Genomic DNA, 120,019 nt, shown 5'->3' with positions numbered 1-120,019 from the left:
CCCAGGGATGGAACCCACATCCTTATGTTTTCTGAATTGATAGGCAGGTTCTTTACCATTAGCCCCACCTGGGAAGCCTGTACAGGAAGCCTGTACATCACATTTTAGCAGGTCATGTTCCTCTGTACAGAAATGTTAAATTATTACATTATAGAAAGTAGGAGTACATATTTATAACTGTAGTATCAAAGGCTAAAGAAGATGTTTTTACTTTATTCTGATTCTCTGCTCCCTTTCTTTTCTGAAAGACCGATTGTGCTTCTAACCAGGAAAGCATGTTCTAAGAAAACACATGGAAAGAGTCCCAAGTTTGCCCCTTTATTATCTCTAGATCTTAACTCCACCCATTGTTAATTTTCCTCACCAGTTTCAATTTCATGGTTCTCAGCAGAGTGCCAATATATTCTCCATGCATGATCCTTGGAAAAAGTTACTACTTTTATTGATAAATGACAGATCACAAAAGAAGTTTGAAGGAAGCCATCATGTGTACTTCTGTCATTAGTTCAAATTTTTTGTTCCTTTTAGGTACCAAGATAAAGGAGATGTGCAGTTAGGCAGTAGGAAAATAAGCAAATGGTCAAAAGGATTTTGGATTTTTACAAATGATGTCTGTCTCCTCATGTGTGTTCTTAGTCAAATAGGGCAGGAAAATAAGCCCCAGGTAAAGTAATTGAATCTTTAGAACAACATAAAGAGGGCTGAGTACTCATAAAAATAAGCCTAGAGTTCAGTCAGAATTGATGCCTTTACTTGACTGCCTTGTGTTTATTTTGACATTCCCTTTATATATACACATTTAAACCTCAGTGGAAATTATAGAATGATGATATAAATAGTGGCAAACTGTATAAATAAAATATAGTGTCTAGGTTTGAAGTCATATAAAATTAAACATGTATGGAGACATGTCTGTGTTATGCCACAAATTACCATAGTACAGTAGGGTTCTGATACTGGATTCACATACAGCAATGCATGTCTACACTGAAAACTTGAAAAAGAATTACCAAGCTGTTTGTAGCTTTGCAAATATTAAGGTTTTTTTAATCATATAAACAACCTGTCTGAAAAACTTCTATATACTTTTTCTTAAAAAATTATTTATTTGACTGCTCTGGGTCCTAGGTGCAGGAGGTGGGATTTTTCTTTGGGACATGAGAACTCTTAGTTGCAGCATGCAAAATCTATTTCTCTGACCAGAGATTGATTCTGAGCCCCCTGCATTGGGAGCACTAAATCTTAGCCACTGGACCACCAGAGAAGCCCCAGCTTCTATATATTCTTAATGGAATAAAGGCAAACTCTAGAAACCATAGCTGCTACACTACTACAGAATTCTTTTAACTCCCAACTGCGCCACCAAGCCAAAGCCACAAAAAATAATATCTCTGCTCACTGTTAGTTCAGTTCAGTTGCTCAGTCATGTCCAACTCTTTGCATCCCTGTGAACTGCAGCACATCAGGCTTTCCTGTCTATCACCAACTCCCGGAACTTGTTCAAACTCATGTCCATTGAGTTGGTGATGTCATCTAATCCTCTGTCGTCCCCTTCTCATGCCTTCATTCTTTCCCAGCATCAGGATCTTTTCCAATGATAACTAGGCACTCAATATATTATACAAGAGAAGGTATTTTTTTACATCTTTCTATAGCATGTCTTTGCAAAGCATGGGCTAATCTTCACTGAGATGTAGCAAATGATGACAAGATCATGTACTCAGTCCCCTATTTTAAGTCACCACATAGCCATAGATTAAACATTTCAACCATTAAAAAAATCAACCCAAATTTTTATCATTTAAGAAAATAAATCCTGTTTGACTAAATCTACAAGGGCAAACATTTTTACAAGGAAATACTTCAAACACAGAATGATTCCAAAGGCATCATAAAAATAGCCACCAAATATGAGAGCTCTCCAACAAACTCAAAGAACAGAAAACCAAAACCAAAATCCAAAACAATAACCAAAGATTCTTACTGCCTTTCTCAACAAATCTACAAATTTACATTCAGTGCAAACTCCTGTTTACAGAAACAAAACAAAAAACATTGTTTTCATCTTGTACATTTATTCTTCACTTCTTAAAAAATAAAGCCATATTTATAATAAAGACATTAAAATAGAAAAAATTAATTCTTTCTCTCCGATCATGATTTTTCTCTTGTTTAAGATGACTGAGATTTTCTGTTTTAGAAGAAAACAAGTACCCGAAAAGAATCTATGAGACTGAGAAATAAAATATTAGATTTGGGAATAGAGTGTATAGTCCCATTCTCTACAAAAACCTCACAGCTATGATCTCTTTGTTGACAATTGAGATTCCAGGAATTTAGGGTTTGGAATATTTGTATTCACTAGTTAGTTTGTAAGGGAAAGCAAAAGAGGAAGGAGAAGAAACTTTGGCACATGTCCAGTCACAGCCTTTATGCCTACAGAATCCTGGTGTATGTTTCAGTCCAGGGAAAATGCCACCTCTCACCTAGATCCAGACCACTGGGCATTGGAAGCTGAGCTGCCAAAAGAGTGAAGAAACAAAGGTCAGTGGTCACCAACTAGCTGCCACATCCTTCCAAAGTCTTCACATTCTCAAATATCATCCATGCAGATGTCCTCAGAGCCCTTAAAGAAAATATAATTAGGAGATAAGGCATCAATTGGATTTGCCTCTTGACTCTTCTAAGATGACACTACAGTAACAGAGCATGAGAGACAGCTCTCTTATAAAACTTCAGATGCAGGAAATTCACAAGCACACAAATCACTCCACTCAGGTATATCGGAGTGGTAGACATTGAACACCCATGATGTATTGTCTCCCACATTTTTACCAGTAAATTCCCATAATGGAGAAGTGGCCTTGGGTTCTGGGTTCCAAAGATATTTCCTGGTGAATTTCTTAGAACTTTGACTTATGAAGGGTAAAATTGTAAGCATTAGGAAAAGTTCCTACTTGTTGCGATAGTACAAACTGAGCCAGAACAATTCTGAGTGTAAATTCACTTTCTACGTGGACATCAGCACAGTTTCAGAAACACCATCAAGTTGAGTAAGCATGAAGTGAAACTTCTTTCTTGTTATGATTTTTAATTACCAACTTTGAAGGTCTACTTCTGGGGAGCAATATAACATTTCAAAATGCTCTTGTGTCATACCTTAGAAGGAAACAATGTCAAGAAGCTATGAATAATCCTTAAACCTCAACATATGTAAAACATCCTTCATTTCAATAAGTCCTTTAAAAATTGACCTCATTTGATTTCAAAATCCCCTAGGAAGAAGCCAGGGCAGATACTATTTTCTCATTTTTACAAATGAAGAATCTGAGAAGCTCAGAGTGGTTATTAGGTAAATCGCTAACCCCCAGCCCACATTATAAACTGGAAAACAAGGACTTGCACTTCACCCTCACAACAGCATGGAATAGTAATAGTCCACTGTATCTCAATTTCCTTAACAAAATAATAGCAAATAAGAAGAAAAAGAAAACTTCCATTCTTGACCTCTGGTGAGGTCAAGTTCTCACAAACCACATCCAGTTTCAGAGTGTGTGCATTCTCAGTCACTTCAGTTGGATCCAACTCTTTGTGACCCTATGGATTGTAGCCTGCCAGGCTCCTCTGTCCATGGGATTCTCCAGGCAAGAATACTGGACTGGGTTACTATGCCTTCCTCCAGGGGATCTTCCCAACTCAGGGATCAAACCCTCATCATCTGTTTCTCCTGCATTGCAAGTAGATTCTTTACCCCTGAGCCACCGAGGAAGACTAGATTCAGAGTAAATCTACATATAGGCAAATTTTAACGTTTTTCTTTAATTCATATTCAAATATTGCACAGAAAAATATTATTATCAAATGTTTATTGAGGGCTTGTGATGCAGTCAGTGTTTATGACAATAAGCTGAAAATTTACATTTTACTTACAATTTATGTTTTGCTGAATATTCATATCTATCAAACCATATAGAATGTTTGATAAATTTATATGCATAAAAATATGAAGGTAAAATATGTTGGTGACTGCATTTTTTTTCATTTTTCATCTAAATATTTTGGCATCTTATCATAGAAAAATCAAAGACCAAAGGGGTAAAAAAAAATCTGCTACTCTGAATCCTAGGCTCTTCCACTGGGAACATGGTCTTAATAAAAAGAGTTCTAGACTTTCAGGCAGGAGATACAGATAGTAATATTAGATTTACCCCAATAAATGTTTTTAGAAGATTCATTTAGTTCCTCCCCTTCTGAATCTGGTAAATATAAATATGGGGCTCTTATTAAGAGGACAAAGAAACTCAATAATCTTAAAAAAAAAAAAAGTGAAGAAAGTTTTAATGATGGAAAGTCAATTGAGAGTTGGAGGAACTTTGCAAGTAAAAAATTTTTAAATACTGTTGCTGCTGCTGCTGCTAAGTCGCTTCAGTTGTGTCTGACTCTGTGCGACCCCATAGATGGTAGCCCACCGGGCTCCCCGTCCCTGGGATTCTCCAGGCAAGAACACTGGAGTGGGTAGCCATTCTCTTCTCTAGGGGATCTTCTTTATCCAAGGATCCAACCTGGGTCTCCTGCATTACAGACGGATTCTTTACTGTCTGAGTCTCCAAGGTTTAATAAATGATGGTACAAATTAGCCATAAAAAGAAAGAAAAAGGGGAGAACCCTTCTGCACAAGCTCATTTCTGCAAAAACAACAACAACAACAACAACAAATAAAGTTGTGTGTGTGTGGATGAATAAACACAAGCACACTTTTAGAAACACATGTATGAGGCAATGTATGGCCTTATCTAGAAATACACACGTAAAAGGAAACTATTAGCTTCTGGAGAGAGACTAGAGTATTGGAAGTCTGAGATTACAGAAAGACTGTTCTGGTGTCTATAAGAAGCTCACAGGCAAGGATGTTAATTTTGAATTCCCAGAGTTTCAGTTGTAAAGAGAAATTACTAAATAAAATATTGCTTACACAAAAAAGAAATCCTGCTTTCTCCCATTTTGCACTAGATAATCTTTTGTTGTTGTTCAGTCGCCCAGTCGTGTCCAACTCTTTGCAACCCCACAGACTGCAGCACACCAGGCCTCCCTTTCCCTCACCATCTCCCAGAGTTTGCCAAAGTTCATGTTCATTGCATCTGTGATGCTGTCCAGACATCTCATCCTCTGACTGCTCTCTTCTCCTTCTGCCCTCAATCTTTCCCAGCATCAGAGACTTTTCCAATGAGTCATCTGTTTGCATCAGATCCCCCTCCAAGGATCACTGCCTTGTCATTTCCAAGGGGCTTGAGTAACTCAATGAAGCTATAAGCCATGCTGTGTAGGGTCACCCAAGACGGATGGGTCATAGCAGAGAGTTCTGACAAAACGTGATCCGCTGGAGGAGGGAATGGCAAACCACCCCAGTACACTTATTGTGAGAAACTCATCAACTCTATACAATGCCAAAAAGATAATCTTTTACTCAATGTTAATTCATCCATCAACGATTGATGAAGAACGTCCTAATTTCCCAGCACAGTTTGCTGCTATGGGAAGTACCACAGAGGTGAAAAGAGCAAAAAAGTTCCTTCACCTTGTGTATAATTTAACAAAAGAAACAAGAAACCCCAAATACCAATACAAGAGCCTGAAGATAAGCCAATTCTGTGTCAAGTCCTTTAAAACAGTTTTTTGATACTTTACAGTATCACCAGAACGTCAGCAGGGGGCACTTCAAATATGTCTTTGGTGAGTCAGGCTCAGCTCCTGTTCATTCTAGGCCTTTGATGCTTTGTCTGAAAAGTATCGCAGAATGTGAAGCCCTCCGCATAAAACTTTCATGCTCTCCTTTGATTTCCTACATGGACTGAGGTTTTTAACTTTGCTTTTGTTTTTCTTTGAAAATGGAAAATAAAAACTGCTTTTAAACAAATAGGGATTATAAATCCATGGATTATGTTTGTGACATTCTTTTTCGTTTTTATGAGCTGTCCTCTAGGAAAGGCCTAAATCCTTCTCTCCCTCCACCTGTTGCGGTTCCTCTGTGGCAGAATCTGTATCTCTGGTAGGTTCTGATGCAACCCCGCACTGTAAAGCCTTATTCTCTGTGTGCGTATGTATGTGTGTGCTCAGTCACTCAGTCATGTCTGACTCTTTGCGGCCCATGGACTGTAGTCTGACAAGCTTCTCTCTGTCCATGGAATTTTCCAGGCATGAATGCTGGAGTAGGTTGCCATTTCTTCCCGACCCAGGGATTGAACCCGAGTTTCTTGTGTCTCCTGCATTGGTAGGCAGTTTCTTTACCACTAGTGCCACGTGGGAAACCCCAAAGCCTTATTGGGGTTTATGCCATTACAGATGCCATTGCCGTAGAAGGCAATGGCAACCCATTCCAGTACTCTTGCCTGGAAAATCCCATGGACAGAGGAGCTTGGTAGGCTGCAGTCCATGGGGTCGCTAAAAGTCAAACATGACTGAGCGACTTCACTTTCACTTTTCACTTTCATGCATTGGAGAAGGAAATGGCAACCCACTCTAGTATTCTTGCTTGGAGAATCCCAGGAACAGAGGAGCCTGGTGGGCTGCCATCTATGGGGTCGCACAGAGTTGGACACGACTGAAGTGACTTAGCAGCAGATGCCATTGCAATGCATTCTCTCTCTTTTTTTTTTTTTCAATTATTCTCTTTTTTAAAAAATCTTAAAATAAAAAAAAAATCTAACTGTATTTAAACAAATACTTTAATGTTGATATTAGAACATGACTTTTTTTTTCTTTCTCTTCATTTTTTGTTTTCTTAAGTGTTTGGAAGAAGGGAAGAGATGAATATTTCCAACCCAAAGAAATGAAAATCTTTAAAATGTGTCTGATTTATTTAACACTGTACTTTTATCATTTAAAGCAATTTTCCCTACACCCCACAATTCCTTTGCCCCCAAAGCAAAGAAAGTAACCCTGCTCCCTTTACTTGATGCTGATGGAGGAAGGAGATAGTAGCAAATTAGCAAAATATAACATTTATTTGTACTTTAACTTTTTGAGAGGATAACTCCCAGCTTTACCAATCAAGAACTAATTCTGTCTGTAAGAGATTAATCCTCCCTTGGATACGTAGCTACTTGGGTAGCTTTGTTAGGCAATAAATAAAAGAAGAGATGTACAAGACCAGTATCTTCACTTATCAGCTGCTCCAACCTCAGGCCCTAGATTCCAGAGCTATAACTTCAGCTTCATTCTCATCCTCATCCTTATTGTCATATTATCATCTCTGTTTAGATACAGCTTGGGTTTCCCCCTCTCTACAATTCAATCCTAGGATACAGTTGGGTAGCAATGGGAAAGTCTTTTATAGCAATATTTAGTAACATCTTGTTTTTGTTTTTATTAAAGTCAGTAGATTTAAATATTTTTTTCTGGGTTGCCTTTCAGTGTCTCAAAATGTTCCTTTCTTCTTGCCTTTGCTGACTTCTTTTGGTTCCTTATTTTAAGTTGTGGCTAGCGTCATACTCTATCCTTCAGGCGTGCGTGCCTGCTTAGTTGTTCAGTTGGGCGGTGACTCTTTGTGACCCTATGGATCGTAGCCCGTCAGGCTTCTCTGTCCATGGGAAATTTTCCCAGCAAGAATACTGGAATGGGTTGCCATTTCCTCCTTCAGTAAATTTTTTTAATATTTAAAATTATGAATTTATAAATTTTATTTGTATTACCCATGTTTTTTTCTAGGTTAAATATAATTTTGGTGATAGAGACCAGGTTCACTTCAATATAGATGCACTTTTAGAGTCCACTTAGCCATTTCATCATATTAATTTAGCAAAAGAGCCACAAAATAAAAGCTGCAATGAACCATGAATGTAGAAAAAATATCTGCTTCCCAGCTTTTTTTGGTTTGGGCAAGGTTTAGGCAAGGCACTTTGTTAAGGCACAGACAGTCTGGACTTGGAGATCATGTGAGCCTGTGCAAAAGAACACAGAGCAATTGGCAATTAGAGCACCATTAAAATATAATACATCAAATACATTTTCATTCTTTCTTTGGATCACAAAAAACACAAACAAACCCCAAAACACTTTGTGGTTACCGTTATTTAATCTTTCTTGAGTTTCATATTCCCTCCTCTATACAACAGGAATGTCATTAAGTTCAGGCATTTTGAAATGATTAAGTGCAAAAAGGATGAAAAGTACCCAGCGTGTGCAAATAACAGGACTTTAATTTAAATGATGGATGTATAGATAGGTAAGTAGATAGAAAAAACTTTCCTACATGTGGAGTTCTGGAGCTTTCTGGTCATTTTTTTATGCATGCCTATTTAACGTTTTACATTGTTTTAAGCTTACACGGCAAATGTCCTCGCCTATACTTGTTTGTTAAATGTTTATAAAAAGCTTAGTATCTTTTAACCTGAAGCTTTTTATGTCTGTTACAAAGGAAACGTCACTCAGGGAAAAAGTCAAGGCTCACACTATCAGTGATCAGATAACCTTGTGAAGTTTGGGCGAGGCACTTTGTTAACGCACAGACAGTCTGGACTTGGAGATCATTCGAGCCTGTGCAAGAGAACACAGGCACCTGATGCTCCGAGGGCAGCCAATCAAGAGAGCGTCTTGGCGCCACACCCACCTGCCCACTGCTTGTTCCAGGGACTGGAGCCAACCTATCTCCTTTCCTACCACGCTGAGCTGCTGTGAGTGAATTCTTCCTGGAAATCTCTGCAACTCTGATGCACACGCAATATAACCATACAGGCCACTACAAAACCTGTTTCATATTTTTAAAAATTTCTCTTAACTCTTGATTGCTTTAAGTTTATGTCTGTCTGTTAACCTGAAAAATCATTTCAAACATACATTATAAGCATCACACTTCCCTTTAGCAATTATTATTAATACTTAAAAGTTTGCAGTTCTCTGAAAGGCACAGCAGTGCAGATTGATTTGGCTGTCTTGGCAAATATTTCTGGTGAAAATAGGCTTCTTTTGTATTCTATATAAGATAGTAAACATTTCTCCACTTTTGTTTATGTGTTATTTACACCTTGAGCAATGCAATGCAAATGTACTCATTTTATATCTTTTTTAAAGTTAGAATTTACTATAGAATTTTTAGAAGACTGCCATGTCATAGTTGTTCATCCACTGCTTGATCTGTTTGGCTACTTCTAAAGCTCTTATAGGAATTTAATTCCTTTACATGTTCTGTAGGATAGAATGAATGTGCACAATACTTTTTTAATAATTGTAATAAAAGACAAATTGTGCTGTGGCATTTAACACCTTGAGGCTTCGCAGGCAGCTCAGTGATAAAGAATCCCCCTGCCAATGCTGGAGACCCAGGAGACTTGGGTTCAACCCCTGGATGGGGAAGATTCCCTGGAGAAGGGAATGGCAACCCACTCCAGTAATCATGCCTGAAAAATCCCATGGATAGAGGAGCCTGGTGGACTATAGTCCATGGGGTCTCAAAGAGTCGGACACGATTAAGCACAGCACACATTTAACACTTAAAGATAGAACTCTATTCCATAGAATAACAGACTTTGAATTATTTGAGCACTATCAAGTATTTTGTTTTTGAGAAAAGCTTAAACTGTGAGCCTAATTTAAATTGTATGGGCTTCATCTGTCTAACATATAAATGTAGATTGTGTTTGTGTGTCTGTGAGAGAGGGGGATGGAAGAAGGAGGGATGAGTAGAAGGAAGCATTAGAAGTATTCAGAGAAATAATCCAGTATAGACAGTGAATTGAAGAGTTTGGGTTATGAACCCATTTCTCAGATGTAAACTGGAGTGTATAGAGTTAATTGTCACTCCTGGCTAATTCAAATTTTTTACATTTAAAAAGACATTTGAAAGTATTCTGAGCATTTTGTCAAAGAAAATACAACATCCAAAGTGATTTCATTATTCGTGTTATTTTACTTGCATACCTGAACACATCATTTTAATAGCTTTATTTAAAATATAATTTATGTACCATAAAGCTCTCCCATTTAAAGTGCATAAGTCCGTGTTTTTAGCGTATTTATTCAGTTGTACAACCATCACCATAATGTAATTTTTGAACATTTTTATCACCATCCCCTCCAAAATCATCTCCATTTTCCTGCCTCCCCTAGTCCCCAGCACCAGGCAATCATTAATCTACTCTCTGTCCCTAAGGTTTGCCTATTAGTGGATATTTTATGCAAAGGAAATAATAGGATGTGCGTCTTCTGTGACTGGCTTCTTTCACTTAGCATAACAATACACTTTCAGGCTGTCTGACCTCAACATTCTGCCTCTGAGGATAAAATGTTACTTTGCATTTCTTGATGAGTTTGAGGATTGAGTATAATTTGCATAAGGCAAAAATTAGAAACTAGAGCAAGAGGGCTTTTCTCAACTACATAAGCCAATCCATATTACCAAAGTTATAACACCAGACTGTGCAAGTTCAAGCTGCAGAAAAATGTGTGTCCGTGGGTCCTTAGATTGACATTGTCCAGGAGAATTGGCGGGGGAGTGGGGGAACAAAAAACAAAACAGACACTGCAAGTTACAAACAGGAGCCACCAAAAGAAGTTGGGTATTGCCCAAATGTAGTTTAACAACTTAACTTCCCTTTCTTAGAAAACAGATAATTACAGAGTATTTCACATAAAGCCATAAAAACCTTTGTTTGGTGTTTGTGTAGGGGACCCAGAAGAGCCAGACCCCTTAGGAAAAGCAAATTGCCCTCCTAGAGAAAGTAAAAATTTTCCTTCTGCCCTTTCCCCTTCTTCTCCCTGGCAGAGTTGAATCTCATTACAGTTTGCTCAAATATTTGAAAGTGAATTTAGTACCCTCCCCCCAACTTAAGATTTTATAGCCAATAGGTGATGAGGTTCATTTGCATATTTCCAATCACATAAGCAGCCGTGGAGTGGAAACAGTGTCGGACTCATTTTCTCCTCCCCCACCTCCTCCTCCTCCGAGGAAACCTGCCGCTTCTAGCTCCCCACCCTCCCCTTTAAAGGGTGACTTGCTCTGTGCCAGACCGCTGCTCCAGCCTGCGCCGCCTTGGGTTCAGCGGGTCTACTGTTCTGTCCGCGCTCGCGCCTGGTGCCCTGCATCTCCTACAGAGGGACATCCCCCGAGATGGAGAGCAAGGCCCTACTTCTGCTGGCTCTGAGCGTGTGCCTGCAGAGTCTGACCGTCTCCCGCGGAGGGCTGGTCGCCGCAGACAGTAAGTGCGCGCAGACTCCCCACTTGCAGAATAGGCTCAGTGGCCATTTGCACACGTTGTGAGGATGAGAAGGAAAGAAAGTAGGAAGGGGTTGCGATGCGCACCGAGGACTCTCCTAGCCCGAGCGCTTGCCTCAGAAAGGGTCGCGGGGGTGGGATCTAGAAGGAGCACGGAAGAAATTTTTCCTCCGATCTCTCTGGGGCGGCTTCCAGTACCCCTTTCTCTCTTTCCCGCGCAGTCCTCTCTACTCCGGCTGGGGCTGAGTTCCCTGGAGCCTGGGCTCTACAAGGAAAGGAGCCGGGTAGGTCCGGTAGAGTGTGAGGGGCGGGGCCAGGGAGGAGGGAGGAAGGGCTCTGCCAGCGGTGACCTGCTTTAACCTCTCCTCTTGCAGGGGCCCTGGAATGAAATGAAGGGGGCCAAGGTGACCCTGGGTTGGCCTTGGTCGCAGCTCAGCCCCAGCCAGTGAGAGCGCGAGTAGAAAGTGGCCCCTTCTCCTGGAGAAGCCGGCCTGTGGGGGAGCGGAGGGAGGCACTGACCCCAACTCTGGACACCCCTCCTCTCCACGTGGAGGGACGTGGAGGAGAGGACGCGGAGCGCGAAGTCCTGGGCACGCGGGGTCCTGCACGCACTGGGGCGCCGGGGAAGCTGTCCAGCTTCCACTCTTGTACCCTCGGATTTACTTAGCCGCCAGCAAACCTGGTGAAGGGTTGACCACCGTTCCCCTCACCCCCACCCCCGCCGTAAAAAACGTGGCAGAGCGACCAGCAATCTGACCGCTGACTTGGAGATTGCCAGGTTTGCGCTTGGCTACCCTTACTGTCCTCGGACTGTTCTCGGAGCTGAGCCCGACTCGGGCGCCCTGCCCCGTGGTGCGGTCCGAGCTCTTGGGGCTTCTTGGGCGCCTCGGGGAGGCCACTGGCGGAATCCCAGTCACCGCTCACCAGGGTTAAGGCGTCCAGGCCAGATGTGAGTTTATTGCAGGGAAGAAGAGCGGCCAGCCTGAGACCTGCCCACGATAGAGGCAGCCTGTGTAACTTGAGCCTTGGTTCAGCTAACACACAGCAGAACTAAAAAGGCAGCTGAAGCAAGTCATAAAAAGAGGCAACGTTTTCTTTTCTCTTTGGTGGAATTGCAGTCAGGGCGTGTCTCCTGGATGTGCTTTCAGGCAGCACGTCCTGCAGCGGCTCATTTTATAGTGAAGTTTGACTTTGCTGCTAAGTTTGTCTCTGACTTTGCTATTTCAGCACAGAGTTGTGAAATAACATTTTTTAATTTATTTAAGTTGGAGTAAAATTGCTTTACCATGTTGTGTTAGTTTCTGCTGTATATGAAATAGCATTTTTGATAGGTTAAAAAAAAGGAAAGCTGATAAAAAAATTATCTTTTCTGTCTGATCAGTTTGAGAACACTGGAGGTTCAATTTGTTGTTGTTCAGTCGCTAAGTCATGTCTGACTCTTTGCAACCCCATGGGCTGCAGCACACCAGGCTTCCCTGTCCTTCACCATCTCCTGGAGTTTGCTTATACTCATGTCCGTGGAGTTGGTGATGCCATCCAACCACTTCATCCTCTGTTGTTCCCTTCTCCTACTGCCTTCAGTCTATCCCAGCATTAGGAGAAAGGAGACTCAGGAGACATGGGTTTGATCCCTGGGTCGGGAAAATTCCCTGGAGGAGGGCATGGCAACCCAGCCTGGTATTCTTGCCGGGAAAATCCCATGGATGGTGGAATCCAGCAGCTAGGGTCCGTGGGGTCCCACAGAGTCCTACAGGACTAGAGCGGCTGACCAGACACACAGGCAAACATCTTACGAGGTAGCATGTGCCCCTAGATAGTGTTTTACACTATCTGAGAAAATGGGTGCAACAAACTCCAAATTCTTGTTTCAGAAAGTACATCACGGGATAATGTTACTTAGACCAAAAACACACACAAATAAGTGTCATTCACAGTTTTAAAGTATTTGTCAGACTCCCTGAGAGATTCAGGACCCTAAATTACTGGGCTAGTCAGTGTCACCTCTCTGGATTTTGCTTCCTCAGCCCTAAAATGAGGAATTTAGACCAGACTCAAAATCCTCTTAGACCTTTTAATTCCTTGAATTCCTTAATTAAGGAATTCCTTGAATTCCTTAATTACTCTTCGATGCAAATAGACACAAGTGATTAAGGAATTAAATTGGATTTAATCAATTTAATCAATCTATGTCTTTCCTAGCTATAAATGCTTTGTAAGGGAGGAATCATTTGGAAATGGACTTGAAATTAATCCCCCTCACATCCTTCCTTCCCACTCTAAATCTAACCCCCATCCCCTCTTTATATTATGCTTATCACAGCAACTCTCTGCCCTCTTTCTCCTCCAAACTAATTTAGGTAGGAATGTAAGACATTCCGGAGAAGGCAATGGCACCCCACTCCAGTACTCTTGGCTGGAAAATCCATGGACAGAGGAGCCTGGTAGGCTACAGTCCATGGGGTCTCGAAGAGTCGGACACGACTGAGCGACTTCACTTTCACTTTTCACTTTCATGCATTGGAGAAGGAAATGGCAACCCACTCCAGTGTTCTTGCCTGGAGAATCCCAGGGACAGGGAAGCCTGGTGGGCTGCCATCCATTGGGTCGCACAGAGTTGGACATGACTGAAGCGACTTAGCAGCAGCAGCAGCAGTAAGACATTCAGAGTAGAAAGGAACAAGTGTGAGGAGGGAATGGTAAGTACTACCACCTCTGGGCTCTGACTATACTTCTCAATTTCTACTTCAATTTATACTTCAATTTCTAAGAAAAATATGAGGATATGGGCACTGCCCTCAGGCTCTTTTTTTTCTTGCTGCTGCTGCTGCTGCTAAGTTGCTTCAGTCATGTCCGACTCTGTGTGACTCCCTAGACAGCAGCCCACCAGGTTCCCCCATCCCTGGGATTCTCCAGGCAAGAACACTGGAGTGGGTTGCCATTTCCTTCTCCAATGCATGAAAGTGAAAAGTGAAAGTGAAGTTGCTCAGTCGTGTCTGACTCTTTAGTGACCCCATGGACTGCAGCCTACCAGCCTCCTCTGTTCATGGGATTTTCCAGGCAAAAGTACTGGAGTGGGGTGCCATTGCCTTCTCCGTTTTTCTTAGAGCCACCACAATCTCTGCAAGGCCTTCTTTAGGAAATTTGAAGAGCTCAGTAGCTACAAGTCTGTTTGACTGGCCATAGTGAATTTCTAGGCTAATATCTGAGTTAAACATGAGTGATGACAGCAAAATAGCACATAGCACCTTCAAATGAAGCAGAGCTCAGCAAGAGCATGATTGATTAATGTATGGAAAGGTGGGAGTCAGGCACCAGGGAAGATTTGGCAGTAGGAAATGTTCACTTTCTTTCTGACGATGTATTTTTAGCTCAACCCTCCTCTCTTGCTTTATTTCAGGAGAAATTAGGCTGTAGAGTTTACAGCTGCTATTTTTGCAAACGTTTTTTCCTATAAAATTGGAAAGTAAATCTGCTTGTTAGATAAGCAAGTGCCTTGTCTACATTGGAATGTCTGAAAACTCCAATCAATTCAGTCAGATAACAACACTGATTTTTTCCCCAAACCTTTTTTTGGGGGGGTCAGCATTCTATAGAAGCTGAGTCAATAACTATGACCATCAGCCTCAGAGAAGGGATGAATTACTGATGAAGTTCTTTAGGAGTGTATGTTTGTGTGTGTCAGAGAGGAAAAACAAACAGAGAAAGGAAAGAAGTAAAAACTTTAAGAGAATGGCATTATAACTGAGCTCATATACCTCATGTCTTCACATACATGTTAATCTTATTTATCTGATAACTGTGAACTACCTTTAGAGTCACTTTGCTGGGATGCTCAATGCTCCTTCTACAATGTACCTTCTATAAGTATACCTTTAAAGGGTTTTGACTTGACCTAATTTCATCTCTGTGAGTTATTATCTATGTTAAGGTAACTCCTAGCCTTTGTTGACACACTTTGATTTTTTGTTACTTATTTAGGACTTTAGAGATAAAGATTATATAGTCAAGAAATGCATTGACTTGTAACTTACCTGATGCCCCCAAATCTCTCCTTAGTGCTTGATGAGGACACATCTGATGGTGTGATGTTACTAATATGATGAGTCGAATTCAGCCCTTATAAAGGATTAAACGTTAGACAACTGCCTCTGTAACACACACTATTCTAAGGTGGCTTTACTTCTAAGGGGATCTAGTGAAAGGTCCTTCTACTATCATTTCCATGTATAAGAAACAGTAATTTCCTTAGTAGCAGCTGAGTCAAATCAGTTCATCAGCCAGCCAGGAGCAATCCCCAGTGTATATATTACGATGACTAAACACACTGTTGACCCACAGTCAGGGTCCATCCTTCTCCCTAACTCTTCCTGGCCTAAGTCAGTTGTATGAGGGCTGGTAGAAATTGGGAAACCACACTCATCTTTAGAATGCCAAGACATCCTTAAGGGATTACAAACAACCAGGTATGTGGAAATACCTTTGGTATGTGTCAGAACACCAAGGAGAGGGAAAGACTGATTAAACACCAGCAGCATCTATAATTTCATATGCAGAATAGACAAAGAATTGAAAACATCACATAGCATATAGAGGGGTACTGTTTTCTTGTCAAAGCCTTCATTATGTTTTCTGTAACTTAAAAAAAAAAATCCATGAAAAGAGAAACAGAAGTTTTCAAATACAAATTTTCTTACAAATGTATGAATTTTCTTCTAAATTTCTTTACAAGCTATATAGCCCATAGAAATGATGGTTGTGGGAAATTGGAGCTCTGAGTGATCCATATGACAATCTGGTACAAGAGTTAGAGATTTAATAGACTTTTATTTTTCATAGAAATATACAAATCCTGCCTTAATAATTTCAAAGAATATTCTTAGTCATTTCAAAACCACCAGCAACTCTAGGCCTCCATGTTGCATAATTCTAGAAAAAAAGAGACTAAAAGTGACTGTTATCCTCTGGAGTTATGCAGAGCAATAAGCTTAAATATCAGTTTGGCAACCAGGTGGTGGGTGAGATCTGTCTGCCAGACTGTTCAGGTTATTTCTGCTTTAAAAAGCTTGCTGATCGAACATGTTAAAATAAGACTGTTAAGAAGGGAAACATTAATTATTTGATACAGAGTGATGTGGGTGAAACTAACCTAGTTTGAAATTTTCTAAGGCAGTTTCTAACAATAGAAGAACTTCTTGGGCAAAATCAAAAGTAAATTGCAATACAATTTACTTAAAATGTACTTAAAATGTTTACTGTGATATAGTGTGTACTTCCTACAAATACCCTGTGAAGATTCATCAACATTTAGAAGTATTGTCCAGAGACTCAAAAATAGGCCAAAGTTTTCTTTCTCTCCTGACTCAGTCGGGGCTTAATAATGAAGAGTGTATTCTTTCCATAACCACCTCTGCTGTAGTATTTTAAGCGTCAGCTTTGTGTGGAAGTCTGTGAAGACATAAGTGAGGAAAGAAACATTGGGGGAAAGAATTAATCATAATTCATACATAGCACAGATATTTCTGAACAAATCACTAAAGCAATTTTGAACTGATGTATCTTGCCATGTGGGGAGGAATAATTCCATACAAAATGTTCCCATGCTTCCAACTTTTCTTCTTGTTAAAATTTTAAAAATAATGCTAGTGAAAAGGAAACAGTCTTCCCTCAAACAAGCTTTGTTGTTGTTCGTTTTTGTTGTTCAGTCACTCTGTCTGACTCTCTGTGACCCCAAGAGCTACAGCATGCCAGGCTTCTCTGTGCTTCACTATCTCTTGGAGTTTGGTCAGACTCATGTCCATTGAGTTGGTGATGCCATTCAACTATCTTATCCTCTGCAAAGTGTCAGATACAACTGAGCACTGGAGCACTGTCCACTTTGAGTACCACTGGAGGATCAGCCATTCTCTTGCAATCCACTTATTTTTTTTTTTTTTTACTTTAGAAACAAAAATAGCATTACTGGTATTTGCTTGTGAATCTAAAACACACTAGTCCAGCAAATAAAACAAACCACCCTCTAATTAACCTCCTATCCAATTTTTCCTTTTCAGGGATTACAGGAGGAAAAGATTTTAGAGACATTGAAAGTAAATTTGCTCTCAGGACTCCTGAAGACACAGCTGAGGACACTTGCCACCTCATTCCTGGAGTGACCGAATCTGTGGCTAACTGTCACTTCAACCACAGCAGCAAAACCTTTGTGGTGATCCATGGCTGGACGGTAAGGAAAGCTCTTTAGGAAGGAGTAGACTGGCATGAACTAAGCCTTCTAACAGGCTTGTTGAGAGCCCCGTGATGGGAACCCAGTGATGCCTTTGCTTTAAACTGGAATAAAAACAGTTCTGGCTCAGGTGGGGATTGAGGAATCTAAAGCCACAAGTTGCCTACTATACAGAGTGAAGTAAGTCAGAAAGATAAAAATGCATATATATGGAATCTAGAACGCTGGTACTGATAAAATTATTTGCAGGGCAACAATGGAGATACAGACATAGAGAACACACTTATGCACCTGGGTGAGAGAGGAAGAAGAGGGTGGGATGTATGGAGAGAGTACATGGAAACATACATCACCGTATGTAAAATAGATAGACAATGGGAATTTGCTGTATGACTCAGGGAACTCACGCTAGGCTCTATAACAACCTAGAGGGGTAGGATAGGGAGGGAGGTGGGATGGAGGTTCCAGAGGGAGGGAGCATAGATATACCTATGGCTGATGCATGTTAATGTTTGGCAGAAATCAACACAATACTGTAAAGCAATTATCTTTCAATTAAAAATAAATTTTTTTAAAGTATATAAGAAAAGCCACGAGTTCATGGGAACTTCCTCTGGACAGTGCTAGCCTTCAGTTTACCATGGTGCCTAGCTGTGACCTCAAACTGGCCATTCCCCTAGCCTTTGCTCAAGTACAGAGCAGAGTGTGGGTTAGAGGAACCAGTGGAGACTTGGCGTGATCCTGATTCATCCGGCGCATCACCCAAGTCCTTTCCTAAGGAAGATGACCTGTGAGAGTGAGGAGAGGGCTGGGGTGGAGGGAAGAGACTGTTAGTGTTCTGCTTTGCCATCCTCTAGCTCTGTGACTGGATCCAGCCACTTCTCACCACTGGGCCTCAGTTTACTATCTGTTAAAAAAAATGAATTTAGACTGGACGTCCCTCCTCTCCCAATATTCTCCAACTGTAAACTTTAGGAGCTTTTCTAGAGATGAAAGAGGACTAGCCAGGAACTGTCATGCAAGATGATTAGCAAAGGTGAAAACTGCTTATACTTACTTTTCAAGAATATGAAAATATAGTTCTCTTTAAATATACCAGCTAGTCCCTTTATATGGTATAGTTCTTACTTAACTAGTTTGTTTCCAATATTTTCAATCCTTAATGAACAGATTTTTATAGCTCATTAAAAAGAACTTAGATAAAATTGATGCTTAAAGAAATATTATCTTTCCATTATGTCCAGAGTTTGTGAATGTGGTAATAGATACTTAACTTCAATGAGATGAATCAGCTAATGGTTGCTATTTGTACTCTGATTTTTTTCCTACATAACTTAAGTGCCTTTGTTATTGACAGTGTAGGACAATTGCTATTACTTTTATAAAGATGAAGGAAACAACTAATGGATTTCACAGGGATATTTATCTTAACAAAACACTTCTATTTGCTAGAGTTCAGGTAGTATATTATATATCTTATGATAAAGTTGCATTTTCAAATTTCTGACAGATTTTTTTACATTTTAAGAGGTTTATATTGGAAGATATAATCTTTGGTTATTTTAGACACATTTTGGCTATATTTAGAACTTAGCTTTGGAAAGTAAATCTGCTTGTTAGATAAGCAAGTGCCTTGTCTACATTGGAATGTCTGAAAACTCCAATCAATTCAGTCAGATAACAACACTGATTTTTTTCCCAAACCTTTTTTTGGGGTCAGCATTCTATAGAAGCTGAGTCAATAACTATGACCATCAGCCTCAGAGAAGGGATGAATTACTGATGAAGTTCTTTAGGAGTGTATGTTTGTGTGTGTCAGAGAGGAAAACAAACAGAGAAAGGAAAGAAGTAAAAACTTTAAGAGAATGGCATTATAACTGAGCTCATATACCTCATGTCTTCACATACATGTTAATCTTATTTATCTGATAACTGTGAACTACCTTTAGAGTCACTTTGCTGGGATGCTCAATGCTCCTTCTACAATGTACCTTCTATAAGTATACCTTTAAAGGGTTTTGACTTGACCTAATTTCATCTCTGTGAGTTATTATCTATGTTAAGGTAACTCCTAGCCTTTGTTGACACACTTTGATTTTTTGTTACTTATTTAGGACTTTAGAGATAAAGATTATATAGTCAAGAAATGCATTGACTTGTAACTTACCTGATGCCCCCAAATCTCTCCTTAGTGCTTGATGAGGACACATCTGATGGTGTGATGTTACTAATATGATGAGTCGAATTCAGCCCTTATAAAGGATTAAACGTTAGACAACTGCCTCTGTAACACACACTATTCTAAGGTGGCTTTACTTAAGGGATCTAGTGAAAGGTCCTTCTACTATCATTTCCATGTATAAGAAACAGTAATTTCCTTAGTAGCAGCTGAGTCAAATCAGTTCATCAGCCAGCCAGGAGCAATCCCCAGTGTATATATTACGATGACTAAACACACTGTTGACCCACAGTCAGGGTCCATCCTTCTCCCTAACTCTTCCTGGCCTAAGTCAGTTGTATGAGGGCTGGTAGAAATTGGGAAACCACACTCATCTTTAGAATGCCAAGACATCCTTAAGGGATTACAAACAACCAGGTATGTGGAAATACCTTTGGTATGTGTCAGAACACCAAGGAGAGGGAAAGACTGATTAAACACCAGCAGCATCTATAATTTCATATGCAGAATAGACAAAGAATTGAAAACATCACATAGCATATAGAGGGGTACTGTTTTCTTGTCAAAGCCTTCATTATGTTTTCTGTAACTTAAAAAAAAAAAAATGAAAAAAAGAAAACAGAAGTTTTCAAATACAAATTTTCTTACAAATGTATGAATTTTCTTCTAAATTTCTTTACAAGCTATATAGCCCATAGAAATGATGGTTGTGGGAAATTGGAGCTCTGAGTGATCCATATGACAATCTGGTACAAGAGTTAGAGATTTAATAGACTTTTATTTTTCATAGAAATATACAAATCCTGCCTTAATAATTTCAAAGAATATTCTTAGTCATTTCAAAACCACCAGCAACTCTAGGCCTCCATGTTGCATAATTCTAGAAAAAAAGAGACTAAAAGTGACTGTTATCCTCTGGAGTTATGCAGAGCAATAAGCAAATATCAGTTTGGCAACCAGGTGGTGGGTGAGATCTGTCTGCCAGACTGTTCAGGTTATTTCTGCTTTAAAAAGCTTGCTGATCGAACATGTTAAAATAAGACTGTTAAGAAGGGAAACATTAATTATTTGATACAGAGTGATGTGGGTGAAACTAACCTAGTTTGAAATTTTCTAAGGCAGTTTCTAACAATAGAAGAACTTCTTGGGCAAAATCAAAAGTAAATTGCAATACAATTTACTTAAAATGTACTTAAAATGTTTACTGTGATATAGTGTGTACTTCCTACAAATACCCTGTGAAGATTCATCAACATTTAGAAGTATTGTCCAGAGACTCAAAAAATAGGCCAAAGTTTTCTTTCTCTCTGACTCAGTCGGGCTTAATAATGAAGAGTGTATTCTTTCCATAACCACCTCTGCTGTAGTATTTTAAGCGTCAGCTTTGTGTGGAAGTCTGTGAAGACATAAGTGAGGAAAGAAACATTGGGGAAAAAGAATTAATCATAATTCATACATAGCACAGATATTTCTGAACAAATCACTAAAGCAATTTTGAACTGATGTATCTTGCCATGTGGGGAGGAATAATTCCATACAAAATGTTCCCATGCTTCCAACTTTTCTTCTTGTTAAAATTTTAAAAATAATGCTAGTGAAAAGGAAACAGTCTTCCCTCAAACAAGCTTTGTTGTTGTTCGTTTTTGTTGTTCAGTCACTCTGTCTGACTCTCTGTGACCCCAAGAGCTACAGCATGCCAGGCTTCTCTGTGCTTCACTATCTCTTGGAGTTTGGTCAGACTCATGTCCATTGAGTTGGTGATGCCATTCAACTATCTTATCCTCTGCAAAGTGTCAGATACAACTGAGCACTGGAGCACTGTCCACTTTGAGTACCACTGGAGGATCAGCCATTCTCTTGCAATCCACTTATTTTTTTTTTTTTTTACTTTAGAAACAAAAATAGCATTACTGGTATTTGCTTGTGAATCTAAAACACACTAGTCCAGCAAATAAAACAAACCACCCTCTAATTAACCTCCTATCCAATTTTTCCTTTTCAGGGATTACAGGAGGAAAAGATTTTAGAGACATTGAAAGTAAATTTGCTCTCAGGACTCCTGAAGACACAGCTGAGGACACTTGCCACCTCATTCCTGGAGTGACCGAATCTGTGGCTAACTGTCACTTCAACCACAGCAGCAAAACCTTTGTGGTGATCCATGGCTGGACGGTAAGGAAAGCTCTTTAGGAAGGAGTAGACTGGCATGAACTAAGCCTTCTAACAGGCTTGTTGAGAGCCCGTGATGGGAACAGTGATGCCTTTGCTTTAAACTGGAATAAAAACAGTTCTGGCTCAGGTGGGGATTGAGGAATCTAAAGCCACAAGTTGCCTACTATACAGAGTGAAGTAAGTCAGAAAGATAAAAATGCATATATATGGAATCTAGAACGCTGGTACTGATAAAATTATTTGCAGGGCAACAATGGAGATACAGACATAGAGAACACACTTATGCACCTGGGTGAGAGAGGAAGAAGAGGGTGGGATGTATGGAGAGAGTACATGGAAACATACATCACCGTATGTAAAATAGATAGACAATGGGAATTTGCTGTATGACTCAGGGAACTCACGCTAGGCTCTATAACAACCTAGAGGGGTAGGATAGGGAGGGAGGTGGGATGGAGGTTCCAGAGGGAGGGAGCATAGATATACCTATGGCTGATGCATGTTAATGTTTGGCAGAAATCAACACAATACTGTAAAGCAATTATCTTTCAATTAAAAATAAATTTTTTTAAAGTATATAAGAAAAGCCACGAGTTCATGGGAACTTCCTCTGACAGTGCTAGCCTTCAGTTTACCATGGTGCCTAGCTGTGACCTCAAACTGGCCATTCCCCTAGCCTTTGCTCAAGTATAGAGCAGAGTGTGGGTTAGAGGAACCAGTGGAGACTTGGCGTGATCCTGATTCATCCGGCGCATCACCCAAGTCCTTTCCTAAGGAAGATGACCTGTGAGAGTGAGGAGAGGGCTGGGGTGGAGGGAAGAGACTGTTAGTGTTCTGCTTTGCCATCCTCTAGCTCTGTGACTGGATCCAGCCACTTCTCACCACTGGGCCTCAGTTTACTATCTGTTAAAAAAAATGAATTTAGACTGGACGTCCCTCCTCTCCCAATATTCTCCAACTGTAAACTTTAGGGAGCTTTTCTAGAGATGAAAGAGGACTAGCCAGGGAACTGTCATGCAAGATGATTAGCAAAGGTGAAAACTGCTTATACTTACTTTTCAAGAATATGAAAAATATAGTTCTCTTTAAATATACCAGCTAGTCCCTTTATATGGTATAGTTCTTACTTAACTAGTTTGTTTCCAATATTTTCAATCCTTAATGAACAGATTTTTATAGCTCATTAAAAAGAACTTAGATAAAATTGATGCTTAAAGAAATATTATCTTTCCATTATGTCCAGAGTTTGTGAATGTGGTAATAGATACTTAACTTCAATGAGATGAATCAGCTAATGGTTGCTATTTGTACTCCTGATTTTTTTTCCTACATAACTTAAGTGCCTTTGTTATTGACAGTGTAGGACAATTGCTATTACTTTTATAAAGATGAAGGAAACAACTAATGGATTTCACAGGGATATTTATCTTAACAAAACACTTCTATTTGCTAGAGTTCAGGTAGTATATTATATATCTTATGATAAAGTTGCATTTTCAAATTTCTGACAGATTTTTTTACATTTTAAGAGGTTTATATTGGAAGATATAATCTTTGGTTATTTTAGACACATTTTGGCTATATTTAGAACTTAGCTTTTAATACTTTTCAAAAAAGTTTAAGCTTAACATTCATATGACAGAAATAAATTAAATATCTCAGGTATCTCAACTTGTCCCTGAGAGAATTTTGTAATTTAGGAATTTTTGAAAAATATTTCCTCCTCACACTAAGATGACGTGACTCACCCAGTATCAGTAGATAGTGGTAATTTCTATCATTAACCCCACTGCTTAATAAGACCACTTACATTCTTCACGTGTGTCCTGACATTTCTGAGTGCCTGGGCTCAGAGGCTGGGCCACTGGCTGTGGGACTGAGTTTCGTTGTGCAGAACTAGGTGTTCTGTGCAACAACTCATCTAGGCATTTCAGTGAACAACCTGGTTTCTTCAGTGGGACCACTGGGTGCAGGTAGCAAGGGAGACTTCAAGTGCAGCTGTGTGCCTGTGCTGCTGCTGCTGCTAAGTCGCTTCAGTCGTGTCCAACTCTGTGCTACCCCATAGACTGCAGCCCACCAGGCTCCCCCGTCCCTGGGATTCTCCAGGCAAGAACACTGGAGTGGGTTGCCATTTCCCTCTCCAATGCATGAAAGTGAAAAGTGAAAGTGAAGTCTCTCAGTCATGTCTGACTCTTTAGCGACCCCATGGACTGCAGCCCACCAGGCTCCTCTTTCCATGGGATTTTCCAGGCAAGAGTACTGGAGTGGGGTGCCATTGCCTTCTCCGTTTGTGCCTGTGAATCAAAGCTATTAAAAATTAGTACTGGTTTAAGGAAACTGAGAAGGAAAAAAGCTAGGAAATATTACCTTTTTGGAACTGAAGAAGGTGAGTCCTTGTCTTCCAGTCCTTTGTTGGGTTGTTGTTACTGTTCAGTCACTCAGTCATGTCTGACTCTTTGTGACCGCATGGATTGTAGCATGACAGGCTTACCTGTCCTTCAATATCTCCCAGAGATTGCTCAAACTCATGTCCATCAAGTCGGTGGTACCATCCAATCATCTCATTCTCTGTCGTCCCCTTCTTTTCCTGCCTTCAATCTTTCACAACATCAGGGTCTTTTCTAATGAGTGGTCTTTGTCTTCACATCAGGTGGCCAAAGTATTGGAGCTTCAGCTTCAGCATCAGTCCTTCCAATGAATATTCAGGACTGATTTCCTTTAGGATTGATTGGTTGGATCTCCTTTCAGTCCAAGGGACTCTCAAGTGTCTTCCCCAACACCACAGTTCAAAAACATCAGTTCTTCAGCACTCAACCTTCTTTATAGCCCAACTCTCACATTCATACATGACTTCTGGAAAAACTGTAGCTTTGACTAGACAGACCTTTGTTGGCCAAGTAATGGCTCTGCTTTTTAATATGCTTCTAGGTTGATCATAGCTTTTCTTCCAAGGAACAAGTGTCTTTTAATTTCATGGCTACAGTCGCCATCTGCGGTGATTTTTGAGCCCAAGAAAATAGTTTGCCATTGTTTCCCCATCTATTTGCCACAAAGTGATCGGACTGGATGCCATAATCTTTGTTTTTTGAATGTTGAGTTTAAGCCAGCTTTTTCACTCTTCTCTTTCACCTTCATCAAGAGGCTCTTTAGTTCCTCTTTGCTTTCTGCCATAAGGGTGGTGTCATCTGCATATCTGAGGTTATTGATATTTTTGTTGGGGGTTGGGGGTTCCTTGGTGGCTCAGAGGTTAAAGCGTCTGCCTGCAATGCGGGAGACCTGGATTCGATCCCTGGGTTGGGAAGATCCCCTGGAGAAGGAAATGGCAACCCACTATAGTATTCTTGCCTGGAGAATCCCATGGACGGAGGAGCCTGGTGGGCTACAGTCCACGGGGTTGCAAAGAGTCGGACACGACTGAGCAATTTCACTTCACATCACTTCACTTCACTTCACTTATAGAAGAGTCTTATGTTAAATTTTAAAAAGAAAGGATAAGATTGTTAGGCAGTTACTAAAATTATCAGTCGCTGAAGTATTAGTCGCTGTAGGGGTAGGTTGAGTTCCTTGCCCTTTGACAGATTGCCCAACTCAGAAGCACTGATAGTACAGAAAAAATTTATAATAGGGGGTGAGAGAAAATAAGATTTTCCTGCCTTATCTGAGGTAAGCTTCTCAGCCATTTAAGGGTATGGTACTAAGTGAGGAGGTTCTGCAGCTTTGTCATGAGAAACCCAAGGGAATGCTTAGCATGCAGGGTGCCCAGGACACTTCCCAGGAGGCAGTGCAGCCACAGATGTCCTGGAGCTTGGCCACCTGCTTGTGTTTAAGTACAGGGTTCTCATTGTGATGTTGGCGCTCCTCACCACCGGCTAAAAGGAGGAGTGATTAGCATTGTGTTCTGGAGAAATGACATCATCCTCTCTGGAAAGGCAGCTGCAAATGGTGGTTACCCTTCAACTTCCAAGAGAGGAGAAAGATGGAGCAGGACCAATTCTTTAGGGTTTTATGCTGGGCGGGCATTGCATCTGCTTCTTCCAAAGACTCAGGCTTTGCACCCTGACTGAAAGCAGCCACACAGAGATGTGTTCATAGAAGATTCCAACATGTTCCTAGTGATCTCACATCACCTTTGTGCTTTTTTGGCTTTGCTTTCTCTTTGTGCTTGAGATAGCTTATCAGTTCAGTTCAGTCACTCAATCATGTCTGATTCTATGATCCCATGGACTGCAGCATGCCACGTTTCCCTGTCCACCACCAACTCCCAGAGCTTGTTCAAACTCATGTCCTTCAAGTCAGTGATGCCATCCAACCATCTCTGTCAGCCCCTACTCCTCCTGACTTCAATCTTTCCTGTCATCCGGGTCTTTTCCAATGAGTCAATTCTTCTCATTGGGTAGCGAAAGTATTGTAGTTTTACCTTCAGCATCAGTCCTTCCAATGAATATTAAGGACTGATTTCCTTTAGGATGGACTGGTTGGATCTCCTTGCAGTCCAAGGGACTCTCAAGAGTCTTCTCCAACACCACAGTTCAAAAGCATCAATTCTTCGGTGCTCATCTTTTTTATAGTCCAACTCTCACATCCATACATGACTACTGGAAAAACCATAGCTTTGACTAGACAGACCTTTGTCATCAAAGTAATGTCTCTGCTTTTTAATATGCTGTCTATGTCGGTCATAGCTTTTCCTCCAAGGAGCAAGTATCTTTTAATTTCATGGCTGCAGTCACCATCTGCAGTGATTTTGGAGCCCAAGAAAATAAAGTCTGTCACTGTTTCCATATAGCTTATAGAGCGGACATTGTATCACTGCAAGTAGATTGGGAACCAAAGTGGTCACAAGAAGACATTTAGGAGTGGAGAGTAACTTCCAGATCATCTGATCCCTTTGTTTCATAGGTGCCCTGGTAAGGTTAAAACAGTGCCTGTGTTCATAGACGTAATTAGGGGAAGAACTTGGATTGGAACCAACATCTCCTGAGTCCCAGGCTTGCTTTTTCCTTCCACAAAGCACAGCAATGTGGTGAAAATTTGTCCACTTTGTTAGTGTCAGGCGTGAATCGAGAGTTCATGTTTTAATGTTTTATCCTACAAAATAGATTAAACGGAATGGAATTATATGGCTGATTAATGTTGATATATTGCAGAAAACAACACAATATTAAGAAGCAATTATCTTCCAATTACAAAATAAATAAATTTTTAAAAAGAAAACAAATACAAATACAAATAATAAAGGAAGCAGATCTGAAAGGACCCACCATCTAAGATCAAAGTTTCAAACAAAGTCCCTTGGTTTGGGAATTCAAGAGTCTTATTTTTTTCTATTGGCGTTTACTCTAAGAAGAATACAGGTTTTACAGATTTCCCCTTAAAAGCAGCCTAAGACATTTATTTCAGAATCTTCTTTGTCTGCTGAGTCACAACCTTTACTAGGGCTACGGTATGATCAGCTCTCAGGTTGTATTAGGGGTGGGTAGATTTAAAACAGGTTGTTGCTATGTATAGGCTCCTGGCGGGATGGCATGGAATTTTGTCATCTATGTTTTTTTTAATGTGTTCGATTATTTAAAAATAAGCATATTTGCCAAGATGTTCAGGGTCTCCTCTTTGATGGCATAAATCTTTTCACTTTGAATTTGGGGGCCTTTATCAACAAGAAGTAAAGAATTACAGATGGCAGTTTGCTTATCTCCAAAACAAGACCAATCTCATAATTTTGGAAATTTGATAATTAAACCTCATTAATTTGCACTCTGATAATCAAGAATTTGAAAGGATGGTGAACAAGTCTGAGCTGAAACTAATAATTTTCTAATGTATTAAGAGATTGCTAAATAAAATTATCTTCTGTTAGAATAGTATGTTTAAAACTATTTTTCTTCACTATCACATCAAATTTTGTATGTAAATAACCCTTTATAAGAATAAAGGTATGGAATCTAGAAAGACAGCAATGATGACAATCCTACTTGCAGGGCAGCAAAGGCAACACAGACAGCAAGAAGAAACTTTTGGACACAGTGGGGAAATGAGAGGGTGGGATGATTTGAGAGAAAAGCATTTAAACATATACATTACCATATGTAGAACAGATAGCCAGTGAGAGTTTGATGTATGACACGAGGAACCCAAAGCCAGTGCTCTGTGACAACCTAGAGCAGTGTGATGGGGAGAGAGGTGGGAGGGTTCAAAGCAGGGGGACCTATATTTACCTACGACTGATTCATGTTGGTGTATGGTAGAAGCCAACATAATATTGTAAAGTAGTTATCCTCTAATTAAAAATTTAAAAAAGAAAATGAAAAAAAAGAATAAAAGGTACTCACATTCCCCAAAATATTTCTGTTGGGAAATATTTATTAACCCATTTGAAAGTATTTAAACTAAATTTCTTTTAAAATAGTCCATCATTCTACTGTAAATTTTAACTTATTCAGGTTGATCTTTCCTTTCAATACTATAAATTATTGAAGTTTTACTGATGAGCCATGGGCTTCCTATGGATTTTCCCCCCCCATTTAATGTATGGGGTTGACATATGTATCTATTAATACAACAAGTTTTAGGTGGGCATTTTAAGGATGCTTGTATCATCCTCTTCAGGTGACAGGAATGTATGAGAGTTGGGTGCCAAAACTCGTGGCTGCCTTGTACAAGAGGGAACCGGACTCCAACGTCATCGTGGTGGACTGGCTGTCACGGGCCCAGCAGCATTATCCAGTGTCTGCAGGGTACACCAAGCTGGTGGGACAGGATGTGGCCAAGTTTATGAACTGGATGGCGGTAAGACTGGGGGAAGGAGCCTTGTATATCCAAAACAGACCAGTTGGCTAGAGCTGAACTAACGACCGGTTTTTGTTCCTTTGTGGTAAAAAAGAGAAAGTGTCAGTCACTCAGTCGTGTCTGACTCTTTGTGATCCTATGGACTGCAGCCTGCCAGGCTCCTCTGTCCATGGGATTCTCCAGGCAAGAATACTGGAGTGGGTTGCCATGCCTTCCTCCAGGGGATCTTCCCGACTCAGGCATCGAATCTGGGTATCCCACATTGTAGGCAGATTCTTTACCATCTGGGCCACCAGGGAAGCCCTTTATTCTTATACATTTAGACATAGATATTTTTTGGGTCAACTCATATCTTCAGAATAAGCATAGTCATTATTTTTTTCAGCTAAAAGTAGCATTATGATAAAAATGATAAAGCTATAAAACCCATAAAGCATAGTTCTGCCCTGCACTGTCCTTTGATATTTTCATGGTGAATAGATTTGCTGAGACCAAGAACTAAGTGGGCAGAACAGACAAAAGCTTGTTATTTCAGGGCAGAGGAAAGATGTCATGTTCAGCCAAATCCTTCCCTACCAGTTGGCTGGCACATGGAAATTTTATCCAGGCTTTGACCTGTTAGAATATCAATCTTTGATGAAAATTTTAATATTACTTATTTCTTAGTGTGGATTAAAGATCTGGATTTTTGTTGAGAGTTGGAGGAGTGAAGGAGATGAGCTAGGGGAAAAAAATGGCAGGAAAAGTGTGTAGGATATGAAGTAGCTGAGGATCAGGAGCTTTATTCACTCTGACTCTCTGAGGTCATCCTTTGAAAATTACCTTTGGAAAGTATCTTGGGGTTGAAATGAAGATAATACTCTCACAGGCCATTATTTAAGCCAGGTACTTAAAAATAAGCTCTGTTTATTGAATCGATCATTAAAAGATAAAAGTTCTTTTCTTGACTCTTTTGCTAACCAGGAGAGTGAACTTGGGCAAATCAGATCACATTCCTGGAACTCAGACTTCTCATCTGTTGAATGAGGAGGCTGGCCCATATGTGTCCCATCCTTTGTAATAGTTTCTGATTTTAAGTCATTGCTTGAGTAACCTTAAATAATAAAGTAACACAGGGTATTTGAGTAGAAAGTGATGAGTTAAATATATATCTGTATGTGTATGTCTATATATATATAAAAATACCTATATATAAATATGGTGCTCAGTTGCTTAGTCATGTCCAACTCTTTGTAACCCCATGGACTGTAGCCTGCCAGGCTTCTCTGCCCAGGGAATGTTCTGGGCAAGAGTACTGGAGTGGGTTGCCATTTCCTTCTCCAGAGGATCTTCCCCACCCAGGGATCGAACCCAGGTCTCCCACATTGCAGGCAGACACTTTACCATCTGAGCCACCAGGGAATCTCATATATATATATAAATACCATATATAAATATGGTGCTCAGTCGCTTAATCATGTCCAACTCTTTGTAACCCCATGGACTGTAGCCTGCCAGGCTCCTCGGCCCATGGAATGTTCTGGGCAAGAATACTGGAGTGGGTTGCCATTTCTTACTCCAATATATAAATATACACTTATACATATATTTTCAGATGTATGGAAATTCATGTTTCCATACATTTCTATTTCAGACATTTGGAAAACTCTAATTTAAATATTAGTAAGGAAAGAGAAAATCTCAACAATATAGTCTATGTTCCTCTTACCTATAACAAGAAATTAAAATAAATAGAGTTAGGTTTCAGTATTGCCCCTATTTTGAAAATGATATTTATTTATTTGAAACACTATTCAACTTTTATTTCTTTTAGCATTGATATTTTGCAAAGAACTATAAAACTCCTTTTTCTGTTCGTCTTCCAAAGGATGAATTTAACTATCCCCTGGGCAATGTGCATCTCTTGGGATACAGCCTTGGGGCCCATGCTGCTGGTATTGCAGGAAGTCTGACCAATAAGAAGGTCAACAGGATAACCGGTAAGAAAGCAGTGCCATTTTCTTTTAAAATAAAAGAACTGCATTGCCTGTTGCTCTGAAAGAGAATCAGGATGCTTGTCAAACAAGCATATGTGTGTTACCCTCCTGGGTATGCCTGGCCATTTGATTATCACATGGGAAGGCTCTTTTTCTGGAATAAAATAAAATTCAGACCCTTGCTCTCATGGGCTCACCATCTACTGGCAGAAGAAGAGAAACGATGCAGAGTTAAACACAGAACGCCCAGTGGCATCTCAGAAACAAACCTTTGCTCTGTGCAATGATAGTGTATGCACACATATCTGTCACCTCTCACATCAATACTGGAGAGAAAGAAAAAGGACCCGCACCAGAGGCCATTTGGAAAAAGGAGACCTGTCATCCAGGCCAATGGCAATAGATAGTTTGGCCTGTGTAGAGAGGAAGAAAGAGCCCAACACTATTTACAAGCCTTCTAACCAGGCACAGAAATAATTTACAAAAGGGAATCAAGTCATCCTGTGTGAAAATTGTTATTTAATGATTAGTTTGAAAAATTCAAATTTTATTTGAAGAAGAGATAAGCCTTCTCTTATGAATCTCAGTAATTTAAAACTCAGTCAATACAGAATTGGAGCTGATAACAATCTGTAACTGCCAGTTACATTCAAATGATGAGCAATGGAATGCTAAGATGATACTGATGGAGACTAAAACTAATGGGAATTTAAAAATCTCTGAGTGACTTCCCTGGTGGTCTAGTGGTTAAGAATTCACCTCACATGAAGGGAACACAGGTTCCATCTCTCCTTGGGGAGCTAAGATCCCACGTGTGGTGGAGCAACTAAGCCCACATACGTCAACTAGAGAATTCATGCAGCCCAAAGGAAAGTTCCCATGTGATAAAAAGAAAAATCCCACATGCACAACTAAGACCTCATGCAGCCAAATATATAAATAAATAAAAATCTTTGAGGACTTTTTGTTTTCCCTCTAAGGCTTAGATCCAGCTGGACCTAACTTCGAGTATGCAGAAGCTCCAAGTCGCCTTTCTCCTGATGATGCGGAATTTGTAGACGTTTTACACACATTCACCAGGGGGTCACCAGGTCGAAGTATCGGAATCCAGAAACCAGTAGGGCATGTGGACATTTACCCTAACGGAGGCACTTTCCAACCAGGATGTAACATTGGGGAAGCTCTCCGTGTGATTGCAGAGAGAGGCCTTGGAGGTAAATATAATTCAGAAGTTAACTAAATGTAGTTGTTGTCTTAACTCTTACTGACCAAGTGCCCTACCATTCTCCTCAAGTACATAGTTTGAATATACATCTAGCCAAGATGTGTTTTTGAAGAAGTCTGTCACATTTTAGCATGCTCACCTTGGAGCCTCAATACTTCCTGGGGTCAGATAGACATTTCATCTTGTATTATATTGTAAGCTGCACTGAGTACTGCACTTGCAGTAATAAAAGGGAAAAACAAACAAACAGTGAGATGGCAAGAAAACTGCCTTGCCTTTGAAAAAGTATTGTCTTGCTACACATTAAACTTTGAATACAGTGCAAAACCAGTAGAGTTATTTTTAATTCTACTAAAAGTAAAGGACATGTCAATTAGTCCAAATTTCTTTTGCCAGCCTTTTAAAGAGATGTACAAATCACCATTCCCGAACAATAAATATTCCAACTTTTTAAGAAGAAAATACAGTTTAATATTAGTTTTTAATGTTGAATAATCATGTTAGTGTGTGTTAATTTTATGATTTGTTTTAACAGACCTTTGCATACCTTGTGGACAATGGGACCTACCTATAACCAATATACTCTGGTGTTTTGGGCCTATGTTATAGAATTTATAGCATAATGTTACTAATTTTAATCTGTAAAAAAGCTTATGATAAAAAGCTGTACTTTTATGACATTGCTGATTATTTCTATAATTCTATAATTCTATAATTATAGAAATATAGAAATAATACATTTTATAATTATAGAAATTATAGAAATAATTATTAAGTCTATTATTTCTATAATTTAATGTAAAAATCATGAACAGTGACACACTCCTCAATTATTCATAGTATCTATGATAAAATGCTGTTAATATGGCAATTATACCTATGATGTGGTTTCTAGGGGTATACTTCCAGAAGCATCTAGAGGTATTATATACTTTCAATATAAGCAAAAGGTGTGATGAACTGGGGGAAATCAACTTCTATCTTGGATGTCCTTATTACAGCTTCATAAACATACTCACAAATATAAGACAGCAGAAGCATCTAAAGTTCCTGATAAAATTGGCAGCTTTAACACTCTTGGGGTAGGGAAGAAGCTGTTATCAAGAGTGCCTCCTTAAATAGGACCTACAATCAAGGAGATCATTTTGTTCTAACACCACATCTCAGCTATATTAGACATGCAAGATGAAACACTCATTGTGAACTGTCACAGAGTTGAAATGTTCCTTGTGTCTCTTTTTCCCCAGATGTGGATCAGCTAGTGAAGTGCTCCCATGAGCGTTCCGTTCATCTCTTCATTGACTCTCTGTTGAATGAAGAAAATCCAAGTAAGGCCTACCGGTGCAATTCCAAAGAAGCCTTTGAGAAAGGTCTCTGCCTGAGCTGCAGAAAGAACCGTTGCAACAACATGGGCTACGAGATCAACAAGGTCAGAGCCAAAAGAAGCAGCAAGATGTACCTGAAGACTCGTTCTCAGATGCCTTACAAAGGTAGGCTGGAGACTGTTGTAAATAGGAAAATGGATTTGATCCTATTTTTTTTTATTATCATGCTTGTTGCATCACATGTACTGATTTTGTCCATTGCAATAGAGATGATAAAACAATGTTGCTAAGTTCTGAGCCCTCATTTGTGTTTCTGTTGGTAGAGAGGAAGTTGCACTAATCCATGTTGCTGGAGTTCCTAATTCCCACTGCTAGTAAGGCCCAGGGCACAACAGCACCACCCTGTGCATCAGTTCTGCCTGCCACCATCCTCTGTGCTTGTGCCCATTAGCATGGGTCACCACATTAGTACCAGGCTCTGAGTTCATTTGAAACCATTCATACACAGTCATCAAACTATGGCCCTTGAACCAATTCCAGCCCATCATCTGCTTCTTTAAAAAAAACTTTTGTTAGAATGTAACCACATTAATTTATTTCTGTATTGACTAAGGCTGCTTTCATGCCTCCATGGCAGAGTTGAGTGGTTGAGACAGAGACTATGTGGCCCGCAAAACCTAAACTCTTTACTCTCATCCTTTGCAGAAAAAGGATGCCAACTCCTAAAATCTGCTTTGGGGCTTCCCAGGTGGCTCAGCGGTAAAGAATCTGACTACAATACAGGAGACACAGGTTCAATCCCTGGGTTGGGAAGATCTCCTGCAGAAGGAAATAGCAACCCACTCCAGTATACTTGCCTGGAGAATCCCATGGACAGAGGAGCCTGGTGGGCTGCAGTCCATGGGGTCAAAAAAGAGTTGGACACAACTGAACTACTAAACAACAAAGTCTGCTTTAAGTGAAGGCAGGAACCACCTGTATTTGAAAATAGAACTAGTCTTGAGAAGGAGGAATATACCAAACCTTCTAAGATACTCCCATTTTGTTACGAATCTGAGTCTCCTGCATTGCAGGCAGATTCTTTACCATCTGAGTTGCTTAGGAAGCCCAGTACCCGATCAAAGATGATTACTTTCTGGATCTGCTTACCAAGTCAGATATACCTGGATTCTTCCTATCCACTAGAACCACACTCTTCTGCAAGGAAGTAGAATTCAAAGCCTGAATATTCTAGTAGTAAGCACTGTACAGATATGAAGCAATCTTTCTGAGTCACATTTATAGTCATGTATGAATGCTTCCTGTTGATCACTAGTAAGATGCAGTCTGCTGTTGAGAGTGCCTGCTTGTTTGTGCTGCAGTGTTTCCATAAAGACTGATAAGAGCTTGTTCTGATTTTCTCTCTACAGTCTTCCATTACCAAGTAAAGATACATTTTTCTGGAACTGAGAGTAATACATACACCAACCAGGCCTTCGAGATCTCTCTGTATGGCACTGTGGCTGAGAGCGAGAACATCCCTTTTACCCTGTGAGTAGCCACAGAATTTTACCTTCAGCATGGGGGCTTATCATGGCACTGTTACCTGCCCTGACCGTCAGTCTGAGGAACAGAAAGGGCATAGGATAACAGGCCCCAACCTTTTTGTCACCAGGGACCTATTTTGTGGAAGACAATTTTTCCACGGACTGGGAGATGGGGGATGGTTTCAGGATGATTCAAGCGCATTACATGAATTGTGCGCTTGATTATTATTATTACATCAGCTCCACCTGATATTATCAGGCATTAGATCCCAGACCCCTGGCATAGGACTCCTAAAAACAGGTGTACTCAATAGGAAATTTTTTTAAAACCTTTAAATTTTTTAAAAGGCAAAAGATGTTCATTACAGTGGTACCCATAATAGCATAAATTAGAAGCAAAGTAAGTGTCCAAAACTGAGGCAATGGTTAAGTGAATTGTGGTTCAACAAATCAATAAAATCAACCTAGCCTCTAAAAAGTGTAGTTATAGAAAACTAGGTAAAGCATGTTAAAAAGTGGAAGGTAAAACATGAAGTGAATAAAGAAAAAATAGAGAATTGCATGTACACTATGATTGTGACAAAGGAAGGAAATATATGAAAATGAAAATAATATCTCTAAATGATGGACTTATGAATTTTTCTCTTAGGAATTCTATTACATAATTCATATTGTTAGGATAAAATTTGGAATACTTTAAAAGGGTGTAGCCATCTTTCAAAATATGCTAAGTGCCATGGACATTCATCTTGTGTATTTTGTTGGACATTTTTTGCATTTTTAAAATATTCCCCAAACAATAAAGCTATTTACCTTTTAGGAAGAAGAAAAAGGGAAAGAATTCTGATTTTCAGAACTAACCAAATATGTTGATCTTTTATTCAGGCCTGAAGTTTCCACAAATAAGACATACTCCTTTCTACTTTACACGGAGGTGGATATTGGAGAATTGCTAATGTTGAAACTCAAATGGATTAGCGATTCCTACTTCAGCTGGTCCAACTGGTGGAGCAGCCCCGGCTTTGATATTGGGAAGATCAGAGTAAAGGCAGGAGAGACTCAAAAAAAGTAATTAATTTTTCTCCATTCACTTCCGATTCACTCAAATGTCTTTACCTAGAAATAGTATTTCTGGAGCCTCCAACATTCAGGTGAAACTTTAGTAGGCTTTGTTTTTAAAACTATATACCTATACCCACGGATTGAACCCAGCTCTCCTGCATTGTAGGCAGATTCTTTACCTTCTGAGCCACCAAGGAAGCCCCATTCAGTATAAAAGTTTTAAATCCTCTGAGGCTCTCTTTGCAATTCATTTAAAACTATATACCTATAAAATTATTATTATTATTTTTAAGAGTATTATTTTATTATTATACTAGAGAAGTAATGGTATTTCTGCATTTCATGGAAAGAAAACATAAACTGATTTGCCACAATCATTGAGTAAAGCTGAGATTAGAAGTCAAAAATTTCGACTTCTCATTTAACATTGATTCCTGCAAGCACAAAACAGTTATGCAGAGAACCTTAGTGATGCCACTGGGACATTCAGAGATTAAAACCAACCTCTTAGGACTTCCCTGGCAGTTCAGTTGTTAAGATTGGAAGTTTCCACTGCAGCGGGTATGGGTTTAGTCCCTGGTTGGGGAGCTAACCCACATGCCAAGAGAAATAGCCAAATATTTTTTTTTAATAAAATAAAAACCAACCTCTTCAAGAAGGATGAGATTCCAAGATAATCTCATCCTCTCTCCCCACCCAAATCCACATAGATCTATAAAATGAATTGCATGGAGAGCCTCAGAGGATTTAAAACTTTTACACTGAATGGGGCCTCCTTGGTGGCTCAGAAGGTAAAGAATCGGCCTACAGTGCAGGAGACCTGGGTTCAATCCATGGGTTGGGAAATCCCCTGGAGAAAGAAATGGCTTACCCACTCTAGTATTCTTGCCTGGCGAATTCCATGGACAGAGGAGCCTGGCAGGCTGCAGTCCATGGGAATGCAGAGTCGGCCACGACTAAGCAACTACACTTTCACTGTCTTTCATACTGAATGTACAGGGATTTTGTAAACTTCAGTATACCATTACTGTAAATAAAAATGACTCTTTAAGTTAGGATCAATAATATATTTCTCTTTTGTCATTTTCTTTTATAACCAAAGTTGGGGAGGGAAAGAAGTTGTGAATGGAGAAGCCATACAGAGTAATGTTTCTCTAGCAGGGCCAGTTGAAGGCTGATTTCTGAATTCCTTAATGCAAACACTAAGAAGTGGTAAAGTTGATCTTGTATCATCTTTTTCTAAGAGCCTGGTGATTTTAAACCTGCTCCAGGCTATCTGTATGCCAGTCTATATTAATGAACGAGCTTTATTGCCAAACAGTGCATTAAGCCTGCAAATAACCATCTGATTCAGATGTGTTGCTGACTGGAATGGCCTGAGTATAAATAGTTAATTATTGGAAATATCAAAACAGTCAGAAGAATCATGTGAGTTTCAGAAAACCCTGACAGAAGCATTTATTTTTGAAGTCATTTTTATTGTTCCAATATGCTGTGTTGACATACAATTTCTTCCACAGGGTGATCTTCTGTTCCCGGGAGAAAATGTCTTATCTGCAGAAAGGAAAGTCACCTGTGATATTTGTGAAATGCCATGACAAGTCTCTGAATAGAAAGTCTGGCTGGTGAGCATCATGGGCTCAGGCTTTCTGGGTATCTTGAACTTGCTCTCCAAGGGATGCTGCTTCATGCTTTGCCCTTCACCCTGAACTAGAGTCTTGGATTGAGTCTTGTGATGAGAACCTTCAGGTGGTCTTTCTTAAAGTCTTCTGTATACACATTAGGGGGTTTCCCGATGGCTCAGTAGTAAAGAATTCGCTTGCCAATGCAGGAGATGCGAGTTCAATTCCTGGGTCGGGAAGATGCCCTAGAGTAGGAAATGTCAACCCACTCCAGTATTCTTGCCTGGGAAATCCCATGGACAGAGGAGCCTGGACGGCTACAGCCCATGGAGTCACAAAGAGTTGGACACAACTGAGCGACTGAGCATACACACACACACTCACACACACCCACGCACATTAGACCTGTCCATTTGCTTTTAGCAGTACTTCCTCTATTTTCTTTTTCCTGTTCTTTATGCCAGCTCTGGTGCACTTCATAGGTTTTATTTTACTTCTTGAATTACCACAAAATCTTCACTTCTGTTTTTTCCTGTACTGCAACCCTGCTCCCTTTACAGACCTGTGTGCAGAGCATATATCACAAGTTTGTAGCCATCACTGTGGCTATGGGCACAGCTCCTCCTGGGAGGTACCCAGGGGAGTGAAACATCAGCCAAAACCAGAGTCCTCCTTGACTCTAAGTGCCAGCAGATTCCAGGACAGGGAGCCAAAGGGGCAGCCACCAAGCCTCCGTCTCAAAACCCCCAAAGATGGAAAGCTTGTGGACTTAAAAGTTTAGAAGATGGTTCTCTTTTCTACCTCAAAACAACTGCCTGGATCTTTTCTACCTGACCTTTTAATCCACATGGCAGCTGTCAGCTGATTTTTCCAGAGCGTCAGTACTAAGTAGAGACTGAACATGTGACTGCCTCTCTCTCCACCACGTTCCCTCCTGGAATTCCCAAAGTATGCCACTTCCATTCCTCCACTCATCCCCTTGCCAGGTGCAAGTGCTGAAGGGTTGTAAGTATAAAGGGGGAAAGCTTAGATCATATCATACCAGCCAGTGACACGAGAAAACAATGGGAAAAGTTGGTCACAACATCATACGGAAATAGAAAAGCTAATTGCTTTTGGTTTGTCTTCCGCAGTTGCATTTACAGACAAAAGTACAGAAGAATTCTCTAATCAGAAAAAGCATATTAAAGGTTCTATGTGACATATCTCTTTTATTTTTAATTTCTATTTTATAATACAGTTTATCAATGGATAAGTGTGGATTTCAGACTTTCTCTATACATGTATAATATTTACCTTTTAGTTTTTTTACATTATGGCGTTATGACATATATACTTTGGACAAGATGAAGCCATCTGGATTAAAAACATTAATGTAAAAGCACTCAAGATAAACTTGAAATGGAGAATAGTTACTGGTATTGAGCCAGGGAGAATAATTGAATTTTTATCTAAGTGTATACTTCTACTAAGAGCTTCATTGCTTTGTTTTTCTTCATCACAAATCTGAGGTTCTTCATATTTGTTTTAACTCTTCAAAAGGAACTCCTATATGAAGTTTTATATATGAATTTAAGTTATGTACTGCTGATACTGCTACTGCTGCTAAGTCACTTCAGTCGTGTCCGACTCTGTGTGACCCCATAGACGGCAGCCCACCAGGCTCCACCATTCCTGGGATTCTCCAGGCAAGAACACTGGAGTGGGTTGCCATTTCCTCCTCCAATGCATGAAAGTGAAAAGTGAAAGTGAAGTCGCTCAGTCGTGTCCGACTCTTAGCAACCCTTGGACTGCAGCCTACCAGGCTCCTCGGTCCATGGGATTTTCCAGGCAAGAGTACTGGAGTGGGGTGCCATTGTAGACAAACATTCTTATGTATATATTATCCCAAGGTCATCCATGACTTTAATCTGTAATGTGAATTAAAAAAAAAAAAATCTTGAAAAATTAGGAACCAACTCATCTGTTTATCAAGTATTTCTTGTCACATTTGTGTAAGTTATAAGACTTTATCTAAGATAGTCTAGTGATATGTTCTTCATCTGATGATAAGATTACTGAAACAACAGATATTTAGGGAGTTTTTTTTTTTTTTTACTCCTGAACTTTATCTAGGAGGTAATTATGACTCAGACTAATAAGCTTCTGCTGTTTCTCACCTCTGTGACTAAGTCAATGAACTAAAAGCTTCTCTCTCATCTTCTGGTAAAACTCTTTAGAAGACTCATACCACAAGAAAAGGAAAAAAAAAATAGGTATTTTATTTAACAAGTTTTAGAGGTAAGAAATCTTGCTAAATTTTGAAATCATTCAATTCAGTCTTCTGAAAAGGAAACTCCTTATCAAGACATGGCTAAGTAAATACTAGACTGTCTGACTCCTATGAGCCTGCCACTTCCTCTGATTACATTTATTCTCACAACCTTTGTTCTGAACTTCTGGTTGACTACTTTTTCATCTTGAAGGTGGTGAGGGACGGAAGAGGGTTATAAAACACTAAGATAATAAATTGCTATTCTTCCTCTGTTTTCTCTCAGAAACTTGGCAAAGCTACAGAAGAAAGAACAGCATATGAATTCTATGAAGAATGAAGTAACTTTTACAAAAGACGCCAGTGCTTTAGATGGTGAAATGTGGATTTTCCTGAGTATTAACCCCAGCTCTAGCCTTATTAGTTATTTTAGGAGACAGTCTCAAATACTAAAACTAATTCAATTTGAGGTGTATAGTGGCCAAATAGCACATCTTCCAACATTAAAAAAATAACAGATATGAAAAGCACTGCATTCTGTCCTTTGAAAAAATATGAGTTATTTAAAATGATAAAATAATCAGATCTCTTCATGTAGTAAGTTTAGCCATAGCCTAAAATTGATTAAAATCTCATTTTTAATTGGGATTCTGCGTTTTCTAGACTGATAACCTTCTCAAAGTTTTCTCCGAGTCTAAATATAGGAAGTAAGTTTTTTTGCAGCGTGAGTAGGACCCGTTTACTTATCAATCAAAATCCCTACTTTCTTGGAATTACTCTCCTCTTGCCATTGGAATGCAGTCCAAGAATGAACCAGGAACTAGTGACTTGGAGATAGAAATGAAGAATAGAGTTGATAAAGCACTGAACCTTTAAACCCCCTCTACGGTTGGTTGCATCATAACTAAGTTACAAATTAAAGGAGATATATAAAGTTGAGATCAATTAAATCTTAATAAACTTAACAGTTTATGGTTTAGTATTTCCCCTTCCTTTTCCTGCTTTGTCTCAAGATTATATTTTAATAGTTTTTCCCTAGATAGGCTTTTCAACTGAGACTGTTATCATCAGCTGATACAGAATTTTAACTACAGAGGGAAAAAAATGATACTGTAATTTTATTATCAGACTTTCAAAATTATATTCATTGAAGTCCTTTAATGTATGATAGTTACTGTTCAATTTTAGGCTAATTTCAGCCATGCTTCAGTCAGACTTTGAGCATGTCTCTTTCTTCCCTAACTTTGATAAGAAAACACGTATTCAAGATGAAACTTTGCATCATGCAAAGTCCTACAAATTTTAGACAAAGATTGTTTTTACTAAGTAAAGAAACAGAAAAGTTACAGTCAGTCATATAGTCACTGGCAGTGCTTAAAACCATTGTGGACAATGAAAAGGATCAATTGCTATATCCACGTGAATTGTCATGAAAGTTGTTTTTAACAACTAGTCAAGAGTGAGTGAACATTTATTTATAAACTAGATCTCATATTTTCAGAATGCTTTTCTATATATTATTATCAAATGATAGAGAAGTCAAATATTTCAGAGGCTATTACTGAAAATCCAAACTGTGAATGTGTGTGGGTGTCTGAACACATATTCACGTATGAAGCCCCACATACACGATTATTGCTTAGCATGGCTCGGAAGGTAAATGATTAAGAGGTACATTAGAACACACTGAGTAGAAAATGTTCCAGTGGTGCCGGAACACTCCTTCATCTGAGAGATACGGTTGTGCCTGTACAAAGTAGAGTGAATGCTGTGATTGACATCAGCCAGTTTGGAATGAATTCTCTCTAAAAATAAAATGTTGTGTGACTTGTTGTTGGCATCCCCCTTCATTGTTATAATTCATTAATTCTCGAGATTTGGGTTTTGAGCAAGGGTACATCAACTTAAGAAAGTATAAATTCAGTCAGTGTATGGCCCTGGGAACTCTGACTTCTACAGACTTCACTATATATATATCAGCAATGCTTTGACTTTCAATGTTATTTATTAGCTGTAAATATATGTGTGTATGTGTAAAGGGAGATTGTACATACTGGAAAGGTCATTGTGGCTATCTGCATTTATAGATGTTTGGTGCTAATTTTGTACGTGTTTTTATCAGTGACAGTTTCACTGAGCCAACTTACTCTGATGAAACAATACAATAAAATGGGCTTTAAAAAAACACAAAACTTACTTGTGTGAAGAAATGGAATCTACTTTTAATAAAATTGACAACATTTTATTACAATGCTAAGTCATTATTTTGTATCATTTAAACCCGCCTTAAAAGAAATTTATTCTTAGGGCCAGATTAATTCAGCAAATTTTTACTGAATAATCCCTATGCTCAGTAAAAAGTACAGCTTCTAAAATTATAGTGCGCAGTATATTTTAATTTTTATATTTACATTTGTACAAAGTCTTAGAGATCATTTAAACTATAGCGAAAAATGATACCGAATTTTTCCTAAATAAAACACACAGAACTTTTCTTGCCTGCCAGATACTTCTTCACAAGTAACATGTTAGATTAATACTAAATATCTTTCACCATTTCCTGGAATAATGTCTCTGTTTCTGAGATCTGATCATTAGCTATAAAGCAGATGGCATTTGTACAATAAAATGAACCCTTTGGAGGTGCATTTTTAGACCTTTTCATTGAATTGTTTTGATAATGGAAAAGAACAACATACAGCCCACCCATGTAACTAAGTAGGGATTGCTTCTTAGTACAGTCAGTACTTAGTATTTTTGAACCAATTGTTGGAGAATGGGTTGCTGTTCTAAGACTCAGAATAGTTTACTATTGATTTGACTTCCTGGCCCACACTTTCTTCATTTAAAGTGTTACGAATTATATGTTTTGTTTTTCTAGTTACCTTAAACTAAAATAAGTATTGTTTTATAAAATCTGTAATGACCTCTTAAGAAATTTACACAGTTACTAATATTTAGACACAGCCTCTATCTTGTTCATTAAGGAAAGTCTTTTGGAAAGCAGAATTATTATACTGAATCTGAATGACATGCATGCTTATCAGCTACTTCTGGACAACCTAAGCTTCTAATCTACCCTATTAGCGTTCCAGCTGTGCCCACTGAGTTTTATAAATGCAAGATCTATGCCTGATTGTTCTCATTTCCACTCTATAAGTGTCAAATGATTAATAATTTGAATGCAATCAATAATATTGTAGTAACTTCGTATGAGAATGGATGATTACTAGACTTATAATGGTGATCATTTCATAATGAACTCTGGAGTTCAGCTGAGGATCCCCCTTGAGCCTTTGAGTACTGATCACTGGGTGTCTGTGTGTGTGAGAGGGATGGGGAGGGGGATGGTGAACTACCAAAGGTTCAGGAAAGAACTCACCAAAAGGAACAAAGGAAATAGTACCTGTACAGCTCACACAGAAATAAGATAGCGCCTGTTTCCAATTCACAGACAAGAAAAACCTCATAATTAGTGCTACCAAGTACGATGAACAAAAGACCTTTGCTTCAATAATTCAACAAAAATAAGTCTAAAACACTTCACTGGTCCTGTCAACGCAGCTTAAAAGAAAGACTCAGAGCCTAAAACTGTTTTCAAGAACCTGTATCCCAGAACAAGGCTAAAGAACATTTATAAGAATTTTGAGCATCCACAAAGGCAAAATCCACAAATGTACCTGATCAAAAACTACTAAGAATGCAAAAGGCAGAAAAATGTGGCCTGTACCTAAAAAGAAAAAGAAAATAAAAACCAACCCATACAACAGAATCAGTAGTTCAGGACCTTAAAACAGTTATAATGACTATATAGCATATGTTTAAAAAGCTAGAGATAAGATTGAGTATGTGAAGTAGAATCATGGAAGCTCTTTTAAAATAATAAAAAATCCAAGGATGAAAACTATACTGTTTGAGATGAAAAGATAAACTGGAAGAAATTAATGGCAGACTAAGCATTGCAGAAGAAAGGGTTAAGGGCTTGTAAGACATACTATACAAAATGTAAAATAGAATAGAAAGTATCAAAAATTAAACAAAGCTTCAGTGAACTGTGGGATAACTTGAAGTGTTTTATTAAATGTATCATTGGAGACTTCAAATGAAAGGAGGACTTCTTAAGGAAGAGAAAAAATATGAAATGAAAAAATGGTGCAAATATTTCAAAATCTGATGAAAACCACAGATTCAAGAAATTTAATGAAACCTAGAAACAAGAAAACTACACCAAGGTTCACAGTAATCAAGTGTCTCAAACAAGTGAGAAAGAAATATTTTAAAGCAGCTAAAGAAATAAGATACATAGAGAGGAAGAAATATAAAGATGATAGAATATTTCTTGTTGAAAAAAAAATGCATGAGATACAATTGAGCAACATCTTTAAAGTACTCAAAGAAAAAAACCTGTTGCTTAGAAGTTTATACCTAATAAAAACATCTTTCAAAAACAGAAGTGGGTGGGGGAAAGAGCTTTTCAGACATTGTTGTTCAGTTGCTCATTTGTGTCCAACTCTTTTTGACCCTATAGACGGCAGCACGCCAAGCTTCCTTGTCCTTTCCTGTCTCCTGGAGTTTGCTCAAACTCATGTCCATTGAGTCAATGATGAGATTCAACTGTTTCATCCTCTGTCGCCCCCATATATAAAGCTAAAATAATTCATCAACAGTAGATTCACACTACAAGAAATGTTTCAGAAATATTAAATATTCCTTAGGTGGAAAGAAAATAGTACCAAATGGAAATATGGATCTATACAACATAATGAAGACCAGTAGAAATGGTAACTATTTGAATAAGCATGTAAGATCTTTTCTTATTATTTAAATGTGTTTAAACCATCACCCGATTAAAACAAAAAATAACAAAAGAATAGTGGGGTGTCTCACGTATGTAGAAATAAATAGATGACAATAGACCAGAGACTGGGAGGGGAGAAATGAAAATATACAATTGTCAGGTTATAATGCTGAAGTGAAGTTGTATCATATAACACCTTTAGAACAAAAGCTGTCATAAGGTAAAGGTTTACACCATAATTAGTAAGGCAATGAGTAAAATTACAAAACAGTTCGAGCTAATAAACCAAGGAAAGGGAGCTAAAGTTTATGCTAACAAACTCATTATCTTTTATTTCTCCTTGTTGCAGATATCTTCAACAAGATATCTCTGAGTTGTTCTTCCTAATCAACGTTTTAACATCCAACTCACCCTCTTTCCCACCAATGCTAGTCCTGTTATCATCAATTTCAGTATTCACACTACAGAAAATTTTCTTTTCCAAAGATGGCCACAACAATATCTCTCATTCCATGTGTTTGCTCTTCTGCAGTATTACTTTGCCACCCTTTTCAAGAGCTAGTCTCTGTCCTTCACTCCCCCTTGAATCTATGCGGGCCCTGAGACTGCTTCTACTAATAGAATATGGGGAATTTCCTGGCGGTCCAGTGGTTAAGACTCCAAGCTTCCAATACAGAGGATGCAGGTTTGATCCCTGATTGGGGAACTAAGATCCTGCATACTGCATGGCCAAAAAAACAGAATATGGTGAAATCACACTCTATCACTGTACCAGTTTGGGTGTAACCCTGTACTGGCTTTGTGGTTTCTGCTTTCTTTTCCTTGGAACACTCACTCTTGGGACACTTCCCTTTGTAAACCAGTGCTTGTGATGTGAGAAGTCCAAGTTACATAAAGCAACCATATGTTGGCAGTCTGAGCAACAGCCTAGCTGAGCTTCTGGCAAGCAGCCAGCATCAACTGTCAGCCCTATGCGTGAGCCATCTTGGACTTCCACCCAGTTGAGTGTTTAAAAGACGGTAATTTCAGCTAACCACTGGAACTAACCACAGTACCATGAGATAATACATTGTTGTTTTACCTAAGTTTTGATTAGCTTTGTTATACAAAAAGAGGTAACTGGAACATATACAAATAATGTGTTCAATATAATGGCCTCATAATTTCTTCTTTAAAAGAATTTTTTTTTTGGATGCTCTGTGAGGTATGTGGGATCTTAGTTCCCAGATTAGGGATTGAACCCATGACCCCTGCAGTGGAAGTAAGAATTCTTAACAACTGGACCACCAGGGAAGTCCTTCATAATTTCTTTACAACCTGTCCTCCCATGATCTTGTATTTCAATAGACTACTTTTATATAGACTTCCTGAGTCATATTTTCAGTTTAGTTCAGTCTCTCAGTCATGTCTGACTCTTTGTGACCCCATGGACTGCAACACACCAGACCTCCCTGTCAATCACCAACTCCAGGATTTACTCAAACTCATGTCCATTGAGTCAGTGATGCCATCCAACCATCTCATTGTCTGTCGGCCCCTTCTGCTCCCTGCTTCAATCTTTCTCAGCATCAGGGTCTTTTCAAATGAGTCAGTTCTCTGCATCGGGTGGCCAAAGTATTGGAGTTTCAGCTTCAAATCAGTCCTTCCAATGAATATTCATGACTGATTTCTTTTATGATGGACTTCTTGGATCTCCTTGCAGTCCAAGGGACTCTCAAGAGTCTTCTCCAACACCACAGGTCAAAAGCATCAATTCTTCAGCACTCAGCTGTCTTTATAGTCCACTTTTCACATCCATATATAACAACTGGAAAAACCATAGCTTTGACTAGATGGACCTTTGTTGGCAAAATAATGTCTCTGCTTTTCAATATGCTGTCTAGATTGGTCACAATTTTTCTTCCAAGGAGTAAGAGTCTTCTAATTTCATGGCTGCAGTCACCATCCACAGTGATTTTGGAGCCCCCCAAAATAGTCTGCCACTGTTTCCACTGTTTCTCCACCTATTTGCCATGAAATGATGGGACCAGATGCAATGATCTTAGTTTTTTGAATGTTGAGTTTTAAGCCAATTTTTTCACTCTCCTCTTTCACTTTCATCAAGAGGCTCTTTAGTTCTTCTTCACTTTCTACCATAAGGGTGGTGTCATCTGCATAACTGAGGTTATTGATATTTCTCCCAGCAATCTTGATTCCAGCTTGTTGCTTCATCCAGCCCAGGGTTTCTCATGATGTACTCTGCATATAAGTTAAATAAGCATGGTGACAATATACAGCCTTGACATACTCCTTTTCCTATTTGGAACCAGTCTGTTGTTCCATGTCCAGTTCTAACTGTTGCTTCCTGACCTGCATTCAGATTTCTCAAAAGGCAAGTCAGGTGGTCTGGTATTCTCATCTCTTTCAGAATTTTCCAGTTTGTGGTGATCCACACAGTCAAAGGCTTTGGCCTTTCTTGCTGCTGCTGCTAAGTCGCTTCAGTCGTGTCTGACTTTGTGCGACCCCATAGACGGAAGCCCACCAGGCTCCCCCGTCCCTGGGATTCTCCACGCAAGAACACTGGAGTGGGTTGCCATTTCCTTCTCCAATGCATGAAAGTGAAAAGTGAAAGTGAAGTCGCTCAGTTGTGTCTGATTCTTCGCAACCCCATGGACTGCAGCCTACCAGGCTCCTCCGTCCATGGGATTTTCCAAGCAAGAGTACTGAAGTGAGGTGCCATCGTCTTCTCCGTTTGGCCTTTGACCAGTCAATAAAGCAGAAATAGATGTTTTTCTGGAACTGTTGTTTTTTCGATGATCCAGCAGATGTTGGCAATTTGATTTCTGGTTCCTCTGCCTTTTCTAAAACCAGCTTGAACATCTGGAAGTTCATGGTTCACGTATTGCTGAAGCCTGGCTTGGAGAATTTTGAGCTTTACTTTATTAGCATGTGAGATGAGTGCAATTATGTGGTAGTTTGAGCATTCTTTGGCATTATCTTTCTTTGGGATTGGAATGAAAACTGACCTTTTCCAGTCCTGTGGCCACTGCTGAGTTGTCCAAATTTGCTGGCATATTGAGTGCAGCACTTTCACAGCATCATCTTTCAGGATTTGAAATAGCTCAACTGGAATTCGTTCATAGTGATGCTTCCTAAGGCCCACTTGACTTCGCATTCCAGGATGTCTGGCTCTAGCTAAGCAATCACACCATCATGATTATCTGGGTCATGAAGATCTTTTTTGTACAGTTCTTCTGTGTATTCTTGCCACCTCTTCTTAATATCTTCTGCTTCTGTTAGGTCTGTACCATTTCGTCCTTTATTGAGCCCATCTTTGCATGAAATGTTACCTTGGTATCTCTCATTTTCTTGAAGATATCTCTAGTCTTTCCCATTCTATTGCTTTCCTCTATTTCTTTGCATTAATCACTGAGGAAGGCTTTCTTATCTCTCCTAGCTATTCTTTGGAACTCTGTATTCATATGGGTATATCTTTTCTTTTCTCTTTTGCTTTTTGCATTTCTTCTTTTCACAGCTATTTGTAAGGCCTCCTCAGATAGCCATTTTGCTTTTTTGCATTCATTTTTCTTGGGAATGGTCTTGATCCCTGTCTCCTGTACAATGTCACGAACCTCATTCCATAGTTCATCAGGCACTCTATCTATCAGATCTAGTCCCTTAAATTTATTTCTCACTTCCACTGTATAATCATAAGGAATTTTATTTAGGTCATACCTGAATGGTCTAGTGGTTTTTCCTACTTTCTTCAATTTAAGTCTGAATCTGAGTCATATTTTAATACTACATCATATCATTACTAATAACTCATATACTCCATTTAAATTTCTCCTCTCTTTGACCACTATGACTTGCCTTTTTAGTTAATAAATTTAATCCAATAATTCCTCAAATGCCCTAGGAATTCCAATTCATTGATTTATCCATCTCTTGCTTCCTTACAAAGTCTCACTTCAGTCCTTACTCAGCTTAGATTTCAAGGCCCAACGTCATTATTACTCCACTGCCAAAACTCTCAAGGCCCTTGCCTCTCTCTCCCTGAATTGAGCTTTACAGGCAAAACATAAACAAATCCAAACATCACTTTCTCAGTAACTGCATCTGAGAATGTGACTGGAAGCACTCCAGTGTATACACGTGCACACACACACATCCTGCTGGCTGTCTACTTTAAATTTGTCACCACCTTATAACTGCCCAACATCCCTCCTACAATTACAAACATTCTTTTATTCTCCCCGACGATTATTTCACCTCAAACCTCCAATAATTCCCCACTTCTCCTCAGTCCCAACTGATGGCTACACTTCTGATTTTACTGAGAATATGGAGGCAATCATAAAGGAATGTCTATGCGCACCACTCCTAATGGTACCAACTTTCCTGCTCCATTCCTGCCACTTTCCCTCCAGATAAAAGAGATGTTTGAAAGCTTCCCTGGTGGCTCAGTGGTAAAGAATCCACCTGCCAATGCAGGAGACACAGATTCAAGCCCAGATCTGGAAAGATCCCACATGCCTCAGAGCAACTAAGCCCACACACTACAGTATTGAGTCTGTGTTCTAGAGCCAGGGAGCCACAACTACTGAAGCCCGCATGCCCTAGAGCCTGTGCTCTGCAGCAAGAGATGCCACCTCAATGAAAAGCCTGCCCACCAACTGGAGAGTAGCCCCCCAACTAGATAAAAGCCAGCACAGCAATGAAGACCCAGCACAGCCATAAATAAATCTTTTTTTTTTTTTTAAGAGAGGGATGTTTTCCCTGTTTCTATCTAAGGCCAATTCATGCACAGATTGATTGTTCAGGAAAAAGAATTCCTTCTTTCCTACTCAGACATCACTCTAAAGTTATCCCTGTTCTCCCCTGTCCCTCAATTTTTACTTCAGGGTGGGCCATCCTAAAATGTTCCTCTGTGGCATGTAGATGGTTTTACTGAAGAAATAGCCAATGCAAGAGGGACACTCTGATCATCCTTTCTGTCTCCCTTAAAGTAGGAAATAAATCACTTGTGTGAAAATTCTCTACCTGTATCTGGAGACAGAAGGACATCCTCACCAGAGACAGAGAATTCAGGCCAAGAAGTCTGTATAAACATTTTTAGTCCTTTAATTTACTACCTAAACTCAAATTCTGTTTAGATTCTTCACTAATTAAGCACCCAAAACCTAACTTTCCTTGTCTTCTCAGTTTTCCATAGATATATATTCATTGTTTCTTTGTCTAAAAAGGTATAAAGTCTCCCTGCTCTGGTCACATCTTAGATCTTATTGATATGAGACCTCCATGCACATAAATGAAATTTACTGTGGCATCATGATAGTTTGAATCACTGATATGGGGCATTTCTTTTAGGTTTCCTCTGGCAAATTATCTTGCTTTGCCTGGTTCTGAGCCCATATTTGGTTTATCTCCGGGCCTTCCCATGTATGCATGTGCATCTAGCAAAGATGGATTCTTGTGAAGAGGCCTATGGGTAGGTTGACATCACCTACTATGGGGTGTCACCCCCTCCTTTTTAACTTTCAAGGAAGGTCTCCTTGACCTTTAGAATGAGAAATATATAGTTTCATATCTGGGCAGGGCTTAACTCCTCCTCCTCTTCATCTTGGAGTATTTATCCACAGGGGACAAACTCTAGTATTCAGCCTGGGGTCCATCTATCTCCTGCCTCAATTTCTACCTAACACCAAACAAAAGTCCCATGATCCCACATTTATCTCCAACTACCATGCTATGTGTATATTCTCCTTTACAGCAAAGTTGCCTGATGTGTCTCCACTTGCTGTTTCTTCTTCTCTCCATTTTCAAAAACAAATGAACCTTCATTTGTCAAGGTTATCGGCAACTGCTGCTGGTGCTGTTCAGTTGTACAGTTGAGCCTGACTCTGCAACCCCAGGGACTGCAGCACACCAGGCTTCCCTGTCCTTCACTACCCCTCAGAGTTGACTCAAACTCATGTCCATTGAGTCAATGATGCCATCCAACCATCTCACCCTCTGTTGTCCCCTTCTCCTCTTGCCCTCAATCTTTCCCAGCATCAAGGTCTTTTCCAATAAATCAACTCTTCAAATCAGGTGGCCAAAGTATTGGAGCTTCAGCTTCAATATCAGTCCTTCCAGTAAATATTCAGGATTGATTTCCTTAAGGATTTATTGGCTTGATCTCCTTGCTGTCCAAGGGACTCTCAAGAATCTTCTCCAGCACCACAATAGGAAAACATTATTTCTTCAACGTGCAGCCTTCTTTATGGTCCAACTCTCACATCAGTACATGACTACTAGAAAAACCATAGCTTTGATTAGACAAAACTTTGTTGGCAAAGTAATGTCCCTGCTTTTGAATATGCTGTCTAGGTTTATCATAGCTTTTCTTCCAAGGAGCAAATTTCTTTTAATTCCATGGCTTCAGTCATTGTCCTCAGTGATTTTAGAGTCTAAGAAAATAAAGTCTGTCTCTGTTTCCATTGTTTCCCCATCTATTTGCCATGAAGTGATGGAGCCAGATGCCATAATCTTTGTTTCTTGAATGTTGAGTTTTAAGTCAGCTTTTTTACTCTCCTCTTTCACCTTCATCAAGAGACTCTTTAGTTCCTCTTCATTTTCTGCCGTTTGGGTGGTATCACCTGCATATCTGAGGTTAATGATATTTCTCCCAGCAATCTTGATGATAGTGTTTATATCAACCATCAACTTAAAAAACAAAAAACCTCAGAGTATGAAAATAATTTTGCATGTATTTATTTAACAACTATTCATTAAATAGAAGCATAAATAAGTGAATGATGATAAATATGATAATTAAGTACTGTTAAAACCTTGGTGAATAGTACAAATGAACAAAATTCTTTACTCCACTCTCTGTACCTCCACTTCTGTAGGTTTCTTTCAGCAGTAGGTGTAATTGAACTTAACCAGTATATGCATTCTTCCTGGGATGTTCTAAAAATACATTCTTCTTTGATTTACTAAAATAAATTGCTCAAGAGTGTAGCAAACATGAACATAATTAGCCCTAGAAAGAGATTTTCCTGTATGTCTTAAGAAGAAGAAAAAAGGAACTGAGATATAGATCCAAAAAAAGCTAAGGAAAGAGTGGGTGAGCTGAGTTTAGGTTAACAAAAAAGCAACAGAAAACAGAAGTTAAAGACAAGGAAGGAAGATAATTATGTCATAACACTATTTTTTAAATTAATTTTAAAAGAAAAAATAACTTTTGTTTCCATCGTATGTGCCAACATCATGTGAGATTGTGTTGTACACAGAATGCAATGACAGTACAAGTTAAATAAAGAGTTGGTTGAATTCATCACTGTGAACTCAGCACTTTGATATCCAAGTAAGGGCTAAAAAAATTAGGCTTTCAAAAATCCCCAAGTTGGAGAGTCTAGGTTGGAAATGAGGCCTTGGGACTCCCCTATTACCACCACATGTGACCTTTGGGCTAAGATATCATTGAATGGCATACTATTGGAAATAAGGAATATTCTATTTGAATCCAGACTACTAATCATTTCAAGGTGATCTTGAGTCAAGGGCACATAATAACTCCATATGCATCAAATAGTATCACCCAGTTCCTTTACCTTTACTGCTTCTCTAATACTAAAGAAATGATATGAATAAGTAAGGATAATAGCTTTTATCCACACCAATTAAAAAAGAAACAAGTTATATTCATTACTTTCTGTGAAAAAAAAAAATTAGCAGGAATCAGCTCACTATTATTATAAGTTTTACCACTGTGGACAACTTTCCACAAGATGATTTGTCAAAGGAATTGATAAAACTACAGTATTTCCCACATTTTCTCATAAGGTCCATTTCTAGCTCATCAGAAAAGTTAATGGAAATAATGAGATTCAGGTTAAAATATCACCTTTACACACATATCAAAAGCAAAGTCAAAAAATAATAAATTGACTAAGAAATATTGATATATAAAAAATAATATCCTAAAAATCAATTCAAAAAGTCATTTACATATACACACACATACACACAGAGTAAAAAAATGGGCAAAAGATGGGAAGAATAAATATAAAAAGTTTCTTAAATAGAAGAAAAGATATTTATGATCACTCATAAAAAGAGATGCAATTTATACATTTACTGAAAAGAGTTTTACCTTGTGGTAAAAACTTTTTACCTGATAGTGGGAATATATATTTGTAAAGTTCCTAGGAAGGGCAATTGTTTATACTATCAAAATTATAAATACACATCCTTTTCAATATTCCTGCTCCTGGAAATTTATCTTTAGGATATTAGCCTGATGCCATTTATTATGATCATGTTTGTAATTGAAAATTTGTAAACAGCATATGTGTCCATTAATTAAGATTATTTTCTAACCATTAAAAAAAAAGAGGATTAAAAAAAACATTTGCAAAATTTGATATCCATTCATGATTTTTAAAAGAAACTCTCAGAAAATTAGGAGTAGAAGGGGATTTGATGAAGGGCATTGGCTTAATCAGAGTTCTCCAAGAGAAAAAGATAGATTATAGGATATATCCAATAGGATATAGATAGATTAGATGCAGATATAGATAGATATAAGAAGAGATTTTTTCATAGGAATTGACTCAAACAGTTATGGAGGCTGAGAAGTTCCACAATCTGCTGTCCACAAAGCAAATAAACCCAGAAAAGATATAGTGCAATTCTGTTCAGTTTCAAAGTCCTGAAAATTTGGAGTCAGTGGTGTAAACTAGTTCTGATCTGAATCCCAAAGCCCCAAAACCAGGAGTGACACTGTCTGATGAGAGATGATGGATGTCTCAGGTTGAGTAGACTGGCCTGCCTTCTGTTCTATCCACACATTCAGTGGGTTGGATGATGCCACCGGCATTAGTGAGAACTATCTTTACTCAACCTCCTAATTCAAATGCTAACCTCTTCTGGAGATACTCTTACACACATACCCAGAAATAAGGTTTACCAGCTATGTGTACATCCTTTGTCATGGTCAAGTTAACACATAAAGCTAACCATCATGGGCACCTACAAGCTTAGAGCTTGTAGAAAAATCTCAGAGCTAATACCATTTACTGGTAAAATATTAAATTCATTTTCCCTAAGATCAGGAACAAAGCAAGAAGGGTCACCTCACCACTCTACTCAACCTTGTACTAAAGGCCCCATTCAGTGCAATAAGGTAACAAAAAAGAAAGTAAAAGGCATCCAGATTGGGGAGATAAAACTGACTACCAAGAGTAAGTTCAATTACAAATTGTTACAGAAATATAGGTACAAATTCAGAAACCTTTGATTTTTGAAGGGAGATAGATAGGAGAAGGGTTTTTACATGATGCAAAATAACCAACTTTATTTTTAAAATTTCAGCTTTTCAGTAAAGTTTGTCAGTTGTGCTGTTGGAATAAAAGTGTTTGTACTGCCTACAAACCCTGCTTTTGGAGTGGGCACAGAAATATATAAAATATAATTGTATAAACATATAATATCTTATATCTACTTACTCTTTACTGTCTGCCAGTTTTGTGCTAAGTCTTTAATGCACATAGACTGATTTAATATTTACAAGAAAGGTATGGAGAAAGTTCCCTTATTATTTATATTTCTTCGTTTTTTTAATCTGGCTGCACTGGGTCTTAGTTGCAGCACTCGGGATCTTCACTGTGGAATGTGGGTCCTAGTTCCCTGCCCAGGGATCGAACCTGGGCTCCCTACATTGGGTGCATGAAATCTTAAGCACTGGACCACCAGGGAAGTGCCTATTATCTGTATTTGATGAATGAGAAAATCAAGACACAGAAAAATTAAATAACTAGATTGAGGTGATGCAAGTAGAAAGTTGGTATTTTGTATAACAGCAATCAATAACAAAGCTACAAAGAACAGAGTTTCATGTGTGGTCCTAGGAACTGCAATTTGGAAGACAAAGATTTGGGTAAAACCAAGAGTGTACAGGAAAGAAAAACAGCCGGGAGTTTATAAAGGCAAAAGGCATATGACTGTTAAAGTTACAAGAGTTATGACTGATTCTGATGCAAGCCTCTCAGCTCTATTTTATAGAGCTTTCTTAGTAATATCCATTCCACCTTGATTTTCCATCACAATTCCAAGCTCATGCTAGTGCCCTCCACACAGGTGAAGTCCATGGATGAAGGCAATAGGGTCACTGCTGAAGGTGTGGACTGGGCTCTAACACAGAAGGGACAAAGGGGCTGGGAGAAGTGTTGAAGGAATTTAGAGAATTCCTTCAGCATTTGAAGGAATTTAGAGAATTCTGGCAAAAAATAAGATGGTGGGGTAAGAAATAGCAGCCTATGAGGGTAAAAGGTTGGAAAATCTGTGGAAACCTTGATTAACATAGCAAAGAGAGTAAGAAAAAAATAGTCTGGGGTTGAACAGAGAGGCCTAGCAGAGGGAAATAGAACTTAATTTAGAACTTAATTACCACTGGAATGTTTCTTCTGAGAAGGGCATACCCCCTTTTATGGAGAAAAAAATAATTTAGCATAACAATGCTATTGATGCTGAGTATCCGTTATAAAGGGTTAAAAGTATTAGGGGAATCACTGACTAAAACTGCCCCTCACTCTCTCACCCCCAATTCCACCCCCAACCCCTAGCCAAGCCCAATAGTAACCACATGAATGAGTTATCTTACAACAGGAGGTCCTGGTAAGGAACATGGAACTATTATAACAAGCTACCACCAGCCAAAAGAATTCAGGAAATGTCAAAAGGAGAGAGGAGATGCCTGTCCTTATATTCTACCAACCTCCCAGAATCCTTGCTGGAATCCATCTTGGCTGAGAGATGCTTGTGCCACCAGGAAGGACTCTAAGTCAGAGTGATTGGCCAGAGACAACCTGGAAAATAACCCATGACTATAAAACCTGGGATTGCAAGCCATGTAACAGAGCAGTTCTGAGTTCTCTCACCTGCTGCTCTGCCCTTGGGCGCCCCTTCCCAATAAAGTCTGTTGCTTTGTCAGCTCGTGTGTCTCCTCAGACAATTCATTTCCAAATGTTAGACAATTTGAAAGATTGTCTAACAATCTTCGGGCCCTGGAGGAAGTGCCCATTCCTGCAACAAAAGGAAGCTATTGCCTGAATTTAAACACAAATTACACAAAAAAGTCTCAATCTCTCAGTCAGTTCCCCCTCTTTCTTCTGACAGGTCACACTTTCCATCAATAATTGAAATGGGAAATGGTGGTTTACTTTCCTGTGTTTTTCCCTTGACTGTGATAAGCAAGAACAGATCCTACTTCTTTTCTACAAATATGTGTTTTGAGATATTTGTCCCTCCCCGCCCCTCCAACACATATACCTTAATGATTTAAATACATTTATAGTACCATTAAAACCTGGTAGGGACTCAGTGCTATCCTTTTATCTTACAAATGAGAAAACTGAGACTTCCAGGAGTGAAGTGACTTGCTCAGGGTCACACAGTAAATTAAGGGATTCCAGATGAATGTGAAGTTACTCTCCACCCAATTCTACCAAAATACATCCTAGTGCTCACATTGTCCCCTGGGTGCTCCTCATTGTGCTGATATGAATGTGCATGTGTGCACACATACACACTTCCAACTGAAACAAGAAGGGAGGGGCATGGCACAACCTTTAAAAGTATCAGGCGAGTGTATGCTCCTCGGTTTTTGTCTCGTCACAACAAAGATTTGGAGTGATGGACATTAAAGCCCCCTCGGCGTGTCACAGCTCTCGGGTCTTGGACAGACCGCGTTATAGCTCTCAGGTCTCAAACAGACCATGTTATAGCTCTTAGACAAATCAGTGTTACAGCTCAGTGTTACAGATCTTTTTTTTTTTTTTTTTTTACAAAAATGTATTGGTTTTGCCATACATCAACATGAATCCACCACGGGTGTACACATGTTCCCAGTCCTGAACCCCCCTCCCTTTATTTAGAGGATAGCAGGAAAATCCATCTTTGAGGCATGAGGGCATGTCCATACAAAGATGCGAAGAGAAGAGCACCCCAGCTCGCGGGAGAGAGACAGACAGCTAGCTTTGTCTCCTCTTTTTATGTTTTTTTCTTTCCGCTGGGCCTGCCCTATGCAAATTGTACTTAGTCAGGAGTGCTGTTCTACCTGAAGTCCTCACTCCGGTCCTCAGACCTTCCTTTGACCTTCCTCTGTTCTATTTTTGCGGGCTTTTCCCTTCCTTGTCTTTTAGCCACCGCCATTTCAGACTCCTTTTCCCTGTTCTAACTACCTAACAAAAGAATAACATAGACAAAGGACATGACAAAAACTGGTTAGAACCAACTGGGTCCAAGATGACAGACAAGTCAACTTCCAGAGGAGCTTGAACCTCAGTGTACACTTATTGTGTACATCAGCACACTAAATGACACACCCACAGGCACCATGACAGTACTGAGGCCAATCATCAAAGACCAAGAAGTGTGTTGTGTCCCAATTCCTGAAAATCCCTCCCCTTATCTAAGATAGTTGGAATAATCCTCCTACTCATTAGCCTATGAAATAATCCACCCCTATAAAAACTGACCGCCCTCCACCCTGGTGGTAGTCTTGCCTTCTGAGATGGCCCACGCTCTGTCGGTGGAGTGTTGTTATTATTGAGTCACTAAGTCATGTCCAACTCTTTGAGACCCCATGGATTATAACCAACCAGACTCTTCTGTCCATGGGATTTCCCAGGCAAGAATATTGGAGTGGGTTGCATTTCCTTCTCCAGGAGATCTTCCCAAACCAGGGATCAAACCTGTGTCTCCTGCATTGGCAGGCAGATTCTTTACCATTGAGCCATCAGGAAAGGCCTTGTGGACTGTGTATCTGAACCTATCTTCTTTTACTTCACTATGGCTTGCTCTTGAATTCTTTCCTGTGCAAAGTCAAGAAATCACACTTGGTGGCCATCCCAGGGACTTGCTTGAAAACTGGGACGTGACCATCCTCTCCAGCCCCACTTTCTTTCCTGCACAAAATTAGTTAACTGAAAAGAAGGGCAATACATCAAGCCACTTCTTTTACATCAAGGACATCACCTATGATGTCCTTGGTGGGGACTAAATTCTCCATGGTTTTTAATTCTTTCCTCATGTTCTGCTAATCACTTTACAATTAATTTTCACATGAAACAGTGAAGGAGAAGTGTTACTAATGCAGATTAAACCTAAAGGTAAGTTGTGACTGTTGCCATTACTTTGTGAATAGCACAAGAATTGAGGAATATTTTTCTAATATTTAAAAACTGTTATCTAATTTGGAAAAAAATGTCCTTGTGTCATTAGAGAAACAAATGAGATTTTGACATACATCATTCTTTCACTTTCATCTTACTTGTTAGAATAAAGGAAAATATCAACAAATATTTATGGCAGAAGTACATGTAGAGAGATTGCTAAATATTTACAAGGGTAGCTCAGACAGTAAAGAATATGCCTGCAATATGGAAGACCTGAGTTTGATCCCTCATTCAGGAAGATCCCCTGGAGAAGGAAATGGCAACCCACTCCAGTCTTCTTGCCTGCAGAATTCAATGGACAGAGGAACCTTAAGGGCTATAGTCCATAGGGTCACAAAGAATCAGACATGACTGAGCAACTAACACTACTATTTCTAACCTAAGATCTGCAACCTCTTCCTAGACCTTTGCCCACAGATGAATTTCAGAATGTCCATTATATTATATTTAACATCCACAAGCACACAGTATAGTTTTCTGTGAGGTAGTCCATAGCACTCATCAGATTCTGAAAGAATATAACAAACCAAAAAACGTGTGAATCACTAGTGTAACATATGGTGCACCAGACTGGCAGGAAAAATATTTTAGGCAACCTGTATTCTAAAATCCAACTCTACTCCTTATGCATTTGGCCTAATCATTTAACTTCTCTGAATCCCATTTTCACATCTAAGTAGATTTAGGACTTGCTTCTTAGGTTATTAGAATCAAACAGGAGAGGACACACATTAGATAACCATACTCAGGAGACCTAAGTTCTCATCTATTTACTTCTTGAACTGTGGGACCTTGAGCAAGTCATTTAATCTAGCTGGATCTGAACTCCAGCAGCTTTGGCCTGAAATGGCTAGAAGCAGGATTTTGGTTCCCTGGCCAGAAACTGAAGTCAGGTCACAGCTGTAAGAGTGCTGAATCCTAGCCACTAGACCACCAGTGAAAGTGATCTGGTTCTGTTGGCCTTGTAGAAATGAATTTCCACAAAAAGCCAGAAACTAGTGAAACAAGTAAAGTGTTTATTAGGAGGGAAAAAGTATAAGTGGATAGACTCACATGGGCAGTTCAGAGAGAGAGTTGTACTCTCATGGTATGAAATGATTTTATGGAGCAATATCTTCTGGGTTTCCTCTGGCCAATCATCTTGCTTTGCCTGGTTCTGAGTCCATGTTTGGTTTATCTCGTTTCTCCGCTATATGTGTGCACGCATCTCTTAGCCAAGATGGATTCTAGTGAAAAGGGCTATGGGTGAGGTCTAGTGAAGAGACCCATCTATCTCCTGCCTCATTTCCACTGTAGTGATAGGGGAGGGTGTAGGGTCCCCACATCCAAGCAATTCTCCAGCACCTGCCAGGTATCTTACAATTCAGTTCAGTCTTGACATTATCTACCTGGCAATAGCCTTAGATCCCACAAGTGAAGGGTTCAGTCCTGTAACTTCAAATGTCAATCATAAGCCTAAGTTGCTACCTGTCTTTCTGACTGACTGGCTGCAGGTTGGAAATTTCTATGACCTTCTCCTTGGGTTCAACTAATTTGCTAGAGTCGCTAATAGAATTCAGAGAGACATTTTACTTACTACTTAACTGGTATATTATAAAATGATATAACTCAGGAACAGGTTGATGGAATAAATGCATAGGGCAAGGTGTAGGGAAAGGGCCTGAAGCTCCCATGACTTCTCTGAGCATACCACTCTCTCCAAATCTCTACCTGTTCACCATCTCATAAGATCTTGAACTTCATCCTTTTGGGTTTGTATAGAGGCTTCATTTCTTACATATGATTGATTAAATTATAGACCATTGGCAAATGAATTCAATTTCTAGTCCCTGTCTCCTCTCAGAAGGTTTCAGGGAAAGGGGGGGCAGGCAAGTGGTTGGAGGAATTGAAAGTTTTCAACACTCAAACCACCTTGGCTCCACTAGCAACCAGCCCTCATCCTCACATTAACATAACAAAAAACATCTTCCCTACAAAATTCCAAGTATTTTAGGAGCTCTGTGCCAGTAATGGAATCAAAGACCAAATATTTATTTCCTAGAATAAATCACAATATCACAGCATTTTTGAAATTTTTAGTTTTAGCAGAACCCTTTCTTCAAATGAAATCACACATGTAGAACTATAAGTAGTATATGAACTATTATAAGAAATATGTGTGTATATTTTACGCCATCCCAAAATATGCCTATTTGGTGTATGGATTATTTTGAGCTAGTATTTTTAAGGAACAGCAAACACAGGGAAAGCTCTGAAAACTGAGTATAAATAATCATTTTGTAAGGGAAATTTACATTTACAAGGGCAACTTTTACTTGTAAGGGTGTTTCCCTCTCAGTTCCCTGAAGAGAAAGATGACAAACATTTTAGAAACTCTTATCAATGGAGAGGATCATCTAAGCACCAACTACAATCTGCATTAGAGCCAAACCCCTCTTCACTGTGCTTTGTGTGATAACCTCCCATAGCTAGCTACTCCCCTAACTCCACCCCACCTCAACTTTTTCTTTTGTCTTGTGGACAGGGAATGTTCTCTGCTATTCCCCGTAAATAAAGAATGTTGCCCACAATTGCAGTTCTACAAAGATCATCAGTCTCTAGCTGCCCTGATTGTGGATTCTGAGAGAAATTCAGGATGGAGAAAAGCAGGAAGAATTTTGGGCTTTGGATACTGATCCTCAGACAGTTTAGTTGTATATCTAAGGAATACTTTCAATGAACCCAAACTCTTGTATCTTCTCATAGCACTTGAGACGCTATTAACTTGAGATGCTCATTCTTTGTGATTAGCAGTACAGTAAGTCCCCTACAAACAAATGAACCTTCAAGTTATGAACTTTTCAAGTTATGAACTTCAAGTTATGAAATTTTTAACCTGAGTTTCAACAAGTTCTGATATTACTAAAATTGGAGCTTGCCCTCCATCTCCCATTGCTGTTGATCTTTCAGCTCTATCATCTCCCACCTTCTCTCCCTCCTCCAGTCAGTAACTCTTCTTGCTTGTTCACTCGATGCCAATCCCTGTATGCCAGCTGGTGTACTGTACCACTGTACTTTTCAAGGTATTGAATGATTAAAAATGTTTTCTTTCTGTATGGCTTTATTTATGGGCTTCCCTGGTGGCTCGGACAGTGCAGAATCTGTCTGCAGTTTCTTTACTGCAGGGTTACTACCTGGAGTAAAGAAACCTAATCTGCCTGGGTTCCATCCATGGGTCAGAAAGATTCCCTGGAGAAGTGAATGGCTACCTGTTCCAGTATTCTTGCCTGGAGAATCCCATGGACAGAGGAACCTGATGGGTTGCAGTCCATGGGGTCACAAAGAGTCAGACACGACTGAGCATGCAGGCACACTATAAGATTAAAAATATTTTCTTTATTCTTTGTGGGGTTTTGTTTGTTTGTTTGTTTTTTCACGTATTATTTGTGTGAAACAAACCTATTACATTAGAGTACTATTAGCCAATTGTGTTAGTTGGCTAACTTTGTTGGACTTACACACAAATTGGACTTACAAATATGCCCTAAGAATTGACCTTGTTCATATATAAGGGACTTACTGTAATCTTTCAATGCTGCACTAAATGTTTTTTGTTTTTTGTTTTTTTTGGGTTTTTTTTGTTTTTTTCAGAAAAACCTCTTATATATCTTTTTCTTCCTTTACCTGTCTGTTGTAGTTCCTCGGAGGTAACTGAGAGGATGTCTCCCCAGGTTATAGTTTTCAGTAAGATCCCTGAATAAAAAGTAACTCACAACTTTTAAGTTGTGCATTTTTCTTCAATTGACAGTTTTGATAACCATGAAGGGATTCAGAGCAGACTTCTCTCCTTCACCTGAACTCTCCAAGTATCCAGAGCCTTGATACCAGCAAAGGCCTCTTGTGTCCATTTACCTAATTAGTGAGAACAGATGAATCTGGATAAGTATCTCCTGGTTCTCAGATATCCCAACTATTGCTTGATGAACCTGAGTTTTGTTTGGTGCATGTGTGTTGAGTCATTTCAATCTTGTTCAACTTTCTGGGACTCTATGGACTGTAGCCTGCCAGGCTGCTCTGTCCAAGGGATTCTCTCTCTAGGCAAGAATACTGGAGTGGCTTGCCATGCCCTCCTCCAGGGGATCGATGCATAACAAATATGTGGTTCCCCAGTTGGAAGATACTGAAGGATGTCCCTCTAGTTGAAAAATGCTAGTGTAATGGGGAAACAGTGGAAACAGTGGTTGACTTTATTTTTGGGGGGCTCCAAAATCACTGCAGATGGTGATTGCAGCCATGAAATTAAAAGACGCTTACTCCTTGGAAGGAAAGTTATGACCAACCTAGACAGCATATTCAAAAGCAGAGACATTACTTTGTCAACAAAGGTCTGTCTAGTCAAGGCCATGGTTTTTTCCAGTGGTCATGTATGGATGTGAAAGTTGGACTATAAAGAAAGCTGAGCACTGAAGAATTGGTGGTTTTGAACTGTGGTGTTGGAGAAGACTCTTGATAGCCCCTTGGACTGCAAGGAGATCCAACCAGTCCATCCTAAAGGAGATCAGTCCTGGGTGTTCATTGGAAGGACTGATGTTGAAGCTGAAACTCCAATACTTTGGCCACCTGATGCAAAGAGCTGACTTATTTGAAAAGACCCTGATGCTGGGAAAGATTGAAAGCAGGAGGAAAAGGGGACAACAGAGGATGAGATGGTTAGATGGCATCACCGACTCAATGGACATGGGTTTGGGTGGACTCTGGGAGTTGGTGATGGACAGGGAGGCCTGGCATGCTGTGGTTCATGGGGTCACAAAGAGTCGGACAAAACTGAGTGACTGAACTGAAGTATAGTCCAGTTGAAAAATTCTGAGAAGATTTTGTTCAGTTTAAAGACATTCAAGTAGGTTAAGTAGGTTGAGAGACACTGGGAAGATTTCATTATGAATGTACAGTGTTTATACTGACAAGTACTTGCTTAATTGCTCCATGAATCAAGGCAAATTGGAAGTGGTCAAACAAGATATGGCAAGAGTGAATGTCGATATTCTAGGAATCAGTGAACTGAAATGGACTGGAATGGGTGAATTTAACTCAGATGACCATTATATCTACTACTGCAGGCAGGAATCCCTTAGAAGAAATGGAGTGGCCATCATGGTCAACAAAAGAGTCCGAAATGCAGTACTTGGATGCAATCTCAAAAACGACAGAATGATCTCTGTTCGTTTCCAAGGCAAACCATTCAATATCACAGTAATCCAAGTCTATGACCCAATCAGTAACGCTAAAGAAGCTGAAGTTGAACGGTTCTATGAAAACCTAAAAGATCTTTTAGAACTAACACCCAAAAAAGATGTCCTTTTCATTATAGGGGACTGGAAAGCAAAAGTAGGAAGTCAAGAAACACCTGGAGAAACAGGCAAATTTGGCCTTGGAATACAGAATGAAGCAGGGCAAAGACTAATACAGTTTTGCCAAGAAAATGCACTGGTCATAGCAAACACCCTCTTCCAACAACACAAGAGAAGACTCTACACACGGACATCACCAGATGGTCAACACCGAAATCAGATTGATTATATTCTTTGAAGCCAAAGATGGAGAAGCTCTATACAGTCAGCAAAAACAAGACCAGGAGCTGACTGTGGCTCAGACGATGAACTCCTTATTGCCAAATTCAGACTTAAATTGAAGAAAGTAGGAAAAACCACTAGACGATTCAGGTATGACCTAAATCAAATCCCTTATGATTATACAGTGGAAGTGAGAAATAGATTTCAGGGCCTAGATCTGATAGATAGAGTGCCTGATGAACTATGGAATGAGGTTCGTGACATTGTACAGGAGACAGGGATCAAGACCATTCCCATAGAAAAGAAATGCAAAAAAGCAAAATGGCTGTCTGAGGAGGCCTTACAAATAGCTATGAAAAGAAGAGAAGCGAAAAGCAAAGGAGAAAAGGAAAGATATAAACATCTGAATGCAGAGTTCCAAAGAATAGCAAGAAGAGATAAGAAAGCCTTCTTCAGCAATCAATGCAAAGAAATAGAGGAAAACAACAGAATGAGAAAGACTAGGGATCTCTTCAAGAAAATCAGAGATACCAAAGGAACATTTCATGCAAAGATGGGCTTGATAAAGGACAGAAATGGTATGGACCTAACAGAAGCAGAAGATATTAAGAAGAGGTGGCAAGAATACACAGAAGAACTGTACAAAAAAGATCTTCACGACCCAGATAATCATGATGGTGTGATCACTGACCTAGAGCCAGACATCCTGGAATGTGAAGTCAAGTGGGCCTTCGAAAGCATCACTACAAACAAAGCTAGTGGAGGTGATGGAATTCCAGTTGAGCTATTCCAAATCCTGAAAGATGATGCTGTGAAAGTGCTGCACTCAATATGCCAGAAAATTTGGAAAACTCAGCAGTGGCCACAGGACTGGAAAAGGTCAGTTTTCATTCCTATCCCAAAGAAAGGCAATGCCAAAGAATACTCAAACTACCGCACAATCGCACTCATCTCACAAGCTAGTAAAGTAATGCTCAAAATTCTCCAAGCCAGGCTTCAGCAATATGTGAACCGTGAACTTCGTGATGTTCAAGCTGGTTTTAGAAAAGGCAGAGGAACCAGAGATCAAATTGCCAACATCTGCTGGATCATGGAAAAAGCAAGAGAGTTCCAGAAAACCATCTATTTCTGCTTTATTGACAATGCCAAAGCCTTTGACTGTGTGGATCACAATAAACTGTGGAAAATTCTGAAAGAGATGGGAATACCAGAATACCTGATCTGCCTCTTGAGAAATTTGTATGTAGGTCAGGAAGCAACAGTTAGAACTGAACATGGAACAACAGACTGGTTCCAAATAGGAAAAGGAGTTCGTCAAGGCTGTATATTGTCACCCTGTTTATTTAAATTATATGCAGAGCACATCATGAGAAACGCTGGACTGGAAGAAACACAAGCTGAAATCAAGATTGCCAGGAGAAATATCAATAATCTCAGATATGCAGACCTTATGGCAGAAATTGAAGAGGAACTCAAAAGCCTCTTGATGAAAGTGAAAGAGGAGAGTGAAAAAGTTGGCTTAAAGCTCAACATTCAGAAAATTAAGATCATGGCATCCAGTCCCATCACTTCATGGGAAATAGATGGGGAAACAGTGGAAACAGTGTCAGACTTTATTTTTCTGGGCTCCAAAATCACTGCAGATGGTGACTGCAGCCATGAAATTAAAAGACGCTTACTCCTTGGAAGGAAAGCTATGACCAACCTAGATAGCATATTCAAAAGCAGAGACGTTACTTTGCCAACAAAGATTTGTCTAGTCAAGGCTATGGTTTTTCCTGTGGTCATGTATGGATGTGAGAGTTGGACTGTGAAGAAGGCTGAGCGCCGAAGAACTGATGCTTTTGAACTGTGGTGTTGGAGAAGACTCTTGAGAGTCCCTTGGACTGCAAGGAGATCCAACCAGTCCATTCTGAAGGAGATCAGCCCTGGGATTTCTTTGGAAGGAATGATGCTAAAGCTGAAACTCCAGTACTTTGACCACCTCATGCGAAGAGTTGACTCATTGGAAAAGACTCTGATGCTGGGAGGGACTGGGGGCAGGAGGAGAAGGGGATGACAGAGGATGAGATGGCTGGATGGCATCACTGACTCAATGGACATGAGTCTGGGTGAACTCCAGGAATTGGTGATGGACAGGGAGGCCTGACTTGCTGCGGTTCACAGGGTCGCGGAGAGTCAGATACGACTGAGTGACTGAACTGAACTGAACTGAAGCTTAAGAACTCCCCTTTTTTAAAACAAAAAGGAACAATCATTTGGGAAGCCTTATTTGTGGTCTTGGTTTCCCCTCAATGAATCTTACAGATGTTATTAAAAACATTAGATTAATGTTCATTAGCTTCACAGAGGAATAAGAAGCTGAGAGAAAATCTAGAGACTTCTTCCCAATAGGTGAAAATTTTAAAGAGACTTGTTCCAACAGAATGGTAACCTTCAGATAGTTATTTAAAAATAGAGACAAAGCATATTCATATTCATGGAATTAAAACAAAGTTCTGATATAGTACTATATCTAAGTTTGTACAAGCCAAAGGGACCTCCTTTTGGTTCCCCCAGCCTTAAAGGACCCCAAAGAAGTCAACTCTGTTTGCCCTAGTTTAAAAAAAAATAAGAAGAAAATTACACTGAACAACAATTTCTTGGGTTAACATTTAGGTCAATTAAGTTAAAAGATTGATAAAAGGATCCCCCTGAGTCCCTTGTCTCAATTCCTCACTGGGAGCTCCAAAGCCTTTTATACAAAAGTACATAAAATGGCCAGAGGACAAAAAGGAAAGTTTGTGGGACTACTTGTCAGATCAGACTTGTTGATGGAGTCTTAATGGAGGCTAAAATTAGGTATCAGAGTTGACACAAGAGAAATGAAAGCTTATAAGAACTGATATATTTAAAGAGGCTTTATATAAGATGGTTATATCTCTTTAGCCTAATTATATTTTGGGATAGCCATTATATCTCACTAGGGATGCTTGCCCTGCCTGGTATTATAAGACAGGGTATATAAATCTGCTGCTAACATAATATTAATTAAACATACTAAGGGAAACCAATAGGGTTACCTGAGCCCACAGAGTGTGAAATAAAAATCAGGAGCTAATATTTGGGGACTAATAATAAAAGAAAGATTTCCCAGGTGCCACTAATGGTAAAGAACCTACCTGCCAATGCAAGAGATGTAAGTGATGAGCTTTTGATCCCTGGATCAGAGGGCACGGATCCCCTGGAGGAGGGCATGGCAACCCACTAAGTATTCTTGCCAGGAGAATCTAATGGACAGAGGAGCCCAGTCTGCTCCATAGGCTTGCAAAGAGACAGACACGATTGAAATGACTTAGCATACATGAAATAAAAGCAAAAATTGAGAGTTAAGTTACTCTGGCAAATTTTGAGGCCATTATAAATTTAACCTTAAAGTTCTAGAACATAGAAATCTTGAGTTCCAGTTTAATTGGAAATCTTCTTGCTAATATATACTTTTAAAAAGCAAATTAAAGAAAACGTGGCAGGGCAAATCAATTTTTTATATCATTTAGGTAATAGACCAATTCTTCAGGGAATTAAAAAGCAACTGTATTTGTCTTGAAAATCTCTACAAATCAGAAATTGAAATACAGCACACAATAACCTGAGACTCAGTCTAACTAGTTCAATCAGGTAAAAACTGTGACCAAAAGAAAAAAAGGAGGAGGGGGGAGGAAAGAGGAAACTACTGGAAAGACTCCCTCCCTCAAAATCTAATTCACAGCCTCCTTAAAGATTTATCAAGGAAAATACAAATCTTGAAAGCCTTTTCTACAAATATTAAAAAGCCTTCGTCATATCTGAGCAAATAACTTTAACTTATTCCAATTGTTATTTATAAGCTGCTGCTGCTAAGTAGCTTCAGTCGTGTCAGACTCTGTGCAACCCCATAGACGGAACCCCACCAGGCTCCCCCGTCCCTGGGACTCTCCAGGCAAGAACACTGGAGTGGGTTGCCATTTCCCTCTCCAATGCAGGAAAGTGAAAAGTGAAAGTGAAGTCGCTCAGTCGCATGAACCGCAGCCCACCAGGCTCCTCAGTCCATGGGATTTTCCAGTTAAGAGTACTGGAGTGGGGTGCCATTGCCTTCTCCTATTTATAAGCTAGTAAGTTTATATTGGAGAAGGCAATGGCACCCCACTCCAGTACTCTTGCCTGGAAAATCCCATGGATGGAGGAGCCTGGTGGGCTACAGTCCATGGGGTCGCTAAGAGTCGGACACGACTGAACGACTTCACTTTCGCTTTTCACTTTCATGCATTGGAGAAGGAAATGGCAACCCACTCCAGTGTTCTTGCCTGGAGAATCCCAGGGACGGGAGAGCCTGGTGGGCTGCCGTCTATGGGGTCGCACAGAGTCGGACACAACTGAAGCGACTTAGCAGCAGCAGCAGCAGCAAGTTTATATTGTAATACCTGATTCATGACTAAGTTTTGAAATGAAACTATGAGATTTCTAGTTATGCCTGTTTATGTATCTGTGTGTATATTATACAAATGATATATCTTCACCTTCAGATAGTATTTTCAAAATTAATTTATGATCAATTTAACATTAAAGCATTTACAAAGTAATTATTTCTAGATGTAACAGAGACGAGCCCAAATTACTTTCAGGTTCATGCTATCCGGAAAATATTTAGTATTAAATTAATATTCAGTATTAAAGTTTGTTTGTTGGTATAATTAAATCAAACATGTCTTATGTTTATTGCACCTAGGTTTACTAAAAGTCAGATAAAGTCATGTTATCTCTGTCGTAAAATTTATCAGCAAGAAAGTAGCTTGGAATGATGAATGAACTGGTCTAATATCTCATAAAGTTTTCATGACTAATCTTACCATAACTATTGGGAACAAATTCAACAGATATAAATGGGGTAAGAGCTTTTAAGTGGACTCTTCAGAAATTATTATGTTTTATGGTATGTCTACTTGAAAAGAGTTTGTCCAAATTTTTGGTAATTTGAAATTTTAGAGTTTGCTAAATTAAGTTGAATGATGGAAATTATTTAAATATCTAGGTCATTCCCAAATAAGATAGTGAAACCTACCAAACATAGGCCTCCTTTTACAGAGAAACCAAAGATACTGAATCTATTAATAAAAATGTTTGAAAAATTTTATTGAAAAATTTTCTATAAAAAAGCATGTTTTAAAAATCATAAATAGTATTTACAATATTACAATCTATAGCATGGTAATGTAAAACACTGTCCATAACTTCTGTCTTCTTAGTTTTCACCAGCAATTAAGGTTTTAAAAGTTAAGAACTTAATTAACATATATAATTAAAACTACTAAAATTAATAAGGAAAACATTTTGTATGAAAAAAGGCATAAGGAATGGAAATCCATGTTGCTAAGGAAAAGGAAGTAATTGTGTACTGGAGAGAAAAAGGTAAAAGAAAGCATAGGGCAAAATCTAAAGGTAAAGTAAGATTTATAAAAGATTTGTGGGAATGGAATGCTGAGAAAAGAGTTCTGTGCATGGTCAGGACTAAGATTAAGATAAAATTCAGTCGAGTAAATAAATAAATTTTAATATTAAAAGTAAGTTGATAAAAACTAGAATTTTATTTTTTCTCTGTGTTGAAAACAAAGCTTTTTTTTTTTTTTTGCCTACTGATCTGCTTTTGATAATAATATGTGAAATTTCTTTACCTTTTAAGTAAGCTGTTGTAACTTGCTATATTTGCATTTAAAATATTTTACTGTCACTTTCGTTGAGTGAAAAGTATAGTTTCACAGTTACATATAATCCTCTTTGACCAAGTATTTTACAAACTTTTTATGTCTTTGACAAACTTCTCAAAATCAAATTTTAAATAAACTTCTTTTGACCTTTAACTAACTTTGAAATGCTTCAGTGGGCCACTGAAACGTCCCAAAAAGAGAATTAGGTCTGTTTGATATGCTAAATTTCATGGGAAACGTTAAATAAGCGATGATAAACCTTCTTAGATTATATGGTATGGTCAAATGTCATTAATGTAGATATTCCAAAAAATTATATGGAATTCCTAAAACTCTGATATGTCCTGGTATAATGTTGGTAGTCATAATTTTAGTTATTATCTTTAAATGTTGTATGACACAGATATAATCATTTGTCAACTGCATTGCAATCAGATATTTAACTATGCCTTTTAAAATCTTTTGTCTTTTATAGACAGTTACTGTTTGGGGGTCTTCCTTGGTGGCTCAGACAGTAAAAGAATCTGCTATGCGGGAGACCCAGGTTCCATCCCTGGGTCAGGAAGATCCCCTGGAGAAGGAAGTGGCAACCCACTCCAGTATTCTTGCCTGGAAGATCCCATGGGCAAAGGAGCCTGGCAGACTACAGTCCATGGGGTCGCAAAGAATCAGACACATACTCTGATGCATTTACAAAATGAAGATCTTCAAGAAGATCCATAGAATAACCAACAAGGACCTGCTGTATAGCGCATGGAACTCTGCTCAATCTTATGGTATGTGGCAGCCTGGATGGGAGGGCAGTCTGGGGGAGAATGGACACATGTCTCTGTATGGCAAAGTACCCTCGCTGTTCACCTAAAACTATCACAATGTTGTTTGTTAATCAGCTATATCCCAAAAAAAGTTAAAAAAAAAAAAAAAAAAAGAGATCCATAGAAAGGACTTTTTGACAAATATAAGTTCTGATGACTTTTAGATCATGCCATTGAACTGAGTAAGAAATTATAAAACTAATAAAATATCTGATGGCTTCATCCAGGTAAATAGGAATTAATTACAAGGGATAAATGAACTGATCAATATCACTTATAATTGTATGGCTTTTGGTCTAAAATATTATTGTCTTTTAATCTTTGTTTTTCAGAAAAACCTCTCCCCTTATGCTGTGACCCACATGAAAAATTAAGTTATTGCCTTAAGTGATCCACTTCCTAGTTTTGATGAGCTGGTTTTGTTCTGAGAGTTCATGACTTCTCAATGTGAAACCAAGTTTCTGACAAAATTAATGATACCTAAATTATTTGAGGCAACTGATCATATATATAACTCTATATAGGGTAATTGTAATAGTACAACTCTAGATATGGAAGAAAACAACAAGGGAAAACATTTCTTGGATTATAATATACTAGAAAAACAGACAATCCAGAGAATTTTAGGTTACCAACATGGCCTAATCCAAGAATAACACATTGAATGACCCATCAACAAAATCCTTGTCTGACCTAGGAATGAGAATTCCTGGCACTGTAGGACAAATTGATCATGAAATACCTCCCATGTGGATGCCCAGTCACTTAAATTATGTCCAATCTTAGGAACTCTATGGACTGTAACCTGCCAGGCTCCTCTGTCCATGGGATTCTCCAGGCAAGAATGCTGGAGTGGGTTGCCATGCCTTTCTCCAGGATATCTTCCCAAAACGGGGATTGAATTGGCATCCCTTGCACCACAGGCAGATTCTTTACTCACTGAGCTACCTGGGAAGCTCCAAAATACATCCCCAATTTTTTGACCAACAGAGGGCTCTGTGGACAAGGAATGTTACTTGTTATTCCAGGAAATAAAAAAATTATTGCCTGCCATTCCAGTTCTACAAAGGTCAAGCCATCAGCCACTGCTGCTACCCTCAATAGTGTGCCCTTAGGGAAATTCATGATGGAGAAAAACAGAAAGTTTTCTCTGCTTCAGATACTGGCCATGAGATAGTTAAGACATATATCTAAGGAATAATTTCTATGAGCCCAGACTCTTACATCTTCCCATACATAGAAAAAGCACTAAAATAATTAATGTGAGATGCCTATTCTTTGGGATTCCCAGGTGGCTCAGTGGTAAAGAATCTGCCTGCTAATGCAGGAGACACAGGAGATGCAGGTTCAATCCCTGGGTAGGGAAGATACCCTTGAGGGAGAAATGACAACCCACTCCAGTATTCTTGCTTGTTATTAGCAGTAATCTTTCGAAGTTCAACTGATTTTTTTCCATCAAAAATTCCAGTATATCCTGGCTCTTCCCTTCTTCAGAGTAGTTCCTCAGAGCTATCTGAGAATTAGCCCTTCAAGCTAATCCTCAGTAAGATCCTTGAATAAGACTTAACTTGAAACTTTTAGACCATACCTTTTTATTCAGTTGACGGTCTTTAGCTTGAGATGATGTTTAAGGTCGTGGCTTGGGTCATTTTGGAGAGTTATTCAGTTTTCTGTATACAAGGAGTGGTGCGGGTGGTGGCTTAGTTGCTAAATCATGTCAGACTCCTGCAACCCTATGGACTGTAGCCCTCCAGGCTCTTCTATCCATTGGATTTCTCAGGCAAGAATACTGGAGTGGGTTGCTATTTCCTTCTCCAGGGGATCTTCCTGACCCAGGGATTGAACCTACATTTCCTGCACAGCAGGCAGTCTCCTGCATTGCAGGCAGATTCTTTACTGACTGAGTTACTGGGGAAGCCCTGAAAGGAGTACACATGTCCTTAAGCTTCTGTTTGTTTTTCTCTTGTTAATCTGTCTTTTATTACAGGGAAGATTCAGCCAAGAACCTGTAAGTAAAAAGAAAATTATTCTCACTCCCCCAGAGGGGAAAGAGCAAGAGGGGCAGTCTCCCTTGATGGCCCCTCAGGTTATTCTGGAACACGCCCAGTTCTCCATAAATATCACTGAAACAAATCATCTTTAGGGTACAGATTCTAAAATCCTTCCGAGTGCTTTTTCCCTCAACACTGGCAAGAACCCCAGTGACAAGAAGAACACATTAGAGGAAATGATTCAGATCAAACCCATACTACCTCCACAGGTTAAGCAATGCCAAAAGTATCTCTCCCGGGAGGAAAATTTTATGCCAAAAAGATTGAAAAACATGAAGAGTGCTTTCTGAGAGATACTGTTTTTTTCTTACTGCTTGCACACTCCAGAGAATCCTATCTGCCAAAATGACCTCAGTTGACGCCCCAAGACATAGAACTGTCCTGTCAAGCCCCGCCTGAATTCCTGGCCCCCAGAATTGTGGGCTATAGTAAAACTGTTGTAGTCGCTGACTTTGGGGATATCTTGTTATTCAGTAATAGATGAAGAAAATTAAAACAGTAGTATTTCAGAAAAAGTAACTCTCTGAATCTTATACCTGAAAAATCCAAGAGGAGTTCTGGTTTCAGATACAGCTTGATACAGGTGCTTCTATTTTTTAAGTTTCTTGGTCTTTGTTTTTACCACTCTCAAGAAGACAGCTGGCTGGTCTTACATTCACAGCTCCAAGATCAGTGGCGAGGACCCTCCAAAAATGTTACTGATTACTTTCCAGCCAATATCTAAAAAGTTTTGAAATTCAGCTCATTAAGATTGGCTCAGGCCCCAAAACAAACACTAACCACTGTTACTATTGTCAGAAAAATGGGATACGTTGACTGGATTCCAGCCTGAGTCTCATGGTTCACATTTGGATCCAGGATGTTAACCTGTATTAATCTTAAAAATGTTTCTATATTTTATGGTGATTTGAATACCATCAGGCCTTGCAGACTTGAGGAGATACTACCCCTCCCAGAGCTAGATAATCCCTAGAGTGAGGAAACAGCTTGCCTGTGAACGTGACTTTAATATATAAACCAACCAAGTCAGAGTTCATGCCACCCCATCTACCTTCTTTTAACTGGTTTCTGTAGTTTAGACAAGCTTCCTTCCTTAAATCACCCCCAGAGCCTGGTACCAAATAACTAACACCCCATAGCCTAGATCCCAAGAAAATTATTCAAAATTACCAGTCCTAAACCTGTTCAGCTCCTTACATTGCCTCCTCCATTTCTTCTTGCATAAAAACACAATAAAGTCTTTTGCTGGTATTTTCATCACACTTCTTCCGCCTCACGTCAACTCAGGTGCTTCCCCATGTGGTCCTGCATGGTGTGGCATGCCTTCTCCTCTTGGAAACTGTGAGCAAGAAATGGCAATTGCCTTCTGGTCTGTGGACCTCAACATACCTAAATAAAAACAAAGTCACAGGTACATTTTAAAACACAAATTTATCCAGACCATGTGCCCCATCAAAAACCCAGGAGATATTATTGAAAAGTTCATATGTCATGATTATCCACAATTTACTATAGTTATTATATTAATTTCCTTTTGCTATTGCAATACATTATTACAAATTTAGTGGCTTAAACCAGGAGTATCCAACCCCTGGGCCACAGACTGGTACTGGTCCATGGCCTGTTAGGAAATGGGCTGCACAGCAGGAGGTGAACAGCGGTTGAGGGAGCAAAGCTTCATCTGTATTGGCAACCACTTCCCATCACTTACATTACTACCTTATCTCTGCTTCCTGTCACATCAGCAATGGCATTAGATTCTCATAGAAGCAAGAATCCCTTACATTTATGTAATGCACTCGAATCATCCAGAAACCATTCCACCCACCATCCCAGTCCATGGAAAAACTGTCTACCATGAAACCAGTCTCTGGTGCCAAAAGAACTGGGGACCACTGGCTTAAACAACACAAATGTATTATCTTATACTGAAGGAGGTCAGAGGTCTGAAATGAGTCTCACTGGGATAAAATCAAGGTGTCAGTATAGCTCTAGTCTTTCTAAAGGCTTTAGAGAAGAATCTACTTTCTTGCTTCTTTTCTAGAAGCTGCCTGCATCCTGTGACCCACTGTCCTTGTCCATCTTTGAAGCCATAATGGGAGGTAGATTCTTTCTATAATACCATGCCTGATTCTGACTCTTCTGCCTCCCTCCTCCCCATTTAAGAATCCTTGTGATTATATGGGGCCCATCCATATAGTCCAAGATTATTTCATTTTAAGGTCAGCTGATTAGCAACTTTAATTTCATCTAAACCACCTGATGCAAAGAACTGATTCATTGGAAAAGACTCTGATGCTGGGAAAGATTGAAGGCAGGAGGAGAAGGGGACGACAGAAGATGAGATGGTTGGACGGCATCACCAACTCAATGGATATGAGTTTGAGCAAACTCCAGGAGTTGATGATGCACAGGGAGGCCTAGCGTGCTGCAGTCCCTGGGGTCGCAAAGAGTAGGACAAGATTGAGTGACTGAATTAACTATAACCTTAATACCCTCAAGTGTGTGTGTGTGTGTGTGTGTGTGGTCAGTCATGTCCATCTCTTTTTGACCCCATGAACTATAGCCTGCCAGGCTCCTCTTGTCCATGGAATTTTTCAGGCAAGAATACTGGAGTGGATTGCCATTTTCCTGCTTCAAGGGATCCTCTAGACCTGGGGGTTTAACCCACAACCCACTTGTAATGCTGAGGCACAGAGACTTGGAAAATTTACAATGTGGTATGAGTAGCAGAGAAAAACTGCCATAGTCTCCTTTTTAATCATATCTTTATAGCCAAATGCATGGTACCCAGCATTTAGTACATGCTGAATAATTGTTTGTTGAACTAATAAGCCAATACTTCAATTGTTGCCCTTTTAATGAAGTTTAAAAAAGTATTCATTCCCTGTGAATAGCAGAGGGAGCTCAGTTCAGTGTTCTGTGGTTACCCAGATGGATGGAATAGAGGGGAGGGTGGGAGAGAGGTCCAAGATGGGGGGATATATGTATGTGTATAGCTGATTCACTTAATTGTATGGCAGAAACTTTGTAAAGCAACTATACCCCAATTTTAAAAAATTTATTAATCAATTAACTGAAAAATATGCTTTCCATTCTGCAAAAAGATTGGGAGTTTTAAAGGGGAAGACTAGGAGGCAGGTAGTACATTTTTTAAAAGAAGAGGCAAGAGGAATCTGAGTAATCTCAGGAGGCAGGTACAGTAAGCTCAGTATGGATTTAAGCTCCTCCTATGGAATGTCAAAAGATGGTTCCCCAAAGAGTATTAACACAATCTGCTGGTAAAACAAAGTTGAGTATATTGCTTACTTCAGTGAGGAAGAATGTCATATAGCAAAGTTTTGGCAGTGTCTTGGAGCAGGGAATGATAAGGTCAGAATTTGTTGAGAATGGAAGTTTGATTTAAGATAGAACTTTAAAAGCAAAGATTTGAAGAATATTCAGTAAGGATTGTGATAAGGTTCAAGATACTCTACCTCCCAAATATGGCACCTTGACATCTTGAATATTTTTAGTTGAAGGAGTTTGAGAAAATGGCAGAGCAGAAAGGTCTGCTGAACTTCCCTGTCCTCATCTTTTGCAGTAGGTCATAAAATGTTCAAGTAACAAGTGCCCTTCCTTTACCCAAAGAAAAGGAGCATCATTATCTCTGAAAACAAAAGAACACTGGGAAGAATCCCAACAAAAAGGCCTTGCTAAGTATTCCTCAGCTTATTGAACTTACCTCACACTCTGACCCACCATACTTCTATGTGAGTGCTCACCCTTTTCATACCTAGCCTAAAATTACTCAGGTCTGTTTCTGTGGGTCTTCATTTTCTTTTGATACTCCCCATGTCATGTAAACTTACATCTAGTAACAGTGCATTTTTATTCTGTTATAATAAATTGTCTTTGTCAGCTTAATTTTCAGACTCGGCCAGGAACCCTAACAGATTTAAGAAAAACCTTTTCTTCCTTTACAATCACAATCCAATCATCCAGGCTTGGAAACAGCAAAATGAGGAATATGTAGTGTATATTGTTTGTTGATGCTTTTTACTAAAGAATTAATAAAACTTTTGGGAAGTTTCCATAGTGATCGATCAAACTGCCTTTGCAGGACATTCCTGGAAGAATGCGTGCTTAAGTGTTTACTCAGTCACCTTCAACTATTTGAGACCCTTTAGACTGCTGCCTGCCAGGCTCCTCTGCCCATGAGATTCTCTAGGCAAGAATACAGGACTGAGTTACCATGTCCTCCTCCTGAGGATCTTCCCAACCCAGGGACTGAACCCACATCTCTTGTATCTCCTGCACTACAGGCAGATTCTTTACCTCTGAGCCATCAGGAAAGCCCTGAAAGAATAAGGCCATGCTAATAATAAAGACAGAAGAGAGCTGAATTCATGTAGATAATTGTAGGGTTTTGGTTCTCAGTGTCTGGTTTAAGTGAGGGTATAGACACTGTCTGTTTTGGAGATTAGGCTCACATTAGGTTTCCTTTGAGAACGGGATAAAATCAAAGGGAAAAGTATGACAGATGATCAGGCAAAGCCCTAAAGAGCCCCCATTCATGGTGACTGAGTGACTTTATCCTTTTTTTTTTAACATTAAAGATAGAAGGAAAGCATTCCTTGGAGAATATGATGAACAAGAGAATATTTAGAGTGTTTTGTTCTTGCTTAAAGCTTATGTATTCATACAAATATAAAAACAACTTATTAGACAAGTAATAAAAATGGTAAGTGGAATAAAAATGGTAAGTGGAATGAAAATGAGTCAGTGTGAAATAGGTTTGTGTGGGTGCTGTGCCATTTTATGATCTTGCTGAGATCAAACCATGCATTGTTAGTGCTGACAAAATAAAAAAAGATGACTTCCATATCAAGTGCTGATATTGATGAATAAGTCGCACCACAGGTTACTGGCAATATTCTCTGTCCTTTCTGAAGAAGGAACAACTATAAAGCCTTTCCAAAAAGGAAATATACCATGAAATGCCTCTAAGATTTGTGTACTTTATGTAAATTATGCCTCAGTTTGGAAGAGAAAGGGGGAGAAAGAAGGAAGGAAGAGTGGAGGAAATCTCCAGTCCTCTGTATTCCGTAACTCTGGGACCAGCAAAAAGAGCAAAATGCATAGTAAAGCAATCCTCATCAGAGCCAGTTACATTCCCTGCCACCTTGGTGCTATGGGATGCCTCTGATTGTCAACCAGACTTTTTCAGATCAATTTGAGTTATTCTGCTATTTATCTATTCTAACAATGATTATGATTAAAACTGCTTTCCAGGAGGAGCCAAGATGGCGGAGGAGTAGGACAGGGAGAACACTTTCTCCCCACAAATTCATCAAAAGAGCATTTAAACGTCGAGTAAATTCCACAAAACAACTTCTGAATGCCGCAGAGGACATCAGGCACCCAGAAAAGCAATCCAACTCTTCAAAGGAGGTAGGAAAAAATATAAAAGACAAAAAAGAGACAAAAGAGGGAGGGACGGAGCTCCGTCCCGGAAGGGAGTCTTAAAAAGAGAAGTTTCCAAACACCAGGAAACCTTCACTGCCGAATCTGTGCCGAGCTTTGGAAGCACAGAGGGCAACGTAACAGGAAGAAAAAATAAATAAACAATTAAAACTCAAGATTGCGAGTCCTACGGTAACTCCCAGTGGAGAAGCAGCGCAGACGCCTGCAGGCGCCATTAACAAGCGGGGCTGGGCAGGGAGGCGCAGCGCTGGCTGCATCGCTAGAGTAAGAATCTGGCCTGAATACCCTGAGCACTATCTGAGCGAAATAATTTGGGCTAACAAACCAGACTGTGGGATATCTACTACGCGAAAAGCCAGCCCCAACCTAAGACCGCCAGGCCCGTGCACGGAACAAAGAATTGAACAGAGATAGCCGGCTGCAGACCTTCCCCCTCCGGTGATAGGCAGCCAGAGCCGAAGGGGGGCAATCGCAGCCCCAGAGAGACATTATCTATAAAACTGTAAGCAGGCTTTTTGCTAACTAAAACTTCTTGGGGTCTGGACGGTTAACATCTGCCTAAGAAGGTGCGCCGGTTTTGCGCCCAAATAACCGAGTGGCGGGGGAGGCGATAAGTCGCAGCATTGGCGCCGCCAAACACCTCATCACTTGAGCTGCTCGGACCTGGGAAGAGCACAATACTCAGGCCCAACTGAGTCTGCGCCTCTGAGGACTATCCGAGTGCCTGAACCTGAGTGGCTTGGACCTGGGAGGTACATGCAACCCAGGGCCAGCCTTGGATTGTTCCCGCGGAACAACCTAGAGCCCGAGCAGTGTGGGCAGGAGGCTACACGCGCAGTGAGCGGGCAGACCCAGTGTGGCTGAGGCACTGTGAGCGCACGCCAGTGTTATTTGCTTGCAGCATCCCTCCCTCCCTCCCACAGCGCGACTGAACAAAGAGAAGAAATACAGTTCCACCCATCAGAACACTGACACAAGCTTCCCTAACCAGGAAACCTTGACAAGCCACCTGTACAAACCCACACACAGTGAGGAATAGCCACAATAAAGAGAACTCCACAAACTGCCAGAATACAGAAAGGACACCCCATACTCAGCAATTTAAACAAGATGAAGAGACAGAGGAATAGCCAGCAGATAAAGGAACAGGATAAATGCCCACCAAACCAAACAAAAAGAGGAAGAGATAGGGAATCTACCTGATAAAGAATTCCGAATAATGATAGTGAAATTGATCCAAAATCTAGAAATTAAAATGGAATCACAGATAAATAGCTTGGAGACAAGGATTGAGAAGATGCAAGAAAGGTTTAACAAGGACCTAGAAGAAATAAAAAGAGTCAATATACAATGAATAATGCAATAAATGAAATTAAAAACACTCTGGAGGCAAATAAATAGTAGAATAACAGAGGCAGAAGATAGGATTAGTGAATTAGAAGATAGAATGGTAGAAATAAATGAATCAGAGAGAATAAAAGAAAAACGAATTAAAAGAAATGAGGACAATCTCAGAGACCTCCAGGACAATATTAAACGCTACAACATTCAATCATAGGGTTCCAGAAGAAGAAGACAAAAAGAAAAGACCATGAGAAAATACTTGAGGAGATAATAGTGGAAAACTTCCCTAAACTGGGGAAGGAAATAATCACCCAAGTCCAAGAAACCCAGAGAATCCCAAACAGGATAAACCCAAGGCGAAACACCCCAAGACACATATTACTCAAATTAACAAAGATCAAACACAAAGAACAAATATTAAAAGCAGCAAGGAAAACAAAAATAAATAACACACAAGGGAATTCCCATAAGGATAACAGCTGATCTTTCAATAGAAACTCTTCAAGCCAGGAGGGAATGGCAAGACATACTTAAAATGATGAAAGAAAATAACCTACAGCCCAGATTATTGTACCCAGCAAGGATTTCATTCAAGTATGAAGGAGAAATCAAAAGCTTCTCAGATAAGCAAAAGCTGAGAGAATTCTGCACCACCAAACCAGCTCTCCAACAAATACTAAAGGATATTCTCTAGACAGGAAACACAAAAATGGTGTATAAATTCGAACCCCAAACAATAAAGTAAATGGCAACGGGATCATACTTATCAGTAATTACCTTAAACGTAAATGGGTTGAATGCCCCAACCAAAAGACAAAGACTGGCTGAATGGATACAAAAACAAGACCCCTACATATGTTGTCTACAGGAGACCCACCTCAAAACAGGGGACACATACAGACTGAAAGTGAAGGGCTGGAAAAAGATTTTCCATGCAAATAGGGACCAAAAGAAAGCAGGAGTAGCAATACTCATATCAGATAAAATAGACTTTAAAACAAAGGCTGTGAAAAGAGACAAAGAAGGTCACTACATAATGATCAAAGGATCAATCCAAGAAGAAGATATAACAATTATAAATATATATGCACCCAACACGGAGCACCGCAGTATGTAAGACAAATGCTAACAAGTATGAAAGGAGAAATTAACAATAACACAATAATAGTGGGAGACTTTAATACCCCACTCACACCTATGGATAGATCAACTAAACAGAAAATTAATAAGGAAACACAAACTTTAAACGATACAATAGACCAGTTAGACCTAATTGATATCTATAGGACATTTCATCCCAAAACAATGAATTTCACCTTTTTCTCAAGCGCACATGGAACCTTCTCCAGGATAGATCACATCCTGGGCCATAAAGCTAGCCTTGGTAAATTCAAAAAAATAGAAATCATTCCAAGCATCTTTTCTGACCACAATGCAGTAAGATTAGATCTCAATTACAGGAGAAAAACTATTAAAAATTCCAACATATGGAGGCTGAACAACACGCTGCTGAATAACAAACAAATCACAGAAGAAATCAAAAAAGAAATCAAAATTTGCATAGAAACGAATGAAAATGAAAACACAACAACCCAAAACCTGTGGGACACAGTAAAAGCAGTCCTAAGGGGAAAGTTCATAGCAATACAGGCACACCTCAAGAAACAAGAAAAAAAGTCAAATAAATAACCTAACTCTACACCTCAAACAACTAGAAAAGGAAGAAATGAAGAACCCCAGGGTTAGTAGAAGGAAAGAAATCTTAAAAATTAGAGCAGAAATAAATGCAAAAGAAACAAAAGAGACCATAGCAAAATCAACAAAGCCAAAAGCTGGTTCTTTGAAAGGATAAATAAAATTGACAAACCATTAGCCAGACTCATCAAGAAACAAAGGAGAAAAATCAAATCAATAAAATTAGTAATGACAGTGGAGAGATCACAACAGACAACATAGAAATACAAAGGATCATAAGAGACTATTATCAACAATTATATGCCAATAAAATGGACAACGAGGAAGAAATGGACAAATTCTTAGAAAAGTACAACTTTCCAAAACTCGACCAGGAAGAAATAGAAAACCTTAACAGACCCATCACAAGCATGGAAATTGAAACTGTAATCAAAAATCTTCCAGCAAACAAAAGCCCAGGTCCAGACGGCTTCACAGCTGAATTCTACCAAAATTTAGAGAAGAGCTAACACCTATCCTGCTCAAACTCTTCCAGAAAATTGCAGAGGAAGGTAAACTTCCAAACTCATTCTATGAGGCCACCATCACCCTAATACCAAAACCTGACAAAGATGCCACAAAAAAAAAAAAAACTATAGGCCAATATCACTGATGAACATAGATGCAAAAATCCTAAACAAAATTCTAGCAATCAGAATCCAACAACACATTAAAAAGATCATACACCATGACCAAGTGGGCTTTATCCCAGGGATGCAAGGATTCTTCAATATCCGCAAATCAATCAATGTAATACACCACATTAACAAATTGAAAAACAAAACCATATGATTATCTCAATAGATGCAGAGAAAGCCTTTGACAAAATTCAACACCCATTTATGATAAAAACTCTCCAGAAAGCAGGAATAGAAGGAACATACCTCAACATAATAAAAGCTATATATGACAAACCCACAGCAAACATTATCCTCAATGGTGAAAAATTGAAAGCATTTCCTCTAAAGTCAGGAACAAAACAAGGGTGCCCACTTTCACCATTACTATTCAACATAGTTTTGGAAGTTTTGGCTACAGCAATCAGAGCAGAAAAAGAAATAAAAGGAATCCAAATTGGAAAAGAAGAAGTAAAACTCTCACTATTTGCAGATGACATGATCCTCTACATAGAAAACCCTAAAGACTCCACCAGAAAAATTACTAGAACTAATCAATGATTATAGTAAAGTTGCAGGATATAAAATCAACACACAGAAATCCCTTGCATTCCTATACACTAATAATGAGAAAACAGAAAGAGAAATTAAGGAAACAATTCCATTCACCATTGCAACGAAGAGAATAAAATACTTAGGAATATATCTACCTAAAGAAACTAAAGACCTATATATAGAAAAACTATAAAACACTGGTGAAAGAAATCAAAGAGGACACTAATAGATGGAGAAATATACCATGTTCATGGATTGGAAGAATCAATATAGTGAAAATGAGTATACTACCCAAAGCAATTTATAGATTCAATGCAATCCCTATCAAGCTACCAACAGTATTCTTCACAGAGCTAGAACAAATAATTTCACAATTTGTATGGAAATACAAAAACCCTCGAATAGCCAAAGCGATCTTGAGAAAGAAAAATGGAACTGGAGGAATCAACCTACCTGACTTCAGGCTCTACTACAAAGCCACAGTTATCAAGACAGTATGGTACTGGCACAAAGACAGAAATATAGATCAATGGAACAAAATAGAAAGCCCAGAGATAAATCCACGCACATATGGACACCTTATCTTTGACAAAGGAGGCAAGAATATACAGTGGATTAAAGACAATCTCTTTAACAAGTGGTGCTGGGAAATCTGGTCAACCACTTGTAAAAGAATGAAACTAGAACACTTTCTAACACCATATACAAAAATAAACTCAAAATGGATTAAAGATCTCAACATAAGACCAGAAACTATAAAACTCCTAGAGGAGAACATAGGCAAAACACTCTCTGACATACATCACAGCAGGATCCTCTATGACCCACCTCCCAGAATATTGGAAATAAAAGCAAAAATAAACAAATGGGACCTAATTAAACTTAAAAGCCTCTGCACATCAAAGGAAACTATTAGCAAGGTGAAAAGACAGCCTTCAGAATGGGAGAAAATAATAGCAAATGAAGCAACCGACAAACAACTAATCTCAAAATATACAAGCAATTCCTACAGCTCAACTCCAGAAAAATAAATGACCCAATCAAAAAATGGGCCAAAGATCTAAATAGACATTTCTCCAAAGAAGACATACAGATGGCTAACAAACACTTGAAAAGATGTTCAACATCACTCTTTATCAGAGAAATGCAAATCAAAACCACTATGAGGTACCATTTCACACCAGTCAGAATGGCTGCGATCCAAAAGTCTACAAATAATAAATGCTGGAGAGGGTGTGGAGAAAAGGGACCCTCTTACACTCTTGGTGGGAATGCAAATTAGTACAGCCACTATGGAGAACAGTGTGGAGATTCCTTAAAAACTGGAAATAGAACTGCCTTATGATCCAGCAATCCCACTGCTGGGCATACACACTGAGGAAACCAGAAGGGAAAGAGACACGTGTACCCCAATGTTCATCGCAGCACTGTTTATAATAGCCAGGACATGGAAGCAACCTAGATGTCCATCAGCAGATGAATGGATAAGAAAGCTGTGGTACATATACACAATGGAGTATTACTCAGCCATTAAAAAGAATACATTTGAATCAGTTCTAATGAGGTGGATGAAACTGGAGACTATTATACAGAGTGAAGTAAGCCAGAAGGAAAAACATAAATACAGTATACTAACGCATGTATATGGAATTTAGAAAGATGGTAACGATAACCCTGTGTACGAGACAGCAAAAGAGACACTGATGTATAGAACAGTCTTATGGACTCTGTGGGAGAGGGTGGGAAGATTTGGGAGAATGTCATTGAAACATGTGAAATGTCATGTATGAAACGAGATGCCAGTCCAGGTTCAGTGCACGATGCTGGATGCTTGGGGCTGGTGCGCTGGGAAGGCCCAGGGGATGGTATGGGGAGGTTGGGAGGGAGGAGGGTTCAGGATGGGGAGCATGTGATTTTTTTAAAAGTAATAAAGAGAATTAAAAAAAAAAAAAAACTGCTTTCCAAACATTTTTACAGCTCTACCATTCATTCACTGTTTGAATCAAGAAGTAGGGTGAACAGCCATCTGGGTTTGCCTGGAAATTTCTGTGTTTTAGCTATGAAGTCCAATAGTTTGGGAACTGCTTACTCAGTCTTGAGTCAGTCAGCCAACCTCATCACCCTTATTAGAATCAATCTTTTCTTTTGTCTTAAAAGATCTTGGGGATTCTAGTGTCTTAAAAAAAAACAACCTAAATTTATCAAATATCTACAAGTGAAGAAGACAGAAGACATTGTCACTGTCTTCAAGGAGTGCACACATACAAAAAAATGAAAAAAGGAACATGATGGGACATTAATAGAATATGAGGCAGGTATGCTATAAGAAATACATAAACCAGATATTCCAAAAGCACAGAGAATGGAAAGATTTATTCCCCCTCAGGAAATGAGAAAGTTTTCATAGCTGAAGGTAGTTGCTGCTACTGCTGCTAAGTCGCTTCAATCGTCTCAGACTCTGTGCGACCCCATAGACCCGTATAGCCATAGACCCCCTAGCCCACCAGGCTCCCCCATCCCTGGGATTCTCCAGGCAAGTACACTGGAGTGGGTTTCCATTTCCTTCTCCAATGCATGAAAGTGAAAAGTGAAAGTGAAGATGCTCAGTCGTGTCCGACTCTTAGCGACCCCAAGGACCGCAGCCTATCAGACTCCTCCGTCCATGGGATTTCCCAGGCAAGAGTTCTGGAGTGGGTTGCCATTGCCTTCTCCGAAGGTAGTTGAGCTGAGTCTTAAAGGATGGACAGATACATAACAAAAAGGCATTTAGAGGGTCTTCCTTGGTGGTCTAGTGGTTAACACTCCTTGCTCCTAATACAGACAGCCTGGGTTCAATCAACTTGCAGAGCTAAGATTTCACATTCTGCATGCCATTTGGTGCAGCAAGAACAAACAAAACAACAACAGTAACAACAAAAGCATATAGAATGGGTGGAGCAAACTCCCCAAAGTAGGAAAGTACCTGGAGTTGTCTGGTTTGGCTATAACGTATGTGGAGTTTCTAAAGGGCTCGGTGAGAGATTTAACTGAAAAAAGTGGGCTAAAGTCAAATCCCTGCAAGCCTTCAAAGGCCATGCTGTTGCCTCTATCTGGAAATTCACTCCCTTTCCTTGAATATCTAAATTTCACATAGTATTTATCCATCATGGGGAATGTTAATTTCTTCAAATACTTCTTTGGCTGCCTTTACTACTAGACCGTGAGCTACTTCAAGGCAGGAACTAAACCTATGTACATCCAATGTATCACATGTCTCAGTTCATTTCAGTCGCTCAGTTGTGTCCAACTCTTTGCAACCCCATGGACTGCAGCATCCCAGGCCTCCCTGTCCATCACCAACTCCTGGAGTTTACTCAGACTCACATCCACTGAGTTGGTGATGCCATCCAACCATCTCATCCTCTGTCATCCCCTTCTCCTCCTGCCTTCAATCTTTTCAGCATCAGGGTCTTTTCAAATGGGTCAGTTCTTTGCATCAGGTGGCCAAAGTATTGGAGTTTCAGCTTCAGGATCAGTCCTTCCAATGAACACCCAGGACTGATCTCTTTTAGGATGGACTGGTTGGATCTCCTTGCGGTCCAAGGGACTCTCAAGAGTCTTCTCCAACACCACAGTTCAAAAGCATCAATTCTTTGGCATCAATCTGAAGAATTGATCAGATTCTTGATTTGTCTACTGAATAATAAATCTAAAGGAAAGTGTGTGTGCTTAGTCATGTCCAACTCTTTGCAACCTCAGGGACAATAGCCCACCTGGCTTCTCTGTCCATGGGATTTCCCAGGCAAGAATATTAGAGTGGGTTGCTATTTCTAACTCTAGGGGGTCATCCCATCCCAGGGATCGAACTTACATCTCTTTGTCTTCTGCATTGGCAGGCAGATTCTTTACAACTAGTGCCACCAGGGAAGCCCATTAAATAAAAGAATCTCAGTGGATGTTTGCTCAATTTATGAATAAACAAATGAATTAAAGTAAGAGATTCTTATAAGAAGTTGAGACTTTTTTAGTAGACATTCAGTTCAATTCAGTCACTCAGTCATGTCCGACTCTTTGCAACCCCATGAACTGCAGGACACCAGGCCTTCCTGTCCATCACCAAGTCCCGCAGTTTACTCAAACTCATGTCCATTGAGTCAGTGATGCCATCCAGCCATCTCATCCTCTGTCACCCCCTTCTCCTCCTGCCCTCAATCTTTCCCAGCATCAGGGTCTTTTCAAATGAATCAGCTCTTCCCATCAGGTGGCCAAAGTATTGGAGGTTCAGCTTCAACATCAGTTCTTCCAATGAACACCCAGGATTGATCTCCTTTAGGATGGACTGGTTGGATCTCCTTGCAGTCCAAGGGACTCTTAAGAGTCTTCTCCAACATCACAGTTCAAAACCATCAATTTTTCGGCACTCAGCTTTCTTTATAGTCCAATTCTCAAATCCATACATGACTACTGGAAAAACTACAGCCTTGACTAGATGGGCCTTTCTTGACAAAGTAATGTCTCTGCTTTTTAATATGCTGTCTGCTGCTGCTAAGTCACTTCAGTCGTGTCCAACTCTGTGCAACCCCGTAGATGGCAGCCCACTAGGCGCCCCTGTCCCTGGGATTCGCCAGGCAAGAACACTGGAGTGGGTTGCCATTTCCTTCTCCAAAGCATGAAAGTGAAAAGTCAAAGTGCAGTCACTCAGTGGTATCCGACCCTCAGCGACCCCATGGACTGCAGCCCTCCAGGCTCCTCTGTCCATGGGATCCTCCAGGCAAGAGTACTGGAGTTGGGTGCCATTGCCTTCTCCGAATATGCTGTCTAGGTTGGCCATAACTTTCCTTCCCAAGAGTAGGCGTCTTTTAATTTCATGGCTGCAATCACCATCTTCAGTGATTTTGGAACCCAGAAAAATAAAGTCAGCCACCATTTCCACTGTTTCCCCATCTATTTGCCATGAAGTGATGGGACCAGATGCCATGATCTTAGTTTTCTGAATGTTGAGCTTTAAGCCAACTTTTTCACTTTCTTCTGTCACTTTCATCAAGAGGCTCTTTAGTTCTTCACTTTCTGCCATAAGGGTGGTGTCATCCGCATATCTGAGGTTATTGATATTTCTCCCGGCAATCTTGATTCCAGCTTGTACTTCCTCCAGCCCAGTGTTTCTCATGATGTGCTCTGCATATAAGTTAAATAAGCAGGGTGACAATATACAGCCTTGACATACTCCTTTTCCAATTTGGAACCAGTCTGTTGTTCCATGTCCAGTTCTAACTGTTGTTTCCTGACCTGCATACAGATTTCTCAAGAGGCAGATCATGTGGTCTGGTATTCCCATCTCTTTCAGAATTTTCCACAGTTTATTATGATCCACACAGCCAAAGGCTTTGGCATAGTAGACATTAGGAAAATATATATTTAAAAAATAGACTCAAGAAGCTGTATTTAGGATGATTTTTCTGGAAGGAATGTATAGAAATAGTTCGAAATCAGGGCAGGGTTGAGACTGAGAGAACAGTCAATCTTGATATAATTAGAGAAGGAAAGAGAAGTGTTTCAGGGGGAAAAAACAAACAAACAGTAATTCAGATATAGGATGTATGATAAACTTAGTAATGGAAAGGAAACACCCATAAATGGATTTCAAGCCTGAATGACAGGATAACTATACGTAATATAACTAAAAAACACTGGAGCAAATTCAGTTTTGTGCAAGACAGAGAGCTTAGTTTCAAGTAATTGACCATGAAGGTGTGAAGGAACATTCACATGGAGATGGACATTAGGAGCATAGGAGAGGAGTAGTGGCTAGAGACGTGGATTTTGGAGCTGAACTCATACAAACATGAGCCAATTAAATAACTGATGGGCCTTCCCCAGTGGTTCAGTGGCTAATACTCCGAGCTCTCAATGCAGGGGGCCCAGGTTCAATCCCTGGTCAGGGAACTAGATCCCACATGCAGCAACTAAGAGTTTGCATGTGGCAACTAGACCCAGTGCAGTCAAAGAAATAAATAAAAATAAAATATTAGAAATAAATAAATAAGATAACTAAAGAAGAAATAACAGTGAGAAAGAAATATGAAGCAAAAATGAAATCTTTGTGGGTAACTAAGTTTATAATAGAGGAGGTGGAGAAGATTCCATGAAAAGAGGCTCCAAGAAGACTTAAGTAGAAGTTATCGTCTGATACACAGAGCGTTCCACAAGTAAAGAAAGCCAGTTAACGTCAAAAAAAGCTTCTGGATCTGGCAGTAGGAAATCTACAGATGACTGCTTAGTGTATAAATTCCATGGAGTGACAAGGAACAAAAACCAGATTGTTAAGGGCAAAGAACACGAAGGATTTTCACAAATGGGGTCAATGACCTTTTGAGAAGTTTGCCGGGAACTCAAGAGGGAAAGAAGCTGGCAATCCAAGGGGCAGAGCAGTAGAGGTAATATTTTTGCTCTATTTTAAGAAAAAAAATTGGATATGTTTTTAGTCTTATGCATTAGTGGAGTGAAAGAGATTGATTTCAGGAAAGGATGGAAGTAATTAATAGAGCCTTGGAAAACTAGATGACATGCAGGTAGAGAGAAAACATACAGATTTTATTTTGACTATAGATTTTATTTAAGTTTCTGGACAGACATTTTGACATACACACACATAGTTCATTCCCAACAAAAAAACTTTAAAAGAACATTATTGAAACTCTTTTTCTTGTTATACCCACAAATGCACATGAAAACATCTGCATCAAATTTTCAACTAAAGTCAAAAATATATATGGTTACTCATGTTTATTCTAACAGATCTGGCTCTTATTAGTCAGTTATTTCATCTTTATTGAAGGTCTTTAGAACGTATAACATTGTCACTACCTTTGACTGGCTTTATTAGGCCTTCAAGAGACAAAATATATGTCAACAAAAAAAGCAGTGTATTTCCCTTTTTCATGGCTGTGAATATCCATTTTGTAGCTAAACACTGAACACCAATTCCACTAAGAATAAAAGAAGGAAATGAATACATCATATTATATAACACTTATTATTGCACTTCTCTTGTAAAAGATAATCATTCATTATTTTACCTTAATCATTTGGTTTTGATTTAAAAATTTAGTTTATTAAGCATGTCTGTCTGTCAGTTGCTTAGTCATGTCCGACTCTTTGCGACCCCATGGACTGTAACCACCAAGCTTCTCTGTCCATGGGATTTCCCAGGCAAGAATATTGGAGTGGGTAGACATTTCCTGACCCAGGGATTGATCCAGGTCTCCTGCATTGCAGGCAGATTCTTTACTGTTTGAGCCACCAGGGATGCCGTTATTTAGTATAAGCTGCAGATTTCTTTTTCTGAGAAAATCAAATAGGATGCTATACAGACAAAATTTAAGCATAAAAAACTCCAGAAGAACACAAAATAAATTAGTAAATGTTACCCATGGTGAGAAGGGTTATAGAACTGTATTCTACAGAATAATATAGAATATATTCCTCTAAATATCTTTTCTTTAAAAACATATGTATGCATTTATCTATTTGGCTGCACCAGGTCTTTGTTGCAGCATGTGAGACCTTTTCACTGTGGCATACAAACTCTTCAGTTGTAGCATGTAGGATCTAGTTCTCTGCCTATGGATTAAACACATGCCCCTGCATTGGGAGTATGGAGTCTCAGCCTCTGGACCACTAAGCATGTTCCCAAATATAGCTTTTCAATGCTGTTTCATTTGTTGAACTATTTTGCTACACTATCTATTCATAAAGTAAATACAAAGTATAAAAGAAAACAACACAGTTATCCAGTTGAATTCTCATTAGCTCACCTTGCTTCCATCAAAGCACAATATTCTGGATAAAACCAATGATCATTCTTTGTAGCAGAAGGTTAAGCAGGATACTAGGTAATGAATGTATCAGCTGTTCTTTTTTTATCAAGGTACAGTTTTCCATAATAGCATGTACCCAAGTACCTTGTAATGTAATAATAAAAATTTTTAGGACGTTGGAAACCCATTCCTTCAGGATGACTACCTTAAATGTAATCATATACAGACCATTCAGTTAAAAAATCATTGCTGTATCTCACACATTCAAACCATTAAAATGGACTTGTTGCAGCGTAAGAAAGCTGAGCATTGAAGAACTGATGCTTTAGAATTGTGGTACTGGAGAAGATTCTTGAGAGTCCCTTGGATAGCAAGGAGATCAAATCAGTCAATCCTGAAGGAAATCAACCCTGAATAATCATTAGAAGGACTGATGCTGAGGCTCTGATATTTTGGCCACCTAATGTGAAGAGCTGACTCACTGGAAAAGAACCTGATGCTGGGAAAGACAGCAGGCAGGAGGAGAAGGGGGTGACAGAGGACGAGATGGTTGGATAGCATCACTGACTCAATGGACATGAGTTTGAGCAAACTCTGGGAGATAGCAAAGGACAGGGAAGTCTGGTGTGCTCCCGTCCATGGAGTTACAAAGGGTTGGACATGACTTCAGTTCAGTTCAGTTCAGTTGCTCAGTCGTATCTGACTCTTTGTGACCCCATGAACTACAGCAAGCCAGGCATCCTTGTCCATCACCAACGCCCAGAGTCTACCCAAACTCATGTGAATTAAGTTGGTGATGCCATCTAACCATCTCATCCTCTGTCATCCCTTTTTCCTCCTGCCTTCAATCTTTTCCAGCTTCAGGGTCTTTTCAAATGATTCAGCTTTTCACATCAAGTGGCCAAAATATTGGAGTTTCAGTTTCAACATCAGTCCTTCCAATGAATACCCAAGACTGATTTCCCTTAGGATGGACTGGTTGGATCTCCTTAGTCTAAGGGACTCTCAAGAGTTTTCTCCAACACCACAGTTCAAAAGCATCAATTCTTCGGTACTCAGCTTTCTTTTAGTCCAACTCTCACATCCATACATGACTACTAGAAAAACCATAGCCTTGACTAGACAGACCTTTGTTGACAAAGTAATGTCTCTGCTTTTTAATATCCTGTCTAGGTTGGTCATAACTTTCCTTCCCAGGAGTAAGCGTCTTTTAATTTCATGGCTGCAATCACCACCTGCAGTGATTTACTGCCTGAATAACATCCTTGCAGTATATACTCAAATGCATACCTCTAAGAGACTAAGAGAGAACCAAAAGTGCATGATGTTCATGAGGATGGGGTTGCAGCAAAAACAAATAAGTGAAGAGCCTTTGGCACATATTAGCCAAGCAGTCTTGCAAGAGTTAATCTTGGTTATTCTTTAGCTATTACTACTAATAACATTTATAGCTGTACTTATCCTTCACAAAGCTAATTACTCTCTGACTCTGTTTAAATTATATCCTAGAGAAGGAAATGGCAACTCACTCCAATATGCTTTCTTAGAGAACCCCATGGACAGAGGAGCCTGGCAGGCTACAGTATGTGGGGTCGCAAGAGTCGAACATGACTTAGTGACTAAACCACCACAACCACAGTATAAATTAGACTCTGCACCTGGCATTCTTCTCCCTCTACCCACCCTTGTAGGATCCTACATCTCAAAAGGTACACCAGACCAGCTTGCTGAGCCATCTGACACCTGCTTTTGGCTGTAAACTTGCAGGAAAAAAAAAAATTACACAAGACCTTCATGAAAATATGAAACCTCTCCCTATTCCCCAGGGCAGGGAGCCCAGTTCTTGAGGTAATAGCCTTCTGTGTACTCCCTTTTTCCAGGCAAAGACAAAACCATATTTCTATTTTCTCCAAATTCTGTCTCTGTATTTTTTTTATTTGGCTCCAGGGGACAGGGGGCCAAAATTTCAGCAACAGTGGCTGAATCTGCATAGATTATTATTGCTCTTGAAAACTGGGGGAAGGACTGTCCCTGACTCCACAAGAAAGGAACAGAGGGGTCAGAGGCTGGTAGGAAATGTCAGCTCTTGAGAGCAGAAAAATGGAAGAGAAATGTGTGACAATCAATCCCTAGGCCATGTCCCTAGAGAGATCAGGGCCATCATTAGAAAGTTAAATTTCTAGCAGATAACAGCAAAGTGCTTTTATTTTTATGGTTTATCCAAGAGAAGCCTGTTTACAATGACCTTTGAAGAAAGTCTTCCTGATGGAAAGAAATCATGTGGCAAAGTACAAAAGAGCAAGGGAAGGCCAAGGGGCATTTCCATTCCTAAAGCTGACTTTGTGTGGTTCTGATACTTCTTTGAATCTGGTACAGTCAATTGTCCCCTAGAAACGAAAAATCTCTTAGCTCTGGACATCTCCCCATTGTAGCTTCTTCTTTCTCTTTTCATTTCATAGACTTGTCAGACAAGCTGCCTCAGCCTCCAGAGAGTATTTCAAGTAGTGGAGAAAGTATGTGCAAAGGGCTGATATAGGAGTTCATTTGGAGAATGAACAAAGAGAAAACTAATGTTTCCAGCAGCATGCAAGACACAAGAGGAGTCAGGTCAAAGCCGTGCAAGAACTGTGTACCACTTAGACTTTATTCAAAAATCAACAGAAGTCACTAAATACTTTTAAAATGTTCAGCAGTAAGAATTCTTTCCCCAAAGCTACAGTCTTGAAAACTCATAGGGACAGAAGAAGGTTGAGGAGGTAAGTGGAAAGGTAAGTGGAGAAAAGTGCAAGAAATCAACTTGGAAATTGATTTCTCAGAAATCTACACCTAATGCACAGTTCAATTAATAACACTTATTAGTCTCTAGATCCCTAAAACTAAGTGTGTTTTGTTTGTTTAGTTGCTAAGTCATGTCCAACTCTTTTGGGACTCCATGGACTGTAGCCCACCAGGTTCCCCTATCCATGGGATTTCCTAGGTAAGAATATTAGAGTGGACTGCCATGGCCTCCTCCAGGGAATCTTCCTGACTCGGGATGGAACCCATGTCATCTCTTGCAGCTCCTGCATCGCAGGTGGATTCTTTACCACTGAGCCACAAGGGAAGTGCCGAACTAAATATACTATTACTCAAAGTGTATTTACTCAGTCTATGTCTGACTTTTCTTGTGGGCAAAGTGGCCCCTGAACACTTAATTCTGAGCTTGATTTTTTTCTGAATTTGATAGCCCTGAGTCTGTTCACTGTCTTCACTTTTGGAAAGCAGTGCAGTCAGCCTGGCAAAGGCTTATGCAAGTTGCCAGGAGTGGAAAGTGACATGAAAGAAATTAAAAACACGTACTTTGCTTTCCTTTTAAAATTACAATCAAATTCTAATCTTGTATGTTCCAAAGAAGGAACATACATTGGTAAATGTGATATCTGTTTCTTTTTGAAGGTGTGACAGCACTGAATTAGGGCAAAATTGACCTATGTGTTTGTTCTGATGTTACTGGGTTTTCAGAAGGTACTGGAAGAAGTTTGTGGGTGAACAAATGAATGCAATGACTTCCTTTTAGTTTTTCGGGACAAAGAATATGTGTTCACATGAAAAGATGCTCAACATCACTCATTATCAGAGAAATGCAAATCAAAACCACTATGAGGTACCATTTCACACCAGTCAGAATGGCTGCGATCCAAAAGTCTACAAATAATAAATGCTGGAGAGGGTGTGGAGAAAAGGGAACCCTCTTACACTGTTGGTGGGAATGCAAACTAGTACAGCCACTATGGAGAACAGTGTGGAGATTCCTTAAAAAACTGGAAATAGAACTGCCTTATGATCCAGCAATCCCACTGCTGGGCATACACACTGAGGAAACCAGAAGGGAAAGAGACACGTGTACCCCAATGTTCATCGCAGCACTGTTTATAATAGCCAGGACATGGAAGCAACCTAGATGTCCATCAGCAGATGAATGGATAAGAAAGCTGTGGTACATATACACAATGGAGTATTACTCAGCCATTAAAAAGAATTCATTTGAATCAGTTCTAATGAGGTGGATGAAACTGGAGCCTATTATACAGAGTGAAGTAAGCCAGAAGGAAAAACACCAATACAGTATACTAATGCATATATATGGAATTTAGAAAGATGGTGACAATAAACCTGTGTATGAGACAGCAAAAGAGACACTGATGTATAGAACATTCTTATGGACTCTATGGGAGAGGGAGAGGGTGGGAAGATTTGGGAGAATGGCATTGAAACATGTAAAATATCATGTATGAAACGAGATGCCAGTCCAGGTTCGATGCATGATACTGGATGCTTGGGGCTAGTGCACTGGGACGACCCAGAGGGATGGTATGGGGAGGGAGGAGGGAGGAGGGTTCAAGATGGGGAACACATGTATACCTGTGGCGGATTCATTTTGATATTTGGCAAAACTAATACAATTATGTAAAGTTTAAAAATAAAATAAAAAAAAGAATATGTGTTCAATGAGGAAATGACCAAAAATTAAATATCTCAAAAAGATGGCATTTCCTCCACTCACTCTCTCTCTCTGTGCCTCAGCCTCTCTTTCCATCTCTCTGTGTGTGTGTGCTCCTGCATGTAAATAATGCACAATACTGTAAAGATACTTTACAATACTGTAAAGATAACTCATCTAGTAGCTTGGACAGCCTATATGTTATTCCCATGAAATCCTGTTTGGCCAGCTGCTCTATTCCAGATTGCAAACCTCCCCTTAGTGCAAGTGCTTTTTCTCTTCTTGCTTCTTCAGCCAATCCTCCCCAGCATATAAATCCTTGTTTAATGCACATCTCCTCCTTCAGGCTTCAGACTGAGGCAAAATTCTTGCTTTCCCTTAGCTCAATGGATGCTATTGTTCTGCACTCATTCTACACTGGATGTAACTGCTTTGCATTGTTTTGAAATACTAGCTTATACATCTTGTTTGCTCAGACACTAAAGTTAAGAGAAGTCTAACACTTCTTGGGAATTCTTCTCATAATGGATGATAGATGTTCAAAAAGTACCAGTTGCTTAACTGATTAAAATATAAATGTGGTCGCTTCAGTTTCACTCATAGAATCAAGCTGAGACTACAAGCTGAGATAGATCTCTTCAGGTTAAAAAATTTTAAAAAGCACTTCTTATTAAGTAAAATCATTGCAAAAGAAAACACAAGGTTTCAGAGGATTTTTTGTGACTAATAAGTGGGTTAAGGATACAGTATTTCACAGCTATCTCCATTTCCACACTATCTGGCTGTATTTGGCAAGCAATGAGCTTCACATGTTTAAAGTATACAGTTTTTAAAGTACAAACATAGATAGATATTGTCAGGGGAAGTGGAAAATTCCCCCTCTATCCCTCTTGAGTCCTTGTGGCTGTATTAATAATAACATTGACATGACACATTAATAGGAGAAAAAGAAATGTGAGTCATGTGCACAAATATAGAAATACGATGGAAGAAGCAGTCAAAGCAGACTGCTTTTATACTTTTTAGACAAACAATAAATTTGTGAGAAATTGACAAAGACACTTGGGCTTTGGGTACTTAATTAGTGAAGAATTTAAACAGAGTTTGGGCTTCGATAAATTAAAGAAGTAACAAGGTTTGTTTAAATTGGTTTATTGGACTTCCCTGGCAATCCAGTGGTTAAGATTCTGCACTTGAACTGCAGAAGGCACTGGTTTAATCCTTGGTCTGCAAGCTTAAATCCCACATGCCACAAAGCACAGTCTTCCCACACCCACCTCAAAAAAAAAAAAAAAATTAAATAAGCTTCTCAGCCTTGAATTTCCTGTCTCTGGTGATAAGGAGGACCTTCTACCTCCAGATGCAGGGAGGGCCCCTTTCTTGCTTTCAAGGAGACAGAGAGAAGGTCCAATGTCCTCTTACATTGTCTCTTTCTTAAGTAACTTTGAAAGTGAAAGTGTTTGTCACTCAGTCGTGTCTGATTCTTTGCGATCCCATGGACTGTAACCTGCCAAGATCCTCTGTCCATGGGATTTCCCAGGCAAGAATACTGGAGTGGGTAACCATTCCCTTCTCCAGGGGATCATCCCAACTCGGGGATCAAACCCAGGTCTCCCAGATTGTAGATTGATTCTTTAATGTCTGAGTCACCAAGGAAGCCTCTAAGCAACTTTAATGGAAAATAATTAATATGCCATTGATGCATGTTTGGGGTAGCCAGTCCTGGGACCCAGATAGATATAGATATATAAACACACATATGTTTGGAGGTTATTCTTCTTCCTCTAAATACTTAAGGCAGAAAGTAAAGTAAGATCATTTATTTATAACTTGTCTTCTAATATAGCATTTAATTCCATACATTTCCTGCTAATGACTGCTTATATCTCTAGGAAACCATCTTCATAATCAATATAAAGGATATATACATTACCTCCAAATGACTAATGATGCTGCTGCTGCTGTTGCTAAGTCGCTTCAGTCGTGTCCGACTCTGCGAGACCCTATGGACAGCAGCCTACCAGGCTCCCCGTCCCTGGGATTCTCCAGGCAAGAATACGGGAGTGGGTTGCCATTTCTTTCTCCAATGCATGAAAGTGAAAAGTGAAAGTGAAGTCACTCAGTTGTGTCTGACTCTTCGAGACCCCGTGGACTGCAGCCTACCAGACTCCTCTGTCCATGGGATTTTCCAGGCAAGAGTACTGGAGTGGGTTGCCATTTCTTTCTCCAATGCATGAAAGTGAAAAGTGAAAGTGAAGTCATTCAGTCGTGTCTGACTCTTCGTGACCCCATGGACTGCAGCCTACCAGACTCCTCTGTCCATGGGATTTTCCAGGCAAGAGTACTGGAGTGGATTGCTATTTCCTTCTCCGTGCACACACATAAATTTATTTTATTTGGGTTTGCTGCTCTTCATATAATTGGAAGCATATGTTATATACCCTATGTGTAGATTCTGGTATCTTTCACTTTATGTCATATTTTTGAGAATAATCTGTAGTATTCCACATATTAGTAATTCATGTTTTTATTTTTTCCATCATCAATAAGTAGAACTCTGCCCCAGAGCTCTGGCCAAGTGCTTTGTCCCAATCAAAACTCTTTTCTTTTCTCAAAAAGTAACCATTTTCTTAACTTTATGGTTTTCAATTTTAATTTTAATGGAGTGTAACTGATTTACAATGTGTTAGTTTCATATAAGCCATTATATTTGGGGAGAGCTTGTAATGTAGCAGTCGATGAAACAAGTCTAGAAACACTGACATCTTGGTAACAGTAAGCATCCCTGGTGTTCATATTGTCACCTTGAAATTTCACTTCACACTAAAAGAAGCCAAGGATTTTTTACTTTTTTTTTTTTTTTTTTTTAGAAATGGCTGATTCCATTTCTGGGGCATGAAACAGAACAACTCACATGGATGGAAAGTTGATGCTGTCACCTAGCAGCTCAGCTAGAGCTGTCAGCCAGCGTCTTGGTTTTCTAAGCAAAGTGATTCAGTTATACATATGCATATGTTCATTCCTTTTTATATTCTTTTCTCATATAAGTTATCACAGAATATTGAGTAGAGTTCCCTGTATTATTCAGTAGGTCCTGGTCGGTTATCTTATATATAGCAGTATGTGTGTTTATTCATCCCAAACTCCTGATTTATCCCTCCCCTGCCACCATATTTTCTCTTTGGCAACCACAGTTATGCTATGTCTGTGAGTTTGTTTCTGTTCTGTAAAAAGTTCATCTGTATCATATTTTAGACTCCACATACGAGTGATATCATAAGATACTTGTCTTTCTCTGACTTACTTCACTTAGTATTACAATCTCTAGGTCTGTGTTGCTGCAAATGGCATTAGCTCATTCTCTTTTCTATGTGAGTAATATTCTGCTCTCTCTTTCTTTCTCTTTCTCTGAGGATCATCACCTAAATAAATAGGGTTGTAAAATGGTGATACTTTTTATCATTTTATTCTCATGAAATGCTTCCCTCATATATTATTTGATGATTCAATAATACAGTTCATATACGAAAGGCAGGAATTATGCTGAATTCTTTCTTTCCCTTTGTCACAGTTTTCAAGATAACAAATTCATTTCCTGTTATTCTCAGAATGTGATTGATTATTTTTCAAATATATCACTTGAATTTAAATGTATTTTGTATGCTTCAAGGCATATTTTTTATTAACACTCAAAGTATTTCATCTTTTGCCAGTGGAACCTTCTTCAAGTTGGACTCTGTCTTTTTGACCTGTCCCTTTGACTCTTCCTTGCTCTCTGGTATATCCAGATGTTCTGTTTCATGCCCCAGAAATGGAATTAGCCATTTCTTAAAAAAAAAAAAAAAAAAGCAAAAACCCTTGGCTTCTTTTAGTGTGAAATGAAATTTCAAGGTGACAATATGAACGCCAGGGATGCTTACTGTTACCAAGATGTCAGTGTTTCTAGACTTGTTTCATCGACTGCTACATTACAAGCTCTCCCCAAATATAATGGCTTAAAGCAACAATAACTTCTTATTTTCTCACAATTCTGCAGTTTGGCTTGGTGTGGACTATGAATGTCTGGTCCACACAATCTCAGATGAGGCATCTCCACCAGGGCTGGAAGATAACTCACATGGATGGAAAGTTGATCACCTCACAGCTCAGCTGGAGCTGTCAGCCAGCATCTTAGTTTTCTTCCTGCACAGCTTCTCCACATGTTGAGTAAAGTTGCTCACAGAATGGCAGCTGAATTCTAACAAGGAGCTAGCATTTCAAGAGGATAACTCTCAATAGGCAAGCACTTATTAACCCTCCTCTTGCGTGTCATTTGCTCATGTCTCATTGACTGGTCACAATGCCTAGCCTAGCCTTGATGTCTTTTAATTAATTTTAAAAATAGATTATACTTTTGATCTGTCTAATGGACACTGTTTCAGTTCTTAGTTGCAGTACTTAGTATCTTTATTAAGTCACGTGAGATCTTTTGTTGTGACCTTTGGGCTCAGTAGCTCTGATTCATGTGGGATACAGTTCTTGCACTCTAGAGCATTGATCCTAGAGAAATAAAAAACTATATTCACACAAAACCTGTACTTGAATGTTCATAGCAGCACCTTGATATGTAAAATCTAAAAACAGCCCAGATGTTCTTTCACATGGGAAAAGGTTAAATAAACTGAAGTACATCCATGCTATGGAATATTCAGTTCAATTCAGTTGGTTAGTCGTGTCTGACTTTTTGCTACCCCATGAATCGCAGCACGCCAGGCCTCCCTGTCCATCACCAACTCCCGGAGTTCACCCAGACTCACGTCCATCGAGTCAGTGATGCCATCCAGCCATCTCATCCTCTGTCGTCCCCTTCTCCTCCTGCCCCCAATCCCTCCCAGCATCAGAGTCTTTTCCAATGAGTCAACTCTTCGCATGAGGTGACCAAAGTACTGGAGTTTCAGCTTTAGCATCATTCCTTCCAAAGAAATCCCAGAGCTGATCTCCTTCAGAATGGACTGGTTGGAGGGCACCCCACTCCAGCACTCTTGTCTGGAAAATCCCATGGACAGAGGAGCCTGGTGGGCCACAGTCCATGGGGTCGCACAGAGTCGGACACGACTGAAGCGACTTAGCAGCAACAGCAGTGATAAAAAGAAGGAACTCTTTACAAACATAACAACCTGGATGAATCGACAAGGAATTATGCTGAATGAAGAAAACCAGTCACAAAAAGCTGTTGTTTACTGTATGACTTCATTTACATAATGAGTCTGTTTATATAATGATCATAAAATGCTAAAAATCACATAGATGGAGTGGTAGAAAGGGAGGAGTAGGCAGATACGGTTATAAAAAGGCACGTGAGAGATCTTTGTGGTGTTGGAATTGTTCAGCATCATTGACTGCAGTGGTGGAAGCAACCCACACTTGTGATAAAAGTGTGTATAGCTAAAATTGGTGTAGCCCCTATGGAAAACAGTATGGCAGGTTCTTAAAAGGCTAAAGATAGAACTACCATATGATCCAGTAATTCTATTCTTGGATATATACCTGGAAAGAAGACTCTAATCTGAGAAGATAAATGTACACCACTGTTCATAGCAGCAATATTTACAATACCCAAGACATGGGAACTACCCATGTGCCAGTCAGTAGATGATTGGCTTAAGAAGATGTGATATGTTTATGGAAAGTGAAAGTGTTAGTCACTCAGTTGTGTCTGACTCTTTGCAACCCCATGGACTGTAGCCCACCAGGCTCCTCTGTCCATGGAATTTCCCAGACAAGAATACTGGAGTGAGTAGCCATTCCCTTCTCCTGGGGATTTTCCTGAGCCAGGGATTAAATGCAGGTCTCCTGCATTTCAGGCAGATTCCTTACCCATTTGAACCACCAGAGAAGCCCAAAAGGAAATATATTGTTATATTACTTTAACTCTTACAATGGCTGTCTCCTGAAAACCAATCAAGTTACTTATTGTAGTCTGAGCATGAAAAATAGAGTTAAAACATTAAATTTCCAAGTTGGGGAAGGCTAGAGAAGGTTACTTTGGGGCAAATTTCTCCTTATAATTACTGACTGTGATTTACACGTGACTACAGCTGGCTGTGAGAGCTGGACTGTGAAGGCAGAGCATCAAAGAATTGATACCTTTGAACCATGATGCTGGGGAAGACTCCTGAGAGTCCCTTGAACAGCAAGGAGATCAAACCAGTTAATCCTAAAGAAGATCAACACTGACTATGCATTGGAAGGACTGATGCTGAAGCTGCAGCTCCAATATTTGTCCACCTGATGTGAAGAGCCAACTCATTGGAAAAGCCCTGGATGATGGGAAAGGTTGAAGGCAAAAGGAGAAGGGGACAGCAGAGGATCACATAGCTAAACAGCATTACAGACTCAATGGACATGAGTTTGAGCAAACTCTGGGAGATAGTGGAGGACAGGGGACCCTGGTGGGCTGCAGTCCATGGGGTCATAAAGAATCAGACACGACTTAGTGACTGAACAATGACAAAAATGGAATTAAGGGATGGATTTCAGGGGTGGAATGGCCTTCTCCCCTGATTCAGAGAGAAACCACAAATAAGAGAGAGAGAATCTTCAGCACAGATTACAATTCTAATCATATTACTTGACATAGGTACTCATGAGTTGTAGACAAGCACCCACCTCACCTCCGGGGGTGATTAGGAAGGTCAGTGGTCCTTAGGTTCCTAGGCTGTTCTGAATCATACAATCAATCATTACACAATCCAAGTGTAAAGGGATTATAGACATAGGATGTTAACAGTTTTTGTTCCATTGAATGCAAAGATAAGAAATGCTCTTTGCCCTCTGGAAGTTGATAAATTGATAAAAGACTTGAGATTAAGAATTTGTGCAGAGTACTGAACTAACATCCCAAGGACTCACTTATGAAGTGACAGTCAGGGTTACATGAGGTTAGAGAAGAGACAGAAGTCTTTGAGGGTTTTGTGGGAAAGGGCGTGAACTGAATTGGCATATTTTGGGAAGCAAGGGGATTTCCTGACCTGGGACTATTATTGATGCCTTTTATTCTGATGAGTGGAGGTTAAAACCCAGGTTATTTCAATAATCATTTACTGAATACTTCATGTGTGCCAGGGGCTTCCCTGGTAGCTCAGCTAGTAAAGAATCCACCTGCAATGCAGGAGACCCCAGTTCAATTCCTGGGTCAGGGAGATCCCCTGGAGAAGAGATAGGCTATCCATTCCAGTATTCTAGGGCTTCCCTGGTGGCTCAGTCGGTAAAGAATCCACCCTCAAGTGGAAGACCTGGGATCGATCCTTGGGTTGGGAAGATTCCCTGGAGGAGGGCATGGTAACCCATTCCTGTATTCTTGTCTGGAGAATCCCCACGGACAGAGTTTCTGGTGAGTTGCAGTCCATAGGGTCAAAAGTGTTGAACATGACTGACCGACTAAGCACAGCACAGCACAGCACAGCATGTGTGCCAGGCATTGTCCAGGGACCTGAAAACACGAAGTAAATAAAACATACAACTGACCCCCCACCCCGCTCTTTGCCTTCAAGGATCTTAGAATCCTACCTCTCCCACTATTACTCTAACATCTTTGGTCTGATTACTCAAATTATATTTAGTCTTATTATAGTCAAACAATTACTCAGAGTGTCATCATTTTAAACTAAAATTTAAGTAAAATTAAAAAAGGGTTAATCCTTCCTGATTCTTCTTATATTTTAAACTCATACAGATTTGGCACGATTGCTTAATAAAGTTCATTTAAACTTTGAATTTCCAGTCCTAATTCAAAGATGTGTTATGCCCAGTACAAATCCTCCTTGGGAAAATTTCAAGAGCCCGTGCCCCTGACTGAAACCGATTAGTGTCATTTCAGAGGGGTTCTGAAGGGCTCTGGCACCACAGTTCTTTATGTCTCAATGCAGAGAAGAATTCAGCAAGAGCAAAGTGGTGGATAAGATGTGATTTATTACTTCTGTGTCTCCTTTGCTGCCCTGCATGTAGGATCGTCAGTACCATCTTTCTAGATTCCATATATATGCATTTAAATATGGTGTTGTCTTCTCTTTCTGACTTACTTCATTCTATATAATAGGCTCTAGGTTCATTCGCCTCATCAGAACTGACTTAAATGTGTTCATTTTTATAGCTCAGTAATATTTCATTGTCTATATGTACCACAACTTCCATATCCATTCACCTGCCAATGGACATCTACATTGCTTCTATGTCCTAGCTAGAGGGTGGGATGATTTGAGAGAATAGCACTGAAACATATACATTACCATATATAAAACAGATAGCCAGTGCTAGTCTGATGGATGACGAGGGCAACAACGCCGGTGCTCTTTGACAACCTGGAGGCACAGGGTGGGAAGGGAAGTGGGAGGGGAGTTCAGGAGGGAAGGGATACATGTACATATATGGCTGATTCATAGTGATGTATTGCAAAAACCATCACAATACTGTAAAGTAATTATCCTCCAATTAAAGTAAATAAATAATATTTTTAAAAGAAGTGATTTATTAAAATACGATGCTTATGAGGCTTACTAACAGGGGAGTGACAGATGCCTCACCCTGAGAACTTACTTGGTTACAGTTTTATAATCAAAGGAAAAGTGGGGAGAAGACCTTCTTTGTTTTTCTTCAGTAGCATCACGTTTCCATCATCAATTTCTCCCCCAGATAGAAAAGAGAAGTTTATTTGTCCCTCCCTATATGGTCAGGCCAGAACTGTCACAGCAGTTCGGAAAAATATTTTCAGGGACCAGTACAACGAGAGTCTTTCATTTTGAAAAATCATCTTCCCATAAATGACTGTTTTTTTGTGTGCACAGAGCCTATTTGGCAGGGAGCGGGGGGTCATTAACTTACTGAGCTCACTGGACAGGATGTGGGGCTCATGCCACCATTGTTTTATTGTTCTGGGGACATGTTTCATGTTTCTGTTGCATGGTTTGTTGCTAAGCAAATCTGCTTGGTTTTGTGGTTAAGCCAACACGCTTTCTTGAGTAATTATTAATTTACAGAAGTTTCCCATGTTTTTTGATTTATAATCCCCTGGTGGGATTAACTCTAATCACCTACTTTGTCCCTTCATTCTGTCCCTATTATGACCAAGTCTTTGCCTTGCTGACACCTCTATTTTAGATAGCTAAGAGTTCTGCTTCCAAAAGTCCTAAGGGACTTGGAGTAGTGAATAAACAAGATTTTAATTGGCAGATCAGGTTCATTTTCACAAAATTAACTTGAAAATTTATAAGTATGGTACATAGAAATAGTTATCTTAGAGAACAACTTAAATGGTTCAGACAACTTCCCTGAGATGTTAAAATAATGAAAGAAAAAATTTTCTTTATATATTTAGATAAAGTAATTTAGCCCATGCCACACCTGCCTGTTGGCAGTGACGAAATCTCAAAACAATGAAAGTTCAAAACAGTCAGCTTTGACTATTTGACTACAGAGTATTTTCTTGGCTTATGCAAGAGGGAGAAACTGAGATAGGTATGGCTAAAACCGAGTTCTCAACTTTAAGAAGCTTGCAATCCACTAGAAGAGATGAGACATGTAAAGAAATATCGTTAATGCAAACTAATTGTGATGTGTCAAAGGACAGGAAAAACACAGAGATATAACATTTCAGACATAGGTAATGAGAATCCAGCAGCAAAAAAAAAAAAAATTCTTATCTTCAAAGACATTGCATTCTACTGAGAAAGACAAATTGTATAACAAAGAGTCTATATCCATGTCTATATTCATATTTGCCTATATGTTTACCAGATGCCAGGTGCAGAGTAAGGAGAAGACAGAAGAGGGAGGTAGGTTAGGCTGTTCTGAGGAGGCCTCTTTCTGATACTGTGATATTCAAGAGTTGACAACAGTAAGGAAATAAGCCAAGAGAAACATCTTGAGGACCATAGCATTCTAAGCTTTTGTCCTGGGGAAAAAACTCATTCCTGGGAAATGAGTTCCAGGAATGCTTCCGTGTGATTAGAGCTGTTCTGCAGGTGCTGGGAGGACTCATGAGAGGGTTGGTTAAGAGATGTGGCTGGAAAGGTAACTAGGACCAGAGCATCACTGCCCAATGGCAAAGGCTTTGAAGGTCTTTGAGCAGACATTGGCTTTTGCTCTAAGACGGGAGCCACTGGAGAGCTCTGAGTAAAGCAAAGGCATGTTCTGACTTGGGTTCTGGAAGGATCACTCTGATGGCTGTGGGGCCACGTGCAGGGGAAGGAGACTCACCAGGGAGATGCATTAGTTTCCTAGGATGGCATAACAAGTCATTATTGCGGGAAGGGCGACCCCTTCCAGGGCCCGAGTGCGGGTTCTTGTCTAATACCCAGAAATGAATAGTACGAGGAGACACACGTGCTAACAAAGCAAGAGATTTTATTGAGAAAGGGTACCCAGTGGAGAGCAGCAGCGTAAGGAAATCCAGGAGAACTGCTCTGCCATGCGGCTCATTGCCTCAGGTTTTATGGTGATGGAATTCGTTTCCAGGGTTATCTCTGGCTAATGTCTTTGACTCAGGCTCCTTCCTGGTGGTGCATGCAATGCTCAAACCAGATGGATTTCAGCGAGAATGATTCTGGGTGGTTGGTAGGACACATGGTGTCTCCTCTCTCCTTTTAACCTTCCCTGAATTCTTCCGGTTGGGGTTAGTTTGTTAGTTTCACATTCCTTACTAGGACCTCCTGTTATAAGATAGCTCATGCAAGTGGTTACTGTTGTGTCTGGTCAGGCAGGTGGTTTCAGTCAGTGGCTGGTTCCCCTAACAATACCAAGAAAAACCACCAGGCAGCCTAAAACGAAAAGAACTTGTTCTCATAGTTCTGGAGCCTAGAAATCTGAAATCAAAATGACTATGGGTTTGGTTTCTTCTGGAGGTTCTGAGGGAAACTTTCATGCCTTTCTTTTAGCTTCCAGTGTTAGCCAGCAATCCTTGGTGTCCCTTGCATTGTAGGCACATTACTCCAATCTCTGCCTCCCTCTTCACATTGCCTTCCTCTCTGTGTCTTTTGTACCTTTCTCTTATAAGAATACTTGTCAATGGATTTAGGGCAACTCCAAGTGGAAAAAAAAATCTCATCTCAAGATCCATTACTAAGCTACAGTGGCAAAAATTCTTACTTCAGATAAGGTTTCTTGTTGAGGTTCCAGAAGAACGTGTATTCTGCTGCTGCTTAGTCGCTCAGTCACGTTTGACTCTCTGCAGCCCCACGGACTGTAGTCTGCCAGACTCCTCTGTCCATGGGATTTTCCAGGCAAGAATATTGCAGTGGGTTGCCTTTTCCTACTCCAGGAGATCTTCCTCACTCAGGGACTGAACTCATGTCTCTTGCATCAATCTGTATTGGCAGATTCTTTACCACTAGTGCCACTCTATTCAATCCAGTACAGAAAATGTTTATGATTTTTCTTTGAAAAATAATAAAATAATTTTATTGACTTTTGTTTCCATGTTTGAATAAGTGGAGAGATAACTCCACTTGAAAAGAAATATGGACTAGAAATCAGGAGTCTGAGCCTGGTCCTCAGTTTCCTCATTTGTGAAAATAGGGTTTGGACTGGCCGAGGTCTCCATCAGCTTTAATATTCTGTGATTTTATGTAGTTATATAGAGTATTGGTTGGGAAATCTAACTTTCTATCATATTTGAACCCTTTGAAGGTTTGTCTTTTAAACTTAACATCTCCACTGTTTCCTCCCAAATTCAAAGTTAGATTAATCTCTGAATCTATAATTGAATACTTTCAGTTCAGCATATTAATCTAAAGACCTGTAATATGTAGATAAAATATAATTAAATTCAAAATTGACTTTAAGGCAGTCTTCATTTTGTGGTTGGTGGGAAGCTTTGCAGGTGGCCACTGGGACCAGCAGCAAAGGGGGCTGGGGGTGGGGGGGACATTATGAGAGTTTTGCCACATCTTTTACAGGTACTTTTACCCCCAGCTGAAGTTCCCTCCTTCCTAAACTTTGGTTTTCCTGGAAGTAGAATGGACACAGAGAGTTTCCTTGATCAGCCTTCATCCCACATTCCCAGGAGGCAGCTCCTAGTTCATACAGGGAAGACTGAGTTCCTGAGTGCCACCCTCAGCAATAGTCACCCTGCCCAGGGGTGTGGGGGTGGGGTTCAGGTGAGACTGAGTTCCTGAGTGCCACCCTCAGCCACAGTCACCCTGCCCAGGGGTGTGGGGGCGGGGTGGGGGTTCAGATGAGCTCGTGAAAAGTTTTTAAAAATTGATTTTAAGTCATAAAAAGTAATGTCTTGGGCAAGTGACCTGTTGGGCATCTGATCAAATTGAAACTATTAAAAGCTTTATTTCAAATATGTATAAATTTCTCATTTAAGAGACAGAGGAAGAGAACGTTGAACTTTATCTAAGCAGCAGTATTGGAATCACTTTCTGTGTTGTGAGAAACAGCCCACTGCTCAGTTCTCACATATTCCCCTCCTTCATAACTCTGTAAGAATTGCCGTTGGCTTCCTCCTTTTCCTATCGCTATAAAACTCCAGATCTCTTTCTTTTCATTTGAGACAATCCTCATTAATGACTGCTCTTTCTGTTGTAATAGCCTGACTAAAACAGTCTCCTTCACTGTCTGGAGTATTCTGTCTTTGGCGATAGATAGATAGGTAGGTAGATGGATAGATAGATAGCAGGGAGTGCTGAGGACTAGGATGAAATTACAGACATGGTGCTATTTCAGTTTAGGGTCAAGGAAGGTTTCTGTGAGGAGGTGACATTAAACTAAGATCTAAAATAGCAAGAAAGGGCATGTCATGGATGGAGCAGGGGGAAGGGCCCTAGACTAGGTAGGAACAAGCTTGGTGTTTCCCAGAGGTCTGTAGCTGGGGAGTGGACTGGAGTTAGAGCACAGTCCAGCACTGATAGAGGAGGTCGGTCAAGAGAAGTAAATAGAAATGATCCTGAAGGCCTCGTTGCACATGGTACAAACATTAATTTTCTTCAAAGTACAAAGGGAAGCCCTAGAGGCATTTAAATAGGAATAACATAATTTGATTTACCTTTTTAAGATAATTTTGCTGCAGCACTATTTACAATAACCAGGATATGGAAGCAGCCTAGATGTCCATTGACAGATGAATGGATAAAGAAGTTGTGGTACATATATACAATGGAATATTGCTCAGTCATAAGAGGAACAAATTTGAGTCAGTTCTAGTGAGATGGATGAATCTAGAACCTGTTATACAGAGTGAAGTAAGTCATAGGAAAACATATATCGTACATTAACACATATATGTGGAATCTAGAAAAATGGTACTGATGAACCTAACTGCAGGGCAGGAAAAGAGATGTAGACATGGAGAACAGACCTGTGGTCACATGGAGGGAAGGAAAGGATGGGACAAGTTGGGAGAGTAGCATTGAAACGTATGCATTACCATATGCAAAGTAGATTGCTCATCGGAAGTTGCTACATAACACAGGGAGCTCAACCTGGTGCTCTGTGACAACTTAGAGGGGTGGAATGGAATGCGGGTGTTGGAGGGAGGTTCAACAGGGAGGGAACATATGTATCATTATGGCTGACTCATGTTGTATGGCAGAAACCAACACAATTTTGTAAAACAATTACTCTCCAATTAAAAATATTTTTTTAAAAAAGATGATGTTGGATAACGGATTGTATATAGAATAAAATAAATAAATAAATAAAATCCATGGAGAATAGAGTCAAAATAGGAAATTTGTAAACCATTGCAATTGATCAGGCATGAGCTGATAATGTCTTAACAGTGGTAGTGATGATAGTAGTGACTATGGAGAAAAGTGAAAAGGTAGAGTTAATAGGACTTGCCGATGCAGTGCATGTGTGGTGGGAAATAAAGGACAAAAACGAATTAAGAATGACTCTCAGGTTTGATTTTTTTTTTTTGGCTTGAGCAACTAGTTAGACACTAGTACTAGCATCTCCGGTTGGGGAGAGGGGCAGAAATAGACTAGAATTTAAATTCAAATTCAGATATTAGAAGGAATCTTCTTGGGTAGGTATCAGACTTGCTGCTAATAAAAGCTAAATTCATCTGAAATCTTTATCTTCAGTCCAGTGAGCTTTCTTGAGCTGTAAGGGTGTGTGTGTGTGTGTGTGTGTGTGTGTGTGTGTGTGTGTGTGTGTGTACATGCAAACACATACAACTGGATGTCTATTGGATGTCATACAGGTATACGGAATTGAACATGACACACCAAAAAAGCTGAGACTGGGACCCAAGGCAGTGCTGCCTTGCTTGCACCTGGACAAACCTCTCCTTGAGCAACAAAATACAAAGAAATTATAAAGGACTAAAAATAACTGTGTGCATGCAAAGTTGGGGCAAATCATGGACAACAAGATACAAAGAGATCAGGGGACTTCCCTGGTGGTCCAGCCCTTAAGAATACACCCTGCAATGCAGGGGCTGAGAATTCAACCCCTAGTTGGGGAACTAAGATCCCGTGTGTCATAGAGCAATTAAACCCATGCACCACAGCTAGGGAGTTCAAGCGCTGCAGTGAAATATCTGGCATGACGTATAGAAGGTCCTGCATGATGCAACTAAGGTCCAAGGGAGCCAAATAAATAAATAAATAATTTTTTTTAAAAAGATAGAGATTTTAAAAAGACCATACTGCCACTTGTGAATAACCTGGAGGAAAAACAGGGTATCAGGAGCAAAAGCAGGATACTGTGCATGCCCTCTGCACTCAACAACACCAAAGGGGTGGGGAAAACACCTACGCCACCCCTCGGACACCCCTTGGACACATTGTATCCTCACCCTGTATAAGAAACCAGCTTGCCCCCAACTCAGGGAGCCAGCAAGGACACCTGTCGTTTGTTCTCATTCCCCCTGCTGCATCAGAGGCCCCAGTAAAGCCTTGCCTGTATTTCCTGTCTGGCCTCTAGTCAAGTTCTATTGACTGGGGAAGGCCAAGAACCCTGTCTAATGGAAAAACCACATTGTCTTCTCTTAAAATGTTTTGCTGCTCTTCCTCCTGTGTTTGACACTTCGGTGAATGGCATCAAAGCCCAGTCATTCATTCAGCCAGAAAGTTGATTGTTTCCCTGGTTTGTTCTTTATCCAATTATCTCATCCACATCCAATTAAGCTCCATTAGTGCAAACTTTATCACATCATTCATATTTCTTCATCTTTTTTTCTTTATGACTTCAGACTCGGGGGGAAGAAAATTCTTCTCACTCTCTTAGGTTCTCCAGCTGGACCTGTGAAATAAACTGAAAACAGAAAGATTAACATCAAAAAGTATATGCATTTATTTGATGATAAAAGTTTTATGTGGCATGGGGCAGAATGGGGCAGTCTTCACAAAAAGAAGAGAAAAATTCTAAAGATATAGCTAAAAGTGGAGGCTTTTGTATCATTTGGACAAAGAAGGATACATTTAAAGAGAAATGACAATATGAAGACAAAGAAATGTAAGCTTCTAGGGATGGCAAATTGTAGGAGGGCAAATATATGGGAAGCTGATCGTATATAATGACAAGTTAGTAGACTCTCAGTGCCCCCTCATCTCTGTTGATAAGATTGCTGTTCCCTCCTTGGTACCTAAAGGGGAAGGGGGACACTGTCACGAGAGGAATTTGTTATCCTGCGTTCAGGTACATTGTAGGAAGGTAGAGAGTTCGTCCTGTGCTCTTTTTCTCAACTGCCTTCAGCTTGAAATAATCATTATGCTACAGTGGCATCTTTTGGGTTGGCATTTTCTGATCTCCTGGTGTCTCAGATGGTGAAGAATCTGCCTGCAATGCAGGAGACCCAAGTTCAATTCTTGGGTCAGGAAGATCCCCTGGAGAAGGGAATGGCTACCTACTCCAGGATTCTTGCCTGGAAAATCACCTGGATAGAGGAGCCTGGCAGGCTACTGTTCACAGGGTCGTGATGAGTCAGACATGACTTATCAACTGAATAACAACAGAAAAGAAAAGAAAGAAGCACTGAACCCACAAACTTATAGGCAAGAAGCAAACAAGGAGACCACGCAGCTGCTGATGCTGCTGCTAAGTCACTTCAGTCGTGTCCAACTCTGTGTGATCCCATAGACGGCAGCCTACCAAGCTCCTCCATCCCTAGGATTCTCCAGGCAAGAATGCTGGAGTGGGTTGCCATTTCCTTCTCCAATGCATGAAAGTGAAAAGTGAAAGTGAAGTTGCTCAGTCATGTATGACTCTTCGTGACCCAATGAACTGCAGCCTACCAGACTCCTCCGTCCATGGGAGTTTTCAGGCAAGAGTACTGGAGTGGGTTGCCATTGCCTTCTCTGATTCAGCTGCAAACACAGGCAACTTTTCATAGAAAAAACAGGATAACTCAGAGGATGGCAACAGTAGCCCAAAAGGCAGAGCCTTAGAGAGCTACAGGAAAGGAACAAAACTGAGTCAAGAAACTTCCCAATCAAGACAGTTCCAACTGAATTTCAGAATTGATATGCATCAATGACCATTTTTACCCTCTTTTAAAATGAAACTGCCTTAGTGGTTTTGGCTTTCCCGGTGGCTCAGCAGTAAAGAATCTGCCAGCAATGCTGGAGACTCAGAAGAACCAGGTTTGATCCCTGGGTTGGGAAGATCCCCTGGAGGAGGGCATGGCAACCCACTCCAGTATTCTTGCCTAGGAAATCCCATGGACAGAGGAGCCTGGTGGGCTATAGTCCACAGGGTCAAAAGAGTCAGACACAACTGAAGCGACTGAGCTGGCATGCACTTAGTGGTTTATTCTGTGTCTGTCCCACTGTTACATGTTGAATATGTGGGACAAATAATTTGTCTCTTTAGTTTACAGGTATTTAGGTTAATAGGACCTGTACTTTAAGACCTATACACAAGTAATCACACCTACACTTACACTGATTTAGAGGGCAAGATCCTAGACTTCCAGTAGATGCCACAAAGGGTCAAGTCATATGACTTCTGGAGAAGGAGTAAGTGTATTTTTGGGTAAGTGGGCCAGGGGGAGATGTCAATTATGGGAGGCCAGAGGTAAGACTGGGTAGGCAGCTTCCAAGATGACCCTATTTCTGTTACCTATGACCTTGTGCAGTCCCCTCCCCCATGAAACAAGGTTGACATGTATAATCAAGAGGACATTACAGAAGTCATAGTATGTGGCTTTTGTGGCTAGGTTATACAGCACACAGAAGTTTTCTTGTGGCTGTTGCTTGGATTGCTTGCTCTGGGGGAAGCCAATATCTTCTAGAAAAGACACTTAAACAGCCCAACAGCCCTGTGGAGAAGTGCAGATGGCAAAGAACAAAGACCTCCTGTCAACCGTCAGTATCAACTCACCATCCATGTGGGTAAGCCATTTTGGAAGCAAATTCTTCAACCCTGGTCAAGTCTTTGGATGACTGCAGCTCCAGCTGATGACTTGACTACAATCTCATGAGCCAGGACCACACAGTTAATTTACCCCCAAGTTCCTGACCTACAGAAATGAGATAATAAACATTCATTGCTATTGTGAGTCACTAAATTTTACTGTGATTGGCAGAAAGAAACAGCTAATTCAAAAGACTTAAGTACTTTAATGAGTAACAAAGGTAATCAACAACTAAATACGGTGGAATGATGATAATGGGAGTACGGAGGGAGGCTGATGATGTGTGTGTAAATGAGCAAAACCTCCATCTGCCACATTATAAATTGATAATGCCTAAAATTAAAAAAACAAAGAAATAGGTGAGTAAAAGTGTTTTTAGAAATCTGAAAAATTAAAGATGTAAATGTAAAAGTGATTTAAAGTGGTTGCCTCTGGGGCAGAGAATTGCCCCTGCTCATTATAAGTCCTCTGTTCTGTTTAAGTTTTAAGCCAAACTCATGTTATACACTGCATTTTTTAAAAATTGGGGAATTTAAAATAGATCAAAAATTAAATAAAATATATCTATCAATATAAATATGTATATGCTAACAATATATGTCTATGTCAGATATTTTCAACTCTCATTTAATTTAAGGGATACTTCTCCAGTACTCTTGCCTGGCAAATCCCATGGACAGAGGAGCCTGGTAGGCTGCAGTCCATGGGGTCACTGGGAGTCGGACACGACTGAGCGACTTCTCTTTCACTTTTCACTTTCATGCATTGAAGAAGGAAATGGCAACCCACTCCAGTGTTCTTGCCTAGAGAATCCCAGGGACGGGGGAGCCTGGTGGGCTGCCGTCTCTGGGGTCGCACAGAGTCAGACACGACTGAAGCGACTTAGCAGCAGCAGCAGTAGCAGCAGCAGTTAAACATTTAGCTTTGTTCTAAACATGAGAAAACTGAACAGGAATATGTCTCAGAATCCTCATAATCAAATACATCAAAATTGTTCTTCAATACTCGAGTAAAAAGTTTAGAACTGATGTGTCACGGCTTCTACATTGTAAAAGTTTGAATGTCTTTACAGAAACATTTATTTAACTGCCTAGAAGTCTGTCTTTCATGTTGCATTATAACTTCAGAAAAGGAAAATACTTGATATAAACTCCCCTATTAAAAGCAAATGACTCAATATTTGTCTTTGTCTGGCTTATTCCACCAAGCTAACAGTCTCCAGATATGTTTCACTTACATGTGGAATATAAAAATATAAAACAAATGAGTGAATATAACAAAACAGAAACAGTCTCAAAATACAGAGAACAGACTAGTGATTACCGGTGGAGAGAGGACTAGGGGAGGAGGCAAAATAGAGCAAGGGGATTAAGGAGTACAAACAACGAGGTATAAAATAGATCAGATACAAAGATGTAATATACAGCACATGGAATATAGTAAATATTTTATACTAACTTTAGAGTATATCCACACAATCATTGAATCACTATGTTGTACACCTGAAACTAATATAATATTGTAAGTTTTAAAAAAGGAAATGACTTACCTATGATCACAAAGTAAAATACAACCTTACACAGTATGCTCAATGAATATTTAAAACAAAAGAACTAAAAAATGCTGAGAATAAAAGAGTTAGCAAAGACATACCATGCAATTAAAAGCAAAATCAGGAGTCATAAGCTTAATGGCAGACTAAGTTATTTTCAGAGCCAAAAAGCATAAAGTGAGATGAAGATACTATTTAATAATAAAATGCACAACCTAAAATAAAAATCTAACAGTTTCTAGTATATCAAACCATACAGCATTAATATTCACATAGAAAACTTCATATGAAATAAAAAGTACACATAATCAAAACTTTAAATCACTGTTTCAACCTGTGAATATTCAAGTGGTCAAAAATTAGGTAGTAGCTAAGAAAGTCATAATTCAAAAAGACATATGCACCTCAATGTTCATTGAAACACTATTTACAATAGCCAGGACATGGAAGCAACCCAGATGTCCATCAACAGATGAATGGATAAAGAAGTTGTGGTCCATATATACAATGGAATATTACCCAGCCATAAAAAGAAATGAATTTGAGTCAGTTCTAGTGAGATGGATTAACCTAGAGCCTATTATACAGAGTGAAGTAAGTCAGAAAGAGAAAAATAAATATCATATACTAACACATATAAATGGAATTTAGAAAAATGGTACAGATGAACCTATTTGCAGGTCAGGAATAGAGATGCAGACACAGAGAACAGACTTGTGGACACAGCAGGAGGAGGGGGAGGAAGGGTGGGATGAATTGAGACAGTTAGCATTGAAACATATACACTACCATATGTAAAATAGGGGCTTCTCTTGTGGCTCAGCTGGTAAAGAATCTGCCTGCAATGCAGGAGACCTGGGTTCAACCCCTGGGTTTGGAAGATCCCCTAGAGGAGGGAAAGGCTACCCACTCCAGTGTTCTGGCCTGGAGAATTCCATGGACTATATAGCCCTTGGGGTAGCAAAGAGTCGGACACGACTGAGTGACTTTCACTTTCACATGTAAGATAGATAGCTGGTGAGAAGTTGCTGTATAACTGGTTGAGCACCAGTTGCTCAGCTTGGTGCTCTGTAACAGCATAGAGGGGTGGGATGGTGTGGGGGTTGGAAAGGAGGTTCAAGAGGGAGGGTACATAAGTCTACCTGTGGCTGATTCATGCTGTTGTATGGCAGAAGTCAACACAACGCTGTACAGCAATCATCTTCACAATAAAAAAACAATTAGATAATAGAATAAAGGCCCAAATAACAATGAAATGAGGCGATTATTACTGTTTGTTATCTCTACAATTTTCTCCTTGATATAGGAAAAGTATCTTCTTTTCAAGTACCCATGGAACACTGTAAAAATAATTGCCCATAAATGCTGTGCTATTAATTAAATCTTGATGAATTCCAAAAAGTAGACATGGTGCAGATAGCCATGATCATAGTAAAATAAGACTAAAACTAGAAAAGAAAGAGAAACAACATCTACAATAAAGAGGTGAAAAGAAAAAAAACATTTTCTAATCGAATTCAGCTAAAACAATGTTTGTACCTATCTTAAAAAATAAGAAATGAAAATAAATGAAATATTTACTCAGAGATGAGAAAAATAATAACAAAATAAATCTAAAGGTACAGAAACAAGGAAACCATAGAGAGAAGACCAGAAAGTGAGTAGGAAACAAGAAAAAATAGAATAAATAAATCCAAATGCTTGGTTATTAAAAGATTGAGTATGTAATTAGCTAACTTAATATAAAAATGAAAACTCATAAATTCAGAAGACAAGAAAGGATTTTGGAGAAATAACCACAGATCTAGAGGAAATTTAAATTATCATAAATAATCATGAGGCTACTTTGCTGAACTCTATATAAATAAATTTTAGAACCTTGTTAAAAAAACAAGGCTATATAAATGCTAGAAACGAAGAGAAAATTATGATAACATGAAGATGAAAAGATTATGTATCTGAAAACCCTAACATTAAAAATTTAAATTTTGTTATACATGATACAAAATTCAGTATTCTGGCTGGGGGTAAGATTAATATACAAAATGTCTACAGTCTTCATATTTACAAACAACAAATTGAAATAAAATGAAATAAACCAATCTATTTACAACAGCAACAAAAATAATCAAGTATTTAGGAACCACTTTAACAAGGAATAAAAATAGACCTTATTATTATAGACATTATTTATCAATATCACTAAATTATTATTTTGGACACAAAAGAGAATGAACAAATGGAATGACATACCACAGTCTTGATTAGCATTGTAGATTTAAAATGATCATAAAAATATATTTTATCACTAAATTAATCAGTGAATTTTATGTGCAACCAGTAAATGTGTCAATAAGACTTTTTTTTAAAAAATTGGCTTCACTGGGTCTTAGTTGTGGCACTTGGGCTCTTTCAATTCAGTTCAGTCACTCAGTCGTGTCTGACTCTTTGTGACCCCGTGAACTGCAGCATGCCAGGCTTCCCTGTCCATCACCAATTCCTGGAGCTTACTCAAACTCATGTCCATTGAGTAAGTGATGCCATCCAACCATTTCATACTCTGTCGTCCCCTTCTCCTCCTGCCTTCCATTTTTCCCAGCATCAGTCTTTTCCAATGAGTTGGCTGTTTGCATCAGGTGGCCAAAGTACTGGTGTTTCAGCTTCAGCATCAGTCCTTCCAATGAATATTCAGGACTGATTTCCTTTAGGATTGACTGGTTGGATCTCCTTGCAGTCCAAGGGACTCTCAAGAGCCTTCTCCAACACCACAGTTCAAAAGCATCAATTCTTCGATGCTCAGCTTTCTTTATAGTCCAACTCTCAGGTCCATATATGATTGCTGGAAAAACCATAGCTTTGACTAGATGGGCCTTTGTTGGCAAAGTAATGTCTCTGCTTTTTAATATGCTGTTTAGGTTTATCATAGCTTTTCTTCCAATAAGTAAGTGTCTTGTAATTTCATGGCTGCAGTCACCATCTGCAGTGATTTTGGAGCCCAAGAAAATAAAGTCTGTCACTATTACCTGTTTGCCCATTTATTTGCCGTGAAGTGTTTGAACTGGATGTCATGATCTTCATTTTTTGAATGTTTTTGAGTTTCAAGTCAGATTTTTACTCTCCTCTTTCATTTTAATCAAGAGCCTCTTTAGTTCCTCTTTGCTTTCTGCATAAGAGTGGTTTCATCTGTATATCTGAGGTTATTGATTTTTCTCTCCCGGCATTCTTGATTCCAGCTTGTGCTTCATCCAGCCTGGCATTTCACATGATGTACTCTGCATATAAGTTAAATCAACTGTACTTCAATAAAAAAAAATAACATTACCTAACTTGAATATTTGCCCTTCAAGAAACAAGTCCCCAAATGAGATGTTTACATTGAGGATGAAAAATGGAACATGGAGGAAATATTTATGTATTTGGCATTATTTCATCTGAGGAAGTGAAGTCTAAAGTAGTTGTTTTCAATTGTGTGAAGAAAATAATAGCAAAGAGCTATGTTTCATCTCAGCTAAGCCTGAAGCAAGAAGGAAATAGGGCAGAAGGAACTAGAATGATGAACTACAGAATCTTTACAGAGGTCCAGGCTCTGTGTCTGGGCTCTGAAACTAGGTCACTGGGCCATGCTCTTCTATGGAAATTGCTTAAAGGTCCCTTCATTATCCTATTTGCATATCATCTTCACCAAGCACAAGACAAATGACAATTTACTGATAGCTCTGATTTCTGTCTGATGCAGAGAGCTGGATGAGGTTATTCCAGGACAGCAAGGCTGAGGAGACTTAGAGGTTACTGTGGGGCAACAGGAACTGGTAGTCCTGCCCTCCCAATGGGGAGGACTCAGTTCTTACAATCCAGTTACAGTGGCCTCCAGATGGAAGGCGCATTTAAGACAGAGAGTCACACTGCTGAGCTTAGGAAGCCACCCTGGATTCTCTTCCAGTGGACTAGGGGGACTCTGCTGCAGGAATGTTCGTGAGATAACTCCAGGACCTTTACCCAGTGGGTGGAGAAGCTAAAAGAAACTCTCAACAGGAAGCAAGGAGTAAAGAGAGAATTGGTAGAACCATCAGGGAAGTAACATGATAGCAAAATAAATTAACTTCTTACTATTTGGGATTATTTAACTTTTCCACGTCAAAATAGTCAAAAGGAGAAGACTTGTTTACCTTTAAATTCTCTGAAGGGTTGTTTCTTCTTCCTCTGCTTCTTGGCTTGATTTTCCATATGCTTCCAAGCATATAGATCACATGGTATTTTTTTCCCTTGCTTAGAGCTCCAGAAAAGACTTTCCATGGTTGAGGGGCTGCTGTAGCCTCTTTGAGGGGTTAGTAAGGTCAGGACACTCCCTTCTGTTCGTGAAATAGGCCAGGATTATATGACTAAATGGTGTGATTTAAGAGGTAAAAGTGCCTTAGGGAAAATAAATGTTTCTCAGTTGCTGGGGGCATAGATATTTCTCAACTACATAAATTATAATCTGTCTAGCATGGGACTTCCGCGCCAGTTCAGTGGTTAAGACCTTGCCATCCAATGCAGTGACTGCAGTTTCCATCCTTAGTCAGGGAACTAAGACCTCCTGTGCCTTATGGCCAAAAACCCAAAATATAAAAAAACAAAAGCGACATGTAATGAATTCAGTAAAGACTTTAAAGATGGTTCACATCAAAAAAAAAAAAATCTGTCTAGCAACAAATAGGTTCTGATGTACCTTAAAATATACATGTTTTTACAATAAAGCCTTTAAAGGAAAGGAACATGAAGGTCAAATTTCAACATGAAAACAGAGGGCTGTGAGTAAACAGAGAGATCCAACATGAAGTCCTACAGGATTAACAAAAGTGAGCCAAAATTCAGTTCTATTTCTTGCAGCCAAAATAAGACAGCTGAAATGTAATGCCCTTTGAGGTCATTTTCTGACATGGATTGTGTAAGTGACCAAGAGCAGATTGTTTTCTTGGAACTGGATTTGATTGGAAGAGAGGGGAAAAAAAAATTAAAGTTTTCCAAGGACAATCAAGACTGTCTCTAATATTCTGTCCTTCCTGTCTCACACCCCCAGGATCCAATCACAGAAAACTACTGTGACTCCTCCACTCCAACCTCTGCCCTGAACCACATCTATTTATAAGATGTATAAAGACAACATTAAGAAATAGTTTAGGTTTTGGTTTTTGCTGTTATTTGTGCTTCTTAACTCAAACTCTTCTTTTCACTCTTTTCTGTGTAGCCCTATACATCTTCATTTTTTTCCCCCAAAGCACAGTCCTAACTCCTTGGTCAACTGGTGTAGAATCATGTCCCAGCAGAATGGGACAATTGCATGGTGTATCTTTCCTGACACCAACAATGATTTTCAACATGTAAATAAAATGAATGTTAAAGGAGCTTTGATGGGGAAAACAGGGGGAAAAAAGAGCACAGAATTCAGGAGACATGAGTCCCAGCTCTGGCCTTTCTTCTATTTACTAGCTGTGGATCAGTTAGGCAAATCATTTCATTTGTCTGGGACCTACTTCTAAAATTGGCAGTAACAGTTTAATTGTATAGGATCAGCATCATTTAGGGTCTATTTCTCTAAGGGATATAGTGAAACGGTAGCATACAGCCAAGAGGAGTTGAGAAGGTTGGAAGGATAGTGACTGTATGTGTAAAACTGACTTAAATTGTTTTTCAAGGGAACTGACCACTTCTCCAAGACGGTATTATGATCTGGGAGAGAAACTCATACTCCTATTTGTGAATCATGAAAATACCAGTTTTCCCTTAATCACATTAAATACAATATTTTATTTAAAACATATTTATACATTACTTTTGATTTTTTGTGTGTAATTTATGATGGGCTCTTGTTTTGGCATTCATCATGCATTCTCAGGAATTCTAATAAAGTGGAAAAAATCTGAAATAAAAAAGTTTTGTTTAATCAGAATAAAATTTTAGGAGATTAAATCAGTCAGTATTAGAGGAAATCCCCAAGAAAAAGAAATGCAAAATGGCAAAATGGTTGTCTGATGGGGCCTTAAAAATAGCTGTAAAAAGAAGAGAAGCAAAAGGCAAAGGAGAAAAGGAAAGATACTCGTTTGAATGCAGAGTTCCAAAGAATAGCAAGGAGAGATAAGAAAGCCTTCCTCAGTGATCAATGCAAAGAACTAGAAGAAAGCAATAGAATGGGAAAGACTAGAGATCTCTTCAAGAAAATTAGAGATACCAAGGGAACATTTCATGCAAAGATGGGCACAATAAAGGACAGAAATGGTAGAGACCTAACAGAAGCAGAAGATATTAAGAAGAGGTGACAAGAATACACAAAAGAACTGTAAAAAACAGATCTTCACAACCCAGATACTCATGATAGTATGAACCCTCACCTAGAGCCAGGCATCCTGGAGTGCGAAGTCAAGTGGGCCTTAGGAAGCATCACTACAAACAAAGCTAGTGGAGGTGATGGAATTCCAGTTCAGCTATTTCAAGTTCTAAAAGATGATGCTATGAAAGTGCTGCACTCAGTATGCCAGCAAGTTTGGAAAACTCAGCAGTGGCCACAGGACTGGAAAAGGTAAGTCTTCATTCCAATCACAAAGAAAGGCAATACCAAAGAATGCTCAAACTACCACATAATTGTACTCATCTCACATGCTAGCAAAGTAATGCTCAAAATTCTCCAAGCCAGGCTTCAACAGTATGTGAACCATGAAATTACAGATGTTCAAGCTGGTTTTAGGAAAAGTAGAGATCAAATTGCCAACATCCATTGGATCATTGAAAAAGCAAGAGTTCCAGAAAAACATCTGCTTTATTAACTATGCCCAAGCATTTATCTGTGTGGATCACAACAAACTGCAGAAAATTCTAAAAGAGATGGGAATACCAGGCCACCTGACCTGCCTCCTGAGAAATCTGTATGCAGATCAGGAAGCAACAGTTAGAACTGGATATGGAACAACAGATTGGTTCCAAATAGGTAAAGGAGTACATTATGACTGTATATTGTCACTCTGTTTATTTAACTTACATGCAGAGTACATCATGAGAAATGCTAGGTTGGATGAAGCACAAGCTGGAATCAAGATTGCCAGGAGAAATATCAGTAACCTCAGATATGCAGATGACACCACCCTTATGGCAGAAAGTGAAGAACTAAAGAGCCTCTTGATGAAAGTGAAAGAGGAGAGTGAAAAAGTTGGCTTAAAGCTCAACATTCAAAAAACTAAGATCATGGCATCTGGTCCCATCACTTCATGGGAAATAGAGGGGAAACAGTGAGAGACCTTATTTTGGGGGGCTCCAAAATCACTGCAGATGGTGACTGCAGCCATGAAATTACAAGACACTTGCTCTTTGGAAGGAAAGTTATGACCAACCTAGACAGCATATTAAAAAGCAGAGACATTACTTTGCCAACAAAGGTCCGTCTAGTCAAAGCTATGGTTTTTCCAGTAGTCATGT

The 120,019-nt window shown here is 39.5% G+C and overlaps 1 protein-coding gene and 1 long non-coding RNA gene across 3 annotated transcripts; one reads left to right on the top strand and one right to left on the bottom strand.

The window, feature by feature from the left end:
- The first annotated feature begins 10,912 nt into the window (after window positions 1-10,912).
- On the top strand, window positions 10,913-41,382 carry LPL (lipoprotein lipase). Its single transcript, XM_005902303.2, has 10 exons — window positions 10,913-11,189; window positions 17,257-17,426; window positions 28,384-28,563; window positions 30,431-30,542; window positions 31,520-31,753; window positions 33,012-33,254; window positions 34,499-34,619; window positions 35,501-35,683; window positions 37,198-37,302; window positions 39,837-41,382. Coding segments are annotated over exons 1-10 (1,437 nt in total). The 5' UTR covers window positions 10,913-11,101; the 3' UTR covers window positions 39,838-41,382.
- LOC138988880 (uncharacterized) lies at window positions 26,022-95,804 on the bottom strand. 2 transcript variants are annotated; one of them, XR_011465106.1, is made up of 4 exons: window positions 95,614-95,804; window positions 72,859-73,077; window positions 72,225-72,408; window positions 26,022-26,865 (listed from the first exon to the last, which is right to left on the bottom strand). It is a non-coding gene; the product is annotated as an uncharacterized lncRNA (long non-coding RNA). The 2 variants fall into 2 exon arrangements; XR_011465105.1 differs by lacking the exon at window positions 26,022-26,865 and adding an exon at window positions 66,263-66,405.
- Between the last annotated feature and the right edge of the window lie 24,215 nt (window positions 95,805-120,019).

The sequence above is a fragment of the Bos mutus genome, chromosome 8, assembly GCF_027580195.1.
Source record: "Bos mutus isolate GX-2022 chromosome 8, NWIPB_WYAK_1.1, whole genome shotgun sequence".
Lineage (NCBI taxonomy): Eukaryota > Metazoa > Chordata > Mammalia > Artiodactyla > Bovidae > Bos > Bos mutus.
Note: the sequence above shows the minus strand (reverse complement) of the source record. Positions and strands in the feature narration are given on the sequence as shown.

What these genes read in the sequence shown, in the direction of transcription:
- LPL (XM_005902303.2), top strand. Translation starts at nt 11,102, where the DNA reads ATGGAGAGCAAGGCCCTACTTCTGCTGGCTCTGAGCGTGTGCCTGCAG. An exon ending in TGCAGAGAGAGGCCTTGGAG is followed by an intron (nt 31,754 to 33,011) that starts GTAAATATAATT and finishes CTTTTTCCCCAG; the next exon opens with ATGTGGATCAGCTAGTGAAG. An exon ending in GCAGGAGAGACTCAAAAAAA is followed by an intron (nt 35,684 to 37,197) that starts GTAATTAATTTT and finishes TTTCTTCCACAG; the next exon opens with GGTGATCTTCTGTTCCCGGG.